Source organism: Mauremys reevesii, linkage group 5 (genome assembly GCF_016161935.1).
Source record: "Mauremys reevesii isolate NIE-2019 linkage group 5, ASM1616193v1, whole genome shotgun sequence".
Lineage (NCBI taxonomy): Eukaryota > Metazoa > Chordata > Testudines > Geoemydidae > Mauremys > Mauremys reevesii.
In genome coordinates this window covers 41,486,816-41,617,220 of record NC_052627.1, presented here as the reverse complement: position 1 = coordinate 41,617,220, position 130,405 = coordinate 41,486,816, and the positions used below count along the sequence as shown (strand labels likewise).

General features: G+C 41.7%; 1 protein-coding gene across 5 annotated transcripts; it reads right to left on the bottom strand.

Moving 5' to 3' along the window:
- Nucleotides 1–34,262: 34,262 nt before the first annotated feature.
- On the bottom strand, nt 34,263–129,911 carry ADAD1 (adenosine deaminase domain containing 1). 5 transcript variants are annotated; one of them, XM_039541875.1, is made up of 16 exons: nt 129,675–129,911; nt 128,379–128,589; nt 126,602–126,790; nt 124,844–125,011; nt 124,057–124,125; nt 123,353–123,478; nt 119,224–119,347; nt 118,318–118,488; nt 116,191–116,420; nt 114,035–114,269; nt 104,533–104,665; nt 102,115–102,224; nt 90,500–90,591; nt 89,561–89,800; nt 85,894–85,969; nt 34,263–35,031 (listed from the first exon to the last, which is right to left on the bottom strand). In XM_039541875.1, the coding sequence occupies exons 2-13, from the start codon at nt 128,575–128,577 to the stop codon at nt 90,582–90,584; spliced, it is 1,764 nt and encodes a 587-aa protein (XP_039397809.1). In that variant the 5' UTR covers nt 128,578–128,589; nt 129,675–129,911; the 3' UTR covers nt 34,263–35,031; nt 85,894–85,969; nt 89,561–89,800; nt 90,500–90,581. The 5 variants fall into 5 exon arrangements, with proteins under 5 accessions (XP_039397809.1, XP_039397808.1, XP_039397813.1 ...); XM_039541874.1 differs by lacking the exons at nt 34,263–35,031; nt 85,894–85,969; nt 89,561–89,800 and having other exon boundaries at nt 90,522–90,546; XM_039541879.1 differs by lacking the exons at nt 34,263–35,031; nt 85,894–85,969; nt 89,561–89,800; nt 90,500–90,591 and adding an exon at nt 105,553–105,634 and having other exon boundaries at nt 99,670–102,224.
- Between the last annotated feature and the right edge of the window lie 494 nt (nt 129,912–130,405).

Genomic DNA, 130,405 nt, shown 5'->3' with positions numbered 1-130,405 from the left:
CTTAGTAAACTATAATAAGGACACTTTAAAAAATATTTTAACACCATGAAGAATTAATAAGCTACAGCCCGCCTGGCTAATACTGTCTAGGAATAACGAGTTACTACATTATGTATAATGAAACCTGCTTATAGGGTAAAATTCAATTCTATGCAGTTCCAGCCCAAGGACTGAACTACTTAAATTATATTTAAGCCCTCAAAATAAGCCTTAAGTAGAATTTAAGTGGTACTTAGGCCTTGTGTGAGCTACTTTACAAAGACTGAGTTTCACCCTTAAAGAGAAGTTTCCACTGTGTTTCCATCTCACAGACCATTGGTTAACTAGATTATTTAAAAAGCTTAATTGTGCAAAATTTATTTAAGAATCCTAGTTTTTATAGCCTTTCACTTCTCTTCTAGTGTCATTTATTTATTTTACTCAGGCTTGCACTCATCTCAAAAGCTACTGGTCAAAGAGTCACTGAAGGTGTAGGGCAGGTTAATATATGTGTACAGTTCTCATCAGGATTTGAGAAATGGAGTGTACTAGACTAGGATGAATTACTTGAATCCTCAACTGGGAACAGCAAAATCAACAAGGAGCAAATCAGTGTTCAACATAAAATTTGTCTCTCTCTTCTTCTGGCATCATCATCATCAGAAGAAAAAAGAAGAAATCCTATGAAGAAGTTAGGATGTAGGAAGAGTTGATCTATGAAGCTTTTGAGATGTGTAGCCAGTCTTAATGTACTCACAATTATAAACTGAACTGTCTGTGTATTAACAGCCTTTGCAGCACCATCTACTGCAAAACAGGGTGAAAGTTCTTATAGCTGTCTGAGTGCTTAAAGCAAGTCACGTAGGTTCATTACCTCCTAGGGAGGATTAACAACCTATTTATGATTTTAGTTATAGGTGTCCTTTTCGGATACCTCTATGTGTTTTAGCATGGTTTATATAACTCCTGTATAGTAGTTACATTTTCAAAAGAGTTTCTATTTTTATATCAATGGTCTGATTTAATTTAATGATTATTTATTGCCTATTCATGAAAAGCTGATACTGAGAATCATGTTGTATATTTATATGTCAAGTCATCAGATTTATTTAAAAGCATATTACATTAAATACTGTTCAGCTGATGTGACTATTTCTTGTCATCTACTAAAAACTTGTAGCATGTGTACCTTACTTCTGTGAGCCAAGATGAGGCATCTATGGAGGCTATTCTTTAACCTATGTAGCCATAGGATTTATCATATTAGATCAGGCCACTGACCTATCCCGTTGAATATCTTTCCTGAATAAGTGAGCAGTACCTAATGCATTCCAGGAAGGTAAACCACATCCTCCTGCATTGCACAGAATTAGCTGTCCACTGCCATACATTAGGAGGAATGCCTTCCTCACCCTACCAGGTAATTGCTTTATGTATGTCCGGATAGATCATATCTGTTGACTGCTAATACTATCATAGTTTTTCATGGTCATTAGTTAGCCAAAGCATATGACTCGATTTACTGCAGCAACGAAGCAGTGAAGTTCACAAGCTGACAATATGCTGTATAATGCAGTATTTTCTTTTATTTGTTCTTAATTTACTGCCTTTAATCAAACTAATGATATAAGATAAAATAGGAGGGATTGATCAGTTTTCACAATGCCCTTCACAAGCTTTTGATAAGGTCCCTCATCAAATGCTCTTACGTAAATTAAGCTGTCATGGGATAAAAGGGAAGGTCCTTTCATGGACTGAGACCTGGTTAAAAGACAGGGAACAAAGGGTAGGAATTAATGGTAAATTCTCAGACTGGAGAGGGGTAACTAGTGGTGTTCCCCAAGGGTCAGTCCTAGGACCAATCCTATTCAATTTATTCATAAATGATCTGGAGAAAGGGGTAAACAGTGAGGTGGCAAAGTTTGCAGATGATACTAAACTGCTCAAGATAGTTAAGACCAAAGCAGATTGTGAAGAACTTCAAAAAGATCTCACAGAACTAAGTGATTGGGCAACAAAATGGCAAATGAAATTTAATGTGGATAAATGTAAAGTAATGCACATTGGAAAAAATAACCCCAACTATACATACAGTATGATGGGGGCTAATTTAGCGACAATGAGTCAGGAAAAAGATCTTGGAGTCATCGTGGATAGTTCTCTGAAGATGTTCACGCAGTGTGCAGAGGCGGTCAAAAAAGCAAACAGGATGTTAGGAATCATTAAAAAGAGGATAGAGAATAAGACTGAGAATATATTATTGCCCTTATATAAATCCATGGTACGCCCACATCTTGAATACTGTGTACAGATGTGGTCTCCTCACCTCAAAAAAGATATTCTAGCACTAGAAAAGGTTCAGAAAAGGTCAACTAAAATGGTTAGGGGTTTGGAGAGGGTCCCACATGAGGAAAGATTAAAGAGGCTAGGACTCTTCAGCTTGGAAAAGTGGAGACTAAGGGGGGATATGATAGAGGTATATAAAATCATGAGTGATGTTGAGAAATTGGATAAGGAAAAGTTATTTACTTATTCCCATAATACAAGAACTAGGGGTCCCCAAATGAAATTAATAGGCAGCAGGTTTAAAACAAATAAAAGGAAGTTCTTCTTCACGCAGAGCACAGTCAACTTGTAGAACTCCTTACCTGAGGAGGCTGTGAAGGCTAGGACTATAACAGTGTTTAAAAGAGAATTGGATAAATTCATGGTGGTTAAGTCCATAAATGGCTATTAGCCAGGATGGGTAAAGAATGGTGTCCCTAGCCTCTGTTCATCAGAGGATGGAGATGCATGGCAGAAGAGAGATTGCTTGATCATTGCCTGTTAGGTTCACTCCCTCTGGGGCACCTGGCATTGGCCACTGTCAGTAGACAGATACTGGGCTAGATAGACCTTTGGTCTGACCTGGTACGGCCATTCTTATGTTCCTATCATAAATAAATTAGTGCAGTCCCCTTTCTTCATTCTTTTCCATTCCAGGCTAAATAAATCCTACTGTTTGCAAACTCGGATCATATGAAAGTTCCAGCATACTTCTAGGCATTTCAGTCACTCTTCTCAAGACTTTTTAAATCTTTGAGGTATCTTTACAAAGGTCAGGTGAACAAATATCTTCTCTTAAAGAGACTTCTACAACTTAGTGTATATTAAAACTTCAGACTACTTTAAACAAAGTTGAATTAAATTTTCCCTGTCATTAGGCTGCCCAAATCTCAGTGCGTTATATAGGCTACGGACATCTGAGAATTAATAGGAACCATTTCCCTTTACGAAAAGGGTTCCCTAAACCAACCAACCAACCAAAATCAAACTCTTCAAAATTAAGGCTTGGCAGTAACTGTTTTCTAATCTGACTCCCAGTTGAACCATAACATTAAAATTGACCTGAAGCTAGGTTTGTGCTTTTCTGTTTGTTTGTTTTTGTATTCTTTTAGTTACATTTTAAAGTCATGGTTTTTATTTTAGAAATATGAGAAATGGCTCTTGTGATGTCTCATTTCACTAATTCTTCAGTCTCTAGAGTGTCTTTCAGGTTAGTTAGGTGCTGATTTCCAAAATGAAACAAACAAATCGTACACGGCTTCTTTATCCATCATAAGGAAATAAAAAATGACATGAGCTCTTAAGGCTTCATCCATTAACTCAGCATTAGACTGCTCGCTCTCTCTCCTACTTATTTTTACGATATCTCCTTCTCTTAATCTTCTTTCAATCTTCTCCTCTACCTCTATTAAATATCAGAACTAGAATCAAAAGAAGGTCCGTGAGTCTAAATGTTTTCTACTGTATCCATCATTCTATTTCCTTGCTCTTAGCTTTTGTTGGCCATTATCTGCTATTTTCATCCAAGTGCGAACGGCCAGGTTGTTGGCAGCACTGTGACATTCCGCCAAACATTTATGAGGGTTTAGCTTGAGCACTAATTCTGCTTTTGCTAATCAGATCTCATTTCCGATTTTCTGCTGCTGGTTTCCCTCTTCATACCTCTTAAGCCTAAAGGTCCAGAAATGTGGATATTTTATGCAAATAATGCAATGCATTCATTTGCATATTTGATGAATATGGATCATCTACTTTTTCATACACAATATTTTTAAATTTTTAACAAAAAGTTTTTTGTTTTCTACTTCTCTCCCCCACTACAGTATCAGTTTCTTTACTATGCAATATACAGGATATAAAAGTCAGTAAAATAATTAAAATAGTAATTTGACTATTAGACATTTAGGTGCCTTTAAGTCCTAATGAAGCTGAAGCATAAATACAAATTAAAGTTAAACACTTGTACTTATGATTTAAAAAATATTATTCACTGACAGCTTGACAGGGTCTCTCTGAGGGGCAACTAAAGGGAAAGGGGTGAAAAGCCCCAACACAACAATGAAGTAGGAGAAAGGCACAGTCTCAACCAATCCAAGGACAATATCATGTTAACTCCAGTAATCAAGTTACAGCCCCTGAGGCTCCCGATCTTCAGGAGACTGTCCTTTTGGACTCCCTCCCTCCCTGGCGGTGTTTTAGACCCACTTACACAGCTCTACAAGACCTGGGATCACAGAAACCACCTCCAGCCCTTGCTCTGCCATTGCTGCTCATGCTTCCCTCACCACTGGATTTAAAAATGACAGGAGAATATCATGTCCAAATGACTTTCCAGCCCTAAGAAATGCTCTGGGTATTCTCATACTGGTACCTGTTAGTGTACAGGGTGTGCAGTACAAAAAGTGTTAGCAGAGCGATTCTGATCTGAAAGACCCATCCTCATGTCATAAAACTTGAGAAGCATATACTAAATTAAATACAATTAACAGGTGGTAAAATTTGTGCGTGTGTGAGAGTGAGAGAGACAGACACACTATGTTAAAAATAATCTTATTTAGGTTGCACAGTCAAGCACTCAAAATTAGAAAATGCCAAATTTAAGGATGTCTGTGAAACCTCAATTCCATCCTGTACTGTGACCATCCTGGGCACTGAATGAAGCTGAGTGCTGAGGTAATAGTATGCTCTCAGGTAATTAGACTATCATAATACATACACATAAGGGGATTGAATTGAGGCTGCACAAACAGAAACTCTGGCATTTCCTAACTTTGCAGCGCTTGACTTTGCAACCTAACGTTCTTTTAGCATTTTTTAAAAAAAGGTAATTTTCTAGTTTGGGTGGGAGTTTTGGGGGAGGGGGTAGTAAAGAAAAAGGTAAAAACAAATCCTATTATGTGTAATTAACAATCCCTCATCCACTATGTATCATCATCAGTGTTTGAATCCTGAACTTTCAGCTTTGCAGCCCAGAACGCTACCTCCTGTACTAGAGGACTAACTACATTAGCTGGCATCAGGAGAAGGCTGTTATCTCAAAAGTGGAAGATAGAGTTATGGAGTTTAAGGCCCAAAGGGACCACCAGACCATCTAGTCTGACCTCCTCTCTATCACAGACCACCAACACCATACAGCACCTGCACAGCAAACTCAACAACAGAAATTAGACCAAAGTATTACTGGTCACAGGAGACTACGTGCCACAGGCAGAGAACAGGAGGCACCAAGGTGCACCCGTGCCCAAGTCCCCCACAACAGCAGGGAAATGGTTAAGTGAGACATATCCATAAAATCCTGACAACTGACCCACGTCCACACACTGCAAAGGAAGATGGAAAAACTCAATGTCACTGCCAATCTGATCTGGGGGAGAATTCTTTCCCAGCCCCACATATAGTGATCAGATAGCCCCACAGCATGTGAGCAGGATGGACAACTGGGTCCAGGTGCTGGGTCTGGAGGGTGGTTGTGAGGAGTTCAGCCTGGCCTGGCTCTATCACCTCACTCCAGGGTGCTCCTGCCCCACATTGTGTTCTGGGGGAAAGGATGTGTATGAGATGGGCTCCTGGAGTCATGTTCAAACTCCTTGTGGTAGCTAAGGGGAATGTGGCCTGGCTCTCTTTTGCCATGATGTCTGCCAAAAAGCTGACAGCAGTTAGGCTGTCTATCATCCTGACCAATATTGTCTCATTGTTTCCTTGTAGTCCACCATCAGTCTGTATCTGTCTCTTTCCTTATACTAAGATTATAAGCTCTTTAGGGCAGGGACCATCTTTTTGTTTTGTGTTTGTATAGAGCCTAGCATAATGGGGTCTTGGGCCATGACTAGGGCCCCTAGGGGTATGATAATACAAATAATAATGTATTAATGGGGATTGGGATCACTAGGGTCGGACTCTGGGGGTTTAACAGGAGTGAGAAGCCCAGCCTGGTTCTTTCTCTCCTCCTTCCCCATGTAGTGCACTGGGGCCATGTGGTGGGAGTAGCTTATTACAGCTGCTCTAGTAGCTCTAAGTGCAGTGCATGTTGCTGAGACCAACCTCAGAACAGTCAATTTATTGTTTTGACTTGCTGCCAAAATTTTCCTGAGTAACAGAAACGAGAGAAGGAAAATGGCAAAATTTAACACTTTGTATCTTGGCAAATACTGAATGAAATTTCACAGGACAAAAGAAAGGCAATTCTAAACCCCGGAGGCATTCTGCTTGCTGAATACCAAAGCCTGCTGTAAACAAGTGAGTGCTTCTCACACTGAAGTTTGGAAGAAGCTTTTATTAGGGAAAGTGTTAGGTAACCTAAATATAGTGACTGCAATATACAGTGCAAATATAGTGACTGCAAAGTCCATATCATATAGCATCACATCACAGGATAACAATACTTTAGTTAGTCTATAAGATTACTGGACAGGCAGATTAAGAGATGGTGACAGAGAAAGGAACAAGGGAAAATTCAAAAAGCAATGAGATATTAAAAAGAATTCTTATAGGACAGTTGGGAATTGAGACATGTTAATACTAAGTAGGAGTGTTCATCTTTTTGGCAAGTATTTTCCAGAGAGAAATGGGCTGCCTTTTCCTCTCAATTAAATTAGTGGTAATACCATTCAAGTCAATGGAGTTAAATTGGAGTAAAACCGGTGTAAGTGCAAGGAGAAACAAGAAAAGTGCTGCTGAGACAATGGTAGCTGCTGTGGACTGTTCCCCTTCAAACCTCATGGCATCACAATAGAGATAAGAGACCTTCTGAAATCTCTATTGGGATATCGGAGGAGGACTGTCCGTGGGGCCGTTTGTCCCTGTTGGGCTTACGCCATCCGAACTTATTGACTGTGCAGCAAGGTCAGATGCAGAGCGGTACTGGGGAACTGTTTTGCTGCCCCCAATAAGGTTAGTTGGAAGTGGTACTGAGGACTTAGTTTGCCACCCTCAATAAGGTAGTTGTATGCGGTACTGGGGACTATAGTTTGGCCGCCCCCAACAAGGTTAATGCATAAGGAAAATGCATAAGGGAAATGCATTAGGTTAATACACCGGTGCAGAGGGGTTATGGTAACGCCCTCAGAGAAGAACACAGGTGTGTTCAGTCTGGACAGAGGGGTTGTGGTGACACCCTTAGGTTAAAAATATATATATATATTTATATAAAAAAAGGAGAAAAAAAGATGAAGAGGAGAAAAACGATGCATCGTGGTATTTAGAAACAGAGGCCTTGCTGTGTGTGTGTGTGTGTGGGTGTGTATGTGTGTGTACACCAGTGTGAATGAGAGTTGCCAGAAGACGCCCAGAGTATTCTGCGAAGTCGTAGGCTCGTGACTAGAAATACTCTAAAGCAAGCCCGGTAACTCCACCTAGTGGATCGGTAAAAGATCCGACCCAAGGTGGGCTGTCTCTGCCTGGCATCGTCCAGTGAGAGGCCTGCCTGGGTCTAGGAGAGCGTGAACCCATCTTCCCTCCCTCTTTTCCTCTCCGTGTGAGCCACTGATGATCTGACCATCTCACTGGAAGCAATGAGAGTAAGCGGCGCCGTCTCTCTGAGACTAGCCAACGCTCTTTGCTGAAGGGAGGTGTAGGAGGGTCTTGGCCATGCTCGTTCATCTTTCTTGTGTGAGTGCCCTGTGGGGTGAGACTCTTAGTTTATGAGCCGCTAGCGGACAGGATGCCCTCCCTGTGTGACTGGAAAATGGTTGAGGGACAGCCTAAGCATTCCCTCTCACCCCCTAAGGGTACCCCAGCATATTACATGTACGTACATTATGGTCCCAGAACCTGCAGATATTTAGAGAATTGGAATTTTTGCATGCGTGATAATCCATCTAAACAATTCCTACTAGAAGCTACCTTTGATTTAAATAAACTCACATACCTCAGAGGAACCCTTACATCACCAAAAGCCTCTGACACACAGTGGGAGCAATTTGTCTATAGCATCCGTATGCCTCCCTACCCAAACCATTTTATTAACTCCCTCGGCTTCTTTATATCCCCAAGTAAGGTAAGGCTGAAAGCGAGGAGGGAAAATGAATGGGTTAATTTGAAAATTCAGCTTGGCCCAGAGATAAAGAGAAAGCTGCTCTGCGTTCAAGGTAAGAATCAACACAGACCATGCCAAGTACAAAGAAAAAACTGCTTTCAGCCCCAGCTGGCTGTGAAAAAATAGAGACAGAGGTAAACCAAAGGCAATACAAGTTACAGGACTGAAATTACATTTGCAAAGCTTGGCTGCCCAGTGAGACCCAACAGTCTGCCTTTGCAACCCTGGAGCCGATGTGGTTTGGGGACGCTGAAGAAGCCACAGTCAGACGGCCTGGACTGGAATACTGAGCTAAAGGTCTCTGAAAGAGATGCCTCAGGAGACCCCAGGGCGTAAAAGAACAGCCCTCCCAAAAGTGGAAGCAAGTTGGAGATTGCACAGCGCCTTCTCTGGACGTTACTCACAGACGTGGCCAGTCTGGACGTACGTGCGTGAGTATGAAAGTGGCTTAGGCTTGGGGCATTAACATTTTCTTCCCGAGTGATGTGGGAACATTCCCAACACTCTGTTGTTGTTTTATTATTTTATTAATGAAGCTTTAAAATTCAGTCACATGGTGTATTTTCTTCATCTTCCCCCAACGATCCTGCAGTGTCAGCCTGATCACCTGACACGAGGGATAGATTGGTAACAAATCTGTCACGGTTTTGGTGGAAAACTGAGAAAGGGGGGAGCCCTGCAGAAGGGTACACCATCTATTTGTTTTGCCCTTGTTATTTTATGTTTGCTTTGCTTGGTCTTGTTGGTATTATATGCTAAGAATTGCATGATTAAAGGTGTGTTCTCTCTCAGCCGCAGTAGGTCTGGGAACCAGAGAGGGGTTTAGCAGTCCTCTCTCCACCCCGGTTGACGGGGGTGGCAGATGGATCTACCCCCACTCGTAGCAGGACTGGGAAATAGAGGAGTTAGGGAATAAGGGAAAAGATGTGTACCTGACAGCTAGAAAGAAAACTGAACAGTTAAATGCCAGTTGGCTGTGTGTTCTGTCCAGGTGATAAGCCTGATGGGGAATGATTCAGGTGACCCGTGTGAGTGATATTGTTAAGAAAAGAAACCAGGAAGGGTAGGGGCTAATCGAGAAGCCCACCCTCCTTGCTAAATTAGTAATGAAACAAGCCTGAGCCCATGGGAAGAAACTGTTCAAGAAAAAAAGGATCAGGCCCAGAAAGCAGGCAGGCAACAGGGAAAGACGTTAACTCTGTAGTTGCTGGAGGAAATCAAGCAGTGAAACTTGGTAGGAATGTCTGTAAGTAATCCAGGCAAGAGGTTATTTAAGTAGAATTATTTGACTATGAATAAGTCAGTTGAATTTGTTGAAGAACACTCCTGCTGTGTACAATCTGTGTTTTATAAGTTTGAGATGAAATGGTATTGTTTTAAAGTTGCAAAACCGAGAATACTTTTGCCAGACATAGGAAACTAGTGTTGTTTAATATGTTAGTTAGCATTTAATCCTTAAGGTGACTTAATGCTTTGCAAGATTTAAAATGTTTTAAATAAAGACCAAAGGTTGTGGCTGCAGCAGGGTAGTCAAAGCCAGGAGAATAAAAGATTTGAATTTGTTTTTGGGTAACAAAATAGCAGATAAAAGATCTGATAAAGAGAAAGAAGGACAGTGCCTCTGGCTCTGTGTGGTCGAGCTGTCACTTTACTAGGGGTGGAGATTTTGTAAGCCCAAAAGAAACAGTTACACCTTGTGTAGAAATTAATGTGACTAGTGGTGTGGAAATTGAATTATGGAGGAAATGTGCCTTTTCCCCAGAACATGTGCAGTGTGTAGTGTAGCAGGGGTAAAAGAAATGCAAACTTACCATGCTATTTAATTAAAATCATATTAGAACTCCAAAGGGAGCTGCAATAGGTTGTGTTGTCTTTTTCAGATCGCTGTGTGTTTGAAAACAGGAGTTAAAAGTTGATTGTGTCCTTTTGAGACAGAATCTCTAAGCGGCTGATAACTTTGATGCAAAAGCAAGCCAGAATGTTTGTGTTAATGCAAATTACCTAAATGATAAAGATAGAAGCCATTGAAACCTGGGCTGCCTATGAAACAAATACAAGAAAATATGGGCAATTCCTCTGTTTTGCCTGCAATTAATAAAGGTATTTGTATAAAAAGGATATATTTTAAGCAATGACTGACTGCCCCAGAAGGGGTAGACCTATATTCCTTTTGTCTTTCAGAAAAACAGAGAAAACTGATGCCAGCTGAAAAGCAATCTTTCTTTTGTGCATTTAATGGCACAAAAGAAATTATGTTCTGTGTTCTATGTCCTGTCTTGTGGTGTTTGTCTTGTGGCCAGAATTGTTGTGTTTAAGATTTTCATGGGACAGTCTAGTTCAAAATTAAATAGAAGGGTTAAATCAAAATACAGATAATTCTTTTATTCAATTTGGAATACAAAGTGTTTGGATAAATCAGGAAAATGTGATATACTAAAGTAAGAAAAAAGAAATTTCATTGTCCAGATCTTTTAATTGAAAAAAATTGTTGTTAAAATTTGCACACCAACAGTCTTTGGAAGCAAGGACATGAAAGGTTAACCCACTCCTCTTATTGCATATGGGATCCTTCTGGCTACCTCAGATTTCTAGCCAGAGGGCTGGGGAGGGAGGAAAGCTATTGGACACCAGAGGTTGTACTGAGTGGACTCCTCAAAAGTGGGTGTGCTAGTCCTGGCTTGTTGCTCCAAAGCTCTTTAATAAAGTCATTTTACTGAAAGGGTGTATGTGGCATACATTGAATAATAAGACTAAAGTAATGGCAATATGTATGTGTTCACTGTGGGGAAAAAGGTGTGTAAGTGGAGAGTGGAAGTTTCCTTTGTAGGTTAAAGAAGCCAAGAAGAAAAGAAGGAAAAAAAAACCCAACAGAACAGTTGACGCTGGCCCTGCTCAAGGAATTAAAATCATTCACGGCTGGGACTTGGCTTGAGCCAACAAAAGGGCGGGGGGAGGGGGCGTGAATGTACCCAAGCAGCTGTAAAATCTGCAAACACTGCCAGGCATTAATGAAATGTGTCAGGTTTCTTTTCTCACAAGTAAAAGAAGCATTACCTAAAGACCCTGGCAGCCCCTGCCATTTATTGAAACCAGTAGACTGGGTCTACGTAAGGTCCATCAATGAAAGACTGCTCTGGCTCCACACTGGAAAGGCCCTTACCAAGTCCTGCTAACTACCAACACCGCTGTAAAGTGTCAAGGACTGACTGCCTGGACCCATGCTTCTCCCTGCAACAAAGCCCCTCTGCCTCGAGATAATTCCACTCCTACTATTGATCAGCCTGTCTCTTCTTTTGGTATTTCTTTTCCTCCTTCTGGACAGCAGGTGAAAAGGACAAGGTGATGTGCTGGTAACCTCTCCCTTGTCCACTGACAGAGCTAACCAGCATTCAGTATTTGCTACAGAAACCAAAGCACTACAGGGTGATGTGCTAGTAACCTCTCCCCTGTATGATGCTGAGCCATGATTGCTTCAGGAAAGAAGAAAATACTCGTTCCGCTGAAATTGCCAAAGTCCAGGAATTCCTGACTACAAAAGACATTAAGAACTGACCCTGGTGAAGAACAAAGAATTATACATGGCAGGAAGAAACCTGTGGGACCCATGCTTGGGAATGTGGTATTGATTGGATTTTGGGGTTTATTCTACAGGCTGTGCCTGTGCTTATGGATGAGTACCTTCAGCATGCACTGCCCTTCTTAATTGGCTTCCAGATTATGAATATCAAAAGCGCCTTGCTACCACAAAAATTACCCCCACCAGCCTCTCGACCATTGCCACCACCACTGTAATTTACACAGATACAGACAATACTGTAAATTCTAATGAAACCCATTGACTAAGGCCTTCACATCTTAGTAATTTATTGAAATTTTGTTCAGAAAGATTATGCTTTGAGGTTCAGAATAGGTCGTATGAGCAAACAATTGAGTGGAAAACAAATGGATCGGTGGAGATAGAAATATATGATATTACTACAAATAAACCCCAAGAATCTGTAATTGAAATTGATGGGTTCTATAGTGAAGTAGATATGATGGCTGTTCCTGCAGTTTGCAATATGTTACATGAAAGAGGCCTTATTGTTATTTGGTCACCCAATTAGTGAATAATCAAACGAATACCCAAAGAGTTTGTTCTGCCACTAGAAATTTCATCTGTATAGAAACTATTCCAGTAATTAATAATGTAACCTGTACCTTATTACAATATACCCCCTCTTATGCTATTAATATTAATGCCTCCCGGAAGTACATAAAGGTGTACAATCAACAGATGTGGTATAGTACTACACTGAAGAGAGATGTATTAGGATATCGATAGACTGTGATTAATACAACACTAGGGGCTGTCAAATTTACATTGCTCTTATCCAGTTTCCAGATCACCTCCACATACCCAAATTTCTCATGGGGGGCTGCCATTAGATTAGCACAACAGAGGGCCTGGGTTATTTCCTCTAGAAAGAAGAGGGACTTGACCGGATCCCTATGGGATGGGGCCAATAGTGCAGCAATTTGGAATATTTTTAAAAGCCAAGAACATGATGAGAAATTAGGGCAACTAGAAAAGGCCACTGGCCTTATTTCTGGAGCGCAGCTAACCCAAGTACATGCTGGAGTTGGTGAGTTACATGTTATTTCTGCCCTTAGTTCTATGACCCAGAAGTTGCTGACAGAGATGGTATTGAATATCACAGAGGCTGGGAAGGCATTGCAGTGGGATCTAGCATGTTCAGAAATTCAAGATTTCCTGAATGACCAGCTAATGGCCATTCAAAGTGACCTAGAGCACCAGGTGTGGCCCACTGCCCTTAAAGACACTTCAGGAGTACCATCTGATCTGTGGCCATGGAGACATACTTGGGGATTTTCTGGGTGGAAGTGCGGACGTTCATAGTGCTCCTTCCAAGCATATGGATCGGTTGGGGGGTGTGGGCTCCCACATATCAAATCCTGCCGGATCCAGGGGGAGGATGCCTGTGGGATTGGGTAACGTTTGCTGGGAGGGTAGGGGACAAGGAACTACCCTGACAGGACACCTATTCTTCCAAGCTAATGATAGCTGTGTACATATTGAGGCCACCACGTTACAAGATATTTATTTTAATCTCCCCACTACTGCAGGCAATCTTATTATTTACTGGCCTGCGGATAAAGTTTTATGAGTAGCCCTTAGGTTTCAGATACCCTTTAATTGGACTAGCTTAGTACCTGATTGATTTCAAAATTTGCTTTCACTGTTACCAGAGATTCAAAGAATCTCTGATTTACAAGGGCAAATTCATATGCTTCAAAATATATATCGAGTTGAAAAGAATGCCTTTCTTACAGCTTATAGTGTCTACTTTATGTACTAAGTATGATGTATTGTGCTTTGTGACTAAAATTGTACAAAAACCCCATCATATTATTACCATGGGAATGTTACTGCTTGTATTATTGTTATTTAGTTTAGGATTATGTTATTATTGTTGTAAAGGACGTGATAATAGTAATACCTTTCATGTCCATGCTAATCATGCATTGTCATTGCAGCCAATCAAAACCGTAAGGTTGAAGCATTTGATGTAGAATCTGAAATCCAAGGCTTGATGCAAATAGAGGTTTAAGGATGTTAGTTGTGCTAGAAGCACAAAATGGGGGAATGTGGAAGTGGAGAAAGAACTGACAGGTATTTGAAGGGGATTTCAATGCAAACAGTCCCCTCTGTGAGCAATTGTCAGGCTAAGCTGTAACCCTAATAATGTGAGATTTGTAGAAGCGAGGATTGTGTGAGGCAAGTGGGAAAGAACTGTATGAGAAGTTGTTGCCACCTTGAGTTAGATAAGTATGGTATGTAGACTATAGTTTAAACTGGTGAGAAAAATAAGATATCAGGATGACCTATGTATAAACAAAATGCAGCTGTTGCACATTACTGCTTGTAACAAAAGGTATAAATGCTTGCTGTAATTGTTTGTCAGGGAAAGACCTGTTTAACTCTCTCCCTCCACGCAATTGCTAGAGATAATAAAGTATCTGACTTTGCTGCACCCAAAAAAGAGAGTGAGAACTCCGGTTTTTCTCTGACAGTGCCTAAATATCACACAGCAGTATCTGCACCGCTGAAATTAGCAAAAGGAGGCATGCATCACGTAACAGGCTGGCACTCACCTCTCGCAAGTGTCCCCTTGTCCAATTGCGTGTGCCTGCACTTTCTCTCTGCCTTGCAGTGAGTCTCCAGCAACTTAGCCCTCTGGCTGAGTCACACACAGTCTGTATGTGAAATAAAAAGCAAACCCCTTCCAAGGTACAAATCCATCAGAGACCTCTCTCAGTGTCTCTTTATCTGCAGCACTATCCCTTGCCTTGCTCCTCAATCAGTCCAACAGGGCCTATTGCAGTACCCTGGTTCAAACGGGCTCTCAGCCCCTTCTGGATTCTCTCAAGTTGTTCCTGCTCTGCTATAGAGCGGTGCCCCAGAGCTCCCTCCCTGGAGACAATATCTTCACCTTCTAAAGGCCTTTCTGACCCCAACTCTCCTGCTGGGACACTAAAAGAGTTCAGTTCCCTCTTCTGCAGTGCATCAAAAGACCAGGCCACTTGCCCAGTGGCTAATGGGGAGGGGAGAGATCCGGGCCTGCTCCCTACTCCAGATCCCAGCCCATGGACCCTACAGATAGTAGCCATCCGCCACATCCCTTTAAATAGACTGCATCACTGCTACAATCCCCTGGGCCACTTTCCCACGGCCCCAGCACATTCTCCACCCTTACCTCAGAGCCTTGTCCTGATTGAGTCCCAGCAGCCAGCCCTGAACTCCTTCTCACTTCCCTGAGTCTCTGCTAGCACTGCTCTGTCCAAGGTCCTGTAGCTCCCTCAGCCAGCCAGGCACACCATTCACGTACCACCTGTTCCGGCAAGGAACTGCACTCATTGTGGCCCTGCAGCTCCTTTTATACTAGCCTACTGGGCTCTGATTGGCTGTTTCCTGCAGCCCTTCTGTTTGGCTGCATCCTACACAGCCATTCTAGGCAGCTTGGAGAACCCTCTCCACTACCCTTTCTGGAACAGGATGTGGCAGGGCTGTGAGGCCTCCAGCAAAAGGCCTCAGGGCGCAGTCCACCCCATCACTCATCACCTGACAACAGTAAATTCTGGCTGCAGGATTCTTCACAAACAGTGGGAGACTCATGGAGATCTATTACTCAAGATATCTTGAAATAGCCTTGCTTCATTTCTAGACTCCAAAAGTCATTGTGATCAGTCACCCAATAGCAATCCTAGGAAGGGATGGAACAACTGGGGTGGGGGTGGGGGAAATCAAACAATGGGCTGCAATTCATAAGGAAAAAATTCCAAAGATTTTCACAATAGTGGAAATTGGAAAAAAAAATGGTTACTCACCTTTGAAACTGTTTTTCTTCAAGATGTGCTGCTCATATCCATTCCAATTAGGTGCGTACGTGCCGTGTGCACAGTCGTCAGAAAGTTTTCCCCTAGCAACACCTGCTGGGTCGGCTGTGGAGCCCCCTGGAGTGGTGCCTTCGTGGCGCTCAATATATACCCCAGCCAACTCGGTACCTCCCCAGTTTCTTCTTGCTGACTACTCCGACAGAGGGGAAGGGGGGCAGGTTTGGAATGGATATGAGCAACACATCTCGAAGAGCAACAGTTACAAAGGTGAGTAACCATTTTTTCTTCTTCGAGTGCTTGCTCATATCGATTCCAATTAGGTGACTCCCAAACCTTACCTAGGCAGTGGGATTGGAGTGAAGCAATGAGGACTGCAGTACTGCTCTAGCGAAAGCCGCGTCGTCCCTAGCATGTCTGACGATGGCATTGTGCGAAGTGAAAGTATGCACCGAGGACCAAGTCGCTGCCCTTCAGATTCCTTGGATCGGTACCTGGGCCAGGAAAGCGGCTGATGAGGCCTGAGCCCTCGTACAGTGAGAGGTGAGAGCTGGGGTTGGTATACCGGCCAGCTCATAGCAAGAGCAGATGCAGGACGTAATCCAGGAGGAAATCTGCTGAGAGGAGACTGGGATGCCCCTCATCTGGTCTGCCACTGCAACGAAAAACAGTCAATTTCCTGAACAGTTTAGTGTGCTCGATGTAGAAGGCAAAGGCCCTATGGACATCGAGGGAATGCAGCTGCTGCTCCTGGGCACTGGTGTGAGGCTTAGGATAGAAAACAGGCAGGAAAGTGTCCTGGCTGGTGTGGAAGGCTGACACTGCCTTGGGAAGAAAGGCCGGGTGAGGTCTGAGCTGTACCTTGTCTTTATGGAAGACTGTATAAAGTAAGGGCCTTTGAGGTAAGGGCCTTCAGCTTGAAGACACACCTTGCCAATGTGATGGCAACAAGGAAGGCTATCTTCCAGGAGAGATACAGGAGGGAGCATATGGCCACTGGCCAGAACAGGGGCCCCATGAGCCTTGAGAGGACCAAGTTAAGATCTCACGTGGTGACAGGCTGACTGATTTGAGGGTAGAAGTGGTATAAGCCCTTGAGGAAGTGAGCAACCATTGGATTGGTGAGGACAGAGTGGTCAGACATGCCCAGGTGGAAGGCCGAGATGGCCGCGAAGTGAACCTTTACGGAGGACACCACCAGGCCCTGCTGCTTCAGGTGCAGGAGGTATTCCAGAATGAGGGGCACTGGCACCTGGAGGGGAGGTGTGCGGCGCTGACTGCACCAACACGAAAACCGCTTCCACTTCACCAGGTATGTGGCTCGAATGGAGGGCTTCCTGCTACCCAGTAAGACTTGTCGGATGGAGTCTGAACACAGAAGCTCTGTGGGGTTCAACCATGCAGCATTCATACTGTGAGGTGGAGAGACTGCAGGTTGGGGTGACAGAGACTGTGATCCTGAGTGAGCAGGTCGGGAAGAAGAGGCAACGGGACTGTAGTGTCCGTGGATAGTTCCAACAGCATAGTGTACTAGTGCTGCCTGGGCCATGCGGGGGCCACCAGAATCACCCGAGCCCCATCCCTGCGGATCTTGAGCAGGACCTTCTGCACAAGGGAAATCGTAAAACAGGCGACCCGTCCACAGAAGCACAAACGTGTCTGAGAGGGAGCCTGGGCAGCGACTGTGGAAGGAGCAGATCATTGGGCATTTCCGGTTGCTGCGGGGGGTGAACAAATCAACCTGGGGAAACCCCCACCTTTGGAAGATGGGGTGGATGACATCTGGCTGGAGAGACCACTTGTGCAAGTGGAAGGACCTGCTGAGGCAGTCCACCAGTGTGTTCTGGACCCTGGGAAGGAAGGATGCCACCAAGTGAATGGAGTGGACTATACAGAACTCCCACAGTTGAATGGCCTCTTGACAGAAGTGAGCCCAGCCTTGCTTGTTGATGTAAAACATGGCCATGGTGTTGTCCATGAGAACCACCACACAATGACCCCGCAGACACTCCTGGAAGGCCTGACAAGCAAGATGCACCGCCATCAGCTCCCAGACATTGATATGGAGGGAAAGCTCAGATGGGGACTACAGGCCCTGAGTCTGAAGGTTTCCAAGATGAGCGCCCCACTCCAGGGACAACGCATCCGTGACCAGGGACAAGGAAGGCTGCGGACTGTGAAAGGAGACCCCTTCACACACCACCCAGGGATCTAGCCACCAATGGAGGAAGGCTAGGACCTGCCCCGGAATGGTGACCACCAAGTTCAGACTGTCACGCCCGGGGCAATAGACCAAAGCGAGTCAGGCCTGTAGTGGTCGGAGCCAGAGCCTGGAGTGCCTGATAATGTATGTACAGGAAGCCATATGGCCGAGAAGACTCAGGCAATTTCTTGCCGTCGAGGTTGGGAAGCTCTGAAGGCTCCAGACAAAGCCCATGATAGCTTGGAAACGAGTCTGACAGGAGAGCTCACGAATGAATGGAGTCCAGAACCACCCCCATAAACTCTATTTTCTGGGTCATTTCTAGGGCCGATTCTGCGATGTTGAGGAGGAGGTCCAACCAAAGAAACATATCCCAGACTAGGCGGAGGTGAGACTGAACTTGTTCTCTGGTGCGGCCCTGGATCAGCCAGTCAATCGTCGAGGTAAGGGTATACCTGCACCCACCTTCTACGGAGGAAGGCCACCACAACCAACATACATTTGGTGAACACCTGGGGGGCCGTGGAAAGTCCGAAAGGGAGGGCCATGAACTGGTAGTGTTCATGGTTGACCACAAATCAGAGGAAGCGTCTGTGCACCAGGCCAATTGCTATATGGAAGTATGCGTCATTCATGTCAAGGGCAGCATACCAGTTTCCAGGAAGTTATAATGCTGCCCAAGGAAACCATGTGGAACTTCAGCTTTACCATGAATTTGTGAGTCCACGCAGGTCCAGAATGTGCCGGAGGCCCCCCTTGTGCTTGGAGATTAGGAAATATCAGAAATAAAAACCCCTGCCCCTTAATTTCCTCAGAACCTCCTCCATCGTCACTATGGTGAGGAGCACCTGAACCTCCTGAATAAGATGTTGCTCGTGAGAAGGGTCCCTGAAGAGGGACAAGGAAGGAGGAAGGGTCCCTGAAGAGGGACAAGGAAGGAAGAAAATTGGAGAGAGTATCCCACTTCCACCGTGCGAAGGACCCAGCGGTCCGTGGTTATTTGCGACCAAGCATGATGGAAATGGGATAAGCGATTCAAAAAAGGTAGGGTAGGTTCCTGAGTGAAGTCTGGTACACTGTCCTCAGGTGTCCCTTCAAAAGGCCTGTTTGGAGCCCTACGATGGCTTGGTTGGCTTGTCCAGATGGGGGGTTGGAGGGCTTCCTCCTGCCATTATGACCCCGCCATCTGTAGAAATCCTGCCTCAGCTGAGGAGGATATAAGCACTGCTGGGACTGCTGAGGTTTGAAGGGTTTCCGCTGGGTTGCCGGGGTATGCATACCCAGGGACTTCATTGTTGCCCTTGAGTCTTTGAGGAATCAATATGAGCAAGCACTTTAAGAAGAAATTCAGTTATACTCAGGAATGGGCACGTGTAAAAATGGCACCTTATCACTTAACAGATCTGCGCCCTATACATGTTAAGTCTTATCTACTAAGTGGCAAAAATAAGTGTTTATTACTTTTTCCTTCTGTTATCACAGAAGAGCTAACATAGTTAAGAAAATGTGCTTGAGTTCTTTTCTGAATCTCACACATTCACAGGATTGTTAATTAAATCAAGGATGAATTCAAACTGGAACGGTTCAGAGACAGGCTACTAGGATGATCTGAGGAATGGAAAACCTGTCTTATGAAAGGAGACTCAAAGAGCTTGGCTTGTTTAGCCTAACCAAAAGAAGGTTGAGGGGGGATATGATTGCTCTTTATAAATATATCAGAGGGATTAATATCAGGGAGGGAGAGGAATTATTTAAGCTTAGTACCAATGTAGACACAAGAACAAATGGATATAAACTGGACACTAGGAAGTTTAGACTTGAAATTAGATGAAGGTTTCTAACCATTAGAGGAGTGAAGTTCTGGAACAGCCTTCCAAGGGGAGTAGTGAGGGCAAAAGACATATCTGGCTTTAAAACTAAGCTTGATAAGTTTATGGAGGGGATGGTATGATGGGATAGCCTGATTTTGGCAATTAATTTAGCAATTGATCATTGGTTATCAGCAGGTAAGTATGCCCAGTGGTCTGTGATGGGATGTTAGATGGGTTGGGATCTGAGTTACTATAGAGAATTCTTTCCTGGGTGCTGGCTGGTGAGTCTTGCCCACATGCTCAGGGTTTAACTGATCGTCATATTTGGGGTTGGGAAGGAATTTTCCTCCAGGGCAGATTGGCAGAGGCCCTGGAGGTTTTTCGCCTTCCTCTGCAGCATGGGGCACGGGATACTTGCTGGAGGATTCTCTGCAGCTTTAGGTCTTCAAACCACAATTTGAGGGCTTCAGTAACTCAGACATAGGTTAGGGGTTTGTTATAGAAGTGGATGGGTGAGATTCTGTGGCCTGCATTGTGCAGGTCAGACTAGATGATCATAATGGTCCCTTCTGACCTTAAAGTCTATGAGTCTAAGTCCCAGTTGCAGTACAAATATTATTGGTCATGTCAAAGTCAGAAAGAATTCAGCCCAACTTCCAGATTGCAAAGTAAATTGAGGGGAAAATTTTTTTTTACATACTAACTGAAAGATTATACTATGGAATATAGATTGGGCTAAACTGGAAAATTCAGATCCAGATTTTGACCTCCCAAAAGTTTGGAGTGCTCAAATCTGAGGTTGAGACTTGGCCCATTATAGAGTTGGGCCCAGCTGTGAAATTTTGATTTGGATCCCAATTTAGATTCTGAATCTATTTATTCAGGAACATTTGGCTAAAGGTTTTTTGTTTGAGACCACACTGAATATGGAATTCAATGAAAGACAGTAAACATGGACACCATAATGCCAGTCACTTTCCAGGGTATAACTGCACTTTAGATACACTGCTACACCAGAAACTAATGATCTCACTGCAAAGACTATACCATCTGTCAAAAGACCTTAGTGGGAGCTCTGGTTGATAATTAGGTATCTTCTCTTGTTTCAAAACAAGATTCTGGAGCTATAATGGGGTATATTTGGCACAAAAGAGAAGAACCTATATCACTTGTTTCTAAGCAAAAAATAAGATTACTTACAATTTACATTGTAGTGGTACCCAAAATGTACTAGACACTATCCAAATTCAGAGGAAAAAACAGTCTTTACTCCTCTGTGCTCCAATTCAGCAAGGTACTTAAGCATATGCCTAACTTTAAACACATGAGTAGTCTCATCACATGCACAGTCATTGGAACTACTCATGTGCTTAAAAGGTTGGCATGTACTCTAAATCGCTAAATCTGAATCTCTATAATTAGGGATGAGCGAACTGTTTGGGTTAATCACCATATTCAGATCTGTTGAAATGAAGAGTGTTTTTCCAGTAGACACAGAGCTGTGATTTTGTGTTGCAGCATAAATGTTACCTTGTTATTTTGCATTCAGAAGCAACCAGCCAAGAATAACTCTGCATTATACAACTCATATCCCTGTAGTGCTGGTGGCAAAACAGGGTTGTCCCAAAAGACCCCTATGTTCCCAGAGCCCTCTCTGGAAAAGATGGGTAGGATGAGACTAGGGATAACATTTTCAAATATGCCTGAATGACTTTGAAGCCTAAGTTCCATTTTCAAAACTGTCATACTTTGAGATCAACATCAGTTCACCCATGCCAATGGTAGAAGAGAAATAGTTGAAACATACAGACAGCAAAATACTCTCACCTGGTAAAATTTAGTAGTCCATCCTAAACTCCTGATAGCAGAAAAAAGATTTTATCTTGGCTATGTTGATAAATTGGAGAGGGTTCAGAGAAGAGTCAGAAGAATGACTGAAGAATTAGAAAACATCTTATAGCAGTAGACTTAAGGAGCTCAATTTACTTATCTTAACAAAGAGAAGTTTCAGAGATGACTTGATCACAATTTATAAGTACCTACATGGAAAATAAATATTTGATAATGGGCTTTTCAATCAAGCAGAGGAAAGTATAACATAACCCAATGGCAAGAAGTTGAATATGGACAAATTCAGATCAGAAATAAGACATAATTTAATAGTGAGTTAATTAGCCATTGGAACAACTTACGAAAGGTCATGGTGGAGTCTCCATCACTGGCAACTATTAAATCAAGATTGGATTTTTAAAAACATATATGATCTAGTTTAAACAGGAATAATTATGCGGAAATTCTATGGCCTGTGTTATGAGACTAGATGATCACAGTGGACCTTTCTGACCTTAGAATATATTATGTCATTTAGCAGGGTTCTAAGGGACAGTCTTAGTGCAACTTTGTTCTCACATTTGACTGGACAGGTTTTTGAGCCATGATGGATACTTGATCATTTTCAAAGCTGCCAAAGTAACCCTTATAAAATCCATTATGTGATCTTGTATATCAGATTTAATAGCAATCAAGAAAACATCTGTTCACAAAAATAAATGTATCTGACGTATGTGAGCTGCCCTGCAGTGAGTTTCGAAACAGACACAAATTGAAGCAGCCTTTCCAAACTTCAAAATTTTGTTTTTGTCTTTGCCAATTCTTTGATTTCTTGCATCCAAAATACGCTATTTCTTTGGTCATTGATTATTCAGGATTGTGATATGTAAGAATTCTTAAAGAAGGCTCACTGCAACATTTTAGTCAGACAATTATTTACAGCAATGCCTGACTTTACTCTCCCTAATTCTAATGCAAATAATGAATCAAAGTGGCACTCTCATTATTTTAATGGAAGATTCCTTTATTTAAAACCACTGTCCCCTGCATCCATCTTCAATCAATGCTTCAAGCAACAGCAGCCCACATCTCTCCTCGACAGACCAGTCGTCTCCCTGCCATCAGGATAGTTAATGGAGACAGGCACCATCAGGAGTTTGGCAATACCCAGCAATAAATGAAAGAATAGCTTTTAAAAAGATTAAAAGTAGCAGCCACTTATATGCCATGAAATTTACATTTTAAGAGTATAACTTCCTTTATAAAAGGGGAAAATGTGCTGTGTGGTTGGTCTACTAATTTGTGATGAGGATAAATAAGAAACAGCTGTCACACTGGCAGAATTGAAAAGAAATGTTTATCCTCCTCTCCATCCAAAACCATAGGGTCTGAACATCCTGAAATTCTGGGCACACAAAGATTAAAAGGAGAACAACAAAAATGATAAAAGGTTTAGAAAACCTGATCTATGAGGAAAGGTTAAAAGAAGTGGGCACGTTTAGTCTTGAAAAAAGAAGACTCAGGGGAGACCTGATAACAGTAAAGGGCTGTTATAAAGATGACTGTGATCAACTATTCTCCATGTCCACTGAAGGTAAAACAAGAAGTAATGGGCTTAATCTGCAGCAAGGGAGATTTAGGTTAGGTATTAGCAAAAAATATTTCTAACAATAAGGGTAGGTAAGCTCCTGAATACGCTTCAAAGGGTGTTTGTGAAATTCCCATCATGGAAGTTTTAAAGAACAGGTTGGATAAACATTTGCCAGATTCAGGGATGGTTTACGTTCATTTGGTCCTGCTTCAGTTAAGGGGGTTTGACTTGATGACTTCTTCAGTTCCCTTCCAGCCCAACATTTCTATGATTCTGTTAGTTTTGATGGCTTTCTTCTCCCCCCACAAAAAAGGGCTAAAGTTGGTTGCCAAGTTGCTGCAACATTGCAACAGTCTGAGAAAGTAACCACAACTCTGCTGCTTAGTTTGTCAGGGCTGTCACTATTGGCTCTTTTCCTATAGTCTATTCAAGGAGGTCACCACCAGTTTGGCACCAGCGAATAACTTTATGGCAAATGACAGACTCTTCTTACATTTGTAATGTCAATACTACAGTGGTGCATAACTTCTGCGGCAATGGGGGACTGCTCTGGCAACTTGTCCAGAGTCTAAGGGCTGAGACTAATTTGTATAGACATTTACAGCCAATGTGTGTCAATTTGTGTACCTCAAAAGATCTATGTTGAGTAAATTAAGCTAATTAAATTCATGTTAATAACTAAATTCATGCCTATTTCCCATTTCTGTCCATTTCCTACTTACTTTCTCAGACATTTTCTCTTTTTCCTGTTTTCTCTCTTCCTTTCCTGTTTCCCCATCACTTTTTCCCTCTCCACTCTGCTTCTCTTTCTCTCCTTCCATTCTTCAACTTCCCTCTCTGCATCCTTGTACCTCCATTCTCCTTGCCCATTCTTAATTCCTCACTTCTTCCATCTCTTGTCCCCCTTCTCTTCTCTCTCTCTTATTCTCCTCCTCTATTTCCCCCCTCATTTGCCCTCCTCCTTGAGCCCATGGCATTCTCCAGTTTCCTTTGTCTTCTAGGATATTCAGACACCATATTGTATAAAAACTGTATAGAAACTGGATATTTCTGCTAAAATGGAGGTAAAATAGTTAGCAAACATGATGTTACGATGGTATCATCAGGCTTCAATATTAATTTCCTCATTTAGCTCAAATGTGTACATTGCTTTTAGATTTATGAGGGAAAATTCACACTAGAATGAAGTTGGCCCATGTCTCACTCGGTCTCTCTCCAGATAGAACTGCATTTGGTCACATTCAGAAAACTCTCTCTACAACCATAAAGGCAGAAACAAGTTAATTTTAACAAGTGATTGCAAATACTACAAAGACTGACAGGACCACCAGCCGACCACAAGAAACATGCTGATGGGACCTCGGTTTGCATAACATATTTACCACAACAGATAATTATCTCCTTGAGCACTGTACTGTAACTGAAAATCCATTTCATTTCTCCCTTATGTGTCTGAAAGGATCAGAAGACAGTTAACATAAAGGGACAACGAGGAGTCATTATGGCACCTTAGAGACTGACAAATTTATCTGGGCATAAGCTTTCATGGGCTATAACCTACTTCATCGGATGAATGGAGTGGAAATACAGTTAGCAGGTATAAATATACAACACATGAAAAGATGGGAGTTGCCTTACCAAGTGGGGGGTCAGCGTTAATGAGACCAATTCAATTAGGGTGGATGTGGCCATTCCCAACAGTTGACAAGAAGATGCGAGTATCAACAGAGCGAAAATTATTTTTTGTAGTGATCCTGCCACTCCCAGTCTTTATTCAGGCCTAATTTGATGGTGTCAAGTTTGCAAATTAATTCCAGTTCTGCAGTTTCTCGTTGAAGTCTGTTTCTGGAAGTTTTTTTGTTGAAGAATGGCAACTTTTAAGTCTGTTATTGACTGTCCAGGGAGATTGAAGTGCTCTCCTACTGGTTTTTGAATGTTATAATTCTTGATGTTTGATTTGTGTCCATTTATTCTTTTGTGTAGAGACGGTCCGGTTTGGCCAATGTACATGGCAGAGGGGCATTGCTGGCACATGATGGCATATATCACATTGGTAGATGTGCAGTGAATGAGTCCCTGATGGTGTGGCTCATGTGGTTAGATCCTATGATGGTGTCACTTGAATAGATATGCGGGCGGAGTTGGCAACGGGGTTTGTTGCAGGGGTTGGTTCCTGGGTTAGTGTTTCTGTTGTGTGTTGAATAGTTGCTGGGGAGTATTTGCTTCAGGTTTGGGGGCTGTCTGTAAGCGAGGACTGGCCTGTCTCCCAGGATCTGTGAGAGTGAGGGATCATCCTTCAGGATAGGTTGTAGATCCTTGATGATGCACTGGAGAGGTTTTAGTTGGGGGCTGTAGATGATGGCTATTGGTGTTCTGTTACTTTATTTGTTGAGTCTGTCCTATAGTAGATGACTTCTGGGGAAGTGAAGAAACAGATTGACAGAGCCAGAAGGGTACCCATATGGGGAGGAAAGTAAACAATATAGTGTAGTAAAGAATAGTTCTGCATTTTCACCACCAGATGGCGATGTTCAATCAAAAAACTGAGTAGCAGCAAAGAGTCCTGTGGCACCTTATAGACTAACAGACGTATTGGAGCATGAGCTTTCGTGGGTGAATACCCACTTCATCGCGGACAGTTGTGGCCAAAGGTAATTGAAAATTACCACCACCACTACAGTAATGCCAGGGGAAAATGTTGTGAAAGGACATTTTATTAAAAAGTGCCAGTAGAAATTCATTTCTTTCCTTATTTTCATGTTTACAAACTATTACTGAAGAGAAACTTCCTAAACCAAAAAGTTATAAAGTTGCTAATTATATTTCTATTTTCAGCATGCATTTATGATTCCTCTTTTGTGGGAGTAGCGAGAAGGCAGAGGACTCATCTCTTACCAGGAAAGACAGACGTGGAGGGCCTCATATTCACTTACAGCCCCTCTGGCTAATCAAAAAGCAGGGTTGATGGGCCCTGAAGACAGTCTTCTTTGGTTAAGAGGATAACAGTGGTGATATAGAATCTTAGTGGTGCCAGGCTCAAAATGGGGATGAATGATAGCCAGAGCTGTCCCTAGGGTATGGCGAATCGGGGCGACTGCTCCGGGCCCCATGCTTTGGGGGCTCCCGTGGGCCTGCGCGATTGGCTGATGCACCTGGGTGGCAGGGTGCAGCCTCCCCAGCCCCTGAGCACCAACAGGGAGAGCGCATGGTGGCATCACTGCAGCCTCCCCAGCCCTGGGAAGGCGGGTGGCATGGCCCCAGCCTGCTGGATCCCAGCAGCACCCCTGAAGCGGGGCCCTAAGGGGGTAGAGTGTAGGCGGGGCCACACCTGGCTGTTTGGGGAGGCACCACATCCCCCAGCCTCCCACCCAGCACGGGCAGTCCCAGAAGTGAGGGGTCGGTCCTGGAAGTGAGATTCATCACTTCTGCCCTGGGCCCCGCACTCCCCTAGGAACAGCCCTGATAACAGCGATATGAAGGAATGTTGGAATATAATTTTAACTAGAGAATACTCTGTCTATCCAGGTCTTCTATGCCCCATCACCACAGTATCTGAGGAACTCACAAACAATACTTCTTCCCTCCCCCCTCCCCTCCCCACTCCGTGCCCATGAGGGAGGTACTATTATCCTTCATTTTGCAGACAGGGAACAGAGGCACAGAGTTATGCAGAGGCTTTCCCAAAGCCACACATGAAGTCTGGAGCAGAGGCAGAAAATGAAACTGGGTCTTCCAAGTCCCAGTCCAATCTCTTTACCACAGACCTCCAAGTGTCAGGCATCAGGTGTGGTATTCATAGTTTTGGCAGCCCTGTCATATCTGCTAACATTTCAGGTAAAAACTCATGCATGTTTTTAGGAAGAGACTATCTACCCTCAAGTACTGTGCACTTAACCAAAAAGCCATTCTTATACTCAGACCTGGTCAAAAGCAAGTACATCTGCAATGAAGTCTACTAGAAGTCCCTACATACTCTTACTCCCATCCCTGTCTCTGTAGTTATTTCCCTTGACGAAGCCTGTTTCAGAAGTGTAGTGTATACTATCTTTTATATCAGAAACATATATATAAGAAACAGATGGCATCGCTGCTGGTTTTTAAAAGTGGGAAGGGGATGACAAATGGGACTGGTTTTTGTTGGAAAGGAACAGGAGCCCAAAAACCCCAGTCATGATTCAATACATCTCTCTTATACAGGCGTGCAACATTAGCAAGCTGGTCAAAAATGTTGTCGAAGCGAAATTTTTCATAAAAAGGGTCTGCTTGTTGTGGAAAATATTTATTTTCCAAAAATCCAAACCCCAAAATATTTCCACTAAAAACTGAAATATCTTGATTTTAGGGCACTTGTTTTTGACAAAACAAAAACTTTTCTGCAGAAGGCAGAGACTTTTTATGAAAAATGTTGCCTCAACAGAAAATTGTTTATTTGGAAATGTTGCCGTTTCTCTGTTGCCTCATGTTCCCAATCTTATCAATGGGTCAGGTTGCCATTTAAGTCAAGCTCTCTGGTCACACTGCATTTCCCATGATGTTCTGCTCCCCACCCCAAAAGAGGTGATCATAATGCATCATGGGAGATTGTAGCCCATCCAGGGAGCCTGGCCTGGAGAGGAAAACTGGAATATTTCACAGAGAATCAAAATGTTATATGGATTAAAAAAACAAAAAAAAAAACAAAAAAAAGCTATCCAAATTATCCGTTCAGTTAAGAGTTTCTGGGCTGGGAAAGGGCTAACTGGCAAGAGACAAATTGTGCAAAGTTAAAGGCATGTATAAACATTATTTTTAAAGTAAATGCAATCTATGTCAATTAACTGACACTTCTATGCATTTTTTCCTATATGACCAGGTTCTGTCCCCCATCTCCCCTCATTTTATGAATGTTCCCTTTCTTCCCCCATCCTTGCCCTGCCTCCCTTTTGCCATTTCCCCTCTTTCCCCAACACTTTGTGCATTTCCCCTCTTGACCTCTTCTCACCTATTTTGAGAATTTTCCTTCCCCTCCCTGTCCCCTGGAAATTTCTACCCTCCATCTCCCTGTCCCTTGCCCCCTTTGGAAAAAATTGTTTCCTCACCCTGTTCCACCACTACCACATCTTTGGTACTTCCTTCCTTCTCTATTCCATTTTTCACCTCCCACCAATAGGAATTTTTTTCCACCAATCATCCCTCCCTGTCTCATTCAAAAAGAATGAATTATAAGAAGATAGATTTTTATGCACAAGTCTTTACAACAACACTAAAATTGGATTGGACAAAGCACTGGAAAAATCTAGTCTTGCTTTGGACACTAGGGGTGTCCACATGTCTTACAGTTTGAAATACTATTTCAGAGCAGTCAAAGAGCACTAAAATCATCTCATTTCTATAGCCACCACCCTAGTCTGCAGTTACAAGAGATGGAAATTGCAAATTACCAGACATAAAATCGCTTGCCTCAGGATAGTGGAAAGCTAGACACACTGAGTATTATCACTGTCATAATAACTGAACTGGTCATATAAATGGTGTATAGGCAAAAAGCTATTTGTCCATTGGAAACTACTGATGGTAGTTAGAAATGTCAATAGCATATGAAGTTCTTTTATAGGGATTAGGAGCAATATTACTTTAAAGCAAGCATGAAGATAATAGAAATTCCAATACAACAACTTTGAAATTTCATAAGATGGACTTTTCAGGCTCTTGCTTTCCCTCTAATAGCAACTAGTAGTTTAAAGCCCTGACTGAACATAGTCTATTTTTTTTGCAAGTTACACAGGGTAGGCCTAAAGTTAGTACATGGATGGAAGAGCATCTACCGTACACCAGGTGCTGCAGGAAGTGGTGTTAGTTGTTCAGTAGATGACACTCTTTCCCCTGAGTCAGAGCTAAACCAAGTCTTCAGTGCAGTGACAAAAAGCAGTCTGCGGCTGCACGTCCAATTGTTCGGATGGAATGTAAGCTGAGATCTTGATCCTAATGCATTCGGTAAGCTTCTGGAAAATTAACACATTGCCCCTGGCCAAACCGCAACACAGATAATTACTGGCCTATCCCTTATGCTCTTGCACATCACATGGATACAGCATTTTTATCCACTTCCTACCTTGTTGTATAGTCTTGCTGTGTGCTGTTAAGTAGCTGTATATTCCACTCCAGTGGCAGTTGCAGTAATTCCTCTATAGTTTTTCAATCACCTACTTCATAGGGGTGTTTTTAGGCTTAATTATAACAGCATTCAGATCCTTGTGAAAAGATGTGGAATGCTTCTTTAAAACTGCAGGAAACCAGACAAGAGGGGATGGTGAAAGAATCTTGGCAGAAGCTCTACAGTGAACAACATTGCTTTAGGCTTAACACTGTTTTCCTTATTCCAATAAACATTCTTGATCAGTTGTGGAGGAGTGTGACTTTCTTTACCATGGTCAAATGGCAATCCTCACACAGATGGTGCCACAGTAAGGAACAGTATTATGTACTTACATTTATTGTTCTTGTCCCCTTTCCCCATTTCCACCTCTACACACATCTGCCAAGCAATAGCAGAAGTCTTAGCCTTGCAGATGAGCTTTTCAGAGAAGAAATCAGTAACATGAAGTTCAGGAACGTTCTTAGTGCAACTTGTTTATTTACTATATATAATCAGTCCTGGAACAGAAGTGGTCACATACAGCATGCAGGCAATCCCATATTTCAGAGGTCAATGCCTGTTTTCCCAGGGAGCAATTCTGCCCCAAGATTAGAATCTAGTTAGAGAGATAAAGCAGACAGCAAAATCTCTTGCTGCTTGCCCCATGTCCCCCTAAGAAACTGCCTCAGCAAAACATCACCACAGTATTTGTTCCAAGACTAAAATCTGCCTCATGCACTAAGAAAAAGAACTTACAAAAGTGTGTAATTGTGCCATCTGATGATCCCTGCAATAACGCTATAACCTGCTAAGAACTGATTCCATGTTGGAGTTGGAAGTATGCTTAATTCTGCTGTAGATGTCAACAAGCAATGTCCCTAAATTACTAAACTATCGGGTTTTTGTGGCATTAACAAAACATGATGTCATCATAATTAGTGCAATCAAGAGAAAAAAAGATGATTAATTAGCCAACACTTGCCCCAAAGTTTGAATGTGCTGAATAGTACTAATAAGACTAGAAATTGTTTTGTTACAAACTTTAAGATGTAGCATAGGCCATCAACTTCAGAATTTTTATGCCACTGTGTCTGAGACCTGTTGGAAAATTCCACAGTATAATGTATGTGTTAAGTGCCCTTTAGCAAAGAAGCCAGTGGGAGGCACAGTGGTGAATGCAAGATAGAGAGATAGATCAGCAGAGCCATATTGCAACCAGTAAATCTCTTTATGGCACAGTGGTTCTAAAGTCAATGGTACAACAGAGATGGATAATCATCTTATTAAAAAGTTCTCTCTTTACACAAGTTTCCAAATGAGTATTGATCCATCTACCCTCATCTCAGAGGGGGGGGGGAAAAAGTCCTCAAGGTGTTTTCCCCTCCCCACATAACTCCCTCCTTTCCACCCAGGTGAAGTACCACCACAATTCACTGAAAATTAATCTGCACCAACTGCCAGATATCAGCAGTCACATCTCTTTGGAAAACTGAAGCTCAACTGATTTTCAAACTAACAGAACCAAAGAATGATACTTTAACAAACATTTTTTCCCCGTATTTGTTTACCATGCCAGAACCCCAATGTTGTAAAAGAACCAAAAAGTAAAAAAGACCAGTCTAGTTTCAATGCTCAAGCTAAATAAAGTGTAAAATAATAAACAGCCAGCATTAAATGGTGAAAAAATATATTAGATTTTTAATAATCTAGTGTTATTGGTCACATAGATAAGCTCATTTCAAAAATATGATCCTCTTCTAGACACTTTAAGGCCACACATGTATTGTAAAAATGGTCTGGGATTTCAAACAGCTTTTTTAGTTTAACATTTACTGTAAAAGTTCACAATTTAATGATTGTATCTGGCTGGAGAAGGCCCATATCTAAATTTGCCCCTCTTTTGGAATCTTTGCATATTTTCAAAATTAAAATACAAATAAAAACCAAATTGCCAGAGAGTAAGGTGGTTTTCAAAATTGCTCAGTGTTGACCTATCCTCAGCCCCACCATTAATGTACAGCATATCACAACACTTTCTATGGTTGCACAGGCAGCAATCCAGCACTAATTAATAACTGTTAGCAGATATGATCAATATCAGGGCAGTACCCTTGCTGACATTTGATCTGATGGCCTACTCTCTGTGGAAATATCTGTGGTAGGAGGACCTAGGTGAAGGGAAAGTATGTAACATTCCTATTGCAGAGCTTCTTCCAAGTTCTTCTGTAAAAGGTGGATGGGGTAGTTGGTGTAGTTTGGAATGCCTACAGCTGCATGAGTATTGTGGGTTATAACACACACAGAGGCCACGAATTGTAAACTCATGCTGCTTCATTGTAAGGAGACAAGGCAGAGACCAGTATGATTATCTTGTCTTGATTATACGATGGAATCAGAGTTGAGCAGCTGGGTGTCATGGGCCCCATACTATTAATAGCAAATTGAAATTCTCCTTTAGCTCAAATGATTGGCACCATTGTTTCTGGAGGAGGCTCTGAGTTCTATTCCGGATACTGCTGCCAAAGGGCCATATGAGGTAGTGTGCAGCCTAGTAACAGCTGCTGGTCATGCATTTCCTATATCATTCAAATCAAATAGTTCTCTATTTCCAATGCTATCTACAAGGTGATTTGGATCATAAAACACAAGTCCCGATACTCACTACCTCTGACCTGCATGTTCCCCAACATTTCCTCATCCGTTATCCTTATAGTCCTAGCCTGAACTGTCCTATCAAGGAATTCAGGACCATTATTGTGCCCCCTCCACTTCACATTAGACAATCTGCCCACTCCACCTTTCTAATGTTTCCTCTTCTTTAGTAAATAAACAAACACACCATTAAAGTCAATATATTCCAACTCAATCTGGTAGGAGGGAAGCCATAAATTCTGGAAACACAAAACAATGAAGAATAAAATCAAAAAGGAAATTAAAAAATGGAGTATAGAATAAAGGACAATACTTCTACTAAGGGTTCCCCATTCATTTTAATAGTAACTGTAGTACTGTATTTCCATCACTACGTGGCACTGTTTCTTTTTTCTGGTGCTCATTCAAAAATGGAGCCACCCCGCTCTCAGGCCGTTCTACCTATCAGAGTTTCCTACCTGATAGCTTATGTGCATCAACAATGTTAAATGAAACATACAAAACTTGTAGCGAAGAGGAGAATGGAAAAGATGGAGATAAGAGAAAACAATGGAAGGAAGAGGAGGGGAGAGAGAGGCATATATGACTACAAAAGAGTGAAAGAATATGCAACATGAGCAAAACAGACCACACAAGAAATGGGAGATTCCAACTGGGACCAAAATTCCCATTGATACACAGTCCTCTGTCACTCATTTGTTTCGTTCTCTCTTCCTCTTCTGTGGCGTTGTCCAGTTTCACTTCTACATTAAAATTAGAATGCCACCACTCAGAGCCACTCCCTCCCTGCAAAAATGAAAAATGTTACAGTGCACAGTAATGATAGAAATCTCCCAAATTTTAATAGGTGCCATGTTGCCATTCTATCAATGTCTTTGATGTTCAGATCCAATGTGCTTATTACTTTTTTTTTTTTTTGCTATATCTCCTGTAACAACGGGCTGCAGATTCTAACTAGTGCTACATTGTCAGAATTTTCTCCATTGTTAAGTGAGGTAGCAAGTTTTGATAGGTGACTATCTTGTTTGCATTATCTAGTCTCACCCATAGTAAAGCACACAGCAAATTCTGATGCCGGTCATCTACCCATCTCTTCAGAATGTTTCCAGCGATAAAAGTAAAGCAATCAGATGAATCCACAACAATTACCATAGCTAGCAGGCTCAAAGACATCTGAGCTGACTGGGCATTGGGAGTGAACTGCCCTCTTATAGCTTAAGGAATTCATATGGGTTAACAAAGTATACTAGCAAGGCATTGTGGGGAAGCTCACACTGCTGATGCTTTTAATAAATGTGTGACACTGGAAAACTGGAAAGAGTGGTTCACATTTCCTGACCCCAGTAAGCTGATAAGTGTAAAGGTTATAAAAAGGTAATGTGTGGGAGGGACTTCATGCACCAATATTTCAAACTCGACATCATGGTATTGTGGGCTCATTAGAAGTTATGTGAAATGAGCTAATATTTTCACTTTATCATTATGTAGTCATTAAGCATTTTGCTTATGTTTACTATGATTATGTTGCACTTGGCTCCAGTATTTGTTTTGAAATTCACTTTTGCTCACTTATTTCTAGTGTCAAACCCAATCTGTTGCAGAATCTTGCTTGGTAAATGTATTAAGAAATCCTGTTTCTGGATTGTCATCTGAGTTTTGCCTACAAGCTGCATTTTCATGCATGTGTTTTGCTTTTATACTCTTTTGGAATTTGTGATAAATTATATACTTTTGCAAAATGTTTTTACTGAATGCATGACGTTACACCCTTGTGCTGGTCTTCTTTGCAGCATGTTATGATTGCCTCAACAGTCACTGCAAACAAATCTGGTCTCTCGGACTTGTTTAATACTCTTGTATTCTGCTTTTATGCTTTAGAATGAATTTTTAAATCAGATTTACTGCTGTTCTCTCTTTAATACTCATTTTGGAGCTGTTTTTACTGGTCCTGTAATAATGTTCTTTGCAGAGTCAAGTCCATTTTTCACAGTAACCTTGATTTGATCCATCAGTTATACCATAAATAATTCTCTCTCAAAGTATCTCATCATTCTTGTGATGCAGCTTATTGTGTAGATCTGTAATAATATGGTCAATGGGCTCAACTGACAGCTATTTGCTTGTAATGTAGTGCACCTTTGTGGATTAAAGTATTGTAACTGACCTCTCTGCAGGTGTTCACTAAGGGTGCTACTGTACACCAGTTCCATCTAGATGTCCGGTAGCACGTTCCATGTATTAAAAGCACAGACAAAATTATCACAACTACTCCATGCACCAAACTCCACAGACACTAGCTTCTTGGTGGGTGCTCATTTTCTAGCTCACCTCACGTAGTCCTATGCAGGGATATAAAAGTAACATCCTTTGGGACTCCTTAAGCTGTTTTCCTGCTGCTCTCACATAAAGATGTCCCGTGCATCCCTCTTGCAGGACGCGGTCCTGTGTCCATTTGCTGTCGCTTTACTCCTAACTTTCAGACAGCAACAGGTTACTCTCTGACTAGCTCAGAGTTCAGTCCCAGTTCTCGGACTGCCTGGTCTTCTCTCCACAGCCTCTTCCCATGCTGCTGCCTCTGGTGTCCCAACTGCCTGGAACCTCAACCTTCTCTGCCTATTTCTAGTACTAAAGAGTGAAGAGCAACAGATTTACCACTTCACAGATTCATCACAGTACACTTGAAATTATTGAATGTCTTTGTCTAGCAGTTTGTAGTGCTCTACATGTTCCCCCTGTAACGTAGTGGAAATTTCCAATACTTCTGGGCCTGTCACTTTAGCGCTGCGGAAGAGTTCACACACTCAGATTTCTCTTTAATATTACTTTTCCCCAGGACAATCTGGAAGCATTGCAATCACCTCCTCTAGTTCTCCAACTGGTTCTCTTCCAGACCAGGGGACTCAGTGCATTCATTTCTGCAGTTTTTGCCAGAGATTTAATTTACTATTGCCTAATGTAATAAAGGAGTGAATTACAGAACTGTTGGTCTTTATCTCTTATCCCATCATCTGGCTTGGATCAGCATTACAAATGGAAACATGACAAGGGGCAGCACCTCTTACTTCATTGGCCACTTTTATACTCTTCATGCTGTATCTATTGAATAGATAAAAATAGAGGTGGCTTCATTTTCAGAAATGCTTAGCACTCAGAGCTTCAATTTAAATCAATAGGAGATGTAGGTGCTCATTGTTACAGGAATGCTCTATGTTTGTATATATTGTTTGCATATTATTAATCAATATATAAAGTGCCAATAAATGATTCTCAATATGTACCAAAGTTTCTGGGTATTGTAAGACCACCAAACTTGCTGTTGTATTCTGGAAATAGCTTCCTCTGTGAAGCTCTTTACATGGATCTCTTAATACTCAGCATCTCTGAAGATCAGGCACAGAGGACTGACTTCAGTTTTTGGGGCTATCAATTCAGCAACTTTACTGGATACTAAAAATTCACTTTCTTAAAAAATATTCATTTTTAAAAGGAGAGATTCCTTATTAAACGAATCACATGGGAGTATTTACAAAAGGTGAAGTTGCTTTACAAGAAATCCTTTAGAGGATATGACTAATAAACCTGTACTTTTTTTTAATTATTATTATTGCAAAATGTTGAGTCAAATCATTTTCTTACATTTTGATTTTTTTCTCTTTAAAAACTTTCATTCATCTCCTGGATGGAAAAACACCAGATAAATATTTGAATACAAGTAAAAGCAAAGCCTACAATTTCAGTTCAGAATTCATGAGTCTCATAATCATTTCAGTTTAATGAACCCCAAGCATCATCTGCAGGGCTCACATCCCTCCCTCTGCAAATGGTGAGCCAAATTCTACTCTCAGTCTACACCCATGGGAATCTGGATAATCCACTGAAGCCAATGGGCTTGATTTGCCTTTCCTTCTGCACAAGATTTACATTGGTAACAGCCAAATTTGGTTTTCAATTTGTATTCATGAGCAAGGAAGCAGTGAGCAATATTTCAGATGTCAATTGCTATTCTTGAATGTACAAGGTAAAGTTCTATGAATTACAAGCAGGTTGTACATACAGTGCATAAGTGTTTAATTGCATCATTAATTTGCTACAATAATGTAGATTATATGAAACTATATTTTAATATACATTTTAAATACTAGTAATACTTCACACTTCTACAGAACCTTCTTTTGGGCTAAAAAAGCATTTTACAAATAATCATGAATTACTAGGGCTCTACCAAATTTGTGGCCATGAAAAATGCATCACAGACTGTGAAATCTGGTCTTCTGTGTGTTTTCACCCTATACGATAAAGATTTCCTGGTGGAGACCAGCATTTCTCAAATTGGGAGTCCTAACCCAAAAGGGAGTTGCAGGAGGGTCACAAGGTTATTTTAGGGGGTTGTGGTATTTCCACCCTTACTTCTGCGCTGCCGTCAGAGCTGGGTAGCCGGAGAGCGGCAGCTGTTGGCCAGGTGCCCAGTTCTGAAGGCAGTGCCCCACCAGCACTCAGAATTTGGCTCACCATACCATGCCACCATTACTTCTGCGCTGCTGCCTTCAAAGCTGGGCAGCTGAAGAGTGGTGCCTGATGACTGAGGGCCCAGCTCTGCAGGCAGCAGTGCAGACGTAAAGGTGGCAATACCATACCATACCCAGTTACCCACCTTACTTCTGCGCTGCTGCTGTCAGCAGCTCTGCCTTCAGATTTGGGCTCCCAGCAAGCAGCAGCCACTCTCCAGCTGCCCGTCTCTAAAGGCAGTGCTGCCGCCAGCAGCAGAGCAGGATTAAGGGTAACAGTATCACATTCCCCCTACAATAACCTTGCTACCCCCCACAACTTATTTTTCGGTCAGGACCCCTATAATTACAACACCGTGAAATTTAAATTTAAATAGCTGAAATCATGAAATTTACAATTTTTAAAATCCTGTGACCATGAAATTGTCCAAAATAGACCGTGAATTTGGTAGGACTTTACAAATTATACATTAAAAAAACTATGTTAAAACATTAAAGTTGCAAAGACAGGAACTCAAAAGCTAAGAAATGCCAAAATTAATGTTACTTGTGCAACCATAATTCAGCCCCCTTGTGTGCATATGTGCCAACTTCTCCTGGCACCGGTGGGTGCTCAACCCCCCCCTCCGACTCCACCCCTGCCCTGCCCCATTACCCCTTCCCCAAAGTCCCCGCCCCAACTCCGCCCCCTCCCTGACCCTATTGGACTCCGTCCCCAAATCCCCACCCCGGTCCTGCCTCTTCCCCACCTCTGCCTGAGCACGCCACATTCCCGCTCCTCCCCCCTCCCTGTTTCGCGGCAGCAAGTGCTGGGAGTAGAAGTGGGGACGCAGCATACTCAGAGGAGGAGGTGGAGGTGAGCTGGGGCAGGATGGGGAGCTTGGCTGCCAGTGCGTGCAGAGCACCCACCAATTTTTCCTGCTGGGTGCTCCAGCCCGGAGCACCCACGGAGTTGGCGCGTATGCTTGTGTGTATGAATTAGGTACATTCTTTAATTATGTAATCATGTATTTTTCCCCCAAGATCCCTGCCTCATTCAGTGTACAGGATGGACAATACTCACTGAACGAGCAGCTATTCATTATTTTATTTTCTCTTCATTGTTCAATATGTGGCCCCATGCCTTATTTACTACACAATATTCAAACCCTGCTCTCAGTGCAGAATAATTAATTTCCTCATGAGCTTTTCTATTGTGCTCACCACAGTAGTAGGTAAGTGTTTCACAAACATCAATTATTTTATTTTCACAACACCCCTGTGAGATCAGGGGGCATTATCCTCATTTTAAAGATGGTGAACAGAGAGATTAAGGTCAGAAAGTATTCACTAATTTTGGGTGCTCAATTTGGAACATCTAATGACTGATTTTTCACAGTACTTAGCATTATATAGAACTTTAGATGGTCAAAGTATAGCTCCCACTCAGCACTTCTGTAAATGAAACTCCACGGTCTCAAGTCAGGCACCCAGAAAATGAGCAGCACATAATTAGTGACCGCCTGTGAAAAATTTGTTTTAATTGTCTTGTTTAGCATCACAGAGGAACTTGGTGGCAGAGGCAGGGATAGAATCCAGGTCTCCAGAGCAGCACTCAGTTACCTTAACCACAAGACCATCTTTTTGCTTCCAACTGTCCCCTCCCCTTCCAACTTCTGCAAAAGTGAGGCACAGATCCTACAAAAAGCCTCTTTCACTACACAACCTTGACTTGTCTCCTGAGTAGGTCCATCCTGTGCACTGAATGAACCAAGGGTCCTGTAGAAAAAATAGTACCTATCTGTACCCAAGACTGATAATGCCATCTTCTCTAAACCCACACCACTGTTTTCGTCATTGTCACCTCCCCTACTATCAGTCCGAGTCTCCCTGCCTAGGCTCCTCATGCCAGTATATGCTCTGGGCTCCTTGTCCAGCCAATCCCAGTTCTCCCTCCCTTTCTCTTCCCTAAATGGCTCCAAGACCCAGACTCTCATCCCACCCACCGCACTTTGCCTCCTCATCCCAGAATCCCTGCTTCCTCTCAGAGCCTCCCTCCATTTCCAGCTGGTCCCAGTTTCCCCACTACTGGCTCCTCAACTGATCCCTTTCCTCCACCACTGGCTCCTGGTCACCCCCATATTCCCTCAATGGCTCCCAGTCAGGGTCTCCTTGCCCAGCCAGTCCCAGTTTTCTCCCTCTCCCCTGTACCAGTTCCCAGTCCCAGGCTTTTTGTCCCAATGTACTCCCATGACCCCACAAGCCCAGCTCTTTTCTCCTCTGCATTTGAGTCAGGTAGCTTCCTCCTCCCCAGAAGGGGGAGCCTTGAGAGCACAGGAGAGACAGTCTTCCAGCTCTTAGTTCCTATACCAAGCCCCCATCTAGGCTTGCAGCAGCCAGGGACAGAAATTAAGGAAAAGTCCTGCTCAGCCCCTGCTGCTGTGGACGGGAACATGGTCAGTGTAGACAGAATCTTCAGAGAATTCAGCTGCCAAACAAGAATTTATCCACTAACACATCTGAGCATATTTCAACTGAGATTTTTCAAAGGTTCACCAAATTTGGTTGAATTTTCACAGGAACAGCAAAAGGCATATCCCTGACACAACAGCCACCCGCACCCCAAACTTCAAGTCCCTGTTCCAAAGCATGAACACACTAAATGCTCAAAATACATAATAAATAACTTAACAAATTTGTTAACATGGGCAAAACAATACATTTCCCCCAATCTTGTTCTAATAGTTGAACAATTTTTGCTTACGCTTTCCAAAACAATTCAGCTCGAGGTAGACACCCAACATGGAAAATTTCAATCCAGACAGTTTGTTTGGCCAAGTTATAGGGTCTTATAATGGAAGTGTCAGGCAACCCTGTCTATAGATAATGTTGCCTGCACCTATAATTATGTCACAGTACCTCTGTGATGTAAGCAATTATTATCCTCACTTTACAGATAGTGAAATTAAGACATAGGCACATAGTGGATAGAGTATTGTTCTGGACCTCAGGAAACCTGGGTTATATTCCTGGTTCTGACACTAGCTTGCTGGAAAACATTGGAGCAAGTCACTTCATTAATCTGTGCCTTAGTTTCCCCATTGGTAAAAGGGGGATAATAATACTTGCCTCCTTTGTGAAGTGCTTTGAGATCTACTGATGAAAAATACTATCTAAGAGCTAGGCATTATCATTATTATTATTCCACATTAAGCAGTGGAAGCCCCCAACTTCAACTTGCATATTGTGAAAGCTAGGCCTAAATAATATTCAATTATGACAACAATCAGTAGGCCTCCCTGGCTCTGGTAGTATAATTCACACCACTGGACAGGGAGAAGATTCTGAACCGTTCTGGTAAGCACACAGCAAAAAGCTGTATTTTTCCACCTTCCTAGGTTCAAGATAACAACTGCAACTATGTAATATTATTTTCCACTAAAGTTCCCCGTGAAAGAAAAAAGAATCCCATGTGAAAAACTGGGTAATAAGTTTCACACACATAGTTTTATTAAGTTATTGTTGATACTATTGCTAACATTTATGTTAAACAGGGACACTTCCTTTTAACATAGGAAATTTGTCTCCCACAGATCTCACTTTCACTTAGATCTCTTTCTTAGACATTAAAAATGGAATCTTTTGACATTTTTGTTCAACCATGTATAGCCAAGACAAACAACATACAATATCAAAGAATAGAGTGTCCTAAGTTTCTCTGAACACTGTCTAAATATTATTTATTCAGATTTAAGGGCCGCTCCTGGCAGTACCTGGAAAAGTAGGCCTGATATAGACATTTAAAGGGAATCCCCCTTCCTTTCCATGAGCAACATGAGTAACACAGATACATGCAATTAATGGTTCAGTCATGCAAAGTGTTGCATGCCCTCAATTCTCACAGAAGCCAGTGGGATTTGAGGATACTCAGTACCTTGCAGTAAGCACTCAAAATCATTGAAGATTGATCAAAAACCCGCCACAAGTCCAGGATTACGATTTGACTATTTTTTACTATGACAACATGACTCTTCTTTATGAACTCCCACATTATTACACATTCAAAAATGAATCAGAAGGTTAACAGGTACAAGCAAAACTAACCTTATCTCTCTGCATGTGTTCAGAGTAACCACTCAAAGATATGACATGGATAAAAAGTAGGGCTGTCAATTGATTACAAAAATTAATCACAATTAATCGCGTTGTTAACAATAATGGAATACCATTTATTTAAATATTATGGGATGTTTTCTACATTTTCAAATATATTGATTTCAATTACAACATGGAATACAAATTGTATAGTGCTCACTTTATATTTATTTTTTATTACAAATATTTGCACTGTAAAAAACAAAAGAAATAGTATTTTTCAATTCACCTAATACAATATTGTAGTGCAATCTCTTCATTATGAAAGTTGAACTTACAAAAATAGAATTATGTGCAAAAAGTAACTTCATTGAAAAATAAAACAATGTAAAACTTTAGAGCCTACAAGTCACCTCAGTCCTACTTCAGCAATTGCTCAGACAACCAAATTTAGTTACAATTTACAGGAGATAATGCTGCCCGCTGAAAGTGAAAACAGGTGCTTGCATGGCACTGTTGCAGCCGGCATTGTAAGATATTTACGTGCCAGATGTGCTAAAGATTCATATGCCCCTTCATCTTCAACCACCATTCCAGAAAACATGCATCCATGTTGATGATGGGTTCTGCTATATAATGATGCAAAGCATAGCGAACTAATGCATGTTCATTTTGATCACCTGAGTCAGGTGCCACCAACAGAAGGTTAATTTTCTTTTTTGGTGGTTCGAGTGCTATAGTTTCCGCATCTGAGTGTTGATTTTTTAAGACTTCTGAGAGCATGCTCCACACCTCGTCCCTCTCAGATTTTGGAAGGCACTTCTGATTCTTAAACCTTGGGTCAAATGCTGTAGCTATTTTTAGAAATCTCACATTAATATCTTTTGCGTTGTCAAATCTGCTGTGAAAGTGTTTTTCAAACGAACATGTGCTGAGTCATCATCTGAGACTGCTATAACATGAAATATATGGCAGAATGCAGGTAAAACAGAGCCTAAGACAGTTCTCCCCCAAGGAGTTCAGTCACTAATTTAATTAATGCATTATTTTTTAACGAGCATCATCAGCATGGAAGCATGTCCTCCGGAATGGTGGCCAAAGCATTAAGGGGCATACGAATATTTAGCATATCTGGCATGTAAATGCCTTGCAAAGCCAGCTACAAAAGTGCCATGCAAATGTCTGTTCTCGCTTTCAGATGACATTGTAAATAAGAAGCAGGCAGCAGCATCTCCTGCAAAGAAAAACAAACTTGTTTGTCTTAGCAATTGGCTGAACAAGAATTTGGACTGAGTGCACTTGTAGGCTCTAAAATTTTATATTGTTTTGTTTTTGAGAGCAGTTATGTAACAAAAAAATCTGCTTTTGTAAGTTACACTTTTGCGATAAAGAGATTGTACTACAGTACTTGTATGAGGTGAACTGAAAAATACTATTTCTTTTATCATTTTTATAGTGCAAATATTTGTAATAAAAATAATATAAAGTGAGCACTGTACACTTTGTATTCAGTGTTGTAACAGAAATCAATATATTTGAAAAAACAGAAAAACATCCACAAATATTTAATAAATATGGGTACTCTACTCCAAGTGAACGTGTGTCCCTGTACCTTTGATCGGAGAATTTCAGCAGCAATACTCATCTGGGTCATGCATGTGCTCTCTCCGTCTCATGCCATTGTCAGCACCTATCTAGCACGTGTGACCAGATCCTCCTCAGTTCCTTCTGTACTGTAGAGTTTGGAAATTTAACTCTGAAGTAGAGGGGAGGTGGGTGGGTAATGGAGTACTCTCCAGGGACACCCATCTCGAAGAACCTCAGTTACTGCACAGGGTGAGTAACCTTCTCTTATTTTTCGAGGAGTGTCCCTGAGGGTGCTCCACTTCAGGTGACTATTGAGCAGTGCACCTTGTTGTATGGAAAGGGCTTCAGAGTTGCATGAGTACGTGATAAAACAGTAAGGCCTAACAATGTGTCTAATTTTGAATGCTGGTTGATTGCACAATGTTTTGTTAACATGAGTGTGGACACCCAGGTGGCTGCTGTACATATGTCCACAATCGCAACATTGTTTAGGAAGGCTACTGAAGTTGAAAGGGATCTGGTGGAGCGGGTTCGGATCCCCACTGGGGTTTGTATATCCTTCTGTTGGTACCAGAGGTGGATGCAACCAGAAATCCATTTATTTCTGTTTGGAAATAGCAGAACCTTTAGATCATTCCTCAGTGGAAATAAAAAGTGTCTGTGATTTTCTGAATGGCTTAGTTCTGTCAAGATAGAAAGCTAAAGCACACCTGACCCTCTAGCATATGTAGTACTGAGTCCTGTTTACTCCCATGAGGTTTAAGGAAGAATGAGGGAAGATGGATTAGTTGGTTTAAGTGAAAGGTAGAAGGTATTTTAGGGAACAATTTTGGGTGGGGTCTTAGGATGACCTTGTCCTTGAAAGAGATGGTGTAAGGTGGGTGTGCCATGAGGGCCCTAGCTCTCCCACTCAGCAGACTGACGTGATTGCAACAGAGAGCCACTTTCATCAATGTGTCAGAGAGCATGTTGCTAAAGGTTCAAATGGAGACCTAGTGACTCAGTGAACTACTAAGTTCAAGTCCCAAGGTGGGGTAGGTACATGTACTTCAGGGTAGACATTTCCAATACCCATAAGGAAACATTTGGTGGGCAAATATTAATATGCCCTCCACCTTGTGGTGGAAAGCAGTAATAGCCACGAGATGTACACTGACTGAGCTAAGGGATAGTCCAGATGTCTTTAGCCCAATATGTATTCCAATACCATGGGCAAGAGGGCAGAAATGGCCCTAACTTGTTTATTTTAACACCGTATGTTGAATCTCTTCCCTTTATGCAGGTATGTGTGATTGTTCTTCTGCTGTTTAATATGTCCTTCGTCTGTTCTGAGCAGGTTAGTTCTTTATGTTGGAACCACATAGGAGCCATGTTCTCAGGTGAAACCTCTCCAGGTTTGTGGGGTACACCTGTCCGGCATCCTCTGATGAAAGGTTCGGCAGAAGTGGAAGAGTGCATGGTGTGCATACCATTATCCACACCAGGTACAAATACCATGTTTGTCTGATCCATGTGGAGACTAATAGAATGACTTTGGCCCTGTCTGTTTGTATTGTGTGTATAACCCTCAATAACAGGAGGATCAGGGAAAACGTGTATGTCGGAGGTGTATCCCATTTGAGGAGGAAGGCATCTCCCAGGGATTGGAACCCCAAGTCTGCTCTTGAACAGAATTTCAGGCATTTGCAATTTTAGGATGTTACAAAGAGGTCGATGGATGGGTGACCCTAGTGTTTGAATATGTTCTGTAGAACTAAATTGTTTACTTCCCATTCATGATCCTGAGAAAATTCTCTGTTCAGCATATCCACTGTAGTGTTCTGACAACCTGTGATGTACAAAGCTGATATTTTGACATTGTGCCGTACACACCAGTTCCGTAGTTTCACTGCTTTGATGCATAGGGAGTGTGATCTTGCCCTTCCCTGTCGGTTTATATAAAACATACCGGCAATGTTATCCATCATTGCCCTTATAGTCTCATTCCTGATCAGGATCAGGAAGTACAAGCTTGCATTGTGAACCCTGCACAGCTCCATGAGATTTATGTGTAATAGTATTCTCGGAGGGCGACCACCTGCCCTGAATTGTGTAGTGCTCTTCAGCCTATCAAGGAGGCATCGGTTGTGAGAAATATTGAAGGTGGAGTCTGTGTGAAAGGGACTCCCACACACACGTTAGGGGGTTGTGTCCACCAGTGCAGAGTCTTTGACTTTGAACGGCATGGTAAGGCACTTGTTCAGGCTGTGTTTGTGTGGTATGTAGATAGTTCTTTGGCAGCCCTGAATGCAACACATGTGAAGTTGTGTGTGTCATACTATGAATGTGGTTGCTGCCATATGGCCTAATAAGTGGAAGCAGGTCCATGCCAATGTGTTTGGAGATCACAGTACTAAAGAGATCAGATTGATTATAAGTAAGGCTAAGATTTTGTCATGGTTATTTTTCGTAAAAGTCACGGACATGTCATGGACTTAAACAAATATTCACAGAAGCCATGACCTGTCTGTGACTTTTGCTGCTGTGGCTCCACGGTTTCCCCTGCCACCATGGTGACTGGGTGGGGGGTTCCTCTTCCACCCTGCAGCAGCTGAGGGTGCAATCCATCCCATCAATCCAGATCATTAACAAAGATGTTGAACAAAACTGGCCCCAGAACCGACCCCTGAGGTACTCGGCTTGATATCGGATGTTGAGGGCTGAGGGTCAGTCCTCCTGTTCCACTGCCGGTATTATCATTGCTAATGTGATCAACCTGAACCACTGGGTCTTTACGAATTTGTTGAATTTTCTGAGGGGGATGTGCCTTGGTGCCGCAACCTTAGGCGGCTCCATCGGCAGTGTAGTGGAGGAGGTGTGCTTCTGTTTGCCCAAGGCCGGCCTACTTGGGGTCACTGGCTTTCACAGTACACGCAGAACCTGACATCTGCTGGGAGAGCAATACCACAGTGCACAGACAATCCAGGAAGTTTTTGGAGAGTGTTGGGGACAACTTCCTGGTGCAACTACTGGTGGAACAAACCGGAGGCCATTCTCCTCTTGACCTGCTACTTACAAACAGGGAAGAATTGGTAGGTGAAGTAGAATTGGGAGGCAACCTGGGCAGCAGTGATCACGAGCTGGTTGAGTTCAGAATCCTCACAAAAGAAAGGATACCAAAATATGGACCCTGGACTTCAGAAAAGCAGACCAACTCCCTTAGGGAACTGATGGGCAGGATCCCCTGGGAGTCTAATATGAGGGGGAAAGCAGTCCAGGAAAGCTGGCTGTATATTAAAGAAGCCTTATTGAGGGCGCAGGAACAAACCATCTCAATGGGCAGAAAGAATAGCAAATACGGCAGGCGACCAGCTTGGCTTAACAGTGAAATCTTCAGTGAGCTTAAACACAAAAAGGAAGCTTACAAGAAGTGGAAACTTGGATAGGTGACTAGGGAGGAGTATAAAAATATTGCTTGAGCATACAGGGGTGTAATTAGGAAGGCCAAAACACAACTGGAGTTGCAGCTAGCAAGGGACGTGAAGGGTAACAAGAAGGGTTTCTACAGGTATGTTAGCAACAAGAAAAAGATCAGGGAAAGTGTGGGACCCTTAATGAATGGCGGAGGCAACCTAGTGACACATGATGTGGAAAAAGCTAAAGTATTCAATGCTTTTTTTGCTGCGGTCTTCACAGATAAGGTCAGCTCTGACACTGCTGTCCTGGACAACATAGTATGGGGAGGAGGTTAGCAGCCCTCAGTGGTGAAAGAACAGGTTGAGGACTATTTAGAAAAGACCAGTCAGCCTCACCTCAGTCCCTGGAAAAATCATGGAGCAGGTCCTCAAGGAAACCATTTTGAAGCACTTGGAGGAGAGGAAGGTGATCAGGAACAGTCAACATGGATTCACCAAGGGCAAGTCATGCCTGACCAACCTGAATGCCTTCTATGATGAGATAACTGGCTCTGTGGATATGGGGAAAGCAGTGGATGTGATATATCTGGACTTTAGCAAAGCTTTTGATACCGTCTCCCACAGTATTTTTGCCAGCAAGTTAAAAAAGCATGGATTGGATGAATGGACTATAAAGTGGATAGAAAGCTGGCTAGATTGTCAGGCTCAATGGGTAGCGATCAACGGCTTGATGTCTAGTTGGCAGCCGGTATCAAGCGGAGTACCTCAGGGGTAGGCTCTGGGGCCAGTTTTGTTCAACATCTTTGTTAATGATCTGGATTGATGGGATGGATTGCACCCTCAGCAAGTTCGCAGATGACACTAAGATGGGCAGAGAGGTAGATAAGCTGGACGGTAGGGATTGGGTCCAGAGTGACTTAGGCAAATTGGAGGATTGGGCCAAAAGAAATCTGATGAGGTTCAACAAGGACAAGTGCAGCGTCCTGCACTTGGGACAGAAGAATCCCATGCACCGCTACAGGCTTGGGACCCACTGGCTAAGCAGCAGTTCTGCAGAAAAGGCCCTGGGGATTACAGTGGATGAGAAGCTAGATATGAGTCAGCAGTGTGCCCTTGTGGCCAGAAGGCTAACAGCATATTGGGCTGTATGAGTAGGAGCATTGCCAGCAGATTGAGGGAAGTGATTATTCCCCTCTATTCGGCACTCTTGAGGCCACATCTGGAGTATTGCATCCAGTTTTGGGCCCCCCACTATAGAAAGGATGTGGACAAATTTGAGAGAGTCCAGCGGAGGGCAACAAAAATGATTAGGGGGCTGGGGCACATGATTTATGAGGAGAGGCTGAGGGAACTGGGCTTGTTTAGTCTGCAGAAGAGAAGAGTGAGGGGGGGATTTGATAACAGTCTTCAACTACCTGAAGGGAGGTTCCAAAGAGGATAGAGCTCAGCTGTTCTCAGTGGTGGCAGATGACAGACAAGGAGCAATGGTCTCAAGTTGCTGTGCTGGAGGTCTAGGTTGGATATTAGGAAACATTATTTCACTAGGAGGGTGGTGAAGCACTGTAATAGGTTACCTAGGGAGGTGGTGGAATCTCCATCTTTAGAGGTTTTTAAGGCCCAGCTTCAAAAAGCCCTGGCTGGGATGATTTAGTTGAGGTTGGTCCTGCTTTGAGCAGGGGGTTGACTAGATGACCTCCTGAGGTCTCTTCTAATCCTAATCTTCTATGAACCGGAGGATCCAGGTGCCTCGTATGTATTCAGCCACCGTGTGGTTGGTACCGAGGATACAAAATGAGCCAGAGACTATTTCTTTCTCAATGGCTCTTTTCCTCACTACCTTTCTGGAGGAGTGAGCCTTCCTCTGCGAAGAGGGTGAAGTTTCTGGAGATCTTTGTCCAGAGAGGGTCTTCTGGCTGGGATCAAATGCTGGGCGCAGAGATTTCTCCGTAAGTGTAAGTTTGAGATGCAGGTCTCTGTTCTTCCTAGTGCAAGCCTTTATGTTGCTGCAGTGAGAACACTTTGTGGGATGTCTCTCTCACGTAAGCACCACATACATTGAGAGTGTCTATCCGATATTGGGATTGCCTCCCAGCAGGAAAGGCAGCACCTCAAGCCTGGTGAACTGGCCATAGGTCCACCTATGGTGGTTCAGCCCACTATTTTAGAGGGTAAGAAAATATATGTATAATAATTTCTAAATGAAAAAATAAACAGGGAAAGAAAAAGGGTAAGTAAATGTAACTATTATACTAAGACTACTCTAAAAAGCTATACTAAACACTAAATAAAGCTATCTGTTTTCACACTGCTGGGAACTTTGTCTCAGGCTGAGGATGGTTGAGAAGGAACTGCGGGGGGTGGTGTCTGGTCATGCACACAAGACAGATGCTGACAACAGCATGAGACGAGGAGAGCTCATGAGTGACCCAGATGAGCACTGCTGTTGAAATTCTTCAATCAAAGGCAAAGGGTTGCATTTTCACCTGAAGTGGAGCACCCACAGGGGACACTCCTTGAAGAAGAGCAATGACTTCAATAGGAACAAAATTAGGCCAATGTTGAGAACTTTTTTTGAGGAAGGGAACCCAACAACCACCACACAAAAACTGTATTACAAAACATGAGCCTTCTCCCTTTGAAGTCAATGCAAAGCTCCCATTTGTTTCAATGGGATCAGGATTGGGCCAGTTTATTTAGGATCAGATACAACATTCCTGTGAAATACAGTAGGAACTATTTTCATCCTCACTGTACCTATGAGGAAGCTAAAGGAGAGAAATTCAGTGACTTGCCCAAGGTAACAAGGGGAGTCAATATCAGAACCAGAACAGGAACTAATGCAGAATATCAGGGTTGGAAGGGACCTCAGGAGGTCATCTAGTCCAACACCCTGCTCAAAGCAGGACCAATCCCCAGACAGATTTTTATCCCAGTTCCCTAAATGGCCCCCTCAAGGACTGAACTCACAACCCTGGGTTTAGCAGGCCAATGCTCAAATCACTGAGCTATCCCTCCCCCTGTCCCTGCCAGATGCCACACCTATTCCTCCCCTCCCCCGATAATCCCACAGAAGCCAGCCAGTATTAAAAACACAAATAATTGAACAGCTTTCAATATGCTCTCAAAGAGGCCAGAGTGAAGAGTTAGACTGCATACCAAATGGTGAACCATGCAGATGTGAAAGGAACCACCCTCCCCCTCCCCTGAGTCACCACAAGCAGGGATATACCTGTTATTGGGGGGAAACCCCTATGTTGTACACATGAATCATGTAGATCAGTAATGAAATGAGAATCCAAACCACAAAGGTACTGTGTGTTTATTTTTAGAACATTGTCATTATTAAGGTAGGAAAAGGAGCAAGTATGTTTCAAATTGTTTCCTGCACTCTAAAAAGAAATTATATACCTCTCTCACATACACTACATACCACTTATATTTTGAGAGATATCAGTTTTATCACAAGGATTTATTACTCATCTACCCTGGACTGACCAAATCTTATACAAAGGGTTTCTTCATGCAGTCAGAGATAGTTGATTTTATTTATTTAAACAAACCCAGCAACAAACCCTCATGGTCACCAGGACTTTTCAATCTCCACTACAGCTACCTACATACTTGCACAAAATATTTTCATTAGCCTTGTCCCACTCATTATTTGCTTCTTGTCTCAAATTAGTTTATAAGGTCACTGGGGCAGGAAACATTACTACTTATTTGTACAGGATCTAGCAAAAGGGAGCCTTGATCCTGAACCATAGTACTAATAATAAATATATTCAACGTGCAGACAATAAAGTCTTAAGCTTTTTATTCTAATAATAACCATAAACACTTTTTTGGAGGAAACCTGCCATCTTGCACATCATGCTGGTGACTGAAATGCTCAAGTTTCAGATGTGAGATTCTACTTTTCCTGAAAATTCAGCCTCTTCTCTGCAGTGGCGATGCCCAGAACCTGCCTACATTTTCTCATGACAACTCTCCTGTTACACCCCTTATTCATTGTCCTTAATAAGCCTTCATAAACCCTTCTACTTTTTAAATGCATCCCCTGAAATTACTGCATATGGGGCAAGTCATCTGACAAGGGACTCTATATGTTTCATTCCAGATAAAAGTTGATTCAGTTTTAAGTAGAGATGGAACTGAGCTGAAAATTTCCAGTCCAGAGTTGGATCCAAACTTTCCTTAAATTTCTGCATTCAGTATTATAGTTATCATGCATTCTATAAATATGGACCAGAGTCAAGAATCTGGACTTTTCCTAAAGTGTAAGGAGGAATCTGAATTTAGTGATACATTTTAGGCCCAGCTCTACTTTTAAAAGAGATGACCAACACCAGCATTATTGCTCTATAGTTTTAGACAGATATGTTCTCAAAGGAGACATGAGTCGTGTTTCTTAGGGAATGCATATATACATTTCTACCGTCTTCTACTTTTTTATGGCAATGGAGCTGATTAGCAATGTTCAAATAACCAAGTCCAGATAAGTGAGCCAGTGCATAGCTTTGGAAGTGGCTTGGTGTAAATCTAAAATGCCACTGATTTACAATGTGGTCCATAGTTTGCGACTCATGTCCAACATTACATTATCTCTCGTCTTCCTGAGATATGAGAGATGACAGCATCTGCCATGTAAAGTTCTGAAACTGTTCAATGCAAGCTATTGCTTCCAGGGTAGGTTGAAGCCTAAAAAGTTATTTTGGGGCATCAGCAATCAAACGTTTGTTTGGGATATTAGCATTATCCGAGAATTCTTTCTAGTGTGCTTCATGATTGAATAAGAGCTTTAGCCTGATCCCAAAAAGGCTTACAGGATTTCAGACATGACTTTGGAAGCTTCTGGAGGTCCTCATGAATTGGTAAATTCAGGTTGGCCATAGTTTGATTGTACTCACAAGCTCTCTCTCTCTCTGTATTTTGAATGTGAGTATACATGCAAAAGTGGACAACCAGTGGAGGGGTGTTGATTTCAATGTTCCAGTTATAATTCTCATCATAACATTTAGCTGCATGTTCAGAGATGTGGTATGGGAGCTGCCTGCCCAGACTGATATGCAATATTCAGTGGTGGAGTGCAACATTGCTAGAGTCACTGTTCGAAGTGTGTGTGCATCACTACCCCATATTGTGTCTGAGGATTTGGACAAGGTTAGTCCGTGATTTTGCCTTTTCACATGTCTCTTCCAGATGAGCTACAAACATCAGGCATCCATCTGAGGTTACACCGAAGTATTTCAGATAGGGATAATTTTGGACCCATTCACCACCCAAATATGATAATAAGTGATAACTTGGCAGTTTTGTTGATTTAGGTGAAAGGCTATTAGCAAAGTTTTGGAGGCATTGGAACGTACTTTCCAGTATTGAAAATATTCTGCCATTAGCTTGAGGTCAGGGAGCATGTTGCCAATGGGTGGTAAAGGACAAACATGATTGGCAGACCTATTCACTACTGTACATTTGACAGGGAAGACCCCAAAAAGGTAGCATGAGGTGACAGTCATTGTCCTCCTCAAACATGGGAAGTCACCAAACAATGCTTGTTGTTAAAGAACCCATCTGCATCTCCATCCCTGGTAGCCCATCAAACTATGTCCTGCCAGCATCTCTCACTCCCTTTTGGCTTCCCATAGACTCACTTCTTGTCTCCAACCCCTTATCAGAGTTTAGTTACTTCAATTTATTGATAAATTAAATTTTCACATGCTCTGGAATGTGTAAAAGCTTGTCCACATATCAACGTTAATCCAGAATAAAGCAAGATGTGGATTAACTATTAGTGATTAACTCCATGTGTGGATGCTCTTATTTCAGAATGAGAATGCCTTATTCTGAATTATTTTAATGCATTTATAGATTATTCTAGAATAAGAGGTCCACACATGGAGTTAATCACAAATAGTTATTCCAGAATAAGGTCCTGTGTGGACAAGCCCCAACACAGTGTGGGGCATCTAGAATTTTACTCCATTAGTAGCACGATGTACCAACTACCTTCTCCAAAAGGTAACAATGGCTTCACTTAGAGAGGTTTGCTACCCAGAGAGGTGCTAGTGAGTATTCTGTGACTGACAGATTCAAAATGGGAAAGTTAGGTCTTGTTGGAGTGATCACCAGACAGAGAGCAAGTCAAAGGGCCAGGAAGATACATGTGGATCTGAGGGTAATGAAGGGTTGCACCCGCAAGTCTGGGTAATTTAAATTACTTCAACTTTTGGATGCTCCTCTGACTAATGAAAATTTCTTAACCTCTGTCACCAATTATGATTTCACTGCAGCGTCACCAAGGGAACTTACAATGATCTGAAAACATCAAACTGCTCTTTAAACACATAGGACCCGATTTGAACCCGACCTCTAGCCAGCATTTACATTTTCTACCTGCAAAAATTCAGGTGCAGTCTTTGAATGTAAACAATCTGCAAACAAGGTGTTGGTACAAGAGAAGGTGATGTGACAAGTTCCTACAAGAACATGTGATGAGTATTCTGTGAGATCCTTATTAAAGGCTGATCAAAGCCTTCTCTCTCTCAACACATGCAAACTATTCTGAATAACTAGCAAGAAACATTTCCTTGAAATGGAAATAACATATCTGTAGCAGCAGATGGTTGCTGATTTGTTTGCATATCTGATCCACATTGTCACAACTTAATTTAAGGTTAACAGATTAGTTTGATGATACTTTTAAAATTAAAAAGTGAAAAATGCAGAAAAACAGTGATGTTACAATAATATATGTGGTATAATTATGGTATTATATATCACATAACATCAAATAAATTACAAAACTACAGAGATTAAAGTTTGAATGGTATAATAAATGACAAATATTGCACATTGACTCAGCTTTTTCCCTCCTCTTGCTTATTTGAGCATATTTGGGATAAGTGTATTGAATAAACTATTTTATTCAATACATGTTATTAATTATTAATTGTTATATTCACCCCTATATAAGCACTTGAGGAAGTTAAAGTCCTTGTCTTGAGGAAGTTAAGGAGCTTGTGCTCAGTTTTTATTTGTAGTGTGTTCACTGAATGGGTTCCAAATCAGGAGACACTCCTTCTCTTTTCCATTGGTATGAGATCCCACCAAGTGAAATATACAATCACTGTTTTTTCAGATTTCCATATTATTGTAATGCTATGGTTTCTAAAGCTATATATTAACACTTTGGGGTGTTTATTTAATGTGTATTCTGTAATATCTTGAAGCAAACAAGTATTTGGAAAATTGTCAATTCTCCACATTTTTATTGAAAACATTTTCCAGATGAGGCCAAGCCCAGACCATATGTAAAAGACTAGAATTTCACTAAAAATTAGATGACTATATGGAGTTTAATAAGGTAAAGTAATTTTTCTACTTGTAGCACTGAACTGGCCTTTCTGTGGTCAAGGAGGGAACTTCCCACTGATGATGCATTTACTGTTCCCCACTTTTCCTTACTGGGGCTGGGCTTGTATGGGAGTGTTATTGACCTACTGGCATTAAGAAGCTAAAGAAAAAATGTTAAGTGTTTAAAAACAAGTTTAAAATTCTATAGGTGAGATGGGAGAGTTAACAATGTCTCATAATCCCTTACTCATTGGTTTGTATCACAATCTTCATATTATTAAAATCCATACATTTGCCTGTGAATATGGGGGGAAATGTTTTCTCTCATTCAGTTATGGAAGATATGAGTGAAATTGCTATGATGCAAATGCCACCAACAAATCACTGTCAATCTTTCCTTCAGTAAGGTACGGAAAGTAAAAAGTACCGTAATTTGAATAAAGGTGGGAAGACTAATTCACAGACAAGTTTCTCCATTGCTTTTGCTCATGCTATTAAATTTGTCAATAAGAAACTCCACATGGTGAGTGAAAACTCAGTATAGAATTTCAACATTTTCTTTCCATTATACAGTCTTTCTAATCACCTGCATTTGTACTTATTCAAATGGGGAATCACCCAAAACAAGCTTTCTCCAGTGCAGCTAGTATATGTAGTTTAAAATTTGACTTTGTGGTTTAATAAGGTTCCTGTTCTATAAAGGTTTCAAATATTAAAAAAAAAAAAGAATAAACTCTAATCAGATGACTGTGGTCCTGTCAAAAACCTCTAACTGTACAATTGCAAGTTTCAACTTCCTGAACCATTTCATTACTGATGAGCAGCGTGAACGGAAAATTGCATGTGTGAAAATCATGGATGCCATGATCTTTGAGTCTTTCCACCACTGCAGCTTCCCTCAGATTATAATCTTTCATTTTAAAAATGGTTTATATTCTCCTCTATTGCAAGAGCCACTCAGTGAATCTGCTGATGCTCTGTAAATCTTGCCTCTCACAGAAAACTGTCCCCAGGGAAATAACAGCTATTGCAAAGGTGTAAACTCACCTCTCCCACATACTACTCACCTCAGTGAGGCATAAGCTGCAAACACAGGTAGTCTAGTAACTTTAAAATTTTTATTAAAGCTAATGTTAAAAAATATATATTATATACAGTTTAAGAAAAAAGTGTCTGTACATCTGGGTATAGTGCTTAAATTATCCACAAAGTTTGTTTTAAAAGTCATAAGTGCATAATCAGCAATAACCCAAATTTAGGTGAATAAAGTTAACAATATGGTTTAGATACTAGCATCCAAGTATTTGGGTACATCACTCATGAAAAGTTACACAGAGAGTTGGTTGTGGAGAGCAAATATATCAATTAGTGAAGACTGTCCCTCAGTAATTGAGAATTTAGGGTAGGTTGTCCAATTAGAAAATACAATCCATCAGGAAGTATTTCAGTTACTTTCCCAACTGCGCTTCTCACTGGCACTCCAGCTCATCCCTCCTGGTATTGTCAATGTTTAGTGATGTGTTCTAGGTAGATGTCCCTCGACTACCTGATGGCATCTGGTATCATGAGTTGCTGCATCAGCTGAGCGTAGCATTGACCGATTCCACATTCTCTCAACACTCACTCATTACTGGGGTCCCATGCACCCATGGCTCTGACGATCAGTGCCTGAGCTTGAACGTCATAGCCCCTAGCTCTCAAGATGTTGGCCAGAGGGTTGTATTTCTCCAGCTTTTGAGCTCAGTCATTGCAGAAGGCCAGGGTCCTGTTTTCAAAGGGAACTGTGACATCCACCATGATGATCTTCTTCCGGTCCTTGTTGGTGATGACAATGTCCGGTTGCAGGTGGCTGTCTATTCCGAGGATGGCAGCATTCGCAGCAACCTTTCCTACAGGTGGTAGGATGGCTCTGACCAGTCGGTCTTGGATGGCGTTGTGGTGCAGCTGCCAGGCTCTGGAATGGGGCTTGCAGCTACACAGGATGTAGAGTAGTGTCTCATTGGCATAGCCACACTTCCCGCATCGCTTGTCCCGATTTCCATGGCGGATGGCTCCGTTCAGCGGAACGCAGTTGAGCCGGGCTCTGTGAATGAAAAAACGGTTACTCACCTTTTTGTAACTGTTGTTCTTCAAGATGTGTTGCTCATGTCCATTCCAAGCAGGTGTGTGCGCGCCGTGTGCACACCAGCTGGAAGATTTTCCCTTAGCAGCGTCCGTAGGGTCGGCCCGGGTGCCCCCTGGAGTGGCGCCTCCATGGCGCCCTATATAGGGACCTGCTGACCCTCCACCCCCTCAGTTCCTTCTTGCTGGCACTCTGACAGAGGGGCAAGAGGGTGGGTATTGGAATGGACATGAACAACACATCTTGAAGAACAACAGTTACAAAAAGGTGAGTAACCGTTTTTTCTTCTTCGAGTGATTGTTCATGTGCATTCCAAGCAGGTGACTCAAGCCTGAGTTTAGGTGGTAGTGTTGGAGTTCATTGCAGATTGGAGCACTGCCCTGCCGAAGGCTGCATCGTTTCTGGCCTGGTGTGTGATGACATAGTGTGACGTGAATATGTGGACTGAGGACCACGTGGCAGCCCTGCATATCTCCTGTGTCGGGACCTGAGCCAGGAATGCCGCGGAGGAGGCCTGTCCCCTTGTGGAGTGGGCTGTGATTGGTGGGGCAGGCACGTTGGCCTGATTGTAGCATTTGCGGATGCAAGCTGTGGTCCATGAGGAGATATGCTGTGAAGAGATAGGGAGCCTCTTCAACCTGTCGTCCACAGCTACAAAGAGTTGGGTTGATTTCCTGAATGGTTTAGTTTGTTCAATATAGAATGCCACGGCCCTGTGAACGTCCAGGGAATGCAGCCTACGCTCTGCGTTGGAGGAGTGTGGCTTAGGGTAGAACACAGGGAGAAAAATGTCCTGCCCCATGTGGAACAGGGAGACCACCTTAGGAAGGAATGCTGGGTGTGGCCTGAGTTGGACTTGGTCTTTGTGGAAGACATTGTATGGAGGCTCAGACGTCAGCGCACTGAGCTCCGATACCCTCCTGGCTGAGGTGATAGCCACAAGGAATGTGACCTTATAAGAGAGATATAGTGAAGAGCACATAGCCAGTGGCTCGAAAGGGGGCCCTGTGAGGGTGGAGAGGACCAAATTAAGGTCCCAAGCTGGGACTGGTTGTCGAGTATGCGGGAACAGCCTATCCAGGTCCTTGAGGAAGCGACAAACCAATGGGTTTGCGAAAACTGAACCACCTTCCGCTCCTGGGTGGAATGTGGAGATGGCTGCCAAGTGGACCTGAACCGAAGACAGGGAAAGTCCCCGCTGTCTCAACTGGAGTTCTTATGACGAGCGTCGGTCACTCTTCGGCATAAACTTCCCGCAGTCCGTGCAGAGTTTAAACCCTGGGGACCCGGGCATGCCCCAGCGGGGCGACGAGTACTTTGCAGGGAAGCTCCCCCTAACAACTATTAACTATCTACAACTAACACTAACTCTAAACTATGAGAGAGGAAACAACTATATGCACTTAGATGAGACACTGCTAGGCCTGCTGCAAGAGCGAGCAAAGTTCCAGCTAGCTGTCACCGGCGGTAAGAAGGAACTCGGGGGGTGGAGTGTCAGCGGGCCCCTTTATAGGGCACCTGGAGGTGTCACTCCAGGGGGCCCCAGGGCTGATCCTACGGACACTGCTAAGGGAAAATCTTCCAGCTGGCGTGCACGTGGTGCGCACACACCTGCTTTGAATGCACATGAACAATCACTTGAAGAACCACCTCCCATTTGCAAATTGGGTGAGGCTGCCCCCTGGGAGGAAGTGGCTGTTGATGTCCCACTTGCATGTCACCTCGAAGGCCTTGTCCTGGTTCGGCTTCCCACATATTGGCAGTAGATGGCATCCTTCAGGGTTCTCTACAGCATAGTTCTAGCTTTCGGAGTGATGAGAGTGTTTGTTCTACATTCTTCACCTGTGGCAGCAGGACTCAGCTCCTCATGTTCCTTGCTCCACATCCAGTGGCAGACGATACGCTTCTCCAATCGTCACGTAGCATTGTGGGCACAAGTCCGGAGTGAAGCAAAGTCTCCCTTTTCTCTTCCAAATTCACCTTCCAGGGACCCACTCAGGTAGGTGGCGACTCTGGGTTGGAGGGGTCCTGGCAATTCGCTTTTTGATGACATCCTGCATAATACTTTCTACAATGTTTCTCACCATGGCATCCAGGCATGTCAGAAGGCGGAAGGCATGAGTGATCACTGCAATGTAGCATAGATCACCCATACAAGGGACATTGGTGCCACCCTGCCTGCACAAGATGTACACCAGTTCATTGCTCCTCTCTGTGGAAGAAACATTCACTTATTCACTAGCTGCCTGATTGTGTTGGCTGTCTTGTTAAGAGGTACCTTCACCACGGCAGATCCCCTCAGGACGAATGAGATGGGGGGGGATCAGGAAGGTTTTCATCTTCTGCCATGGTGCCAGTAAGGAGGAGTTGATCCTGGCCACATCTCGTAGGATAGTATCTACGAGATGTGTAGATCTATCGAGTATCAGGTGTCTGCTGGACACGGAAACCTGTTGGCATGCTGAGATGTTGGTATGCTTGCCCATCCTCGAGGAAGATCATGGGTTCAACCTGGATCTGAAACGGCACTGCCTGGACCGAGTCCCTTCTACTGACATTGATATGCAGGGATGCACACTTCCTAGTGTTGAAACGGAGTCCCATCCAATTGGCAGCCTGGCTGGTGACATTGAGCATTTGTTGGAGACTCTCAGAATTATCTGCGATCAGGACCAGATCATCTGTGTAGGCCAGGATATTCACACTGTTGCCATACACGTTGAAACTGCCTAACCTGCTGGAGATTGTTCGAATGAGTGGCTCCATAGCTAAGTGAAACACGATGGGGCTGAGGGGACAGCCTTGCTTCATGCCGCTACAGATAGGGATTTCAGGCCTCTCCCCTTCCATGGAGCAGATGGTGGTGGAGGTGCAGCCTTCATAAAGTTCCTGGATTAACTGGAGAAAGTTTTCAGGCATCCTGAACTGTCGCAGCATGGCAAAGATATGCTGGCGGGGCATCGATCCAAAAGCATTAACCAGGTCGAGCCCCCTACAACACACTTCCTTTGTGCCTTCCTGGCCATGTGGATGGCAAGCATTTATGAGCTTGCTTAACATAATAAATGCAACCACAATTACTAATTCAAAAGGCAACACAGACTAATTTGAATAATGGGACTGTTCAGGATAGGAAAAAAAGCCCACAGATCCAGTTTTTCACTCCCACCACCCAAAACAAATGAAAGCAAAGCAAAAAAGCATCTGCACCATAATGAAGTAAACTATTCAGGGCAGAGAGTGTCTCAGTCTACGCTTGTACAGTGTCTAGCACAATAGATTCCTGATTTCAGTTAGGCTGCCGAGGCACTACTGTAATACAAATATGAATAAAACAACAATAACTAGAGAAAATAGAGGTCATGAGCATCACTCAGCAGCTAACCACAGATATACTTCAGCATTTACATGGAGACAGGGAAATACTGGTCCAAATTTTCAAAAGTAGCCTCTAATTATGGGTGCCCAGCTTTATGTTCCTAAGGTCTTATAAGTTTCTGTGTGAATTGCGGCTGTTTAGCATCTCTGGATATCAAACTTTAGATGTAAAAAGCTTGGGCAGAGACTGTCTTTATGTTTATGTTTGTACAGTATCTAGCACAGTGGGGTCCTGGTCCATGACTTGGGCCCCTGGGTGCTATTGTAACAAACAAACATATAAATAAAATGGTCACTTTTGAAAATCTGTCCCCCGTTTGTCTTCCTGCCTTCTAGGGTACTTGGATTTCTGTGCTCCCAAAGAATTTGCATGAAAACGAACAGATTATCTAACAAAGTTATTTTTGCTTGAGGATCCCTAAGTGCGAGGGAATAGAAGCTTCATTCTTTCTTTTTCCAAGATCCTAGAAACACTGCCATTTAATTATACAGTCTTCCCTGCTTTGGCAACTTATTCTATACTTAGACACCACAATGGGAGGCATCTGAAAAAGACAGAAACAGATGCATATATATGTGATGTGAATGGAGCATGGAATGGGACTTTATGATCTCTCTCTTCCTTTTTCCCTAAATCATTGAAGCATTCTGTCTTCCAATTGCCTTTTCCAGTTTTGAAAGGCTATTTTACCTGATGAAGGAAAAGCAGTAGACTTTTCTCCCCAGTCTGATAGAGAAAGACTGGCTCTGTGAAGCAATCAGCTACTCCCCACCCCAATAGCTGCTGCTTGTAGGCATGAACCAGTCCAGATGGGGCTAATTTAAAAGCTAAAATGTGACAAGTGTGGAAACCAGGAACTAACTGGATCTGAGACAATGCGGGTAACTGCTGCTGAATAAAAGACCTGAAAGTTCTCTTGAAGGCAGATCAGGGGAGCAGAGACTTTACAAGTATCTTACAAGACAAGTCATATTTGGGGGACTCTCCTCAAGAATTTGAGAAAAACAGTTACCTTCTTGTAACTGCTGTTCTTTGAGATGAGCTGTATATGTGCATTGCACTATAGGGGTGTGTGCACATCTGATGCACCGGTGCCAGAGAATTTTCCCTAGTGGTACTCACAGAGCAGTCTCACATATGCCCCGGCTTCTTTGTAAGTTGAAGATATAAATTCCTTCGTACCAGAATCCAGATGGTAGACTCTAATGCATTGGGTAAGGAGGATGCATTGTGTAATGCACATATACAAAACATCTCAAAGTAAAACAGTTACAAGAAGGCGAGTAACTGGTTTTTCTTTGAGTGATTGTACATATGTCCATTTTATTGTAGGTGATGCCGAAGCTGTTTTCAAAGAAGGTGGGGACAGGAGTCTCAGTCACAGAGAAACTGTGTGACAGCTTTCCCCACAGTTACATCTTCCCTTGATGCAGCAGTAATTGCATAGTGTCTAGCAAACTTGTGGATTGATGATCATCTCACTGCTCTGCAGATATCCACAACAGGAACATTAATCACAAACCCCATGGAGGCTGAGTGCACCCTAGTTGAATGTTCAGACATCTTCCCAGGGGGGCATGATACCTTTGGAAACATAACACATGACAACGCAACTGGTAATCCATTCAGAGTCATTGTACTGTAACACTGTGACCTCTCACTTGCTCTGCATAGGACATAAAAAGGCTGGGAAGAAACCAAAAAAGGCTTTGTTCTATCCAGGTAAGATGCTATATCAGGGTAGTCAATAGGCAGACCGCAGGCCAAATCCTGGATCGCCAGATGCTTTTGAATGGATCGCAAAATCTTATTATTATTATTGCAGTGTGAAAAAAATGTTTATGTGGACCTTGACCAAGAAATTTGGACCTTGACAAAAAATAATTGACTACTCCTGTGATGGCTGAATAAAATTAAGAAAAAAAGAAATGCCCAAAGGACAAGACGAATACCTAGTTAGAAATGCTCCAACCATGGATGGTAAGAAGGAACTGAAGAATGGACACGGTGACTCCACCCTTTATACCCTCAGGTCAGAGGACAAGGAAGCCAGGGTGCATGCAGGGCTACACCTAACAGGTACTGCTAAAGAAAACTCTCTGGCACCTGTGCATGAAATGCACATAGGCCTACAGCATAATGGATATATACAATCACTCAAAAGAAGAAATGCTGATCTTTTTGTTAATAAAATGTTTTTAGGTTTTGCCTCTTTGTTGGAGTTATTGCTAGTAACACACCTGCTTGACTCTGCTGAGTGACAAATGAAGAACTATCCAGCATGGTGTACCTTTAAATGAGAAGGTCTTGCCTCCATCTTTTCAAGAATGTGTACTGGGCAATTCTGCTAGGGAGAGGAGTGAGCCATGTTCTGAGGTCTACATCTTGAAGAAAAAGCCAGACTCCTAGTATTTCAGAGATGGCTATTTGAAACTCAAGTTTCCATGTTCAGCACAAGACAAAAGTGACAACTTGCAAAGCTTATCAGCCTACTTAGAATAAAAGCCATCAAGCAAGAAGGCTACCATTGCGCAAGCAAGATCTCCCAGATGTCTCCCCCATCCCACTAGCAATACTCCCCTCTTCTCCAGACTGATTTTCAGGCAGTTATCTCAAAACAAATAGGGACCGTTAACGCAAATACTAGGGCTGTCGATTAATCACAGTTAAGTCACACAATTAACTCAAAAAATTAACTGTGATTAAAAAAATAATCATGATTAATCACACTGTTAAACAATAGATTACCAAATTGAAATTTATTAAATATTTGTGGATGTTTTTCTACATTTTCAATATATTGATTTCTATTAGAACACAGAATACACAGTGTATAGCGCTCACTTTATATTTATTATTACAAAAATGTGTACTGTAAAAATGATAAAAGAAATAGTATTTTTCAATTCATCTCATACAAGTACTTTAGTGCAATCTCTTTATAGCAAAAGTGTAACTTACAAATGTAGATTTTTTTGTTACATAACTGCAATTAAAAAAACAATGTAAACCTTGAGATCCTACAAGTGCACTCAGTCCTACTTCTTGTTCAGCCAATCACTAAGACAAACAATTTGTTTATATTTACGGGAGACACTGCTGACTGCTTCTTATTTACAATGTCACCTGAAAGTGAAAACAGGTGTTTGCATGGCACCTTTGTAGCTGGAGTTGCAAGGTATTTACAAGCTAGATATGCTAAACATTCATATGCCTTTTCATGCTTCGGCCACCATTCCAGGGGACATGATTCCATGCTGATGATGCTTGTTAAAAAAATGTGTTAATAAAATTTATGACTGAACTCCTGGGGGGAGAACTGTATGTCTCCTGTTCTGTTTTACATGCATTCTGCCATATATTTCACGATAAAGCAGTTTTGGATGATGATCCAGCACATGTTCGTTTTAAGAACACTTTCACAGCAGATTTGACAAAATGCAAAGAAGGTACCAATGTGAGATTTCTAAGGATAGATATAGCACTTGACCCAAGGTTTAAGAATCTGAAGTGCCTTCCAAAATCTCAGAGGGAGGAGGTGTGGAGAATGCTTTCAGAAGTCTTAGAAGAGCAACACTCCAATGTGGAAATTACAAAAACCAAACCACCAAAAAAGAAAATCAACCTTCTGCTGGTGGCATCTGACTCAGATGATGAAGATGAACCTGCATTGGTCCGCTCTGCTTTGGATCGTTATCCAGCATGGATGCATGTCTTCTGGAATGGTGACTAAAGTATGAAAGGACATATGAATGTTTAGTGCATCTGGCACATAAATATCTTGTGATGCCAGCTACAACAGTGCCATCCAAATGCCTGTTCTCACTTTCAGATGTGGGCAGCATTATCTCCTGCAAATTGTAACTAAACTTGTTTGTCTGAGTGATTGGCTGAAGTAGGACTGAGTGGACTTGTAGGTTCTAAAGTTTTAGATTGTTTTATTTTTGAATGTAGTTATTTTTGTACATAATTCTACATTTGTAAGTTCAACTTTCATGATGAAGAGATTGCACTACAGTACTTGTATTAGGTGAATTGAAATATACTATTTCTTTTGTTTTTTACAGTGCAAATATTTGTAATAAAAATAAATATAAAGTGAGCAATGTACACTTTGTATTCTGTGTTGTAACTGAAATCAATATATTTGACAATGTAGAAAACATCCAAAAATATTGAAATAAATGGTATTCTATTATTTAACATTGCGATTAACAGCGATAATTTTTTTTAATCGCGTGATTAATCATGATTAATTTTTTTAAATCGCTTGACAACCCTAGCAAACATTGGAAAATGATAAACATTTGTAAAACAGGTTTTAAAATTCATTTTCTTACTAAACATTTATTCAGGCATTGGTTGGATTTTAAGTGGGCATGGCAATCTTTCTTTAAAAGCAAACAGGAAAACTAAAGTGGAAATTGAGTGATGTCCAGAAAAATGTGCTTACGTTACCTTTTTCATCTTAGGCTTTCAAAGTGCTGTACAAATGAAGGGCCTGATTATGAGTTTCTGAGCATCTCCTGTGAGATGCTGCACATGTCCAACTGCCAGTACCTCCAGTGGATCGGACTCTTAGAACACTCATATATTAAACCCATAGTACCTCCATTTTAGAGATGGAGAAACTTCTCCCTGGCCAACCCCACCTTAGTGAAATCAACCAGGAAGTGCCTGGTTTTCTTGGAACTAATGGTTTTAGTTATATCAAAGATTGGTATATTCTTAGTTTCCTGAACAGACCAAGGGGGTGAGCAAGTGTGCATTCATACATCATGAAAAAAATCCAACTCCACAGTAATACCACAGATGAGAGATTCACCTACCAAGAAATTTCCCTATGACTACTAACTGCATCACCTAACACATGCAGCAGAAATGGAATTCCACTGACCGTGGTACTTGGAAACGTTTAGATTAAATCACCTTTCAGTTTTTATTTGATTTCAGAAATTCCCAAAATTAGAATTTACGAAACTAGAGTGACAGTCATTTCCTTATACTGTATAACAAGTGCTATTATCAGGACGTAACTGAGGGCCGGACACTAAGATTCTCATGACTTACTCTGGGACCCTCCCACCTCACAGGGTCCTAGAGCCTGCGCTCCAGCCCAAGCCCAGAAGTCTACACAGGAATGAAACGGCCCCACAGTCCGAGCCCCATGAGCTCAAGTCAGCTGGCACGGGCCAGCCATGTTTTTTTTCTTTGCTGTATAGACATACCCTCTGTGACCATTTCAACTTAAAATTATTGTTTTACCTACCATGCATGTTAATTCTACATAATCCACTTTACTGAATGGAGAACCAAAAGACTGCTAGCTATTATTTGTTTTTTGTGCTTGATGCAGTATAAACATTGAGAAAGACATGATCTGCCTCCAGCTGCTTACATTTTAAATTACACTTATAGAGTCTGTACCAAGGATTAGATTCATTAGTTTCTGATGTTGCAGAAAATTGCTTGCTTTAAAACAACTTTAATATCTTCCAGTATTAGATAAAGGAAGCAGTAAAATTGTTTGTAAATTGCTGGCGGGGGACAGAAAGCACTAAAGTATTTGTTAACACAGTTTAAAATGTGTACAGGTCCGTCGCATCTTACAGTGGGATTACGTTCCACAGTCAGCACGTAAAGCGAAAATCGCGTATAGTCAAAATTACATTGAGTGTAATGGCGGGCAGACTCACCCGCACTACAGGCACAGTATTAAAATTGTTATTTTTCTCTTTTTTTTTGTTTTTTGCCAACTGCGTAAAGCTGAAATCGCACATGTTAAACGCGCATAAGATGCGACAGACCTGTATTTGCCCATTTTTTTCTCTCTGTTCCTATCCTGATGAGTATACATTAATCAATATTTGGGTACACAGCCAGTCTCCATTCTAGAAGGATATGTCTTCACTGCAGAATTAATTTGGGTTATCGGCACCTGGGCTAGCATAGCTCAGGTGAGAGTGGCCACACTGCAAAGCCATACTCGAATGTGTCCACCCTGGTGCTGCACTCATTCACATGGGGTGCTAGGACTTCTGGGGTCACACACTATGTATTGTAGTGCTGCAGTAAACTAAGCTGCTCTATAAATTTTTCCCCAGTGAATTATGGGAGAACTTGTCTGGCCTTCTGAGCATAGGTGCCGAGTTTCTAATCTGCCGGGGGTGTACTCCCTCTCGGCTCTGCCCAGGCCCTGCCCCCACTCCACTCCTTCCCTCAATGCCCCACCCCACCCTGCTTCTTCCTGCTCTGCCCCCCCACTGTGCCTTCGCTCCCCCTCCCCAACACCTGCTGACACCGCGAACCAGATGATCCGCAGCAGGCACTGGGAGGGAGAGGGAAGCGCTGATTGGTGAGGTCTGCTGGCAGGTAGGAGGTGCAAGGAGGAGGAAGAGGCATTGATGGGGGGTTGCTGTGGGATAGCCCCCGGGGCACCCACGGAGTTGACGCCTATGCTTCTGGGCACATGTGGTGGATTGTGGGAAGGCACTGGAGGACAACAAGCACTCAAGTGTGATAATTCACACTGTAAGGTGGGTGGGTTTCAGATCAAGGGTAAGCAGCATTCGACTTTAGCCTATCTCTCAAGATGGACTAGCTAGGTTGGGTGTAAAGTAACAACACACTCATGAGTGACTTGCGTGTGCAGGAATTTGATCTGTGGCAACACCTGAGTAAGAGCCCAAGTGAACCCCACAGGGAAGGCAAGCCTGATGGGGTGCTCCAGTTGCTGCAGGTATGGTGCCTGCTCCTGGCTGTTCTGAGGAATAACTCATCAGGTAGACACCTCTCCCCGCAGTTGCAAGCCATCCCTCCACCTCTATCTCTTTGTCTGCAGCTCCCTCTCACTCCAGGAGCTGCTGCAGCCTCTTTGTGACTCAACTAATCTCGTTCCACTGTGCTAATCTTTCATTCAGATTTACAGAACACTGCAAATCTCAAACGTAGGACTGAGTTTGAGCAGATTCAAAGTTGGCTAAGTCAGTTTCACATACCCTTAGAAATGATGGTGGTGTGTCAAGAGGAATTGCTGAAAACAATACATCTGGTAATTATATCAGTGTCAGATTGTTTGGCCTGGGCAACAGTTGGACATTGCTGCCAGAAGAACAACTTTCTGCAGATGATAATTATTGAAACAAACACCTATCATAGAATCACAGAATATCAGGGTTGGAAGGGACCTCAGGAGGTCACCTAGTCCAACCCCCTGCTCAAAGCAGGACCAATCCCCAACTAAATCATCCCAACCAGGGCTTTGTCAAGCCTGACCTTAAAAACCTCTAAGGAAGGAGATTCCACCACCTCCCTAGGTAACCCATTCCAGTGCTTCACCACCCTCCTAGTGAAAAAGTTTTTCCTAATATCCAACCTAAACCTCCCCCACTGAAACTTGAGACCATTACTCCTTGTTCTGTCATCTGGTATCACTGAGAACAGTCTAGATCCATCCTCTTTGGAACTCCCTTTCAGGTAGTTGAAAGCAGCTATCAAATCCCCCCCATATTCTTCTCTTCCGCAGACTAAACAATCCCAGTTCCCTCAGCCTCTCCTCATAAGTCATGTGCTCCAGCCCCTGTAATTATTTTTGTTATCTTCCGTTGGACTCTCTCCAATTTTTCCACATCCTTCTTGTAGTGTGGGGCCCAAAACTGGACACAATACTCCAGATGAGGCCCCACCAATGTCGAATAGAGGGGAATGATCACGTCCCTCGATCTGCTGGCAATGTCCCTACTCATACAGCCCAAAATGCCGTTAGCCTTCTTGGCCACAAGGGCAAACTGTTGACTCATATTCAGCTTCTCATCCACTGTAACCTCTAGGTCCTTTTCTGCAGAATTGCTGCCCAGCCATTCGGTGCCTAGTCTGTAGCAGTGCATGGGATTCTTCCATCCTAAGTGCAGGACTTGGCACTTGTCCTTGTTGAACCTCATCAGATTTCTTTTGGCCCAATCCTCTAATTTGTCAAGGTCCCTCTGTATCCTATCCCTACCCTTCAGCGTATCTACACTCCTCCCAGTTTAGTGTCATCTGCAAACTTGCTGAGGGTGCAGTCCACACTATCCTCTAGATCATTAATGAAGATATTGAACAAAACTGGACCCAGGACCGACCCTTGGGGCACTCTGCTTGATACTGGTTGCCAACTAGACATGGAGCCATTGACCACTATCCATTGAGCCTGACAATCTAGCCAGCTTTCCATCCACCTTATAATCCATTCACCCAGCCCATACTATTTTAACTTGCTGGCAAGAATACTGTGGGAGACTGTATCAAAAGCTTTGCTAAAAAAATAACATGTCCACTGCTTTCCCCTCATCCACAGACCCATATCTCCTCATAGAAGGCAATTAGGTTAGTCAGGCATGACTTGCCCTAGGTGGATCCATGCTGACTGTTCCTGATCACTTTCCTCTCCTTTAAGTACTTCAGAATTGATCCTTGAGGACCTGCTCTATGATTTTTCCAGGGACTGAGGTGAGGCTGACTGGCCTGTAGTTCCCCGGATCCTCCTCCTTCCCTTTTTAAAAAGATAGGCACTACATTAGCCTTTTTCCAGTCATCCAGGACCCCACCGGATTGCCTTGAGTTTTCAAAGATAACGGCCAATGGCTCTGCAATCACATCCGCCAACTCCTTTAGCACCCTTGGATGCAGTGCATTACGGCCCTGTGGACTTGTGCTCTCCCAGCTTTTCTAAATAGTCCTGAACCACTTCTTTCTCCACAAAGGGCTGGCCACCTTCTCATAAGAACATAAGAACGGCCATACCGGGTCAGACCAAAGGTCCATCTAGCCCAGTATCCTGTCTACCGACAGTGGCCAATGCCAGGTGCCCCAGAGGGAGTGGACCTAACAGGCAATGATCAAGTGAATGGCATCTCCATTCTCTGACAAACAGAGGCTAGGGACACCATTCCTTACCCATCCTGGCTAACAGCCATTAATGGACTTAACCATCATGAATTTATCCTGTTCTCTTTTAAACGCTGTTATAGTCCTAGCCTTCACAACCTCCTCAGGTAAGGAGTTCCACAAGTTGACTGTGCTCTGCGTGAAGAACTTCCTTGTATTTGTTTTAAATCTGCTGCCTATTAATTTCATTTGGTGACCCCTAGTTCTTGTATTATGGGAATAAGTAAATAACTTTCTCCACATCACTCATGATTTTATATACCTCTATCATATCCCCCTTTAGTCTCCTCTTTTCCAAGCTGAAAAGTCCTAGCCTCTTTAATCTCTCCTCATATGGGACCCGTTCCAAACCCCTAATCATTTTAGTTGACCTTTTCTAGTGCCAGTATATCTTTTTTGAGATGAGACCACATCTCTACGCAGTATTCAAGATGTGGGCGTACCATCGATTTATATAAGGGCAATAATATATTTTAAGTCTTATTCTCTATCCCCTTTTTAATGATTCCTAACATCCTGTTTGCGTGGACATCTTCGGAGAACTATCCACGATGACTCCAAGATCTTTTTCCTGACTTGTTGTAGCTAAATTAGCCCCCATCATATTGTATGTATAGTTGGGGTTATTTTTTCCAATGTGCGTTACTTTACATTTATCCACATTAAATTTCATTTGCCATTTTGTTGCCCAATCACTTAGTTTTGAGAGATCTTTTTGAAGTTCTTCACAGTCTGCTTTGGTCTTAACTATCTTGAGCAGTTTAGAATCATCTGCAAACTTTGCCACCTCACTGTTTATCCCTTTCTCCAGATCATTTATGAATAAGTTGAATAGGATTGGTCTGAGGACTGACCCTTGGGGAACACCACTAGTTACCCCTCTCCATTCTGAGAATTTACCATTAATTCCTACCCTTTGTTCCCTGTCCTTTAACCAGTTCTCAATCCATGAAAGGACCTTCCCTTTTATCCCATGACAGCTTAATTTACATAACAGCCTTTGGTGAGGGACCTTGTCAAAGGCTTTCTGGAAATCTAAGTACACTATGTCCACTGGATTCCCCCTTGTCCACATGTTTGTTGACCCCTTCAAAGAACTCTAATAGATTAGTAAGACACGATTTCCCTTTACAGAAACCATGTTGACTATTGCTCAACAGTTTATGCTTTTCTATGTGTCTGACAATTTTATTCTTAACTATTGTTTCGACTAATTTGCCCGGTACCGATGGTAGACTTACGGGTCTGTAATTGCTGGGATGACCTCTAGAGCCCTTGTTAAATATTGGCGTTACATTAGCTAACTTTCAGTCATTGGGTACAGAACCCAATTTAAAGGATAGGTTACAAACCTTAGTTAATAGTTCCACAACTTCACATTTGAGTTCTTTCAGAACTCTTGGGTGAATGCCATCTGGTCCTGGTGACTTGTTAATGTTGAGTTTATCAATTAATTCCAACACCTCCTCTAGTGACACTTCAATCTGTGACAGTTCCTCAGATCTGTCAAAAAAGACAGCTCAGGTTTGGGAATCTCCCTAACATCCTCAGCCGTGAAGACTGAAGCAAAGAATCCATTTAGCTTCTCCGCAATGACTTTATTGTCTTTAAGCGCTCCTTTTGTATCTCGATCATCAAGGGGCCCCACTGGTTGTTTAGCAGGCTTCCTGCTTCTGATGTATTTAAAAAACATTTTGTTATTACCTTTGGAGTTTTTGGCTAGCTGTTCTTCAAACTCCTCTTTGGTTCCTCAGATCTGTCAAAAAAGCCAGCTCAGGTTTGGGAATCTCCCTAACATCCTCAGCCGTGAAGACTGAAGCAAAGAATCCATTTAGCTTCTCCGCAATGACTTTATTGTCTTTAAGCGCTCCTTTTGTATCTCGATCATCAAGGGGCCCCACTGGTTGTTTAGCAGGCTTCCTGCTTCTGATGTATTTAAAAAACATTTTGTTATTACCTTTGGAGTTTTTGGCTAGCTGTTCTTCAAACTCCTCTTTGGTTTTTCTTATTACATTCTTGCACTTAACTTGGCAGTGTTTATGCTCCTGTCTATTTGCCTCACTAGGATTTGACTTCCACTTTTTAAAGGAAGTCTTCATCTCTCACTGCTTCTTTTACATGGTTGTTAAGCCACGGTGGCTCTTTTTTAGTTCTTTTACTGTGTTTCTTAATTTGGGGTATACATTGAAGTTGGGCCTCTATTATGGTGTCTTTAAAAATGCCCACGCAGCTTGCAGGGATTTCACTTTAGTCACTGTACTTTTTAACTTCTGTTTAACTAACCCCCTTATTTTTGCACAGTTCCCCCTTTTGAAATTAAATGCCACAGTGTTGGGCAGTTGAGGTGTTCTTCCCACCACAGGGATGTTGAATGCTATTGTATTATGGTCACTATTTCCAAGAGGTCCTGTTATAGTTACCTCTTGGACCAGCTCCTGCGCTCCACTCAGAATTAAATCTAGAGTTGCCTCTCCTCTTGTGGGTTCCCGTACCAGCTGCTCCATGAAGCAGTCATTTAAAGTATCGATAAATTTCATCTCTGCATTTCATCCTGAAATGAAATGCTCTCAGTCAATATGGGGATAATTGAAATCCCCCGCTATTATTGAGTTCTTAATTTTGATAGCCTCTCTAATTTCCCTTAGCATTTCATCACCACTATCACTGTCCTGGTCAGGTGGTTGATAATAGATCCCTAATGTTATATTCTTATTGGAGCATGAAATTTCTATCCATATTCTATGGAACATGTGGATTCACTTAAGATTTTTACTTCATTTGATTCTACATTTTCTTTCACATATACTGCCTCCCCCCCCCCCCCGCACGACCTGTTCTGTCCTTCCGATATATTTTGTACCCCCGAATGATTGTGTCCCACTGATTGCTCTGAGTCCACAAGGTTTCTGTGATGCCTATTATATCAATACCCTCCTTTATCACAAAGCACTCTAGTTCACCCATCTTATTATTTAGACTTCTAGCATTTGTGTACGAGCACTTTAAAAACTTGTCACTGTTTATTTATCTGCCCTTTTCTGATGTGTCAGAATCTTTTTTATGTGAATGTTTATCATCTGATCTGGCCCTTACATTATCCTCTTCCATCCTCTGCTCCTGACTATAACCTGGAGATTCTCTATTATTAAACTCTCCCCTAAGAGAAGTCTCTGTCCGATCCACATACTCCTCTGCAGCAGTCGGCTTTCCCCCTTCTCCTAGTTTAAGAACTGCTCTACAACCGTTTTAATGTTTAGTGCCAGCAGTCTGGTTCCACTTTGGTTTAGGTGGAGCCCATCTCTCCCCATGCTGTGCTGCCCAGTGCAGCAGTCTAGGAGCTGACCTTGTTCATGAAGACAGAGGCAAAAAAAAAAAAAAAAAAAAAAGCATTGAGTACATTAGCTTTTGCCACATCCTCTGTCACTAGGTTGCCTCCCTCATTCAGTAAGAGGCCCATATTTTCCTTGACTTTCTTCTTGTTGCTAACATACCTGAAGAAACCCTTCTTGTTAATCTTCACATCTCTTGCTAGCTGCAACGCCAAGTGTGATTTGGCCTTCCTGATTTCACTCCTGCATGCCTGAGCAATATTTTTATACTCCTCCCTGGTCATTTGTCCAAACTTCCACTTCTTGTAAGCTTCTTTTTTGTGTTTAAGATCAGCAAGGATTTCACTGTTAAGCCAAGCTGGTCGCCTGCCATATTTACTATTCTTTCTACATATCGGGATGGTTTGTTCCTGCAACCTCAATAAGGATTCTTTAAAATACAGCCAGCTGTTCTGGACTCCTTTCCCCCTCATGTTATTCTCCCAGGGGATCCTGCCCATCAGTTCCCTGAAGGAGTCAAAGTCTGCTTTTCTGAAGTCCACGGTCCATATTCCACTGCTTTCCTTTCTTTCTTCTGTCAGGATCCTGAACTCAACCATCTCATGGTCACTGCCTCCCAGGTTCCCATCCACTTCTGCTTCCCCTACTCAAGGGCTCATCAAGTACTTAAACATCTAAAAGACATATCCTGAACTGGCAATTGTTTGTGTAACCCACACACCTCATAGGTGTGGTGTTCTGTCCCATCTAGCAGCACCAAGACCACTTAGCTAAGGCTGTAGAATAGACTTATTAACTCTAAGAGCCATATGGCTTTTAACTCATGCAGTAGAGGCTTATGCACTAAGCTCGTGAGGTCCCAGGCTCGACCCCATGCCAACAACCGGGGTCTGTTGGTGTTACAAGTGGGGGCTCGTCCGGGATTTCAACTGGGAAGTTTCTGAAGCTCAGGATGCACTTCCTCAGCTAGGGGAAGTATGTAACCCACACACCTCCTGGGTGTTCTATCCCACCTAGTGGCACCGAGACCACTTAGAAGGAGATTAATGAGACTTCTCTATAGCCTTAGCTAACAGCCATATGGATTTTAGCTCATGCAGTAGAGGCTCATGCACTAAACTCCAGAGGTCCCAGGTTCGATCCCACCCATCAACGACCAAAGTCTGTTGGTGTTACATTTCCACTGGCAAAGAGGGAAGTCCAGCTAGTATTGGGCCAAGCATCAAATTACGTGTCAAAGAGCAAAAGATTTTACAGATCAGACCAATGAAGTGCATATAAAAAGATGCTTTGGTCATTCCTACTGGTATGTACAGTACAATAAAAATATACTGTATCATTTGGCAAAGCAATACTTTTGGTCCTTCAGCAACTTCAGAAATACAGTCATATGGATACCAAGAACATCAAGAGTTCCAACAATTAAAACAAATGAGACTCTTGGAAGAATAAAAGCTGTCAAACTTCAACCAACTTCTAATAGGGTCAAGTAGTAATATGTTCCATAATTACTATAGATGGTTAAAATGTTTTTATATGAGCGTTTTATCTTTCAAAGAAAAATGACTTTTCAACTCAACACGTTTTCATGAAAAGTTTTCCATTTTGTCAAACATTTTCAAGTTTTCATCAAAAAAATGAAAGCTGAACATTTGATTTTTGGACAATCCCTGACATTTTTCATGGGAAAATAATTCATTTCTTGACTAGCTCTAACAATTACTCATTTGGGATGTTTTGCATGTTCCCCTGAAGCAGCTAGTACTCACCTTGGTAAGTGACACACTATTGAACTTGATGGTCTGATCCAGTTTGGGAATTTCTATGTTCCTACTTTATCCCAGCCTAAGCCTCCCCCCCAGACTCATCTGTCCCCAAAACTCGAACACTCTAAACAGCTATTCTCCTTATATCCCAGTAGCGAAAGCAAGGCCAGCTGCATTGGTGACTTGGCAACGTGCACCTAACACTTTCCCCAGAAGAATCAATAGAACAGGGTGGGGTGTTTGAGAAAAATACTACAAGCATGTTACATGTGTTAAGGATTCTCCCCTAAAACATCCCAAGTCATTCCATTTCCCTGTTAACATCAGCCAAATCATGTTGTCATTATATTTTAGTTGAAAAATGTTTGATCACTGCAGCCTCTGGCAAAAGGGTGCGCAATATGAAAATACAAATTTCTGACCAATTTTTTTTGTTGACAAACTACTGTTGTCTGAAGGTGGTGTACAAGATTTAGTAAGTTAATAATTTGTTTATGACTGTATATTTTAAAAAATAATGTTGGGAGAGCCTAGAGTTAGGTATTTAATTTCACTGAGTATAAATAGTATAAATCAAAACTAAATAAATATGGTGCCCTGGTTTGTTAGTTTAATACTAACAAACTTCAACTTTCATCCATGCTTCCACCCTTTTTCCTTCTAAATAATTTTCAGTATACTGGCGGTATCAATAGCTTTTGCTAGTAATTAATGAAAAAAACAAAAAACAATCAACTGCCTTTTGCTTTGATACATTATCTATTTAAAGTTAATTACAAATATTGGCCTCGGTGCTGCATTTAGAGCTACATGGGTGGACCTTTATGCCTGCACTGTACTCCACTGAAGGGTACTGCAAGGGTCCCTCATGTAGAATGTGAATGGCGGACAGGGGCCATTAAAATATTCTTTCAAATAATACTACCACCGTTATTTGTGCTCTGAAAACATAGTATGAATCTTATTCTACTATAAAAAAGGAGGTGGTTCTTTAGCTTCTTAAAAAAGAGTGAACCTAGGACAGAACTAGCAAGAGTTAAAAGCAACAGATTATGATCACAGGCTGATGCTTATCATATTCGTCAGGCAGATGAACTCGTTGTGGTTCTTATGACTCTATTGACAGTAATCTTGTTAAATGAAATACTATAGTAGGAGTTTGAAAAAACTCCCGCAGAATGAATATAATATACAAAACAAGACAATAGCAGTGACACTCTTGAATACTGCTTTGTTCTTGTGATGGGAAGAAGAGGTGAGCAGCTTGATAGATCAGCTCCCTAAAACATCACTGAAAGTAAAACTTTTCTTCAAACTCACCAGTCATCAGCTTCATATGGAAAAAAATAAGAAGCAAACTTTCAGTTCAGCAAGTTGCATAAGAGAGTAAGATAACAATAATTAAGAGTTGAGTACATATTGCAAGGTTCTGATCTAGGTAGGAAGTTTTATAGTGTTTGAAGATGTGCAGATTGGCAGTGGGGATGTAGGTTTGGCCCATTACATTTTATCTGGATTTCTAAAAAAGTCTCTTTTACACTAGGCAAACGCACATTACAAATTATGAACAACTCAGACAAATAACCCAATAGCAGAATACAAACTCTCCTCAGCCCTTCCAGATAGCAGGATCCACTCCCTTTAGCCCACTCACACCTTCTTTAATTCACCTCTTCCCAAAGACGAGGGAAAAGAGGTTCAGAGTAGGAGCCGTGTTAGTCTGTATCCACAAAAAGAACAGGAGTACTTGTGGCACCTTAGAGCCTAACAAATTTATTTGAGCATAAGCTTTCGTGGGCTACAGCCCACTTCATCGGACGCATAGAATGGAACATATAGTGAGGAGATATATATACATACAGAGAACATGAAAAGGTGGGAGTTGCCCAACCAACTCTAAGAGGCTAATTAATTAAGTTGAACTGATGTCAGCAGGAGGAAAAAAAACTTCTGTAGTGATAATCAAGATAGCCCAATTAAGACAGTTTGCCATGTGATATATGCCATCATGTGTCAGCAATGCCCCTCTGCCATGTACATTGGCCAAACCGGACAGTCTCTATGCAAAAGAATAAATGGACACAAATCTGACATCAGGAATCATAACATTCAAAAACCAGTAGGAGAAAACTTCAACCTCTCTGGTCATTCAGTAATAGATTTAAAGGTGGCAATTTTGCAACAGAAAAGCTTCAAAAACAGACTCCAATGAGAAACTAATGAACTTGAATTGATATGCAAACTATATACTATCAACTTAGGCTTAAATAGAGACTGGGAATGGCTGAGCCAATACACACATTGAATCTATTTCCCCCATATTAAGTATCTTGTCAAACTGTTTTAAATGGGCTATCTTGATTATCACTACAAAAGTTTTTTTTTCTCCTGCTGACAACAGTTCATCTTAATTAATTAGCCTCTTTGAGTTGGTTGGGCAACTCCCACCTTTTCATGTTCTCTGTATGTATATATATCTCCTCACTATATGTTCCATTCTATGCGTCCGAAGGAGTGGGCTGTAGCCCACGAAAGCTCATGCTCAAATAAATTTGTTAGTCTCTAAGGTGCCACAAGTACTTCTGTTCTTTTTAAGGGAAAAGAGATAGGCCTTGCTGTTCTCCCTGAAGCTCAAAGGACTCTCAGTTACATGGTGACTTTTAGTGTTGCCACTGTTTTTTTCTTAAAGCCCCAGCTCCTGGAATCATGTGATATGAGAATTTCAGTTTTCGTTTAAAAAAGGTTTCTAGCCTCTGAACTGTTGAGAAAAAGCTTGAAAATGAAACCTGAGTGTACCCTAAACATTTAAAAAAATCAGAAAGTAAATAAACTAAAGTTGTATTATTATTATTATTATTATTATTAACAATAATCTCATTAATTTGGGGCCTGGGATTGGCAATGCTATTTTTATCTTGTCCAATGCCAAGGCCCTTTAGAGTCACTATATTCAGGAGTTGTTTCACCCTCTGTTAAAATGCAGCTACCTGGAATGAAGTGAAAGGAACTATTTTTACCCAGGAAAGGAAGTGAAAAACCTCTTTCCAATATAAGCTACAAAAGGAATTTAGATAGATAGAACATAATTACTCAAATTGTAATTTGAGCAGAGCACCAAAATTAACATTCCTACTCTTGCAAAAAAAACAAACAAAGCACCACCACACATTATATAGCATTTAGTGATTAAACTAAGCATCAACTCTGCTTCAGGTCTCTCTTGAAAGATGTCATTTCTAGCAGCACAGTGGCCCCTAACACTATGGTGAAAAACTGACTCAAAGAGAAGAACAGCACCTACAGAAATACTTCAGGTTTTCTTACACTAAAAAAATAAATAAATCAGAGTTGTAAATCACCACTGGGCAGCTCCACTGTTGGTTGCAATGGCAGAAGCTGGAGACTGGTATTTTTAAACACCAGGTTGTTATATCATATCTGTCCTGTGTACACTACAATTTCCACTACTGCTACAATTAAATAGTTGCAAATTTTGCCATTGTAATGTAGCCTCTCTCTACTGCTGACTACTGATGTTCCCTGGAGGTCTCCCATCCGAGTACTGACCCACTCCAGCTTGTAAGAGTTGACAGTGCACAAAGTGGTACTTATAGGGCTCATGACTAAATATTTTTGAAAGTAGGTCCTTGTCTCAAGATTCCTCCCTACAGCAATAGCCCGCAACAAGGACAATACCATACAAGTCCATGAGAACATTTAGGCATGGATATCAGGACAAATGCCTACTCTTACAAAAAGTTCCGCAGGGTTTGTGACATTCATTTAGAGCAGACAAGATTCGATATTGAAGGTCTGATTTGAAAGAGTTACAGTAGAACCTCAGAGTTACAAACACCAGAGTTATGAACTGATCAGTTAACACACACCTCATTTGTAATCAGAAGTACACAATCAGGCAGCAACAGAGGGGGAAAAAAAGGAAATACAGTACTGTGTTAAATTTAAGCTACTAAAGAACAAAGGGAAAGCAGCATTTTTCTGATGCATAGTAAAGTTTCAAAGTCGTATTAAGTCAATGTCAATAAACTTTTGAAAGAATCTCCATAACATTTTATTCAGAGTTAGGAACATTTCAGAATTACAAACTTCCATTCCTGAGGCGTTCATAACTTTGAGGTTCTTCTGTTCATAGCATAAAAACTGCGTGGGACTCACTTTATCTACTTTGGATGGTGCTTAGGTAGCAAAATGAAGAGTACAGATAAAGGTGAGGTACAAGGGAAGTAGGAAGGTCTGAATTGATCCTGCACGGATTTGAAGCAGTGGTTCTAGAAAGTTCAATATTCCAAACCTGATACTTAGCCCTCTAAGTCAACCCTTCTGATACAATATATCTAGGAAAGTATATAGGTATAAGGAAAGTACTTAAGTACCTAAGACATAGAATCATAGAAATGTAGGAATGGACGAGACCTGAATAGGTCATCTAGTTCAGTCCCCTGCACTGAGGCAGGACTAAGACCATCCCTGACAGGTGGTTGTCTAACCTATTCTTAAAAATCTCCAATGATGGAAATTCCACAACCTCTCTACATAATTTGTTCCAGTGTTTAACTACCCGTATGGTAGGAAGTTTTTCCTAATGTCTAACCTAAATCTCCCTTGGTGCAATTTAAGCCCATGACTTCTTGTCCTGCCCTCAGTGGTTAAGGAGAACAATTTATCACCCTCCTCTCTGTAACAACCTTATACGTACTTGAAGATTTATCATTAGTCGTCCCCCCCCCACCCCCGGTCATGTTTTCTCCAGATTAAACAAATCCAATTCTTTCAATCTTTCCTCACAGGTCATGTTTTCTAGACCTTTAACATTTTTTGTTGCTCTTGACTTTCTCCAATGTCTCCACATCTTTCCCAAAGTGTGGTGCCCAGAACTGGACACAATACTGTTGAGGCTTTAACAGTGCTGAGGAGAATGGAAGAATTAATTCTTATGTCTTGCTTACAACACTCCTGCTAATACATCCCAGCATGATGTTAGCTTTCCCCCTCCCTTTTTTTTTCAGCAATATGCCAAAACAAGATCCATTTTTCCTCTGAAACACAAAACCTGCATCTCAGCAGATCATCTTTTTCGGAACTTACAGTCAGATTTTCAAAAGAGCTTGGCATCTCAAGTGCAGAACTATTTTGAGTAGTACTCCCTGAGGTGCCTAAATGGGAATTAAGCTCTTCTGAAAATCTAGTGCTGATTGTGGGTGCACAGCACTTCTGAAACTCTGGCCCTGACAGCGTTGTTCTGCACCATGACTTCAGAACATAGGGATTGCCATATTGGCTCAGGACCATTATCCCATCTAGTCTCTGAGTGACCAGAGCAGTCATTGTTGCTACAGCTGAGTCAAAGAACCACTGATACACTTCAAATTAACACAAACATCATATTAGCTCAAGCAGTTCCTCTTGAGGCTTGTTTTCAAACTTTAACAGTATATTAACCCCTCATTTATTGCTCTCTAGAGCCCCAAGCAGGTCACTGTAATAACAGATACTGATTAGTTTAGGAAAATTGCATTAAAATATGAAAGGGTGAGAGTTGGGGGATCTGGATTATTTACAGTTTTTGTATTTACAGTAAGACTGCTAGAGGGAGAGATGTAGACCATGTTGAACGAATTATATATTAACATTAACATTTATCTTCCATGCGATTTTGAACATGAATCATCTTAGCATCCTATGTGCGTTCACACTGGCTACTTCTCAAACATTCTGCTGGTCTCTTCTCCATATTTTCTATCTTTGAAAATATATGGGACATTGTGGTAAATCAATGTTAATCCAATGAAAAAGTATGAGTCGCAATAACACACTCTTATTAGTGAGTAAGCCAAAGCAAACGCGTGCTTATGAGGCAACCTCATTTATGGTAAAACTACACAAGAAAAATCTCAAATTCAGAAACCAGCGTTTCCAAATATTTTCATGGGGGACACTTGAAGCAGCCAGACAGCCATAACACTAGTGCATCTTATGAGCTGTAGTAGCAGCTGGAACTTATGAACGCCTCCTATCAATCTAAGGTTTTACACTTTGGTTTCAACATCACAGAGCATAGGCTCAGCCTGATTTCTGTGGGCAAGAAGTTCCACAGCTGGATTTACACTTATGAGCATGCTATGTCCGCAAGATCTCTTCTGAGTTTATCCACCTGCATTGCTCCTTTTGAGCTCAGCTGTCTTGCAGGATCATGGAGGAGAGGGCAGCCTCTGCAGTGGCTGCAACCCAATGCATCAAGTGCCTGGTAGATCAGAACCAAGACTGAACACTATTCTGAAGTGAATATAAAGCAATTGGAGTTTGTGAAATACATGTGTGATGTGTGTGCATTAATCTGAGCTGCTAGTGAGGCAAGCTGCTACATACTGCACCAGTTTCAACCTTTCAGTACTGGTTGGGTCCAACGCCAGACTATTACAACAGCCCAGTCTGGAGATGGTGAAAGCATGGATCACATACCTAGATCACTTCTCCATGCTACTGTGAATTATCAATACTTAATAATTTACTGATAAATGTATTGATAACCAATAACTGATACAAATTTTCTGTGATTATGTGTTTACTGAGAGAGGTTCTCTTGAGTTTGGATTAGTTTAATAACAACAAGCCTCAGTAATCAAAGTTGACTTATCTAACTGATTAATAAATCTGAAGACCGTACAAACACAGGCATACAGTTACCAACAGCTGTGGGAAACCTTCCTTGTAGTTATCTCACAATCTGTGTCCAGTCGGTAGATGGATCGTACTTCCCCTATGATTTACGGGCAATTACACCCTTGTTATCCTTATTGTGTATGTGTGATCCTTACCTATTTCCTCTTTTTGGTACATATTTCTTATCTGAGGCTATTTCCAAGGTTCCCTATCAACTCAACTTTTCAATGGCTTCAACACCTGGCGGTCAGTGTTTATGTCCTTTTTTATAATTTCATGCATTATACAGATTGCAGTTAGTACACTATATTATATATTATATCTATATATAGATATATCTTAAAATATCTTTCAAAATACATTAAAAGGGTTACTGCACAGTAAAATTCCATTCTTTGTTAGACATCTTTATCTTAACTGCATGGGAGCCCTGCTCTCAGGCAAGCCTTAAGAAAGGCCAAGAAAGATTTTAAGTGTCAGATGCAAAGCTCTAGAGAATTTAAGGGGTAGAGTCCCTCTGCATGGTCTGTCCAGGGTCTGCTCCTCTATACACAAGAACTGCATCCATTCCAATGTGTTTGGGGCTTCTGTGCAACAGAGGGAATATGTGGCTCAGGACTAAGCTCAAGGTGGACAGAACTGAATGTTAAATCTGCAATTAGCACTCCTGAGCCAGCAGTAGGCATTTTGAGGGAGGGGAAAAAGTGACAATTTATGATACCGAAACATGAGAGCCCAGTGTCAAATTCACTGTAAAACAGTCCCCTCTCAATTTCAATATGCAATACATGAAGCAAGGTAGGAGGTTCAGTGAGGAACAATAGAATAAAAAACAGCATGACAGAGAAACACATGTAAATATCCAAAAAGCAAAATGACATGCTGTAAAAAATCCCAAAAACCTAGCTTTTTATCACATGCTGAAAAAGAGAGGGAAGGTGCAGATGGTGGAAGAGAAATATCAGTAAGTCATACATCAATAAAAAAGAAATTTTAAATAACCATCCCAAAACCAGGGATCCTTGATAGTGAGGTGGTGAGGGGGTTAGTTTCACAACCGTTTCCAAGTTGATTGTGTAAAGATTCATCTCTGCATCTATCACTGAACATGCATTAGCTGTCTTTTGCAAAAGATGACAGGTGAAACCACCATCAGACAGGAAGCCAACTTTCTTCCTGTTGTTTAATCAACAATTCTAAAAACAAAATAAAATTACTTCTCTCCTTTTATCTGTAAATTTCACTTATCTTCACTGTGCCACATTAAATCTGATGGTATGTATAAATGAATGACATGTAAATTTACAAAAACCATACACCAGGGTTCTCAAACTGGGGATTGGGTCCCCTCAGGGGGTCGTGAGGTTTTACGTGTGTGTGTGTGGGGGGGGGGGTCACGAGCTGTTAAATATATAAACAAATGTTTTTAATTGATAAGGGAAGTCACACTCAGAGGCTTGCTATGTGAAAGGGGTCACCAGTACAGTAGTTTGAGAACCACTGCCATACACGCTATGGTTAATGATACAGATTGAGATCAACATTTCACGTGCTTGTAGCTTGGTATAGTCTATATGGAGAAACAGAGAGAGAGAGAGAGATGCGAGTGAGAGTGAGTGAAGGGGAAAAAGTGTTTCATATACATATCGTGAAGTGGTACTGCCACGAGTGTGGGCTTCTATTACACCAAGAGGGATTTTACCTACATCCCTTCACTGCTTATGAGGCTTTAAAGAAATTCCAAAGTGTCATCAGAGGAGGAAAAACAAAAGTAATGATTCTTGCCACACAGGTAGAACATATGAAAAAGTGTGTAATAAGCCAACACTGTAATGGGACGCCCCCATAATTTTTTTTCCAGAATTAAGAGTATATATATACCAAGCAGCTAAAGGACAATTTATCAGCTCTATTAATCACAATTTGGATACCGACACACAGTAAATTAGAATCCTGTTACAATGTGCAAAGTATTGGTCACCTGCTATATTCCACTAATGCTTGTAATTGCAGCAAATGGTAAACCATTCACCTCACCAGATGGTACACCATTCACCTCACTAAACGAAAAGTATCTACAATATGCAATTGATGATTTAATCGAGCTAGAAAAACTGACCAAAGTAAGTGGATTGTTTTCCTTTTTAAATAATATGTACTGTAATTTTTTTATTTTAATTTTTGCAGAAAAAATTAACTCCTATTTTTCTCATAGGATATTGAATATGATGGCTTTTACACACCAGAGGACTTTTCAAATGTGAGTATAAACTTTTATGTTATCTTTTAAAGAGCCTTTCCAAGTGTTGCTACTTTTAATGTTTGCTATTAATTCACATCAACAACATTTTACCTCTTCTGAAAAGGCAGAGATAAGAAAAAAATAAACACTTGGAGCATGAGTTCACTGTACGAGCCCCAGTCTTTGGGATTCTACTGTGTGTTTTTGCTTTATGCTGTCTGACAGCAGAAAAAGCTGATATAACAATGCTATCTTATTGCTCTGTGTAACAGCATAACAGAGCAAGATTAGTTTGCTCTATTTAATGCACTGCAGTTGAATTAATTCTTACAAGAAAATAATTTATTTTGTGATTTACTGGGCCACAGGTTAATATGCAGCAGGTGATATTAACTCTTAAATCAGAAGCACAAACAGGAAGAATAGTCTTTAGTGTGAGGTGATATTTTAAAAGTGCCAGTTTCATTTTAAGAATATAGGCAGAAGTTGGCACAAAGTAGAGTCTAATTTTATCCCAACTGTATGTGCATACACTAGCAGTTCCTGTTACAAATCTCATATAACATCACAGATTAAAGTGATCATGCTTTCTGGTTTTAAAATTCTACATATGCTCTTTCCAGGAGTGAAACTTCATCAGGCCATGCTCGGGTACCTTTAGCTCTGAATACTTATTTATACTCGTTATACAATAGATTAATATGTATGTATTTTATCAAATATCCAATTGCACAAGAACTTTCTGCTCTTAAATCACTAAGATTGCTTGTCTTCAATGTGATCTAGTGTACATAGCACAGAATTGCATTGTAATATTCCAGCTCTCCACAGACTCTCTGTTATCAAGTCACTTAGCCACTTTAGTGTTAGCTTTTCCTTTATGTAAATAGGGGTAATACTTACCTACCTAGATAATCTGCTGAGAAAGTATATTAGTGTTAGAAGATGTCAGACAATTAATTGATTTATATTATTATGTAAATCCCTAATTACAGAACTCCCATCAAAAGTAATGGGATATTTGCTTAAGTAAAGGTTTAAAGCCTCAACCTGCAATGACTTCCTCACTAGACCAATTTTAGTCATGTGCTCACTGGATCAAACACTAAGAATTTCTGGTTTAGATTTTTAAAAGTCTATTTATTGGGGCAGATCATGTGATATGCTCAAATTGTGTTTGGCACAGCTTGTGATGGTTGCGTGTAAAGATGACTCCCCCTGAATCTAGAGGCCAGGTCAGTCCCAGGAATGAAATAGATCAGCCAGCCTGCTTTAATTTACACCAACTGGAAATGGCCCAAAGGAGCCATTCCAGCAGCTGGGAATCAACCTTAGGTACAGGGGCTAAGGCTACATACCCTTTTCCAGGTGATACTTCCTACAATAGAAGCTAGGACCAAGTATTAGTGTAGGAGCTGCAAGAGCAGCTCTGTGCCACCTGAGGAGTTTCCTATGCTCAAGGAATCCTGCAATGGTTGACCAGACTTCCAAATGGAGCAGCACAAGCCTACAAGAAAATACTAGAGTTGGGCCCATTTTTCATTTCTTATAGTCTGACTTTAAAGAGCACAGATGAATGATATACTGTATAAAAGTCTCAAACGAGGGTAAAATAAATCAAGGTATATTCAAATAATACATTATTTGCTGGCCCCAGTAAATGCCAATCATACTTAGCAATGATTTTCCTTCTTATTTTAGGAGGAGCGCAGAATGGAGGCCTTGGGCGTTTATATGGCTGAAATGAACACTTTAAAAGAGGAAAGCCAAAACAATGATACGGTTAATAATATTGATCGTATCATGAAATATCTTGGTGCTTCTGTGGTAAGGATTCATTTTTACTCAATTTGATACACAAATTTAGAAGTTGATAGAATATCAACTAGAAAGAGAAAAATTATCTGCTCGCAGTGGGCCCAACACTGCAGTATTTGCTCATTTGACACTCCCATAATCTGTCTCAAAGTCTTTTTCCATCTAATATATCTAGACTCTATACTACTCCCATCACTACAGGATCTGAGCTCCTATGGACATTTTCTGTCAATAGAAAACCAAGAATATGGTTCTGTTGTTGCACTGCAAAGAAGAAAATTCAAGTTAAAGAGCCTTTTACAAAAGTTTTTCTTTTTAACTTAGGTTGGGTGCTTTTAAAAAGAAATGTGTAGCTTAATGGTAACCCAAATCTGATTTTTTTTAAAATCAGAGTTCTAAGGTTCAATATAGGAAAAAAATTCCCCATAGATTGCAAGGGGTATTTTTCCTCTCTTTTTTCTGTCCTTTAACTAGAATAAAGAAGAAATCTTGGTGATGGGAACTTCACATTTGATTATATACAGTGGCAAAGTAGAGTTTCTTCACTGAAAATGAAACCATTTAAGTTAATCTTGAATACCAATCTTGAGACCAATACATTTTATTGTTTTTCAGATGTGTACTAGTTTTTCTTGAGATCTTCTGGCACTGTAATAGCTAGCAAAATGTCTAATGTTTTAAATATGTAGCAATGTCTATTTGCATGATAATTCACTAGGACAAGGTATGGTTTGTGCTTTTTTAGTTATATAATGCTTACAATCAAAATTTTCTGTAATATAGGTTCCTAATTACATTTATTAACCTAACTATGACTAAAGTCAATGTGCCCAGTCTTGCAAATCTTTGCTTATGGCAGAGTAAAGAATCCTCACATGAGCAACGCTTTCCAGGACTGGACCACAAGTACATGACTCTGCAGTCTCTAATGCTGAACATAAGCGACACTATGCAGCAGGACTTGGTAAAGCTACAAAGTGCCAAATCCCACTATGATTAAAAAATAACACAGAAAACATGTCTAAGAGGGGCCACATGATATTTTAGAAATATCGCTCAGGCTTTGGTTAAAAATGAAATCTGCCTCAGCTGGATTATTAACCAACTCTCTTATTACTGAAAGTTAATAAATTAAGGTTATGATATATTTCAGTGCCGCAGAGCATCCCACTATCTGTGGCTTCCTTTACTATACGAATACCTAACTTTAGCAAAAAAGTAAAAACCTGAAAAACATTCTGGGCCTCATTTTGGAAGGAAACTCAGCATGCACAGGTTCATGCATTACCATGGACTCTAGTCAATGGCAGAGCTATCATTAATCAATTATTAACTACATAAATATTTTCATTGCAGAAAAACACAACACCGAAATATGAAGGCTCCCAACAGAAGAACACTCAAGAGTTTCTTAAAGGACTGCGGAATCTTCTGCAGTCTATGTACTCTAGTATGGTTACAGTGAAAAGTCACTAGCTACTTCAGTCAAAATAATGGATAACATTTGTTACTGTAACTGCTACATTATTTATTTATATATTTAATTATTATAATTTATATTTTTGCCCTGTGGCTTATTAACTTGTTGTCCATCTGGCACTATCATATTCTTTGAATACAGGTGTTAAGCAAGCCTTTCTACAGTAAAATGACATCTGATTATATTTGTAAGCCCTACGGGCTCCAAAACTATTGCGTGTTTTTAAGTTAATTATTTCTCATTAAATTGCTGTACTTCAAAGCAACTATTTATTAAAATATCTGTTAAAAATAGCTCAAACTTTATGAATGTAGATTGTAGTAAATAAAGATATATTAAATTTTGTGATATGTGAAATAAGGTTTACTATTTTGTTTCTTCATTAATATGATGCTTATCTAGTTCACAAGGCTCATTTCACTGGTGGCACACTGCATCGTATAGAGGAATCTAGTTAAAAACAGCATCTACCTGTACACAAGAGTTTCTGTAACAGAATCAACATGAGACATTTGGAGATAAGCTGAGACTTTACTGCTGTGTTTTTTTAAAGGCTCTACTTAAATTCTATCAAACAAAATACAATACCAGCTTATGTTTGCATAACAATCAATATGTAGCATATATAACACAAGTAACAGAACAAGTGAAGAAAACCAGCAAGACTCTTGCTAAAGCTCTTCCTCTACTCAGGCTCCCAGTTATGTCTTTGTAGCAAGAACTTTGCAGCAATTAATGTTTACATCTCAAACATAAGGCCTTTGAGAGACATGAAAAGGTTGTCCAAAATAAACAAACAAAACAGAAATAAATAATCCTCCAAGTGTGAAACCAGTGCCCTAGACATTTTCAGAGCTAGTTGCGTCCATCAACGAAATAGTGCTGCCAATTAATAAATCCAAATTAATATATATTAGACAAATCTTCACATTTTGTACACAAAGCCTTTTTGTGCAATCTCTGAAATGCACTTACTCTGAATGAAGATAGAGTCAATCACGTAACATTTTTAAAAGGTTTATGCAGAAGGAAACAACTGAACTGAGTATCTTTTACAATTCAAAAACCACCACTCAGTCTTGACAACGGCACAAATTGTAATTGATGAAAACAAGCTAGACTAGTACAGTTATCAGTCCATCATTGTCTCTTTGATGTGTTTTACTAAGTGGGTGGGGAATGGAGTATTCAGAGTCATACTTCAGAACAGGCAGTAAGTAATTGGAAAAAACAGCAGTTTTCTCAAAGGTGGCAAATAAACTATAATGGCAGCTGTCTGTCAAAACTGGTAAAATTACTTACAGTATTGGTATTTCTGTTTGCTCTAGTCATCTTCTCTTCCTTTGCTGTCTGAGGGAGAGTCTTCTGTCTCCACCCACTAGGATTCAAGAGGCCAGAAGACTGTCAATCATCAAAACCATGTATAAACCACCTCCACTTTCTTCTCACCGATGTAATGCTTCCCAAACAACTAACAGCAATAAGATGATAAAATATTACTAAAAACTGAACTCAGAAGAGAAAGGGAAAGCAGGAAGGAGATAACAGTTGTGACAAACAGAATTACTACAAAGTAGTTTCCTTTGTAATACATCACTCCTGTTTTCTGAGGAATAATATTTCTATATAGAGTCCCTTACCCCTGTCAAAATGTTCAAAACAGTGTACAGCAAATAAAACATAATAAAATAACTCCCTCTTAAAATACAAACACATAAAACAAACATGGGGGGAGGGAGAAAGGAATTGTAAGAGTGTGGGATAAATACAGGTCCAAGGGTGGCTATTCTAACAAAAAAATAAGAGTGTGGATCATTCATAACAGTATGTATTACTGCTGCAAGACTGACATGCTATAAATACAGGTGAAAATGGAAACCCACCCCCCAATATTTACATATCACACATAACTTAAGATGAAAAGGTGAATAAGGCATGGTCCAAAGCAATGCTGAGGGCCTTTACCTGATTCACTACTGCAGCACTATTCCATCAATAAACGTATGTGTTATGACACAGTAGCAAGACATTACATTATGCACAATTCCTAACCAACAGCAAGACTTTGGCTTTCCAGTGGTTGAGGGTGAGATAGAAGTCTCAATTCCAAAGGTTTGCCAGAACCCAGACTGGGATCTACCCAGAATGTCCAAGATGTTAAGTACACCTGGAATACATTAGCAATTGCCTTCTCAATCACTGTCCCCAGAACAAGAGGTCTGAGCCTAGCTGGTAACTACTAAACACTCCAGCATCAAGAGGTTTGTTGAAGAGACTGATCTCTGTATTTCTAGGAATGTTAGAGCCCTTAGCTTCCTAACGTGTGTCATGGATACATTCGGTGTGCACTGTGGAACTGATCTCTGTCAGACTACATGAGGCCAGCACAGAAAATCATTTTAGAGGAGAGCTGAGGTGTTGAAGGATGTGGCTTCATATCTGTGTATATGAGAATTCAGTGGCTGCAGTGCCTCATGAGACCAGTGCAGCGGGGATGTGGCTACTATTCCTGTATTTAACATGTTCTCTCTTGTGGCAGGATATTTTCAGAAGACGGTGAACACAAGAAATTATTCCCTATAGTGATTTGCCAGATTCCAAGTTACTGATCTTTATAGTACAGTACACTGAATTTTAGCTGTCTGGGGCAGCATCAGGAGTGAGAAGGCAGTTGTTTGTGCTGTCGTCCATTGTCGTAGGCTAGATGTGTTAGATTTTAGTTCATATTTTAGTTGCTATTCCAGTTTCAGTCGTACATGCCATATCTTCCTAAAAAGTATACAAAATGCTTGCAAAACATCTTGAGAAATCAGTGGGAGGTGCAACATTTGTTTATGTCTGTGCATTAGTAGTCTATGGCACATCTACAAAAGTGTATGTGGCAACATGCCACTATAAAATAAATGGATCAAAGTTCATGCCACTTATTAAAAAAATACAAGACCAATTCAAGATCTACAGTAAAATACCTGGTTTCAGTTTTATCTTATCTTTCTTGTAAATCTTAAGTCTGACCTATTTAACACAATGTTTCTGTTTAACATTAGTTTTGCATTGTAACCATCATTCTTCCATGCAGCTACAGTACACTTATCATTAGCTTGTTACTGTGTTTGAGAATCCCAGGTATTGGTGTTCAAGAGTCAATATTCTTCACAGTAGTGATATTGCTGAAATGTTTCTCAATCCACTGTAATTAAAAATGACTCCTAATAAGAAACAAATGTAACTTAGTCCTTTTAACCTGCAAGATTGTCAATCCACTGAGGTTTTACAGTGCAAATTTCAGAGCAAAAGCAACATGTAGCAGTACAATATTTTTCGGTCCATATTTATTTTACATTCCTAATAACCTACCACTGAAGATAACAATGCGTGTGCTGGAATTTGAGAGTGTGAGGCACAAAGGTTCTCAAAATTGAGAACAGTGCACATTTGATAGTCATTCTTGTTGACATTCTAACCTGTTAACATGTATGCTACAGAAGTCAAGCATTATCCAAAAACTAAAGGTTTCAGGATAAGGAATACAAAGGTGTAAATTCTCCACCTGATGTGTGCACACAACTTTCCATTAATGCCAATGGCAATTATGCAGGCTCAATAATAGGAGAAAATAATACTCCCAACATAGTTTAGGCCTTGATTCTACAATGAAATTTGCATAGTGACAGAAAGCTAAATATAAACAAAAAAGAAAGATTATTCCTGTGTTATAAAGTTGTCACAGTGATGCATGTTTAATTACTACCATTATATTTACTACTACTTGATTACCTTAATATCTAAGCCAAGAAAGAGCAGTTGTAGCAATCTTTTAACTATGTTACTTTTACCTAGGAATGTTCCTGGGGGGCTTGCCCCGTAAGGGCTAGGAGGCATGCCTGAGCAGGAATTAGGTAATCCCACTTCAAGAGCTGCACAAATCCATGTCTGGGGGTAGGGGTTGGGAGCTTCATGGAGACTCGAGTGGAGTACGGAGGCTGCTGGGAGCAAGTGGGCTCCAGTAGATAAACTTGGAACTCAGGCAGGAAAGGCTTGGGAGAGACTCTGATAACAGGGTAAATGGATGGACTTTGTTTTGGGACTAAGTTTTATTTTAAGTTTATTTCATGTGAAAAAAATCCAGACCCCAAGAAGGGCTGTTGTGAATGGACAAAAAAGTTGTGTGCCAATTTATGTGAGGAACCTGGGGGGGAGGGAGGGAGGGAGGGAACTGAGGGACCACGTGAGGCCACTATGGAGTGCATGGGAGAAGAACACTTGATGAGAAGGCATATTCAGTTTAATATTCGTACATGGTTGCACTAAGTAATAGAAATGTACCAAACTGATAAAAAAGTTGAAGAGAGTGAAGCGGGGGGGAGGGGTGGAGGGGGGCGGAATCACAAGATACACATAGATTCCATTTTTAGTAACTGAACAATTTGAGATAGTCTAAGATATAGATATCTGCTCACTCACCTTATAAATACTGACCAAATCTATGCATTATAATTTTGCATTCTAAACTAAACAAAACCATCAGTCCCCCTAAATCTTTTGATGTAATGTCCAATTATACTTCTGAGACATTTTATCTAGCTGTTCATTTCTAAATTCCAGATACAAAGCACAAGGAGAAGAGAGATCACATGACAAAACTGCTTTAATTAAAAATTCATTGATATTAAATTATTGTGTACGACAATATTTGTGCGGTATAGAAAAGATTCAGAAATAAGTCTTGTCTTTACTTTTGTCCAGCCAGTATATCTGAATGCTTTTGAGTTACACAACTATTAGTCTTAGATTAACTGTAAACATATCTTTTTAATCAGCTGAGTAGGAGGGAAAAAATCATTGCTTATTTAGGAAGTATTTTTCTTTGTAGATACACTAACATTTAACATGGTTACATAAGCATTCATGAAACATGACTACATTTAAAAAAAAAGTCTTCAAGTCATAACAAAACTTCTGTACTAACCTCTTGGGCCAAATAAGGGTTCAGAGCTCCACTGGCATATTCCACATGATATTCTTCCATGTCAATGAGCCACAAAATTCATCTGCCTCAACTCCTCACCACAGCTGCTTCTGCTGTAGCAAAATTCTTGCAGCAAAATTTATATATTTTTGCATGTTATGTACGTACTAGTGGTCAGCACATTTCCTGTAGCCTTTCACGACACATCCCGTGGTATGTTAAGTTTGATGGTATCTTTTCCTACATGGCAAATGTAAGGCTGCATAAGAGTGCACTGTAGACAAATATCCTCAGCTTGTGTAAATCACCATAGTTCCATGAAAGTCAATAGTGCTGCCCCAATTTATACCAGAACATTGTTTGCATTACAACTTCACTAAAATAGAAATGCATAAACTTTTACTTAACAAGAAACCTACTCTTATCTTTGCTCAAATACAAAAGTATATGTGGATTTTCCTTCCTCCCTCCCTCCACAGTACTAGTACACACATTAATCACTTTTACTAGCCCTAGATCCATTTCTTCAGAAGCAAATGACAAATGAATAAACAAAAATTGCTTTTAAAAGCACTAATGACTGAATTTTATCACAACTAAGTGTCCCATATAGTTTTCCTCTGTGGAAACTTTCAATGGGTGTGATCCTACATGAAGAGAGGCTGAAGGATCAGGTCCAATATTGGCTAATGCTTATTGATCTTTAATGTGTAGTATGTGTAATTATACTGAAGGTATCAGTAAGGGATGTATTTTACAGTATGTTATACAAAATATCAAGGGAGACATGGTTTAAATTTACACATCTACTGTATTATTTCAATTTACAGAGATATACTAAACTTAGGGAAATATTCTTGTATATTGAAGGGAAGGTTTTTTCCCCCTGAAAAGAAAAGTTACTTACATCAGCTGGAGTTCTCAGAATGTGTTACTTACGCAAATTCATTGTCAATTGCTGGCCTCTCCTCTTGTCCTATTTGATCCTGCAGTTAAGTCATAATGCTGTATTTGTAACATATCAGTCATTTCTAGTGAAAGAGTGAGAGTGCAAATACAGGATTTTATTTATACATTTCTAATGAGATGTTAAAAGGATGCCTGTGTATGTGAAGCAATGAGGGTATAAGGAAATAGGAAGCTGACACACTCAATTAAATAGGTGATATTAAATGCTGGTAAGTGACGTGCTGGGAGGTTAACTCAAATACAGATACATGCCAGCACAAGTAAATGGATCACAAAAATCCTCAGGATTAGTTACCCACCAAGTTCATGAGAAAATACACCTGATGCTGCTTAAGGTGCTAAGTAGCCTCTGCACTGAAACATACAAGGTTGGCTAGATCACCTGTGTGGGTGACCCCAATATCTGATATTTTCAGATCAGACCCAAAGACAAGACTTAAAACTGTGGGAGGGTTCCTGACTTTTCAGTCAAACCTAAAAAGTACATCACATCTAGCAAGATACACTACCCCATCTGATCTGACATTTGCACAAGTATTTTAATCCCTAAAGATGACCATCCACAATGACTACAACCACCACACCAATACCACAAGCACAGAGAATTTTGGCTGTGGAAAAGGCCAGTTGCTCACCTGGTGTATTGCAAGAACTTCGAAAAAAACAAACAAACAGCATTTCCCTCTCTCTTCAAGTGGTAGTTCAATCCATAACCAGCCAGACGAGCTGTGATTAAATTGCATCCACATCACCACCAAATGAAGCCTAGGTGACAGAGTGTACATCTGGGCATCACTCCGGAACAAAATAAGGAAGAGCACACCTTCATCACAACTGAAAACGATGTTACCTTGTACAGTAACTGTGCACATCTTGAGCCCTTGATCAGAGATTTTCAGCTAGCAGTGTCTGTTCGGTCCACACAAGCGCGCTAAGCTGCCTCATGCCAGACACTAAAGCTATATAGGGGTGCACAGATAAGCTGCCCTCAGTTTCTTCTCTACCACAAAAACAACAAGGAGTCTGGTGGCACTTTAAAGACTAACAGATTTATTTGGGCATAAGCTTTTGTGGGTGTGCTACCAGACTCCTTGTTGTTTCTGTGGATACAGACTAACACAGCTACCCCCTGATACTTCTCTACCCGTGTCCCTTATAAAACACTCTGAAGCAGAAGGGAAGGACGGCGGGTTGTGGAGCACCCATAGGGGGACACATCTCAAAGAACCACAATTACTGCACAAGGTGAATAACCTCTTCTTCGTGTAGTGCCCCTATGGATATGCCACCTCCGGTGACTTTTGAGCAGTATCCCCAGAAGGAGGAGGGAGCTTTGGAATAGAATCAAGAAATGAAGATAATATTAAAGAACCAACGGCTGCTTTGGATCTGAAGGCACGGATGAGGGCATAATGTTTTGTAAGTGTATGCACATGTAGTAGCCTTACATCTCAGAAATTGGTACATTCTTCAGTAATGCTGTAGATATTGCCTGAGATCTGGTGCTATCACCCTAAGGGAGGTTTGAGGACCTACAAACTCATAACAAGTGAAAAAAAACACAACCAGCTATTCATTTCAATAGTGCCTGAGTAGAGAGAAAGAATCTCCTGGATCTATCTGCAACAGAGATGAAGAGTCTAAGTGACCGTATAAGAGCGTTGGCCTTCTATTTAGATAGAAACGGGCAATTTCAAACATCCAGGGTATGAAAATAGGATTCCTGCTGAGAAAACTCAGGTTTTGGAAAAAATACTGTTAGATGGATGGATTGATTAAGATGGAAATCCAACAGAACTTCAGATCAGAATTTAGGGTATGAGCGTAAAGAAACCTTATCCTTGAAGAACGCGGTCAAGGGGGAATCTGTCATTAAAGCCCCAATTTCCCTGACCCTACGGGTGGACATGATGGCAAAGAAGAAGGCAGTTTTCATAGATAAATGGAGCAGACAGCAATTTGCCACTGGTTCAAATGGAGATCTCATAAGGTGATTGAGAATGGTTGAGGTCCAAGGTAGGGGTGGGTTGTCTAATGTGGGGGTAGAGATTGCCCAACCTCTTAATGAATCTAGATGACACTGGATGAGCAAATAGAGAGAATCCCTTCATCAGGGAAGAAAAGACTGATATAGCAGCCAAATTTAGCTTAGTCCAGTTGATGGATAATCATGATTTCTTCAGACTCAGCAGGTAATCCTGGATGAGTGGATGTGGAATTCAATCAGGCCGGAGGGAGCAACAACTGCACCACCGAGAGAATCTCTTCCATTTCTGTAGGTAATCAGTACAGCTTGATACCCTTCTGTTGTTTAGTCTTCCTGCTCTGAAGAAGTACAAGTAAGACTAATCCTGAGAATCATTGAGAAACTACGCCCTGAGAACCACTAAGGGTATGTTTTCACTACCCGCCATATCGGCGGGTAGCAATCGATTTCTCGGCGTTCGATATATCGCGTCTCATCTAGACGCGATATATTGAACTCCGAACGCGCTCCCGTCGACTCCGGAACTCCACCACTGCGAACGGCGGTGGCGAAGTCGAGGGGGGAGCCGCAGACATCGATCCCGTGCCGTGAGGACAGGTAAGTAATTCGAACTAAGGTACTTCGACTTCAGCTACGCTATTTGCGTAGCTGAAGTTGCGTACCTTAGATCGAACCCCCCCTCAGTGTAGACCAGGCCTAAGCTGGAATGAAACATGTGACCCACATCCTGAGACAGGAGGTGAGCAATGGCTAGAAGCTTGAATGGCAGTTGGACAGAGAGGTGAGGCAGGTACAGGTACCAAGGTTATCTTGGCCAGGTTGGCACTGTCCTGGCTCTGTCTTGTCTGATCTTATGACCCGTAGAATTAGAAGAGTAGGGGGAAATGCATAAAACTGATCCTTCTTCCAAGATAGAAGGAATGTCTCCCCCAAGGAGAGGTGACAGACCCCCCCCCTTTGAGCAGAAAAGAAGGCACTTATTGTTTTCTGAGACCGTAAAAATGTTGGCCTGGGTTAGTTCCCATCTTTGAAATATGCTGCAGAGAACCTGAGTATCCAACTCTCATTCATAGTCCTGTCAAAAGTGTTAGCTAAGGGCATCGGTTGTGGTATACTGAATGCCTGGCAGGTAAACTGCTGAAATATGGGTTATGCACCAGTTCCATAGATTCATAGCTTCAGCGCACAAGAAGGGAGACCTTGCTTCCTCAAACTTGTTGGTGCAGAGTATGCAGGACACGTTGTCCATCATAACCCTGATTACTCTACCCTGGATGAGGGGAAGAATATGATGGCAAGGTGGAAGGGAGAGATGGATGGTATAGCCCAAGGGTATGACCTCCATGAGGATCCATTTCCAAGGCTGCTGGAAACTGAAGAGGAGATGAGCCAATGGGCACAATTGTCACCCCAGAGGTATGGGAGGATTCAAACCCTTGATCAGTCCTTCAAAACTGCTGCTTGGATGAGGCCTGGGTGGTTGAGGAGCATAGTTGAGTGGCTCTTTGTCTCTGGAATCTGTGTCTCTTTGTGGTGAGTTCAGAGGATCTTTGAAATCCACATCCTGATCAGTTTTCTGATCTCTGGACAGTCTGTGACTACTAAATCTCTCTTATTTGTAGATGTACATATATGCAGGCACCATAGGGTAGCCCCCTTCAGCGTGTGCAGCGACTCATTCATGGTTTCTGAGAAGAGTTTATAATAGTTGAAGGGAAGATCTTCCAGTGTTGTGTACCTCTGTTGGAAACCCTGAGAGCTGGAGGCACGACAGCCTGTGCATAGCCACTGCCACGGAGATTGATCTTGCAGCAGTGTCCACAGCATCTACGGATACTTGAAGAGCAATTCTGGCAAAATAACTGGCCCTCAGAGACAACAGACTGGAATTGCTTGTTCAATAAAAGGCACGAGCCTGTTATAATTGGTGAAGTTGTATTTAGCCATGATCGCCTGATAATTTGTGATGCAAAACTGCAGGGTTGCTGATGAACAGGACTTTCATCCAAAGAGATCCAGTCATTTTGGTCCTTATCATAAGGGGTAGACCTAGAATAACGTGGTCGACCCCACTCATTTACCATATCTACCACCGGCGACTTAGGTAGATGCTGGGAAAACAAGAACACTGAATCTTTTCTTTACAAGTGCTCTTTCACAAATGGGCATAATAGTGGCAGGTGCTGGCCACACTGTTTTAGCCTGATCTAGAAGTGCCTCACTGATCACTAATGACACTTTGGAGGGTGTTACTGACTGCAAAGTATCCAGAAGTTTGTTATGGATCCTTGACCTGTTTAAGAGGAATCTGAAGACTGTCTGCTATCCTCCTAACAAGGTCTTGAAATTACCTGAAGTTGTCAATCATGAAAGATGGAGGAGGCCTGGCTTCCTCATTTGGCAATGAAGAGGAGAAGGGTGTTTCAGGAGGGGCCTCCTCTTTTGTGCTAGCCTCCTGCTCCTCAAATGTCTTGGGGGAGGGGGAGGAAACATGACTGGTTGGGAAGGGGGAGGTGGCATAACCCTGGTCTCCCCACAATATGGTACTGGTGGTCTCGTAATCTGTTGTCAATAGGCTGCCCAGTGGTCCAAGAATGGCCATTGTGGTCGATATGGAAGAGGAGGTGACATACAGGGTTGGTTCCACCACTTTTGGTGACCACTATGATTCTCCTCCTGACTAACTGAAAAGGGATTCCTGAAGTGGTAGATTGTGGAACCCCTGACCGAAATAGGAGGAGGATTGGGAGTCTCCTTTGTCTTTTTACCCATCATACTATGTGGAGGAGCCACTTGAAAAGAGTGGAGAGTCTTGCAGTGCTGATAGCAGTAGTGCAGAGACTGGGGTCTCAGTATTGAAAGGTGCTTGATACCCATAAGAAGCAGAGACTCCTCTTCATTTGATTCCAAAAGGTCCTTAGAGTATTGGAATTCCTGTGGTACCAAGAAGGGATCTGTTACCAATCCAGTAGCTAAGGCCACGGTTACTGAAGCAGATAATACTGACGATGACGACTGCACTGTTCTCAGTGGTAGAAGATGACAGAACAAGGAGTAATGGTCTCAAGTTGCAGAGGGGGAGGTTTAGGTTGGACATTAGGAAAAACTTTTTCACTAGTAGGGTGGTGAAGAACTGGAATGGGTTACCTAGGGAGGTAGTGGAATCTCCTTCCTTAGAGGTTTTTAAGGTCAGGCTTGACAAAGCCCTGGTTGGGATGATTTAGTTGGGTTTGGTCCTGCTTTGAGCAGGGGGTTGGACTAGATGACCTCCTGAGGTCCCTTCCAACCCTGAGATTCTATGATTCTATGACTGCAGATGAAGATGATGTTGTTTGTTTGGTACCGGTGGATTTGATACCGTCAGAACCAGCAGCTAGATAACCCTGCTGTTGCTACTGATGCAGTTTAAGTGGCATAACAGTACCACTAGCTGGGCCAAACTTGATGGTGCCCTATGCTTGCTCTCCTTGCTGGTAGAGTGTATCAGGGCCCTATCAGAGCCATGTCTCGTCTCCTTGGAGCTGTGGGGCTTCATGGCAGAGTCCTTGGCCTCAACAATACCCTGACTGCACTATGGCCAGGAATGTAGTTTTTCTGAAGCTGGCTCCTTGGAGTGCAAGTCTTTCCAGAAGCCTCCACAATCTTCCCTTCCTTAGGGTAAGCTTGCCCCTCTGATTGAATCTGTCTGGGACAGATGTATGAGGACCAGTGGGGGTCTCCTTACTTGGTTGTGGTTGCAGGGTGTATTCCATCACAGTCTTGGCTTCATCTTCCTGTTCTTCCTTGCCCTAGACTTGAGGACCAAGCAGAAGTTACACTTCTGGGAAACATGGAACTGCCCCAAGCAATGGACACACTTAGAATGACTGTTGCTTATAGGAATAGCTCACTGGCAGGAGAGGCAGCATTTGAAGTCTGGCGAGCCTGGCATTCCCTGCCAGGAAAACAAGAGTCCTAGAGGGGGAAAAAAAAGAAGAGGAAAACAAAACAATCCATCACTACCTATACAAATTAACTATAGCTATCCTAACTACTACTAGACTGTATCTTAACACTAAGGGAAAAAATGGAAAGGCCAAGGCACGCTCAAGGCCCAGGCAGTTGAGAAGGAACTCAGGGCAGTTCACCCACACACCCCTATACAGCCTACTTAGAGCACATGTGCAAGCCAAATGTATACTTATAGCTGAAAATCTCCATCAAGGTCTCAAGAGGTGTATGCACACCTGAGCTGGACCATTCATAGGGGCTAGTATTACAGGGCTAAAAATGAATGCAGGACGAACTGGAGTTACAGGAGTCATTGAAGTATATTTTCAATGAGATCCAGGGACATTTGACAAAACAGCTTAAGATGAGACACTAAATCAGCGGTAACACATTGAAAGGAATAATTTAAACTCCTTGTACATGTTGCTAGCATCTAAATTAATTTTAATTGGCCAGAAAAGAGGTTTGGAGGAGCAAGACAAGAAGCAGGGTGCATTCTATACAATAGAAAGGCAGCAAATGTAAAAAAATAAAAATCTTATACACACAGCATGGTTAATGTGGAATGCTTTGCCAGAAGATGTCATTCAGGTCAACAGCTTGGTGGATTTGAGAGGATTATATTAGGTAAAATTAAAATTAGAAGTGATAAAGCCTCATGCTTCAGGGAATGAGCAAAACTATGACAGGAAGAAATCCCCCCCCAAGTGGCATATTCTACAATTACCCATTTTGGGGCTTCACACATTTCCTCTGAAGCAGCTGATACGAGGCACTATCAGATACAGCATTACTGAACTATACACACATCTCTGACATGATGTATTGGTCCTAGAGGGAAAACTGGTCAGACTTTCAGGATGTTGTACTCTCCTGTATGCAGAGACATTTGGATGTGATCTCAGAATGTCTAATTTTGCATTATATCTTGTGACTGGTTCCATGCCTCATTAAGATTTTTTGGAAGCATATTTTGTGAAAACACACTCGTGGGAAGATACTGACACATGGTACCTAAGAACATAAGAACATAAGAAAGGCCGTACTGGGTCAGACCAAAGGTCCATCTAGCCCAGTATCTGTCTACCGACAGTGGCCAATGCCAGGTGCCCCTGAGGGAGTGAACCTAACAGGCAATGATCAAGTGATCTCTCTCCTGCCATCCATCTCCATCCTCTGACGAACAGAGGCTAGGGACACCATTCTTACCCATCCTGGCTAATAGCCATTTATGGACTTAGCCACCATGAATTTATCCAGTCCCCTTTTAAACATTGTTATAGTCCTAGCCTTCACAACCTCCTCAGGTAAGGAGTTCCACAAGTTGACTGTGCGCTGCGTGAAGAAGAACTTCCTTTTATTTGTTTTACCTGTAGCCACTGGAGATATTTTTCTGTCAAAGATCACTAATATGAACCTTTGCTATAGTGTAAAGTTATGTCCCCAGCTATGCTTATTTTGATACTTAGATGAGCAATGCTCTGTTCATGGGCTCAAAAAGTTCTTGACTCATTTGAGTCATTTCCAGCACTCGGCAGGTTATGAATGGGTCTGTTTCTCTGGGCAGGACACTGATTAGAATGTTGTTCATGGATGGACATAAATGTGTATCTTGTGACTTGAGCTTGTTGCAACTACTTCCACGTGTTCTCGGTGCAGAAGGTAGACCAATGGAACCGATCTTTTACAGGAACTGCAAGCTCTCACACATAAATGCTCGTGTTATCTTTAGAGACACAAGGTGGGGAGGCCGTAGTTTTGGGACAACTTCTATTTTTGAGAGAGAAGCTTTTGAGCCACACAGAGCTTGTTTTCAGGTCTGGGAAAGGTACTCCAAGCATCACAGCTAAATGAAAGGTGGAACAGATTGTTTAGCATAAGTAGTTGGTCCCTTACAATATGTACTAACTACTCTGGAGTCAGAGGACAAAAAAAGGGGGTCAGTGGGTTATGAATTGTTGTAATAAGTCATAAATCCAGTGTCAGTCCATTATTTTTAGTGTTTACAAGTTCTGAATTTAAGCTCCCAGGCTCATCTTTTGAAAGTGTTGTGCTGGTTTCCTTTGAGGATGAGGGCTGATAGGTCAAATATAAGTGTTCACCCACAGGGTGTTTTTGTCTTTTAGAACACTCTGCTAGAGAAGCAGATCACATCATGGAACAGGCCACCTAAATACTGAATTTGCTTCAATACAGAAATAAAACCTGCTCCAATCGCATAACCCTAGTGGTCACCTACCACACCACCTTGTATGAGTTCCAGAGTATCATCAAAGAGCTACAACCCCTACTCAATATGGACCCAGTCCTGAAATAAATCTTTCCTGAACCTATTCTTCTGGTTTTCAAACAATCCTCCAAATCTTCAAGATCATCATCAGAAGCAAGCTCCCAAAGGACCAGGACACACCAACTCAAAGTGGTACCTATGAGTTTAAATTCATAACCTATTTACATAAGAGGAGCCCCAACCAACATATCTTTTCTCCTTCGCTGTCTCATTCTGATGGTACGAACCTGATTTTTATACCACTTGCTCCTTAAAAAGAATTAATTAACACCTCAGACTCTGGGGAAGCTGAATTTTATAAATACTGCACCTCTTAGATGTAGCTTGCTGTTCTGCAGTGCTTCTCTGATAGCAAAGCGGAGGCAGAGGGAGCCTGCTAGAAAGAGATGGCATCGCAGGGTTAAAGTCTCAGTGTTCTGGGGATTTCTCAGTGAGAGAGAGAGAAAGGAGCAAAAAGCTGAAATGAAGTGTCTACTTTTTATTAATTTTCATGAAGTGAAGTTATAAACAAAGTGGTGGGGAGAAACTGAACTGCCAAGTTATTCTGCTGCCAGAGGCAGAATTTCTGATGACCTGAGGTGAAGGGTATAAGCTTGGTCCTACAATGCCCATCAACAACACTGGAGAGCTTCCAGGTTTCAAAAGTGAGAAGCATTACCCATTACATGAAAAGAGAAGCTGGGTACTAGAAAAAACAGAAAAATCAGGGAAATGAAAAAAAAAGAAAAAAAAATTAATGACAAGTGCTGGTAGAGTAGTCCCACTTTCAACAATTGAGTATGGCCAGGAAGTTTTAATTCATTGATATTTCACTTCTGAAAATAAGCTTTTTATTTAAAACCATCTTCCCTACATCAAGAAAATAAACCCACATCTGATAGAAATCTTGGTTTTATTGAAGGTCCTACTGTTCATTTTACTCAACCACATACAAGCAGTTACTGGTATAAACACACACAAAAATGGAAAACAGGCTTTTGTTTTAGTATATCCCTCCTTCAACAAAAAGCTCAAACCCACTTTATAGCACTACACTTAGTGTACAAAATGAAACTGACTAAACACAAGTCCAGCTTTCATCATCTTGAGTGAAATACAAAAAGTCAAACAGCAAAATTAAGCTAATTGTTATTTTTTCAAGTATCATAACATTCTATAAAAACATAAAACAAGAGTAGGTATTTACCTCTAACACCCGTTTAAACTTTCTTTCTTGAAAACAAATTAGTATTACTACTGTAACTTAAGGAAAATATACCCATTCGGCAAACAGTTTTGCCACTGATGCTTTATATCTAGGGAATGAATTTGCTTAATAGACTCATAATGGAACACAGCATCTCTCACCCTTTTGTCACTATTTTGACTATACACCACCATGATACCACTGACCTAAAGTCACTGACATCCATTAGTAGCCTACAGAAATGAGTTGGAGGAATCATGCTAATTACTAGTAGAGAGCCCTATGTCAAAATACCGCACTACCATTTGCAACCTTGAAATTTCTATAGAGGCCAACAATGGAAAGATGATAAAAATACTGTAACTTTTTCTGAATATACAAAGTTTGAACTAACGTGATCCTAAAATATGCCCAGTCTTATCTCTATAGGTTTCCATTTAACAAGCTCTTTAATGAATGAGGGAAAATGTTTACTGCTGGTCTGGAACAGAACACCTAGTAATTGTTAAGAAATTGTTTATATGAAAGATATATTATATCGTATCATAGAAGAAAAAATTAGGGTGATAGGGAAGGAATACTTAAAGACAACAACAGCTTAATTGAGATTTTGATGTAAAAACAAATGTGATTTATGTATACTGTATGCATAGCAGTTTTACTATTTTGGTCTGGTTTCAGAAGACAATGTAACACATGGTCTGTAACCTCTGTGGCTTTTTTGAGGGAATAAAAACAGATATAGATTGATCAGAGAGAAAAACAGCTGCTGAGTCAAATTATAAAATTTTGCAGCTACTTGGTGTGGCACAATATTTTTATAAGACAAGATAGCCTGAATTGCAGTACTGCTTAAAACAACCATGAGGCTACTTAATGGAGCTACTTTAACGTTAATCTAGATAAATGAAAATTGTAGGGATCTCCTCTGTTCTGATAATTTGTCAATAAAATGTTAGAACAGGAAACAAGTAAACAAGAAAAATTTTATAATTTGACTCAGCAGCTGTTCTCTCTTTCTGATCAATGTGTCCCAGAACAGATCCCATTAAATTATATCATTCACTCACACTTACTTCACCAAGAAACTGAACACTGACTTTGAAGGAAGCTAATTCAGAACTTTTAGACACACCTTGGGTACAGGAAAAAGACCAAAGAGGGTTGTAAGCCCAGCCCTCAAAGGATGCAACCAAATTAGTAAGGCCCATTGTGGGCTTCAGAGAGCTAAATGAGAGGAAAGTACCAGGCCTATTTCCCACGTCAGGAGCAAAGCTCATTGTCAATGCAATATAGGGAAACTTTCACCATTACTTATGCAACACTTATTGTGGCTAAAGACTTCATTGTCCAACACTATCAATCGTGTACTTTTCCACTATTACTGAACTCACTGAAAGTTAGGAAGCTAAAATGCTTAACATTGATAAACACCAAAAGTATCATTTCTGAGAAGTAAAAGTTTGATATTAACAATACTGAAGTTTTACCTCTAAATATACAGAGTAAGCTTTTATTATCCTCCTGCACTGACTTGTATAATACAGTGTTCCACTGGCTAATCCTAAATTAAGGCATTCCAATGAAGACTGGTTTAAATTAACTCAAACAAAAGATGCATTAAGCCAGTATTAACAACCGTCACTTTTCATTAAGTTAGTATGATTGATTTCAGAGATCAAAATGTGTTTCACTCTTACAACTAAACCATAAAAGGACATTAATAGCATCCTCTGAAGAAAGCCAAATTTCACAGAAATTTCACTGAAGAAACATCTGTGAGAAGCAGGAAACATCAACATATAATCTGTGACATTCCAAATTTGACAGGAAAAATCTAAGGGTCTTTAGAGAACACCACAAAACAATACAGATAAGACTCTTTAATAGCAGCTTTGTGAGATTATCTAAAACAATCACTCATGTCTTGAGTAAGACTTGTTTGTTACAAGAGGTAGTCTAATATTTGTGTTTAAATTGACCATAGAAGTCTTTGAGCCATTCACATGTTATTGCTGTAAATGGCTCTGATTTGAAAGATTCAGACTACCAATATCCAAATATTTTACTCTCAAAATTAACTTTTTTATTTAAATAGGTGATAAAAACCAATATATCAGCTTAGTAGTTACATGCTGAACTGTTCAATATGCGGAGACTTCACAATCCATGATCCATAGCCATGCTGCTCTAGGTAGCTTTTCAGCAAATGTTTAGCTTCCTGGTACGGTGCTGACTTAATCTAAAGAGAAACAAAAGTTAAAAAAATGTTACAGATGGCCACAAGATTTGCCCTTTTTAATATATTGTGCCACTAGGGTATATTCCATAGCAAAACTTTATTTTGAAAGATGCCTGTGATGCCACTGTTCATTGAATGCGAAACAAGAAATATAGCAGATTGTGCAAAGGGAAAAACAGAATTTGACAGATTGTAAGAAACAGGGTATGCTTTTATGTACTGGAAAAGGAAATTTTTTTTTGTAAAATCAATTTCATGTTTATCAACATCAGTTTAATTACTCACTCTCTAAACTCATGCTAACAGTTAGCTATGAATCTAAAAACAGGTAAAATTATAGCTGTAGCTTTGACACTATTGAAAAGATTTAGTATAATATCTAAATTAACAATTATTATAGAAATAAAGTGTAGCCAACGCTGACAAAAGTGATCATAACATATGTTAGAAAAGCAAATTCTATGTGCACCTTCACGGAAGAAAGAGAAATATGTATCTTGTCTCAGTAAAAAAATAGAAAGGGCTAAGGTACAAAAATGGCTGAATGCCTGGAGAGCATAAACCTAACAGTCTGAAATGAGATTAGATATTCTGCTTCGCAGCATGTCTATGAACGAGCAAGCTTTCCCCAAGCAGCTTTACAGCAGGATAGGAATTTAATGTCAGTATGCTCCTCATTATGAGCAGTCTGTTTATTGCATAGGGGGGAGGAGGGAGACAGTTACCTTAGCATCACGGTTCCAAAATAATATAGCTAGTAAGAACAGCATTCTTTCTTCAATTAGTGCTCCCTCAGTGTTCTCAGCCCAAGGAACGCAAGATCATGCTCAGTCCCAAATTCTGATGTTGAATGATCACCTTCTTCCCCACTTCTGTTGATATCCCTTTCTCACCAGAGTATTTCCTGGGAGAACAGTGCTGTACTTACAAAAAGTAAGCCTCTCTCTAGTGCTAAGAGTGGAACGAAAGTCTGCAGAACTTTCCAATGTGAATATCAAGCTAGCCATTGTCAGGAATGGTTAGCAGCCATTTGTGGATGGAGATCAAATGTGAAAGTTTCAACCCAACAAAAGATATTTCTCAATTTGTAATCTTAAGGAACAGTTTTGTATGGACTTCCTAACATTAATCTGAATAATTCAAGTTCCAGCAACTATCAAGGTAATTTTGTAAGCCCTGCAGAATTTCAGTATAACTAACAGTTCATAGATTTCTGTTATGGGGTGTACTGGGCCCTCAGAGGTCCCCTGTTGGAGGCCTCGTGGTCCTACCACACCCTGCCCCAGAAGCAGCCAATCAGAAAATAACAGGCTCAGTTAAAGGGGCTGAGCAGATCAGTTCCTGGCTGGGACCAGACGGGATAAGACAGAAAGATTCTCCAGGCAAGGAGGCCTGGAGGAGACCCTGCACAAACAGGGAACAAGACAAATAGAACCCAAGGACTGTAACCTAAGGTAACAGGACTGAGTGGGAAGCAGCCAAGGAACAGCAGCAGCAACCAGGTACAGGAAACAGTACATGGTTGCTGTCTATAGGGTTCCTGGGTTGGGACCCAGAGTAATTAGCAGGTACAGGTCCCCCCACCAGGCACTGGAGCCGTGGCCTAAACCCCAGGGAGGAGATAAGACACTGGATTAAAAAGCCCAAGAAAGGGACTGGAAGTTATAAACCGGCCTAGGGATGGGGCTGAAGACCATGAAGTGGGCCAACCATTCATTGAACCTGTGTTACCCCGGAAGGGGACTCAAGTTAGGAAGTGACTTGGGTTGAGAGCTGGAAAACCACAGAATGGCTAAAGACAGTCTCTAGGGAGAAAGCCCTAGGGGAAGTGCTCTATAACAAGGCAGAGACAGATAAAGCTAGCCCAGAAAGGGTGGAATTTGAGCCCAGAGAAAGGACTGCAGATAATGACAAGGGGACAGTGATTAGCCCTGTTGGACCTTTGTTTCCCCAGAAGGGATTCCTTCATGCATGTTGATTGTGTTTGACTTGACCGGAGGGCTGGACCACTGAAGAACCATCTGACGTGGTTAACAGCTGGCAGGGGGCACCAGGAGCAGAGAGAGTGTGTGCAGGTTTGCACACAACTGATAGGAGGCACTTACGAGAAGTGATTGAAGTTGTGACGTGGGCCTCTTGCAAATACCCAATTTGCATGCCTTTGAGACAAGGTCATTACTGCTGTAAGAAATGCTCAACCACTCACATAACATCTCCAGCATACTAGAAATCTTTCTTTGCCACCTATCTGCACCATGAAAGTGACCATTAAAATGGCATTTACTGTTTTTCCTTTAACTAGTCTTACCTTTGCTTCATGATATGTACTAGCTTCAAGCAAATCGCTTCTTTTCGCTTCCTTGGAGACCAGTCTGAAACGATTTAACATTGCAGCCTTGCAAAGACGGCTTGCCATTGAAGTGCCACTTTTGAATGGTGAACTAAAGTTGACGGGTAAAAAAGCAATGAGACAAATTAAGAAATCAGTTATTCAATTCAGTTTTTATTTCCTCCAGCTACCACATTTGAAATTAAGATTATCTGTTTCAAACTACATAAGTGATATGTTCTCCACTTAAAGCAGAAATGAACAAAGATAATGGAATCAAGAAGTATAAACCTCCATAATTACAGCTACTGGAAGGTTGGCAAAATGTGATCAGAGATACCACTGGTTTTGGTCAAACTGTTGCATATACTCAGCCTCTTCAAGGTTGTATTGTGGATGGGAGATAAAGGGGAGAAAAGAGAGCCTTAATTTCAATAAAGGAGGACTACTTAATTTCATATTTTGGTGCTTCACTGACAATCTTGCTTCTTAAACTGTGTCTAATTGTAGGAAGGATGTGGTTAGTCTAGACTAATAGATTCTAAAGCAAGAAGGGACCACTATGATCATATAATCTAATCTTAACTCCAGCATAACATAGGTATAGGAGTTAATTCATGTTTGAACTACACTAGAGAATATCTTTAAGAACAATATCCACACAACAAACATTTTCAGTGATGGAGAATCCACCACAACCCTTGTACTGGAGCATAAGCTTTTGTGGGTGAATACCCACTTCGTCAGACCCATGGGTCTACTGACGAAGTGGGTATTCACCCACGAAAGCTTAGTGCTCCAATACGTTTGTTAGTCTGTAAGGTGCCACAGGACTCTCTGTTGCTTTTTACAGATCCAGACTAACACAGCTATCCCTGATACCCCACAACCCTTGGTAAATTGTCCCAATGATTAACTACCCTTCATGTTATAAATTGTGTCCTGTTTCCAATTTGAATTAGCATAGCTTCAACTTCCAGCCACTGGATCTTGTTATACCTTTTGTCTTTGGCAATCCCGCGGGCCAGATCCAAAGCGCTGATGGGACGGATTCGGCCCACGGACCGTAGTTTGCCCACCCCTATCATAGATAAAGGGAGAAAGAAGAAGGTTGCCCCCGGTTTGAATCAAAGTCTCATGGCAGTCTTTAAGTACCAGGTTGGGGGTTTTAATCTGGTGGCAAAGATTTCCCTAAACCCTTAATAAACTCAGGATGACACCAGCTGAGCAAATATGGAGAACCCTTCTACTGGGGGATGAAAAGCTGATACTGCAGCCAAATGGACCTCAACTGAGCTAACAGCCTAATTGTTTTATATCCACAGGTAATTCAGGAAGACAGAATTGCACAGTTCAGGCACAAGATGGAGGCAACACCACCAATGGAAGAAACTCACTTACAGAAATGGCACAGAAATACAGGTTAATTCCCTTATAGTGTTGAGTAAAAGATGGTTACTCACCTTTGTAACTGCTGTTCTTCAAGATGTTTTGCTCATATCCATTCCAATTAAGTGTGCGCGCACCGTGTGCATGATCGGAGAATTTTTACCCTAGCAACTCCCGGTGGGTCTGCCGTGGAGCCCCTGGAGTGGCGCCGGATATATATCCCAGCCAACCCAGCACCCCCTCAGTTCCTTCTTGCCGGCTACTCCGACAGAGGGGAAGGAGGGCGGGTTTGGAATGGATATGAGCAACACATCTCGAAGAACAACAGTTACAAAGGTGAGTAACCGTCTTTTCTTCTTCGAGTGCTTGCTCATATCGATTCCAATTCCATATCCCCCCACCTAGGCGGTGGGGTCGGAGTGAGATGTCGCTGAGTGCAGAACCACTGAATCAAATGCGGCATCGTCTCTAGACTGCTGAACTGACGCGTAGTGAGCGGCAAAGGTATGTACCAATGACCAAACGGCAGCTCTACAGGTCTCCTGTATTGTGACCCGGGCAAGGAAAGCGGCCGATGAGGCTTGAGACCTCGTGGAGTGGGTGGCGAGGTGCGGGGTCAGGACACCGGCCAAGTCGTAGCAAGCACAGATACAGGCCGTGATCCATGAGGAGATGCGTTGCGAGGAGACCGGTAGGCCTTCATCTGGTCAGTCACTGCAACGAAGAGTTGGGTCGTTTTCCTGAACGGCTTAGTACGCTTGATATAGAAGGCTAGAGCCCTACGAACGTCAAGGGAGTGCATACGTTGATCCTGCCGCGTAGTGTGCAGCTTCAGATAAAAGAACGGGAGTAAAATGTCCTGGTTCACATGAAAAGCTGATACCACCTTGGGGAAAAAAGGCAGGGTGGGGGCGAAGCTGCACCTTGTCTTTGTGGAAAACTGTATACAGCAGCTCAGACATGAGGGCTTTGATCTGGTCTGAATGCCTTACAGATCCTACATTTGTCAGCCTGGTGAGATTCCCCGACACACTTCAAACAAGAGTTGTGGGGGTTTCCCATTGGCATAGGCTTTGAACAGACTGAACATGATTTAAAACCCGGAGCCTTGGGCATGAGCCCGGCAGGCCGGGGGGGGGGGGGGAAGAGGGGGAGAAGGCAAAGGACCCCTTCCAACTCACTAAATATAATCACAAACCTAACACTATAACTAAAACAACTACTGCACTGTACTAACTATACAACTATAACAACTGGAACAACTATCTAAAACCGGAAGCAAAAGCTAGGGAGAGTGGAGGACAGCTATGCTGCGCTCCACAGTTCCAACGACCGTCACGGGTGGTAAGGAAGAACTGAGGGGGCGCTGGGTCGGCTGGGGTATATATCCAGCACCATTAAGGCACCACTCCAGGGGGCTCCACTGCCGACCCACTGGGTGTTGCTAGGGTAAAAATTCTCCAGCGATCGTGCACGTGGTGCATGCACACCTAATTGGAATCAATATGAGCAAGCACTAGAAGAACACCTTTTGCACTTCCACAGAGCAGGAGGATTCTAATCCAGCGAACCATCAAGGAAACATATCCCGAGGCAGAGTACCTTTAGGTTGAGGTGAAGCGCACAACCCCCATCCTGGGAGAGAAGGGATGGTCAGAAGCTTGAATGGTGAAGTGAGCTCTCCATCCCAAGAGTGATGCATCTGAGGTCATAGTTACTGATAGGGCTGGGTGACGGAAAGGAATGCCTGCACAGACATTGAGTGGATCTTTTCCCCAGTCTAGGGAGTTCTTTATTTGGAGAGAAATCGTCTCATGCCTTCCCAAAGTGCCTCTGGCTAGCAAACAGGTTGTTTTGAGCCAATCCTAGAAGCAGCAGAGGCATACCTTTTCATGATTGGTCACAAAAGTACAAACTACTAGAGGCTCCAGTTGCAGTTTTATAACGCTTGAGAACCAAGGTCTCCTCAGTCCATGAGCTACCAGTATTATCATTACCTGTTCTCATTTTATTTTCTGCACCACCTTCCTCAGTAACGAAGAGTGGAAACTTGTAAAATAGGCCCTGTGGCAATAAGGCAGCTGCTCCCATAGTTCTAGGGTCTGCCTCCTTTATGAAGTAATTGTCTCTTTGTGTTCATGTGATTTGTGAAGGAAGTGGATGAAGTGAGGCTGAACATCTGAAAAATGAGACTGAAAACATCCTGAATCAGGCACCTCTTGAGCTGCTGACTGTCTTCCTTTTGGTTCAGGTCCTCTTTGATGTGGAAAGGAGGAACTATTCTGCCTACTTCATTATTTTCATTGCTTCCATATGTAGTGTCAGACGCCTAGTCCCCTCTCTCTTGGTTTATATATGTGTCCATAGTCATATTGTCTGATGGAACCAGCATGTGGTTTCCTCCTAAGCTGGGCTGGAACCTTTGCAGAGCTAGCTTGACCACTCAGATCTACGAGGTTTATGCTGTGAGCCTTTTCCTCCCTGCTCAAGAGGCCCTGGAAGTTTGGGTCTCCAAGTGAGCTCTCTAGCCCTCCATGCTGACATTGGTTGCAAAGGTCTGGAAGGCAGATGGGAACAGCTTTACAGACATTATCGTGGGCTGATCACAACTGTAAGGAGTTGAACACCTCCGCTGGAACCAGTGTTCCCTCTAATTTTTCCCCACTCATGTGTGGAATGAATTTTGTTATGTGCACCAATACAGAGGTGATCATATCTGGCTGGGGGTGCAGGCTCTGGGTTGGGGCCAGGGATGAGGGACTCAGGGCTGTGGCAGAGGTTTGGGGTGAGGGGGAGGGCTCCAGCTGGGGGTGCAGGCTGATGGTCTGGGCTAAGACGGAGAGAGAGAGAGAGAGAGAGCGCGCGTGAGAACTCCCCTCAGCTCTCTCTCCCCACAGCAGCAGCACCTGGGAAAGAGAGCACCCCTCCCCTGGGCCAGGGCTGGGCTCAGGAAGGGGCACTGGGGCTGGATTTGGGGCCGCGCCGCCCTGGTTGGGTTCAGAGTAGGGGTGCTGCAGCAGGTCTGGCACGTGGCACAGTTGGGGCTGGGGGGCCGTGCCAGCTGTGGCAGGTTGGGGGCCGGGCTAAGTTGGGGCCAGGGGAAGGGCACCCCATACTAGCTGCTGCAAGTGCACGGGAGGGTTCCCTGAGCACCTGCGCGGCGCTAAATAGGGTGCTGCATGGCCATGCAGCTTATGGGGAACTTAGGTTGGAACCTGTACTTGATTTGCATGTTTTCCAGAGAGTGGTCCAACAACTTGAGTATGAAAGCTTGAAGACTTCTGAGGCGTCACTGTTTCCAAGGAGCAATTCCCTATGCACGACACCAGAAGTGCGAATAGTTGGAGGCATAGTGCTACAGTAGGCCTCTACAGTTCTGGAGCAAGAAAATAAATTCCTGGATGGAACCAGAGGACTTTCCTTGGCATTGATGAAGATCTGTGCTGAAGAAAATTCAAAGTCCAAGATGTGACCATTTCCACAGTTGACTGCAATGGAGCTCTGATCAGGATGTCATCCAGGAAGGGGAACAGGTGAGTCCTGAAATCTGAGCATGACTATTATCACTGCCACCATCTTTGCTGAGGACAGTCCTAAAGGGTGTGTTCAGTATTGACATTTCCTGCTGTAGTCGAACCTCAGAAGCCTGTGATGGCACAGTCTCATGGTGACACAGATATATGCATCCATTAGATCTACTGAAGTCAAGAAGTCTCATGTTCCCACCCCAAGACAGGGATGACACTGTAGAGGCCAGGGTTTCTATCTGAACCTTTGTTTTCTTCATCCACATGTTGAGTCTTTTGAAGTCAAGAAATGCTCTGATTCCCTCTGTGAACTTCTGTGCAATGAAGTAAAACCCAGAGAAGCTTTCTTCTGAGTGAACACACACTTTCACTCCCCGATGCAGACAATGATATATTTCTTTGTGGACCAGACTGTTTTACAGGGCTGTTGGAGCTGGGTGACTGGATGAGATGGGGTGGAGACTAGAGCTTGAGGAAGTATCTCCAGCTCACTATTTCCCAGACCCACTTATCTGTGGTTGATTAAAACCATTCCTCTAGGAAATGGGATATCCTACTTTGTAGCTTCAGCACTGGAGGGAGGCATATGCAATATTTGTCAAAGTGGATTGTGGGGGTAGGAATGGTGAAGTCCCTCTGGAATTCATCTCAGATGTGGATTCCACTGTTTTCCTTTGGGGAATTATTGTACCTTTGAGGACAAGAAGTGAATGTCTGAAGGCTGGAGTCTATTCTTTCCTGAGAGCCCTTATTGGGAAAGGGAGAGACTGTTTGGATTTTGCTGAATTGTCAGCCACCACCTTATCCAGCTTCTCCAAAAAAAGAGGGAGCCTGTAAACCTGTCCCAGCTTAGAGTGAGTATCTAGCTTCCAGAGTCAGAGCCAGAGGTGGCCCCTGGCTAATAAAATGGAGGCCATGCCTTGGGCTGAGAACCTAATTGCATCTTTGAGGCATCAGCTATGAACACTGTTGTTAGGGCCATTACTGAGCCATTACACATTGAATCTATTTCCCCCATGTTAAGTATCTTGTCAAACTGTCTTAAATGGGCTAATTTAATTATCACTACAAAAGTTTTCTTTTTTCATCCTACTGACAACAGTTCATCTTAATTAGCTTCTTAGAGTTGGTTGGCCAACTCCCACCTTTTCATGTTCTCTGTATGTGTATGTATATATATCTCCTCACTATATGTTCCATTCTATGCATCCGATGAAGTGGGCTGTAGCCCACGAAAGCTTACGCTCAAATAAATTTGTTAGTCTCTAAGGTGCCACAAGTACCCCTGTTATTGTTGTTAGAGAGGCTTTTCTAAAGTGAAGCCAAAGTCAGGGTGATCTCAGTCCTTAAAGGCTTTGAGATATTCTAGCCAGGAAAGAGATGCTCCTGCAAAACCTCCAAGGATGCTCAAATAGTGGTGAAAGGAGCTTCAAAGCCCCTTATGAGAGTGGCCTCCATTGCACTATCCCTAAGTTTCTTAGTGTAGCACTCTCCTAAGGGAATAACCACATCCCAAACAAGGATGCTACAGCAGTACTCAGCAATATAGCCCTTTGATTTTTGAACGTTCTAGAATAGAAGTAGCTCTTGTTAATATGCTTTCCCTAGTCAGCCTTGTTCCTTTCATCTCTAATCACTTCCTCCAAGGAGGAATGAAGGGGTATTGCAGCAGCTTTTGGGGGTGGGGAGAGGGTTTTGAATGGAGAAATTTACTCTGAAGCTTACCTAGGGGAGCCTACTCAGGTTTCAGAGCCAAACAGCTCACCTTCAGCAGAGACACTGCACCAAAGGCTCAGGGAAGTTACCCCCCGAGGGGTTAATATACCCAGGGAGAAGGAGGAATGCAGAGAAGGGAGAATGGTGCTGCCCATTGCCCAAGAAACTGAGCAACAAAGTTAAAACAGGAGGAAGGGGAGGAACAAAAGAAACTGCTGCTAAGGCAGAGAATCTGTCAGCAAGTGGAAGCAGAGGGGACATGGCCAGACTGTGCTGTGCCAAAACACTGATCCACTTCTCTGAGATGCAGAGAGAGGCGAGCAGGCCAAATGTCCAGAACTGTGGGAGTCGGAGACACTTCTGCAGCCCAGTAATACAGCCTCCCTACTCCTCTTTGATATAGCCCTGTTTATGTATTCAAAGATCACATTAGCCCTTCTGGCCATAGCATCATAGGAGCTCATGCTCAACAGATTATCCTGGAAGCAGTGACTCTGAAAAGGACATTGGGTAGGATACAGGATGAGGCTCTCTAAGTATAGTCTGCATTCACATTTAGCAGTAATAAGATGAATATTCTTTGCTTGTGCCCACTTTACAAAGAGATCCAAATGGCTCTTTATCAGTGACTTGTTCTCTTCATTATTTACCACTCCCCCAATTTTTGGGTCATTTGCAAACTTTGATCAGTTATGATTTTATGTTTTCTTCTAAGCCACTAACAAAAAATTGTTAAAAACATAGGACCAAGAACTGATCCCTGTGGGACCTCACTAGAAACACACCTGCTTGATGATTCCCCATTCACAATTACATTTTGAGACTAGCCAATGTTTAATTCATTTAGTTTGTGCCATATTGATTTTGTTTCACTCTAGTTTCTTAAAGTCATGCAGATACCAAGTCAAGTGCCTGACAGAAGTCTGCATATATTACCTCAACGCTTTTACCTTTATTGATCCAAGTAGTAATTTCACCAAAGAAAAGAGCAAGTTAGTTTAACCAGAGCTATTTTTCATAAAACTACGATGACCAAGAATTAGAGGGCAATATACAGAAAATCTGCACTTAAAGTCATCTGGTTAATGTTGTTTCGTTGTTACGTTGCTGATCAATTAGACAATATGATTGTTTAAAGTTGCACAATGCTCCCTTATAATGCTGTTTGGCAGCCACCTGCTTTGTTCACTGCTTGCAGAAAGAGAAGCCCATTAGAGCTAGCTGGTGGGGGCTTGGAAACAGGGTGGACTGGAAACCCCCGTCAGCTCCCTTAAGTTCCCTGTGTAGCAGCCGCCCAGCAGGCTAAGAATTGCCAGGCAGTTCAACTGTCCCTCCCCACGCTGCAGTGTGCTGCTTCTGCCCTCTGCAGTGTTGTTCCCGGAAGCCTCCTGCTTGCTGTCTGTGTGTGAGTGAAGGGGGGGAGGTGTGTGCTAATGTCAGGGTGTCTCCTTCCGCCCCGCTCCAGTACTTATCTCCACAGAGAAGTGGGGGGTGGGGGGCCACGACAGGGCTCAGGAAGGAGGGAGCTTGCTGGCAGCAGCAGCTATCTCAACTTGCTGATCTACTTAAAAAGGCAATGTACTTAGAGTGGGGTCAGCATTCTTAAAGGGGCAATGCATGTCTCTCTCTCACACACGGTGTGTGTGTGTGTGTGTGTGTGTGTGTCTGTCTGTCTGTCTGTCTGTGTCTCTGCCATGCTGTCTCCTCTCCCTCCATTCATGCTGCCTTGTAGCGTGAGGCTACATTAACAACGTGTTAATCCTGGAGGACCCAGCAGAGTGCTAGTTCATCATTTAGAAGTAAGGCATTCCCTGGGAAATATCGCACCCTCTTACTTCAGCACCTCAACCAAGCTTCACAATCATCATTGCTTTGTACAGTATTAAATTGTTTAAAACTTACTCTGTGTGTGTGTGTGTGTGTCTGGTGAAAAAAAAACTTCCCTGGGACCTAATTCCCCCCCCCCCCCCATTTACATTAATTCTTATGGGGAAATTGGATTCGCTTAACATTGTTTCGCTTAAAGTAGCATTTTTCAGGAACATAACTACAACGTTAACCGAGGAGTTACTGTAATTAGAGTCCTGGATCAAGTGCTCTATTATTTTGCTCATAATCAGTGTCAGGCTGGCAGGCCTATAATTACCCCGGTTGTCCCATTTACCCTTTTAAAATACTGGCACAACATTAGCTTTCTCCAGTTCTCTGGAATTTCCCCAAAGTTGCTGATTTTTTTTTTAAAGTAAATATTGCATTAATGGTCCAGCAAGCTCCTGGATAGTTCTTTTAAAACTCCTGGATGCAAGTTATCTGAATCTGCTGATTTAGTTGCTGCTGCCTAACATCCTCCTGACTTACTATCAGAATAGAAAGCACATCATCATCATCATACAGGGTGTGTCTTCACTACACTCTTAGGTCAAGGTAAAACTAGAGTTGTACCCCTGACCACTCACATGCGCACACACAATTCTCAGGCTCAAGGTAAGTGATGCTTTAAGCTCCAGCTAGCTGGCCAAGGTGGGGGCATGTGTGCTGTTTGAAGCTCAAATGCTGCTCACCCTGGAGCTGATCAGCTGCCAATCCAAGCAATTTCTGCTGCTAATCAAATCACTATTGCTTGAATATTTTGCAGGGTAGTCACTCACCTGAGTGAGGAACTCAGTGTACTAACTTGAGTTAAGAGGTGTATTATCACTGTCGCAGTTGAGAACTTGTCATTTACTCTATAATACACTGGCCTAAAACCAGAACTGTTTGAGAGTTATAATAAATTACTTAGACAGGCACAAACATACACAGAGTAATCAGGCTCACCACTAATTTTAACACAGTATAAAGATTCTAACCTTTCAGTGATTTTCCCATTGAAACCATCCACAACTTCCAATGAAGCATCCCCTTGTGACCAATTCACACTAAGAGATCTGTGCTCCAAGTCTATCTGTGGATGTGCAGCAGTCACCAAACTAATATGAGGTCTGTTGACCAGGTAAAACATGGGAAGCTTTGATGTGAGTGCATCATCAACACGTTGTTTTATAGCTATTTCTAGTCCTCTTGTATCACTGCAGTTTCCATCCCCTAAAAAAACAAAAACAAACAAAAAACCCACCATACACAGGCACATCACTGTAAGCAGAAATATTAGAATACAGATCAATTGTGACCAGATTTTCAAGGGAGCTCAGACCCAGAAGCTTCAATTGTTCCAGGGTGAATTATTACTCTTAACTGTTAGTTTCAGCTTTAAAAACAGCTTTAATAAGTCTGCAGAACAGCATCATCATAGGCAACACAAGCATTTGCTAAACTTCATCTGCAACAAGTACCATCTTTGTTTTGATAGGATACCTTCTCTCTAGAGAGGCTCAATTTATCTTTGTGTCTTTGCTCAATATGCCAATTAAAAATGCAAGTTATGATGGTGTTTTATTTTTGATATAGAAAGTCAGCCTTTGCACTCTCGTCACTGGAGTTACTCTATATTTTAACTTATTCCAGGAATTTAACAGAAGCATTTGGCTCATCAGATTTGAATTTAGGCTATGTCTAGAGTGTAACTTGTGTCAGTATATCATATGTCACCGAGGGGTGAGAATTACACCCCGCCTCCCCTGAATGACATAAGTTATACTGACCTAAGTGCTGGTATGGATACAGCTATGTCAGCAGGAGTGCCGCTCCGGCCAACATAGCTACCACTGCTCACAGGCGCTGGAGTAATTTAAGTTGACTGGAGAGCTCTCTCCCATTGACTTAGAGCATCTGCACTAGCAGTGCCACAGTGGTGCAGTTGTCAGCTCTGTAGCGTAGTCATAGCCTTTGATTTTGCTGGGCTTTGAAGTACACACTTCCATCACGGACTAAACTGGCACCAAGGGGTACATATTGTCTGCAAAGTTCTTGTGTATAGGAAGCTTGAAGAAAGAATCTGGAATGCATTAATCTAAACATTAAAAAAAATCAGAACATAAAAGTAATTTTAAAAAGCAGTATGAGTGACCGCGTCCACATTCTGTATGAATGACAGGAACAGGCATACAATTAGGTACTAGGAGAGTGTCGGTGGGGAAGAGGAAAAAAAATAAGAAAATAAAATAAAGACTGTGCGTCTCCTCAGACTGCTTCCAAAACTGTATTCCATATATAATATCACACGAAAAGTCACCACAACTGTTAAAATCTGAGGAATTGATCTACATGTAAACTAATTTAAAAACTGTTTGGGACAATATCATGTTACTTCCAGCAATTCCATTTCACTGATTTGAGTTGCATGGACAAATACTACTGTAGGAATTGAGGAAGGCCATTCACTGCCATCAAAACTGATTGCCATATGATAGCAAAAATATCTTACTATTGTCTTGGCAGTTACTATTTCCCAGCATAAAATTTATTGCCAACTAGTTAATTTAGAGGTACCTTTAATCTTTAAAAGTAGGAAGTAAGATGACATACAAAAAGTTTTTCTTTAACTAGTTTTAGTATAAATGTTGAGTGATGACATTTTTCATAACACTCCTACAAATTCAACAGAAAATTTTCAAGTTTTTTGACTAGCTCTACTTTGTACTGTCTAATTACAGGACTGTATAGTTGGGAGTTTTCATATATGCAAGTTATCATTTAAATAATCTGAATTTAAATGGTCACCACATCCTTTGTAACATCTTATTTTTAAACACTGAATAACTGCCTGTGTGGCAAACCAACAAAACCCAGGAAATTTAGAATTAACGTATGGTGACAGAGAGGATAATCGGACAGAGTAAACAACATATTATAATCTCAAAGAAGTTAAACCTCAATTTTAAGTATAAATACATTTATATTTAATTTCTTTTTAAAAACAAAGTATAGAAAACGCAAAACAAATTTTAAAATAAAACATTATATTCCACTTGGTTAGAATTTTTATTAATGTAACCAGAATGAAATACCACAGCTGAAAGTTAGGGCATAAGCAATAATTGTTTTACATCAGTAAAGGAAGGCTTACCAACAAGTATACTGCTGATGTAAACTGGCTGAATGAAGTGACTTAGCAATGCTCCCTGGACACCCAGCACTTCCCATTTGGTTAATTTGTCACTAGCTGACATGCTGTTTACTCTGTTAGCAGCTTCAGTGGGACAATAAACAGTTAGGTAAATCTTGCCTTCCACAGCAAGATGGAGACTAAGCTCTTCATTAGCTTCAAATGCAGATATAGAATTTGGATTGAGACGTCTAAAATAAAGATTACGAAAAGTCAATGAAGTCCAACAAAAATATTTTCTTTAAAATTAATAGATATAGATATGACAGGTAAGAAACAAAATTAACAGGCACTGTTAGTTACTTTTCAAAGTTTAAATTTGCCAAAATCAGCTTATACTGCCAAATGACTTCATTACTAGATTGCTATGTCAATATTCTCTAGATGCAACGCAAAAATCACAGAACTCATTCTTCCACAAACAAAAAAAATCAAACAAAAAAACCTCCAAATGGAGTGTCCAAAACATAAAAGGTTTAATATGATGACTTTTAAGCTACTTTCCTATAAATAATGGTATTACTTACTATTCAAATTGACCAGAGGAAGCAGTAATTTAGCCTGAGTCTCAAAATCCTAAACATCACTAGTCATGCAAAATTGAAATTCTACTGCAAGTAGGCCACCATTGCTGCATTATGCATCTGACTACAAGTTATCTGGAGGCTATGCTTGCCACAGGAAAACATATGCAAACTTGCCATTCTCATTTGAGACAACAGCCAAGAAACTTTCACACTCCAACATATTTGAAGAAAACAGATGCAACATTGGCTAAGTATGCTATGTTCCCTCTTAGTGGCTATTCCAAACAGAAAGGAGCTTAGTAATGCTCTTCGCTTAGAGAGTTCTTCAGGCAGCAGAGGCCTGTCACTTTGGGCTAAAGGTCATGTATTCTGTCCCAGGCAGATAACCCATGGTGTGGCAGATATGCAGGGGCGCTAATTGCAGGCAGCACTGCTCAACTACCATTTATCTTAATTTCTTCTCAGAAAAGCATACTAAAACCTGCTAATTAAGGGACAGGTTTTGCCAACATAGGAATACTTACATAAGTGTCCAACATGCATAAGCGTGGCAGAAATTTTAAAATAAAAAGCCATCCCACATGGCTTTGTTGGAGTATTTACTATTGCAGCAAACAAAACTTTCTAAACTTAAATACGCTATTCAAAGAGCCCCCATGCTGACAGAATTTGGGACAAAAGCCATTTGCCTGTATCTAAGTAATCTTGTGCCTCAAGATCAAGATACCTCAAAAATATTGTCAAAGAGCACCAAATGGCACAGATTTCAACTATTGTTTACAAGGAAGGAGAGGTTACTCACCTTGTGTAATAACTTGAGTTCTTTGAGGTGTATTTCACTTGGGGTGCTCCACTCCAGGTGCACATGCATCCTGCATCTTTAATCAGCGATTTTTTGGTAGCGCCCATTTCACCCATGCATGCATCCTTGTACCCATACTGAGACTTTATAGGACTGCATGGGCATGCTGCCCTCAGTTCCTTCTCTACCACAAAATCTGACAGAGGAAACACCAAAGCAGGAGGGAGCAGAGCTCGGTAGTGGAGTAGCCACAAGGGCACACATCTCGAAGAAATCCACAAAGTGAATATCCTCCTCTTCTTCAAGTAGTTTCCTTGTGGGGGCTCCACTTCAGCTGACTCCCTAGAAGTCTATTCTAACTTTAGCTTAAAGGACTATTCTAAACTCCAAGAATTTGATAGTATGAGCAGTCAACATTAATATTCCAGCAACAACAGTCTTAAGTACCATGGTTGAGTAATACATCATACAATGAAAACAGTTCTTTTCTAGTCATATTACACAATTTTAGTGTGTACATATAAAAGGAATAGCTCCAAAATACGCATTTGTCAGTCCATTAGTCACAGAATTAAGCTATTTTTGAACAGGTCTACCAAATAAATCCAAAAACTCAACTTTTCCATACCATCTGATTTATAGTCCTACTATGTATGCTCCTCACTATGATGCAGATTAATTTATTCTCAATGGAAGATTTAAGTATCTTATTACATCTCTGAATGAGCATCTGTTAGATCTGAAGACTCAAATACTTACAACTGTGACTTTATCTGAGCAGATCCTTTTGGCAACTGATTCACGTAGAGAAAAATATGTATATTTTGTTTTAGACTGAGTAGGCTTGATGCTGGTTCCATACAAAATATGGATTTGTCCATCATAATAGGATTTTTACTGTAGAATAACAAAAGCTGCCTGTAAAAATACCTAAAACAAAGTGTTATAGATCAAGAAATGCTGAAATATGCAGACTTTTAAAGACTTAGCATATTTGTATAAAAAACTAAATTCATTTTAAACTGCTGAGCATTTACACACAACTATTTTTTCAGCACATCTGTAAGATCTGAATAAATAATCTAGTTAAGAAACCTGAAATACTATATATAAGACTTCTGACTTGTTTTTAATCCATAGACACCAATAAAACACTATTCAATACAAAAAAGAAATTGCTTACTACCCAAACACTGGAAAAACACCAAGAACAGTTACTTGTATCTAAGGACTTGTCTACACAGAGAGCAGCAATGCAGACGATAGGGGTGTGATTTCTAAAGCACATGAATGCCACACATTGACTGGCCCGTGTAGACCCTGCTAGTGTACAGTAAAGGCTCCCTAATTAGCTTTTGCCTAGTACTGTTTGCAACAATACTATGTTAAAGTGCACTAGGGAACATCAAAGATTATTGAGAGTAAATACCACTGTAATGAGTAATGGCGTGTAATACACTACATACAGAGAAAAACCTTCTAAAGCCCCAATTTTTGGACAGCACCATAAAACTCAAAAATTGCTAAAAAATAAAGTTAATAAACCCCCAAAACAGTAGCCCTAAGTATATAAAACTACTATTCACAAAATGCATTGCCATCAATATTTAGCTTAATCAAAATGGTTGTCTGCAGTTCTTGCAGTTTACATACTCATCTTCTTACCTAAGCAGAGAGCGTCTTGCAGTAACAGCAGCATGAGTGTCATGCAGCACTCTCCCATCATGATGAATGCACTGACTGTAATTGAATTCTCCTGTGCCAAGAGCTACAACTTCATATTGTCCAGCTAAAAAGAAAGTAGTTAACAAGTAGTTTCGTTTGATTGAAGGATCCCATCTTTTTAAAGCAACTGCTTTTAAAGGAGGAATTAAAAGGATTCCATTTTTCATTAGAGTATAAAAGGGAAGAAAAAAGGAGAGTATTTTAGCCTAATGAGGCCACACATTTAATTATTGGCGGAAACGTGATTGGTAAATGAAAATAAATACCTCTTTACGATAAGAGTTTAGAGCATATTTAAAAAAAAAGTCACACACCTGTGCAACACTATACTTTTGAAGTCCTGGTATATCACTGACCCTGTAAATCCTTGACAAATTGTAAGCTGAAGGGGATAACTGAGAAGAATTCAGAACTTTGCTCTTCTGGAAGGGAGAGAGGTAGTTTTTACTCAGTTTCCACAGAGACAGAAGAAACAGTTTGGGGGGGGGCTTTTAAAATCTTGTGAGAGACAGATGACTCTGATGACTCCCTTAACTGCTTTAACTGAGACTGCTAAGTGACAGCAAAATAAATGCATCAGTGCAGTTGCACCAACATTGGCTACCTCAAGGGACAGAAAAAAAGACCTATGGCTCAGTGAGTGTATCAGTGGTGCAGATGGCTTGGGCAGGAATGAGGCAGTGGAAGACGAAAGGATGGTATTGTACTTTGTGTCACTCACTCACTCATGCCCGTCACCCCAATCGGGGTATGGGCCGCCAATCACAGATCTCCAGAGTCTTCTATCCTGGGCCATTCGCTCTAGCTGGTTCCAGGTACAGCCCATTTTTTTGCTATCAGCCTGAAGGTCACGTCGCCAGGTATTTCTTGGACGGCCTCTTTTCCGCTTGCCTTGGGGGTTCCACTGCAGTGCCTGTCTGGTGATGTTGGTTGGCTGCTTGCGTAGTGTATGTCCTATCCAGCCCCACCTTCTCCTTCTAATTTCTTCCTCTGCTGGGAGTTGACGGGTCCTCTCCAAGAGGTGGATGTTACTGATGGTGTCTGGCCAGCGGATCTGGAGAATCCTTCTGAGGCAGCTATTAATGAAGGTCTGGATCTTCCTGGTGGTTGTTTTGGTTGTGCTCCAGGTTTCAGCTCCATACAGTAGGACTGATTTCAGTTGGAGTTGAACAGTCGAATCTTTATTGCCAAAGACAGCTCTCTGTACTTTGTGTACAGAGATTAATTTGAACTCTGTTCAGTACAGTTGGACCTTATACCGTTGTCTTGTTGAACCTCACCTCCAAGGATTTTCGTTAAATGCTCAAATACCTCTCTTCTCCTCCAATCTCCTTGGCTACACTTTCAGTGTATCATCTCCCTTTCCCTCTGTTGCTGTCCCTCAGAGCTTCGTCCAGAGTTTGTTAATTTTGCAGTGACAATTCAAGCCTATTTCACCACTTTGGCTTCCTTACTACCACATCCACAGCCATCTGGGTGATGTCTCCTTCAGGATGTCCCATCAGTTTAAGATCAATAGGATAAGACCAAAGCTCATCTTTTCCCTTCCCTTCTCCATATTGGCAGGGCTCCACCATCCGCCCCATTCCCCAAGCTGGCATCACTGCAGTATTTCTCGCTCTCCCTTTATTTCACCCCACTACTCAATCTTTTTTGCCTTACTACTTTTTCCTCCTGTCCTTGCCTCCCCAAAAAGATTTTTATTTTTCTCTCCCTCTCCAAAAACCCATCTACATCCTGTTAATCCCCCTTTTAAGATTATTGTAACTGCTCCTCTCTAACCTAGATGATGTCAATGTCTCCCCCATTAAAGATAGAATCCCAGCAATACCTTTCACCCACAACTCACTCCCTGACCTTGTTGTTAAGAGATGGTAACACCATCACACCCTAGGGTCCAACACTGTAGCAGGAAGATAAAGCACATGAGAATTCTATCCATCCTCTTCCATGCATTGCAAATGACATCAGTAGAGCAGAATGAGGCAACCCCCAAAGATGGAAAAAAGACCACTGGAAAGCAACCCAAATATGGCACCTCACATACTGATTATTGTCAAAAGTAACATTTTTAAATACACACAAATCAGTCTATTCTTTCATATACAAATCTAGCTACAGTGTTCTACATCTTCACGACCTCTTGGCTAGCTAACAGTAATGGTATGACAATACCTCGGGGGAGCGCCCTGCAACCTCCCATATTCATCATTTGAAAATAATTGTGATATTTCATCTAAAGCATGCAATGTGAGGTATCATGGGAAAGGTTATGATCTGCTGAAACCCACGGTTCCATCTAACTATGTATATCATCAATGCATATGAAGTTATGAGAATTGTGTTGTATGATTGTCACTAAAATATGCTCTGGGTTTGGGAAGCACCCAGATACTAGCTCCCCAAAAACAATAACCAGGGGGCTAACCAACACCTGTGTGGGTGTTGAATAATCATCACAACAGCCATTGTCCAGCAAGGGAGCTAAAATGCAATGACTCACTTGCCCAAGGCCACACCAGGGGAATTGCTCAACCTTGCCTAGTGACTCAGCAATGCCCACCAGACATGCCTAGACTTGGGTTCTCCAAGCACATGGACTACAGGTATAAAACAGAACACAGTGGGCCCCATGCATTTGCCTTTTCTCCTCCCACTACTTACGCTGCAAGCAACAAGAACGCTCAGAAGGCTGGAGACTGGCCCAGGTTTAAGAGACAAACTGTATACTAAGGACTTTAAGATCCAGTGGGGTGAGAACATTGCTTGACCTAAATACGGTCTAGCATGATAAGGGTTAATGCATGCTTGTATTTTCTTTTGGTAACCACTCTGACTTTTTGCCTATCATTTATAACCACTTAAAATCTCTCTTTTGTAATAAATCAATTCGTTTTAATGGTTTATCTTTACCAATGAGTTTGCCTGAAGTGTTTGGTAAATCTGCTAAGGTTTACAAAGGCTGGTGTGTGTCTTCTTTCCATTGATGAAGTGGTGAACCAATTAATAAACTTGCATTGCTCAAGGAAGGATCTTGAGCAGCGCAAGATGGTATATTCCTGAGGTACAAGGCTGGAAGCTTTGGCGGGGTGGGGGGCGGAATCTGGCTGGTTCCTCTCTCTGTATGATTCATGAGTGGCTCTGGGAGCATTCATGCAATCTAGATGGGTGTGGGGCACCACATGCGGTTGTGCTGTGTGATGATAGTGCCTGGAGGTGTTTGCTGCTTATCACTAGCAAAGCTTTGCAACAGGCTGGAGAGTTAAGAGGGCACAGCAGTCCCACAAATGGGGATCCCATCACAAATGGTACTTTATTTGGTGATATTCTTTAAAGTCCCTGTAGGCTGCATCTACTGCAGAACATGGCCTATGATTTCAAAAGAGCATATGTATCTATCTGCATTTTCTGTACTGCAACTCTGGTCCAGTGAGTGTGCTCCAATTACTTCACATTAGAATTTAATTCAATTATAGTCCCTGCCCCAGAAGGCTTATCTGTTCTGCGCTTGTATAGCGCCCAGAACAATAGGAGTCCCTATTTTTGACTGGGAATCTAGGTGCTATAATGAATGAATAAATAATGTAAGGCTTTCAACTATGAAATGTGTTATCCAGAGAAGCAACCCTTTAATTTCATTTAGAGAACTCCCAGTGAAACGCATATAACAAAACAAATAACTCATTGTGATTACCCTCTGAAGGTTCAAAATGAAAAGTAAGCCTGAGCAAGTGAGATTATGCAACAGTTTCAACCCCAACAATCTTGAGAAGGCTTGCATCTTTCAACTTTTCTGGTGAGGGCTAACACAATGGAATGCTTTCCATTTCAATGAGTACAAACAGATTTGTAACATCCTTATAAGGGAAGTACAATAATGTTCTGTTTTGTATAAATGATTTTATGGCATGTCAAAAGAAGTAGGGTTTGCTGGTTATGGGATTTATTAGGCTACTATACTTGTTAATCTGCATTGCTATATTATGCTCAATACCCCTTTTTGTATATGCACCCTACAAATACAAAAGAGTTTTTCGTACAAGTACACTGAACATCAAAATAGACTTGCCTTTTTCAATTATAAAAGCAGCCAATGAATTGCTACAACTCTGGTACTCTGGATATTTGGCAGTCAGACTGTTAAAGGCTTCCCTGACAGCTCGTGAAAATTTTTCATACACAAGATGCCTTCTCTCTAGCGAAGAAAATAATTTAAAAACAAAAAAAGACTTTAGAAATCAGCAAAATACAAGTTTGTAGGAAAAAAATAGAACAAAGCAATGTCAAACATTCAGATGAGCTACAAAACCAAGCATATGATAAAGTCATTCAATACATTCACTAATCCATACTAAATAATCCTAACAGGCATTTTTGAATTTAAAAATGAGTATGAAAAATTGAGAATAAGAAAATTCAAGCAAGTTATGCTAGTATGCTCCCTAGACGCAATCTATTAGACACAGCCTTTTATATCTTGAGGACAGAAATGTTAATTCTAACTCTGCCACTGACTCATTGTTTGACTTTAAGCAAGTTAATCTGTGTATTTATCCATGTATATGACAGGTACACCAATCTTACTTCAAATGTCACTGGGAGATTAGTGTCACTGAAGCAGAGACATCCCTGCATGAACCAGGTAGTAATATTTTCATAGATATCATTAAGTTGGCAGGAATGAATATCAAATACAACTCTGTAAAGACATGTGTTAGCTTTCTAATTTAATTTTCTTGGGGAGGTTGGGGGGGGGGGGAATGGTTTTCCTACCATAAGGCATCTTTGAAATGTACGTTGATTGAGCTGAAACTATGGGTTCTGCAGGAATCCGGGGAGGACCTGTAAATTTAATTAAGAAAGTGTCAACTGTGGGAAACATTTAAGACTTTAAAACATTCATTGTCATTTAGTGTTTCTAGCAGTAGAGTAGTTAAATTTTAGTTAAGGTCCCAAAATAAAGGTTGCTGGAAACAGTTTTTTCAAGTTACATAAATAGAAATCGGAAGGCCCTCAAACAGCGAGAATAATTTAAACTCAAACTTTGCCATCTGTCAATTGTTTTATCATTGAACAAAAATAAGCTACTTCCCAATTAATTTAGTTCCCCTAAATTAGTCCACATTATATAAGTACTGCTCTCTTTCAAAGCTATAGCAGGTAAGGACAGAAGATTATTAATAAAGTCCCTGTCTCAAAAAAACAGGAGATTGATGATGTAATAACAGAATTATTCAGAAAGCAGTGAACAAAATTTAAAATTACTTTTTACAGGAAAGAATAGCTGTAATAATGTGGAAGACTACAGAAAAGAAACTGCTTAAAGGGTTAACTTCCTTATTGCTTTCTCCCCTTTGTAGATTGCAGGAACCTTGAAAGCAGCATTTAAAAATACAAGAGGAGGAAAGGGAAAATTTAAGGATTGCAAACCGATTAACTATGCTGGAAGGATTCGTTGGAATGGGCAGAGAGACACTGATGCAGGAGTATTTAGTCAAAGCTACTCTAGACATTTATTTTTAAAAATACTTTATTGTAGAGATGTTACTGGAATATTTACCTGAACTTTCAAAAACCTTTGGTGCTGTATCATCCAACTGGAGTAGCTCATCGAGAGCCAGTTTTGCTGCATTTGATTTAGACTCCTTTTTATTTTGCCCCAATCCTGTCTTATATTGAACTCCATCCACCACTGCACAAAAAGCAAAGTAAGCCCCCAAGATGCTGCCTAGAAAAAGAAGCCATATACAGTTAGAAGTTTATTTTAATGTATTCATTAGCTTTATGCATTTATAATTAAGGAAGATCAGATGAACATAAGGCCAAGATATTTTAACAAATCCAGACTACTTTTTACATCTACAAGAATTATATTTTATATACTTACATTTCACCTTTCATCCAAGATTCATAAATAGATTTACACACATTAATGAAAAGCCCAATTTTTCAGCAGTGCTAGGCATTTCATTGTAGTGCTTTCACTTAGGTGCCTTTCATTTTAGTGGAAGCTATGGCCATTCGACGCTTCTGTAAAATGAGGCTATTTTTCTACTTCTCAGTAGTGGTGTGATGTTTAGGACCTGAGCTTCAGAGACAGAAATTAAGAGTAAAATTTTCAAGAACACCTAGACTCAGGTGCCTGTGTTCCATTTTCAGAAGTGATAGAGGAGCCTAAATCCTATAGCCTTTCAATCAGAGTAAGTTCTACTAAGTGCCCAAGTCACCTCTGAAAAGGGGGGCTTACATTAATGGTAAAACGTCTGATAATATATTTCCCAACATCAAAGTCTGTGTCAAAAAACAGAATTCCAGTTTCCCAATATCTCAGCTTTCCTCTTGGGTTAGTTTAGCCGACATTACTTCCTAGTAGGCAGAGAGCCTAATGAAAACAAGACCTTTCAAAGGTCAGATTCCATCTCTTTTTGCATTGCACTGCACATGACAAGACAACCTCCTGTCATTGCCATGGTTTGATCTGTTAACAAAGGTAGCCTTGGGTGGACACGGCTCTTTCACTGACTGGCTCACATTCTCCCCAGTCCCACCCTATCTGATTCAGTCTGGGGAATTCAACTGAATAGCACTGAAAAAGCATTAAACTCCCCATATAGATGCAGGTCCACTGTAACCAAATATCAACCTGAAGCACCCCAAAACACGTAAGTGGAGAGGATACAAATTACACACCAGGAAATGAGTATGTTCAAGGTCACATAATATTAACTCATATTTGGTACAAATTTAGCAGGCCAAGTTGTAAATAAAGTTGCTTATAAGAAGTATGACTGTCTATAGGTATGCCTACACTGCAATTAAAAACCCACAGCTGGCCCATGCCAGCTGACTTGGGCTTGTGGGTCTCAGGCTAAGGATCTGTTTAATTGTGATGCAGACATTTGAGTACAGGCTGCAGCCTGAGCTCTGGAACCCTCCCACCTTGAGTCTGAACATCTGCACCGCAATTAAACAGCCCCTTAGCCCGAGCCTGAGTCAGCTGGCATGGGTCAGCCATGGGTATCTAACTGCAGTGCACACATATACTATAAGAACTAATTGTCTAAAAAGTACCTGAAAAAAGCATTCAAAGACCAGGGTGAGAGTATTTTCTAGAATTGATTTTGTAGTGATCACATTAACCGCTGATTGGATTACATGAAGGCAAGATATAGGGATAGTAAAAACAGCTTTTAATACTACATACAGTGTAACCAATTTAAAAAAAATTAGCTTCTGCATCATTCAGTCACACCAACTGCATACAGAGCAACTTCATGAGGCAACAAGGACACTGTCTCTTAAAACCAGAAATATTTACCTGTTGTAACAGTTTCCTTCAAATCTAGTTGCACACGCTGCATTTGCGCAAACTGATGCAAGGCAGATACTGGGTTTATCTCCCCACGTTTATATTTTAGTATAAACTCCTTTGGTATTTTCTTTGGAAGAAGTGAAGTGATTGGAGGTGGATGGGCTGCTTTGGAACACAGCAAGTCTGAAACATGACCTAAAATATATTTGTTAAATTAAGATGTTAGTGTGTAGTGAGCTAAAAGCAATATATAAAAGTAAAATGAAAGTGTGAGAATAGTATTGCTGCATCTCAACAAAGGCTACCTGGAAGATTAAGCAATTTGCATTTTATTCTAATTGAAGAGGTTGTAAGCAGTTTTGGTAAATGTTAGTGACTGTCCCTTTAAAAGCACCAGGGCTTGTTCCTTGACTAGTAAACCTAGTCTTTGAAGTCATACCCAGCCACATGTAAGCCCAGAACCCAAGGCCATAATTTCCAGGGATATAAGTACTTCCAAAGATTATCTGATTTAACAGATCAAAATCTGTTTCATGGCATACAAAAATAGCAGAAGCACAAGCCATAGTTCTTTACTATAGTATCACAAAGGGCAATAGAGTTTTTGCCTCAGATACATTTTAACTGGTCATGCAGGTGCTTAGGATACAGCACTGGTGTTACCCTGTATCTATACAAGAAAAAAGACTGGACTTTAGCATGGGTTATTTTAGCCTGATCTAAACTTGATTACTTTTCCTAAGCAAGACACTGCCCAATTATCCAAGTATGTTTTGAGCTTTAAGCACAGGAAAAACATTTTTCTCCAAAAAGTCACAAAAATGTTATTACGTTCAGTTCACAAATACACACAAGCACCTGCCACATGAAATAAATGCTGCATCTAAATTATACAGAATAAGAGTTCCTCTTCAGTTATAATAAACATATTGATAGACAAAAGACTCAGAAATAAGACTACCTGCTAAAATCTTGAACTCCTTCATTTGAAAGTTACATGTGCAGGGGTTAGGGAATTTGTTACTAACAAACAAAACTGTAGTTAAAATTTTCAGCTTTTTCTACAAAAGATGATGCACACAAAGCCTGTTATATACATGTTGGTGCACTTCATATGAAGTGCTGTGTACACATTATAGACCTGATGAAAGAATAAACTCTAGATTGGCAGACCCCTGCACCCACATGGATCCTCAACTACGGGTTCAAGGTAGAAGTTGCCCTAAAATAAGAGAGATGGGGACAGAGGCAGAAAGCAGATTAGTCAAGATGAGAGATAGCATTAGCTTAGTGGGCTGTAAGGATGAGGATTCTACACCTCTCTTTTACAGAAAAGCTATTTCTGAAAAAGTGTTTACAGTTATTCAAGTTTATTAAGATGAAAAGTCCCTGTACTTCCACCTGTAGAGTCACCCAGTTTATACACACAAATTCCATAGATGCAACCTATTTAGATTTAACATCACATGTAACATCTCTTTAGTTACACCATTGCTGGATAATAATTAAGAAACAGTCAAATAATATGTTTGCTGACATGTGCAAGAGGAAAAAGATCAAAATTAGTTAAAGTTAATAGTTCTAACCTTTTATTTGCCCTCAATGTCTTATTTTTTTAAATTGGTAAGTAAAATATTTTTCATTATGACTGATCCTGGTAAAAGGCAAGTAGATGGCATGTCTAGGCAGGTTAATTTTCATTACAATTTTGCCAAGCCATTTGTACTAGTGTTGAAAGGCCATTCCTATAAGCAAATCAACTTAATAACTGTAAAGACAATACCTGTGATTTGTGTTCCCTTACGTGCTGAATTTGGCATGTTGTAATTTTCAGAAGGTGAAAACATCAGGCCCATATTCACGGGGTGTGGAGATGGCTGAGGAGGGACTTGAGGAGGGGGTTCAGTGGGCAAGTTCTTTTTTAGCATCTGAGCAAAACTGGGTACTCTGGAACCTTGAAACCAGTCATTGTTGCTAGCCATTCTTCCATCTACCTACAAGCCAAATTTAGCCAACAGGTATTTTTAAGGCTGTTGAACATTAGCATAGCATAGCAAATCTAGACAATTTCCCCACAAATTAGTTTTACATGTTTCATTCCTCCTGATTCTTTTTGCTAATAAATGAAGTTACTAAATTCGAAAGCACACTAATAATAGTTGAGACCCAAACTTACAGAAAGGGGGAAACAGAATATAGGGAGATAATGGCAACGCTAACAGTCAGCTAAGAACTTTTCCCCCTTCCTTGCAACCACAATCTGAAAGGCAATTGCACCGCTGAGTCCCAGCTCTCCTAACTCAATAGTTCTCAACCAGAGTCCGGGGTCCCATAGGGGGCCTCGAGCAAATTTCACGGGGGCCTCCAAGCAGGGCCAGCATTAGATTTGCTGGGGCCCAGAGCAGAAAACCAAAGCCCCACCACAAGGAGCTGAAGCCAAGTCCCTGAGCCCCACCACCCAGGGCTGAAGCTGGAGCAATGTAGCTTTGTGGGGACCTCTGTGGCATGGGGCCGCAGGCAATTACCCTGCTTGCTACCCCTTAATGCTGGCCCTGGCTTTTATATGCAGAAGACTAATTATGTGGCACAGGTGAGTCCTGGAGTTTTTATAGCATGTTAGAGGATAGGGGGAAGTTCGGGGGGGGGTGGGGGGAAGGTTGAGAACCCCCCCCCTCCTAGATTACAAGAGCAATGGAAGCAGAAACTCCAGCGGGGCTGCCCAGGCTCAGCAAGGTCGAGCCCCACGTGGCCGGCTTTCAGGCTGGTTCAGGCTCTAGCCCCTTTGAGTCAGGCAAACGGGCGGGAAGGCTCCTTCATCCCACTGTCCAGGAGGCGCCGGGGCGGGCCAAGCTCCCCACGGGAAGGGATCCCAGCCTGACGCCATCCAACCACCCGCCCATTAGGCCAAGACTCCCGGCGGCTTCCCCGCAGCAGGTGCTTGTATCAGCCCCACACCGCCGCAGGGCAGGCGCTGCGACGGGACCAAGGGGCGTGCAGTGGGGCGCGCAAGCCACTGGCTGCACCAGGTGACGGTCACCCTGCAGCCCCCCCTTCGGGACGCGGACTCGGGGCCCCGTACCGAGACTGAGGCTTAGCCCCAGAGCCAGCCCAGGGCCGTGCCCGGTCGCACCGCGCGAGAGCAGCCCCCCGCGGTGATTTCAGTTTTCTTCGGCTGCTCCCTCCGTCCGCACCGACGCGCCTCCTCGAGACCGCTGCCCGGGGCAACGAGCAATGACGGGTGCGTGACACCCCCCGCCCCCAAGGCTGCTTCTCTCCCCTGGGCCGCCTGCGGGGCGCGAGGGCGTCTCTCGAAAAGCCTCGCCTTCGGATCACGTGATCCTCCGACCAACCGCCGCCGGGCTAGCTCGTGCTGCCGACAGGCCTGGCTCGAGGCGGCTCAGCGCGGGGTCGGGGAGTCGGATACGGACTCGGCCTAGGTGCCAAGGGCTCCGTGTCCCTCGCCTCACGGGGGAGCACGCCGCATAAAGACCGCTAACGCCGTCCCCCGGGCTGTGCAGATAGTCCGGGCGGGCCGCTCGGGGCCCGTCTGCAACCCTCTAGCAACGCGCGGGCGCGTACAGTATGACCGGCCAGCGGCCGCCCCTCCTTATGGGGGCGACTCGGTGGAGCTGGCGGCCCTGGGCTCAGGTGCTTTGTCATGCACCTGCCTCCTCTCGGGGGAGCTGGACTCTGCTTCCCGAAGCAGCACCGCACCCGGCGGTGGCCGCCCGCCGCCCAGCCACGCCCCTTCCCCTGTAGCGGCCTCGCAGCGCTTATTGTCAGCGACTCCGAACCGACCTCGAGGAGGGA

Excerpts from the sequence above, each read along its gene's own strand:
- ADAD1 (XM_039541875.1), bottom strand. The coding sequence starts at position 128,577 with ATGGCTAGCAACAATGACTGGTTTCAAGGTTCCAGAGTACCCAGTTTT. Across the intron at positions 118,489-119,223 it reads GCAAGACGCTCTCTGCTTAG|GTATTTTTACAGGCAGCTTT; the intron begins GTAAGAAGATGA and ends ACTTTGTTTTAG. Across the intron at positions 102,225-104,532 it reads GTACATATCATGAAGCAAAG|ATTAAGTCAGCACCGTACCA; the intron begins GTAAGACTAGTT and ends GTTTCTCTTTAG.